The sequence below is a fragment of the Vigna umbellata genome, chromosome 7, assembly GCF_029865625.1.
Source record: "Vigna umbellata cultivar VRB3 chromosome 7, Vumbellata_1.0, whole genome shotgun sequence".
Classification (NCBI taxonomy): Eukaryota; Viridiplantae; Streptophyta; class Magnoliopsida; order Fabales; family Fabaceae; genus Vigna; species Vigna umbellata.
In genome coordinates this window covers 26,685,105-26,792,435 of record NC_142171.1, presented here as the reverse complement: position 1 = coordinate 26,792,435, position 107,331 = coordinate 26,685,105, and the positions used below count along the sequence as shown (strand labels likewise).

At 32.3% G+C, this 107,331-nt stretch overlaps 10 protein-coding genes and 1 long non-coding RNA gene across 14 annotated transcripts; 6 read left to right on the top strand and 5 right to left on the bottom strand.

Annotated features, from left to right (window-relative positions):
• Nucleotides 1-4,380: 4,380 nt before the first annotated feature.
• LOC124826191 (2-alkenal reductase (NADP(+)-dependent)-like) lies at nt 4,381-7,510 on the bottom strand. The gene is made up of 5 exons (XM_047298956.2): nt 7,095-7,510; nt 6,247-6,424; nt 5,848-6,014; nt 5,052-5,134; nt 4,381-4,957 (listed from the first exon to the last, which is right to left on the bottom strand). The coding sequence occupies exons 1-5, from the start codon at nt 7,314-7,316 to the stop codon at nt 4,579-4,581; spliced, it is 1,029 nt and encodes a 342-aa protein (XP_047154912.1). The 5' UTR covers nt 7,317-7,510; the 3' UTR covers nt 4,381-4,578.
• Nucleotides 7,511-7,902: 392 nt separating this feature from the next.
• On the bottom strand, nt 7,903-9,379 carry LOC148195601 (uncharacterized). Its single transcript, XR_015780771.1, has 2 exons — nt 8,672-9,379; nt 7,903-8,547 (listed from the first exon to the last, which is right to left on the bottom strand). It is a non-coding gene; the product is annotated as an uncharacterized LOC148195601 (long non-coding RNA).
• Nucleotides 9,380-13,291: 3,912 nt separating this feature from the next.
• On the bottom strand, nt 13,292-18,237 carry LOC124826189 (uncharacterized). Its single transcript, XM_047298954.2, has 4 exons — nt 16,748-18,237; nt 15,195-15,321; nt 15,017-15,089; nt 13,292-13,782 (listed from the first exon to the last, which is right to left on the bottom strand). The coding sequence occupies exons 1-4, from the start codon at nt 16,794-16,796 to the stop codon at nt 13,510-13,512; spliced, it is 522 nt and encodes a 173-aa protein (XP_047154910.1). The 5' UTR covers nt 16,797-18,237; the 3' UTR covers nt 13,292-13,509.
• A 144-nt stretch (nt 18,238-18,381) lies between these two features.
• On the bottom strand, nt 18,382-21,305 carry LOC124826193 (2-alkenal reductase (NADP(+)-dependent)-like). Its single transcript, XM_047298957.2, has 5 exons — nt 20,987-21,305; nt 20,140-20,317; nt 19,741-19,907; nt 18,971-19,053; nt 18,382-18,876 (listed from the first exon to the last, which is right to left on the bottom strand). Exons 1-5 carry the CDS (start codon nt 21,206-21,208, stop codon nt 18,498-18,500), a joined length of 1,029 nt encoding a protein of 342 aa, XP_047154913.2. The 5' UTR covers nt 21,209-21,305; the 3' UTR covers nt 18,382-18,497.
• A 3,498-nt stretch (nt 21,306-24,803) lies between these two features.
• LOC148195600 (2-alkenal reductase (NADP(+)-dependent)-like) lies at nt 24,804-27,031 on the top strand. The gene is made up of 5 exons (XM_088094585.1): nt 24,804-25,152; nt 25,530-25,707; nt 25,898-26,064; nt 26,357-26,439; nt 26,539-27,031. Exons 1-5 carry the CDS (start codon nt 24,931-24,933, stop codon nt 26,912-26,914), a joined length of 1,026 nt encoding a protein of 341 aa, XP_087950711.1. The 5' UTR covers nt 24,804-24,930; the 3' UTR covers nt 26,915-27,031.
• Nucleotides 27,032-31,909: 4,878 nt separating this feature from the next.
• On the top strand, nt 31,910-35,044 carry LOC148195599 (2-alkenal reductase (NADP(+)-dependent)-like). Its single transcript, XM_088094504.1, has 5 exons — nt 31,910-32,272; nt 33,434-33,611; nt 33,786-33,952; nt 34,380-34,462; nt 34,557-35,044. The coding sequence occupies exons 1-5, from the start codon at nt 32,048-32,050 to the stop codon at nt 34,933-34,935; spliced, it is 1,032 nt and encodes a 343-aa protein (XP_087950630.1). The 5' UTR covers nt 31,910-32,047; the 3' UTR covers nt 34,936-35,044.
• A 5,663-nt stretch (nt 35,045-40,707) lies between these two features.
• Nucleotides 40,708-44,468, top strand: LOC124824737 (2-alkenal reductase (NADP(+)-dependent)-like). The gene is made up of 5 exons (XM_047297238.2): nt 40,708-41,030; nt 42,437-42,614; nt 43,116-43,282; nt 43,709-43,791; nt 43,920-44,468. The coding sequence occupies exons 1-5, from the start codon at nt 40,806-40,808 to the stop codon at nt 44,296-44,298; spliced, it is 1,032 nt and encodes a 343-aa protein (XP_047153194.2). The 5' UTR covers nt 40,708-40,805; the 3' UTR covers nt 44,299-44,468.
• A 4,223-nt stretch (nt 44,469-48,691) lies between these two features.
• Nucleotides 48,692-51,755, top strand: LOC124847521 (Ribosomal L18p/L5e family protein). 2 transcript variants are annotated; one of them, XM_047325028.2, is made up of 4 exons: nt 48,692-49,087; nt 49,314-49,470; nt 50,604-51,013; nt 51,371-51,755. In XM_047325028.2, exon 3 carries the CDS (start codon nt 50,614-50,616, stop codon nt 50,998-51,000), a length of 387 nt encoding a protein of 128 aa, XP_047180984.1. In that variant the 5' UTR covers nt 48,692-49,087; nt 49,314-49,470; nt 50,604-50,613; the 3' UTR covers nt 51,001-51,013; nt 51,371-51,755. The 2 variants fall into 2 exon arrangements, with proteins under 2 accessions (XP_047180984.1, XP_047180983.1); XM_047325027.2 differs by having other exon boundaries at nt 48,693-49,087; nt 51,386-51,755.
• A 1,277-nt stretch (nt 51,756-53,032) lies between these two features.
• On the top strand, nt 53,033-57,895 carry LOC124847525 (protein NUCLEAR FUSION DEFECTIVE 4-like). Its single transcript, XM_047325033.2, has 3 exons — nt 53,033-53,641; nt 56,092-56,966; nt 57,321-57,895. The coding sequence occupies exons 1-3, from the start codon at nt 53,315-53,317 to the stop codon at nt 57,796-57,798; spliced, it is 1,680 nt and encodes a 559-aa protein (XP_047180989.2). The 5' UTR covers nt 53,033-53,314; the 3' UTR covers nt 57,799-57,895.
• A 6,824-nt stretch (nt 57,896-64,719) lies between these two features.
• LOC124847524 (uncharacterized) lies at nt 64,720-101,978 on the top strand. 3 transcript variants are annotated; one of them, XM_088094439.1, is made up of 27 exons: nt 64,720-65,064; nt 66,742-66,822; nt 67,747-67,884; nt 69,512-69,622; nt 69,704-69,754; nt 69,866-69,966; nt 70,804-70,897; nt 71,457-71,588; nt 73,046-73,306; nt 73,403-73,481; nt 79,887-79,978; nt 80,086-80,169; nt 82,215-82,289; nt 83,052-83,099; nt 83,282-83,377; nt 86,259-86,488; nt 86,957-90,453; nt 90,527-90,615; nt 90,753-90,833; nt 91,596-91,667; nt 91,739-91,835; nt 92,005-92,059; nt 92,481-92,609; nt 92,701-92,818; nt 97,931-98,013; nt 101,144-101,211; nt 101,287-101,978. In XM_088094439.1, exons 1-27 carry the CDS (start codon nt 64,900-64,902, stop codon nt 101,562-101,564), a joined length of 6,405 nt encoding a protein of 2,134 aa, XP_087950565.1. In that variant the 5' UTR covers nt 64,720-64,899; the 3' UTR covers nt 101,565-101,978. The 3 variants fall into 3 exon arrangements, with proteins under 3 accessions (XP_087950565.1, XP_047180986.2, XP_087950564.1); XM_047325030.2 differs by having other exon boundaries at nt 90,536-90,615; nt 101,144-101,978; XM_088094438.1 differs by having other exon boundaries at nt 101,144-101,978.
• Nucleotides 101,979-104,232: 2,254 nt separating this feature from the next.
• LOC148195598 (uncharacterized) lies at nt 104,233-105,229 on the bottom strand. The gene has a single exon (XM_088093922.1). It carries the CDS (start codon nt 105,109-105,111, stop codon nt 104,443-104,445), a length of 669 nt encoding a protein of 222 aa, XP_087950048.1. The 5' UTR covers nt 105,112-105,229; the 3' UTR covers nt 104,233-104,442.
• Between the last annotated feature and the right edge of the window lie 2,102 nt (nt 105,230-107,331).

Here is a 107,331-nt window from a genome sequence, read left to right as displayed (position 1 = left end):
TTAATAAATACACATTCAACTAAGTAGTTGATTATCATTAATTATTATACTTAATTAAGTGTAATTTAATTAAGTGTTTAGACTCTTTCTGACTTAAATATTAGAATCCTGGTATAATTCTAGCAGTTGAGATGAAGAAAAAATTTGTATTAATGAATTGACTAAAGATAATTACAAAGAATATGTGAAAAAAAATTGAATTATCATGGTAAATGTATTTAGATTTTCAAATAGTTAAAAACATTTGATATGGAATTTTTAGCTATTGTTTAAGTACACTTTTTAAAATTAAAATGAGATCAACATTAAAAAAATTGATATAATGCATCGAAATTTAAGACTTCTTTCTTGAAGTTACACATGATTGATGTGACAAAGGGAAAGTGATGTTGATGGATTCTCATATTCATCATTTACTTTGATTTAGTTCAATAATTTTAATGAATAGTTTATTTGTTATTATTAAATTAGAAAATAGTAAACTATATAGATGACAAATCACTTTATAATAAAAGTAAGTTAAGCGTTTTATAATAACGTTGATGTGCGAAAAACAAATTAAATTATTTATCGCAAATAATTTTTTATATAAAAAAATAGTAAAGTATTACATTTATAATACTAACTTTTTCATAATAATAAGTTTTTAAATATATTTATTAACGATAAAATTCATATTTTTACAAAATCTATAAAATCGATCACATGCCTTTTTACTATTTTTTTTTCTGTTATAAATAAAGGTTTATATTTATTTTATTAAATTCATTATTTCAACAAATTTTTATTGCTTGTAAAGGTTAAAAAGTTATGCGACAGAGTATTTTTAAACTCAGTTATTTTAATATTAAAAGTTGAAAAGTATCATTTATATAAATAAATTATTTTTTTAAAACTTTTTTTAAGAGTTTTTTATTCTTTATTTAAGTTTTTTAAATCTCGGTTTATTTATATTGAAATCAAAGATCTTTTGAATGATTCCTCAGATGAGATCTTCGAGTCTATTCAGTCAATTTTTGTAAAAGAGTAAGTTGATTTATGTTTTTTTTCTCAATTTGTGTGTTTTTTTCATACATATGAATTGTTTCTAGTTTCATGTGTCTCTGAGTCTTCTATAAGACTCAATACTAATAAGTGATCTTAATAATATCTCTTAATCATGTTTTATGGTCTGTAGGAGCATATAGGATTCTTGGTGTTATTTTAGGATCTTTAGAGTCGTTTAATCATTTGATAGTTAAGGGAAGCTAGTTACACTGATTTTAGCTTATATGCAAGTTTTGATTATTCTTGTATGCTTGTATGTCAGTTAGATTGTGGATTTGAATTGTTTGATGAGAAACGACCTATTGAGTTGAATTAGAAAGCTTGAATTGCCATTAGAAATGTTGATAGGGGGAGCTATATCTAGTTATACCCCATCTCACATGTGTTTTTGATGATGAACAAAAAAATGTTTTATAGTTTCTAGCACAACAAATGACAAAACAATTGCTTGATCAAATATGTGTTTGTGCTTGAATTGATTGGTATATGCATTCATTGTATGAAATGAATCATAAGTTAAAACATATTGCACATTGCATATCTTAAAGAATTAATCGATTAAACTGTTTATATAATCTGTTAAATTTCTTCAGATTTCAGTATATGTTTATCAGGGACAAAACAACTATGTTTTCAGCGATTACATTAGTTGTATAATTGATTAAAACACGTTGTTGTACCTACATGTGTTTGCCGAGTGCATTGATGTGTTTAGAAAGGAAAATGATTTTGAAAATTGCTTAAGTATGGAACTTAACCGATTACATAAGTTTCATAATCGGTTAAAATGTTTATCTTGTGAAAATCATTTTCATTAAAAGTCATAACTGCCTATAACTGTCATATTTGTTTGTTGTTTTACTTAATCGAATGCATGCAACCTTTAATTTGTTAAATCTGAAACAAATGTAAAATGGTTAAAGCAAAAGAAAAAGCTTAACATATTACATTATGTGCTTAATCGATTAAACTGTGTCAAAGTGAGAAAATTCTAAAATAGACATATTGCATGTTGCTTCAATATGAATTAATGATTTACACTTTCATAACTAATTTGTTTGTTGAGTATTGACGGTAGGAGCGTCATAGACTTCTTGGAGAATCAAAATTATTCATTTGGAAGGAAATTCATCAAGATTCTTGCAAGATAGTTGTTCTTACACATTGCTGATCATATTCTGCACTTAAGGTATACTCTTTAAGGATCAATGTCTTCACTACAATCAAGAGGATTGTGTTCCCTTTTGTTGTGAGGTAGGAAGAGAACTTGTGTGTTCTGCATTTAGAGTTAGAATTGTTCTAAAGATTACAGAAAATTGTGATTACTTTCGAGATTGTGAGATTGTGAGTGATTCACATCTTGTACTATAGGTGATATTGAGTCAGGGAAGAAAGTGCATTGAGACGTGACTTATCTGTATTTTTGTTTATATAATTTTATTAGTATAGTGGTTCCTTCAACTAAGGTTACTAAAGAAAATATGTAACTTCCGAAAAAAAGTTATTCTTGTTTACGGGAAAAAACCAAGCTTGCTCTAACTTTCAAGCTTTTATCTTAACAATGGAGAGTTGGAAATTGGGAGTTTAAGAGTGAGACTCCTTTGGGATACACACCATCCACTCCATCATAGGTTATTCTTTCATTGGTACACTTTTCTTACATTGACCTTTGGTACAAGTTTTGTGTAAAAAATGTTTGTGCTCTTTATTTACATTGATGTACACAACAGTTGTTTGTGTAGAATTTATCAATGTTTATTTGACAGTACAATTGATGTTTTTTTTTTTATTTTGTGAAAATAAAGAAAGGAAATTTTTTAAAATAAATTATTCACTATTTTTTTTTCTGAACCAGCTGTCTTCTATCTAAAGTAATTCTGGTTAGTCCGGACTGGAATACCTTTAGCATAATCCAACCTTTCTAATGGTTTTCTTTTCGTTATATAAAATTGGAATGTCTATTTATTAAGTTCAGACAAAAAAAAAATAGAGTAAATGGAAATAGAAAAGGTAAATGAAAACGTTAAAAATAAATTAAAACAAAAATATTTCATTAGAAATTAGAAAAAAATAAAAAAATAATGCAAATTATTTGAGTAGAGCCATTTTTACCTTTTTTAATTCTTTTTCTCCTGTTCCCTTTCAGTCAACTAAATATAATTAAATTCATCTTCTCCATTTTCACTTCCTCCTCCCATGTCATTACATGCATTGTTAAAAGTGCATTTCCTTTAACTAAAGTAAAATACAAATACATATACTGGTTCAAACCTTTTGCTTGAATGATAAAAGTGTGTGTGACTATAATATATATATATATATATATATATATATATATATATATATATATATATATATATATATATATATATATATATATATATATATATATATCATCTTTTTTTCTCCTTATATGCCTTTGTACAGATTTATGCATTTACTATGATTCCCAAAAGTAATTATCATACATGATTTTTGGAATTATCAGTATGCAATCTTTATTCATAATGAAATAGTGCAGAAAAACAGTGGAGCATCCAATTACTACAGTTTGCAGTAATAATAATTTTTCAACAGTAGTTGAAATAAGATGGTTTGATGGAATGAAGAAAAAAAGAAGTCCTAGATTATATTCAATATCTAACAAAGAAAAAAAAGAAAGAAAAAAGAAGCAGAAAACATATAAGAGAAGCAAAACAAGAAATCTTATTGTTGATGTGTAGAAAATGTATATAGAATTGCCACAACAGCCAAATATATAAAAGGAGAGAAAGAGAAACAAAAAACACGAATATGATACTATCAGATCGTCTGATGATCAAGTGATCTGAGAATTTCCGTGATCTAAAAATATTCTAAGGGTTGCTCAGAATAATCAACATGAATGATTATTAATCAGCATCATACTGAGATAACATGTTAGGGGTTGGAAAGTATGAGAGAAGAAAGAAAAGAGAGTAGAAGAATTTCTAACTGCTAAAGGAGGAAGTATAGGTATAAAAGGAATAACGCATTACATTGTGATTAGTTAGAGAATTATATACTTTGTATAGACCGATTTTCGAACCCGGTAAGAGGGGTTAGGCCCTCGACTTACACGTTGTTTTCATTGTTTGATTCTTTTGGTCTGGGGTGAGTGCGTATCAGTGAGGGAGGGAGACGGTTAAGATTTTATTCTCAGATTCCTAACATAACATTATGCAAATAATATCTTCATCATGGCAATTCTACCTTTTCAACTTAGTGTAACTTTTTATTGCTAAAATTAATTATAAACGAGTTTTATATTCTTAATATTAGATACTGTGAAGTCTCAACTAACTAGCTGGAGAATTATATCAATTGAGAAATTTACATTTCAACACACATTTACTAACTGCTATCATAGATACAACAATTCAAAATGACTGCAAAAGTCATACAAAGAGGCTTAATATTCAACAGAACTTAAGAAAAATTCAGATACAAAGAGGCTTAGTATTCATCAAAACTTAAGAAAAACTCAGCAATGTCCAAAAAAAACATCTGCATTCAGTCACGAGCAACAACAACCACTTGCTTACCAACATTCCGACCAGTGTAGAGACCAACCAAGGCTGCAGGGCCATTTTCAAGACCCTCAGCAATGTCTTCCACATACACAACCTTCCCTTCTCTAATATGAGGCAAAACAAACTCCAAGAATTTGGAATATGAATGGTAGAAATCATTTACAACAAACCCTTCCATTTTAATCCTCTTAAATATGAGATGTACCAAATTTGTTACACCTTCATGTTGAGAAAGATTGTACTGTGAGATCATTCCACAAACAGGTATGCGACCATGGAATTTCATGTTAAGGAGTACTGCATCAAGTGTCTTGCCTCCAACATTCTCAAAGTAAATATCAATGCCTTCTGGAAAGTATCTGATTTGTCCATTGATATGCAGCAATCATTAACATTTATTGAATGCACAGATTCACTCAAATTTTCACTTTCACAAATTTGTTGAATTCTAACCTTTTCAAAGTTGCATCGAGTTCTGACTCTTCTTTGTAGTTAAAAGCTCCATCAAATCCAAGTTTATTCTTCAAAAGATCCACCTGGTTGTAAAATACAGTTCAAATGAGAGGAGAACAATATAATTTAGTCGGTGAGCAAAAAAAATATATAAAATTCAAAGGATTTCATTTCAGGACCTCTTTATCAGACTACTATTGCTGGTGTATGCCATAATTCTCTTAAAAAAAATTGAAGTAAAGCAGATTGGATACATAACATGATACTTTTGTAAGCAAACTTCAGCAAAGAACCAACATTGATGCAGTTTTATTGAAGTATAGAAAACATTATTAAGTGCAACTTCTGATATTTGAAAAAGGGTTATTGTTTGATACCTTTCATGAAAACAAAAATCTTCAACATATTTTAATTCTACATCTTGGAAAATGCCAAAACTATGCAACATGAAGTTTTCACTGACAAGTAACTTACAGGTAACATACTAGTATCTAATCTCGGAAATAGGAAACAACTTATCTATTTAATCTATTCCAAAACTGAACTCTATAAAACCGACTTATAGGTCTGGATCCACTTATATATTATAATTTTATAATCTCTAATAGATATTGTAAATGGCTTTGATACCACATTAAAAATTAAACTTTAAACTTAACTTAATCTTATAAAACCAATTTGAAAAATGAGGTTTATACTTATTTATATACTATAAATTTTCTTTATCTCTAGTTAATGTGAAACTTTTAAAACAGACAGACATAGACATATTAAATAATAATAATTCAATGAATACCTTCTCTTTGCTTCCAGCACTTCCAACCACATAGCAACCAGTCAATTTAGCAAACTGACCAACAAGTTGACCAACAGCACCAGAAGCAGCTGAAATAAAAACATTCTCCCCTTTCTTGGGAGAGCCCACTTCAAAGAAACCTACATAAGCTGTCAGTCCTGGCATACCTGTGCTCAAAGAAGAAACCAGAATGTGAGAAGCCAATACAACATCCATCCATAAGCTGCCATGCTTGCTATGATTCATCGAGAAAAAACATAATATACTCTAAGAAACTCAAATAAAAAACAGAGAAACGAATACTAACAATATAAATTGAGGCTTGCACATCAAAGTGACATGAGTAGCATATATGGTTGAATGAGAATGAACAATTGTGTTTGTCGAATATATACATACCAAGAATACCAGTATAATATGAAAGAGGGACATCTGTGTGCTCAATTTTGAAATCTATTTGAGTTGCAGGCACCAAGCTGAATTCTTCCCATTTCGTCATTCCCCAAACTAAATCACCTTTCTTGTAATCTGGGTGTCCAGATTCTAGGACTTTTGACACTCCCAACCCTGCTATTGGCTGCATTTACATAACTGTTAGTGCCATCATAATATCCTGACTAAAAATTGTATTTTCAAAACTACCTAGGGATTTAGAAAAAATTAATAAAAGACAACAATATCTACAAAGGAAGTTCAATTTAGATTCTAAATATTTTCACTCGTTGAAATAATATTTCTTAGTGTCTGCCGCCACATTCAATGATGTATTGTCCACATTAGAGTTTGGAACTGCTTAAAAAACATCTCTGAAGGAAAAGAGTGTATTTACTTAGCTCAACTTCTAAGTAATTTGGATTTATTGGTTATACCAGAACCCTAACCAAAAATATTATTTCATTTCTCTATCGTTTTATTTTTTTTATAATATTTATCAAGAAGTTTATCTAATCAAGCTTTGCTTCTTTACACCAGAACCTATACATTCATACTTCTCACTGAACTATTCATTCAAAACCAAAATAATGCTTACTTACATTTTCACTCAATCAAATTAAATATAAGAAAATCTCTACAAGTTAGATTTGAGTTAGATGTATATTTTCATTCCAATTTCCCAATTAGGTCTCTCTATTATGATTTCATCAAATATTCAACACTGACAAGAAAAACCAGAATGATATTCCAATATCAAATAGCAATATGGATTAATTTTCACAAAATTAAGCCAAAAAAGTTGCAGGACTTACAGAGCCAGGTATGTAGCACCCAAATCCCTCATGGCCCATCTTGCTCATCAAGACTCTCATGTAAGGGTCACAAGAGAGGTAGAGATTTTTGAGAAGCACATCATTGGAACCTTCTGGAACCTTCAATGTTATTCTTCCTTCGACCGTGTTCATGTCGGATTCCTTGGGAAAACCAACCACATAGTCCCTTAGAACCACTTGCTTGTTCCTCACTTCTGCCATTGAAATTCGTAGAATAGAATGTGAATTGTTTCAGATTCTTCCCAAAAGCCAGGATATTTAGAGAGAAGCATAGAGTGTGAGGCGGGAAAATCGATGAACTGGGTAATGTGAGATCATTTCTAAGGTAAAGTTGTTATCCACGTCGAATGTCGCGACGAGCAGAAAGATTAGTTATTTATTTCACATCGTGTCCCATATCGGACATTCATAACTTAACAAAAATTTATTTAATCTTCGTTTCACATTTAGAAAACAAAATTAATCAAATTAGTTTCAGTTTTAGAAATTATGAATTCAAAATGATTTGGTTTGATCTGCGATTAAACAAGCAGTAAAATATATTTAAGAAACAAAAATAAGTAAATTTGATTATTTTAATGATTACAATATTTCTATTTGTCGGTTATCAGAATTAATTTCGGTCTGTATTAGTTTGTTGAAAATGACTCTACAGTAATTAATTTAATTTATAAATAACATAAAAAGTCTTGTACACCGTTAAAATTGTATATACCAACCTGATACCACTAGACTTTAACTCTAATTTAACTAAAATATCAGTGATTTAATCAAAATATTGTGATCATGAAAAAAAAATTTAAAATACTACGTATCTATATCATAATCAAATGGTAATTTAACTCTGCCAATAATTCTTATCAAGACACACAACCAATTTTGTGTGCTATATTGGACCAATGGCAAGTTCCTGTGCATCAGAATTTTAATATACATGAAGGTTCCCAGTTTGCTCCACTTGGCACCTCTTCAAGCTTGGCAGTTGTTATAACAAAACTAGATATACTATTGTTGTCACTGTATTAAATTAAACAGAGCTGATTGCTCTTTTGATGATGCCAAACTGTTTTTGCACAAACAAATCTCTAGGCTTTGAAAAGTTTCAAGAGCACATCTCTATTCTTCCACTGTCTCAACCACAACACCTCAAGCTACTAATTTTCTCAGCACAAACCTTTGGAGTGCGCTAACTGCTAGATAACCAATCACCGAACCAAAACATAGAGTCACTTGAGGCACGCAACAATCTTTTAGACAATTGCAAAAGTCCTGCAACAATAATTTAATCTCAATTTAAGTGTTTTCTGTGTGCACCACTCCAAACAACCACCTTCAGCTTCAATTCTCCACCAACTTTGCACACCAAAAGCTTGTTGAAGCCAAACACCGAGTTAGTCAAAGATGGGATAGTTGTTGCTGCAACCTACTAAACCTGGCACCAAATCGCTTCAAATCAATATTTGTTTCTCCATCTGTTTAACGAGATTAAAAGTGAATTTTAAGTTTAACTCAACTTTACAAAAGATGATGAAATTTACGTCTATAACACATCAGACCTCTTCATGTTGCAGCTGACTCTAGATGAACCAAATCACTTGTAGCATCCAACTTTGGACACTCAATCATGCAACCAATTTGACACCAGCTAGCAGTTGATTCAAAGTGGGGTATTTTACTTGCAGTGCCAACTCATAATAGCCTTTCAACACCTCAAAAGTTAGTCTAGCCAGCAGCCCCAAACATGTCAAACAAAACTGCATCAGACAAGCACCATAAAGGTAAGTAACGTTGCACACAGAAAACCAGGTTAGGAAAAACACAATTTATTGACAAAACAAGATTTAGGATTTTGACAAAACAAGACAAGCAAATAAAACTTGCAGAAACATAAAGCTGAATTCCATTGAATTGAAAAAAAAAGAAAAGACAAACGGTGTATGAAGCCGAAAAGCCTATATGAGCTACTTACTATGACCCGTAAACATTAAAAATTAAGCACCGAACACATGGAAACACATAAGTGAGGGTAAGCTGTCCTATGAATTAGGTTAAACTAAACATGTATTAACTCCTAATTATAACATTTAATCAAAGAAAATGCAAAATAACATGTGTGGGTCTCCTGGGCAACGATCACGCTCATAACATTGTTGACACTGAGCGCCACTCCTGGAAGAAGCACATGGGTGGCCCCTAACAGCATCCTCACGGGGCGACATCATCCTATCGCTGGGTGCGGCCTCCCCTGTAGCTATGGGGTTGGGCGTCCTTACTGACATTTGTAGAAGAGTCTCCTTGCTAATTTCAATGCCACTCCTCTTCATGCCCTCTTTCCTTACTAATTTGAATAAAGTTTTAATTTTTTTTTTTGCAAATTAGTGTTTAATTTTTTTGGCTTAATACCTCTTTTGGTCCTTTTTAAGGGGGCAATGTTTAAGTCCGTCTTACTTTTTTTAAAAAAGTTCAATGTGGTCCCAACTTGTGAAAAAAGTGTTCAATTAAATCCTTTTTGGTCACGCCGTTAAATATTTAACGATGAAACTGCTCCTCTGGACTAAACTTAATGAGGTGTTCATTTTTTCTCTTACGTGGCATGGTGACGTGTCAATTTTGAATTAAAAAAAAAAATTGCTTGACACATCATCTTCTTCTTCCACCTCCACCAATCCTGAATTTAGGGTTTCTTCTCTCACATCCTTGGAGAGGTACCTGAGGTCCTCTAGCAAACCATTTGCAGTGAGGATTTTCTTCTTGCTAATTCTGTCAGGACCCACAAACAGTACCTGATTTTCTTCTTGCCTCTGATTTGAGTTCAATATCTGATTTCTCAGTTTCTTTCAACATTTGTGCTACTTCTCGCTCGCAGTTCTGCATACATTGCGGGCAAAAAATTGATACAACATCAGGATCTACGTTCTCAGAGCCACGCCTCAATGGAGAGATCGTTGTAGTTGGCAAGGTCTTTAACGGGGATAAAGACCGGTGAAACAAAATCGAAAAAAGAACAGAAACAAAACAAAGTTAACATATCAGATAAGATTCATTTACCAACTACAATCCCAAGTTTAATCAATTCCATGAAAGAAAATGCTTTATCTCCATTCCATTAAACACGAAACACTAATCTTTATCATTTAATCTGATCTTGCTATGGAATAACCAGGGAAATAAGATTTTGGAGAGAGATCATCGGAGTTGGAGTGGAAATGGAGGTGGGAGCCGGCGGAATCGGAGTGGGAGGGATAGGCGTGCTTGGAAAACTGGTGGGTTTTGTGGGGAGGAGAGGGAGAGGGGGAGGAAGAAGGAGACGGCGGCACATGACTCTGAGTGTCGTGGTGGACAAAGGAGTGGAGGGAAGAAACCCTAAATTCACGGTTGGTGGAGGTGGAAGATGAACCTGATGTGGACTTTAATGAAAATCACAAGTTTACCCCTTATGCAGCCACGTTGCACAGATCACTCCACGCTGTCAGTTGGATCGTTAAATATTTAACGCCGTGACCAAAAAGGATTTAATTGCACACTTTTTTCAAAAGTTGGGACCACATTAAACTTTTTAAAAAAGGTAGGACGGACTTGAACATTGCCCCCCTAAAGAGGGACCAAAAGAGGTATTAAACCAATTTTTTTTGCAGGTGTTAGTAACACTTAAATTTCTAAAATAGTTTTTAATGGAAAATTTTGAAAAACATTTGAAAAAAGACACATGAGTTACTTTAACCACTTATGTTGTGTAACTAACCCATTGATTAGACGGTTATAACCACTTCATCCAATCTCTTCATATAAATATCTTCGAAAAGGATGTTACTTTTGAGTTTTTTTAGAGGTGTAGTCTTTAAGATAGAGTTAGAAGCTATGTTACTCTTAGTAGAACGACTATGCTGTGTGTAGGAAACGGAGAGGTAAAAAGCATGAAGGAAATCGTCATTGAAAACTGCATAGAAAAAGAGAGCACAATACAACAAACAAAAAAGTACTATAAAAGCGTTAAATGATTATGAGCACTCGAGTACTATCGTTTAACATAATATGTATGAGTAACATTATGTGAGACCTTTTTCAATTATATTGTTTAGCTTTAATCTAAGTTTTCCTTAGATGTTATTCATAATAAACGTTATGTTATAAATCCTTATAGTGTTTAAGGCCTGTCTTAGATGGTTGAACATTCATTAGAAGCTATTATAGTTAGACACTTTTATATTGTTTAGGGTACTTAAGATGTAGTGTTTAGCGTTTATTTTTTTATGTCCTAGATGATTAAAAACTATTTTATTTATACATTATATTAAACTTCAAAACAATGTTCGCTTAAACGATTTTGTCTTAACAACAAAAAATCACATTTTTCTTAATCATCAACAACATAGAACCATATCTCTAGTCTCAAAGAAAAAAAACATCAAAACTATGAATTCGATAACATACTGAAAAGTCAAAACTAGTCATCTTTTTGTCAAATTAAAATATATCCTTGATTTTGATGAATAATATATATGTTATAACTTATTTATATCAAGTTTTACACTTCAGACTATACTTCAACTAAGAAAGAATATTAAATATATAAAAATATTTTGTCTTTGCTTACTTATTAACTTTGAATTACTTGATTGTGTTTAATATTCGTAAGAAATTTGTATCATATGATATATATTCTCCAATTTAAGAAAATGTTAAAAATATGATTTCGTCATGTTAAAAATATAATTTGAATATAAAGAGATCCAATATGATATCTTATCAAAGATTTCTTAGTACTAGATACAACACACAATTATAAGTAATGTTTTTAATACTTCTTATTCCGCACCAAAAAAATGTCATAATCAAGCAATATGAACAAAAGGTCAATTACCTAAAATAAGTTTCCTTTTATTCATTTAGTTAATGAGTAAATTGAAAAAGTCCGAACTTTCTGTTTTTCCACATAAAGTGAGTTATGGTAAAATCTAAGTGGGTTTGATCCACTATAACATTAAATAAAATTTCAATAAAAATACATTAAAGAATAAAAAGTAAAGCACAACCAAAATTTTAAATTTTTATTTTAACTAATTAATTAATTTATGAATTTATTAGAATTTCTTTTTTTGGTTTTGAACTAAACTATAATTTTCTGTTTTATATCTAAGTTTATATCATTAGTTTTGCATGCGTTTCTTTTATAAAATATCGCGTACAATATTTACGTAAATTTTTTTTATTTAATTATAAACATAGTATACACAATAATTAAAAAAATATTAATATATAAATTTAATAATTCATGATTATAATTATTAAAGGGGTTAAATTTTAAGATAATTAATTTTAAGTAGATTGTGTTAACAATTTAAACCATAGAATAGTCAAAGTTAGGAGTAAACTAATATTTTTTACGTATATCAATATTTTTAATTAACTTTTTATTTTGAATTTTCATTTTTAAAAAATATTTTGTGGTCTAAAAAATTTGCCCATGAATTAACCCTTACTCATATGATTTTTGTGAGCATTTTGGTTTTATAAATTTGATCTTCTGTAATCTTTTTTATACATGAACTTTTGGACCCTGTGTCAAAGAGGCCCTATGGATTGACTAAATGAGAGGTGTAACAACAAACATTGAGGGATGTGTGAAGCAAGACAACAAAATGGAGAATATGATAATCTACTTCTCTTTTCTTACAAAGAAAATTCCAAATAATTAAGTGTAAAATGGGCATTGTATAAAGGAAAATTAGAATCATGTGCCAAACTTACCAATTACCCTTAATAGGAATTTTCATGAGCATCACATGCCAATGAATATTGTTTGGACACGTATGATGTTCCTCCATTGATAGATATGCTCAAAGAGCTTCTAATCCATGTTATTCCCACAATGCTAAAAGAATAGTATAATATATTAAGTTATGAAATAGTTGTTGGAAAATGAAAGCATAGTTTAAGTATCATGTAAAGATGAAAAAATTGAATACTTATAATTAAAAGACTTATAAATCCATTATTTTTAAGGTTTTGGGTTAAATGTAATATGAGTTTAACTTAGATCCTGTTATCAGTAAATTTTCTTGATAAATTTTCTTAAAAGACCCATCAACATATGATTAAATTATAATATATAAATAAGGTATAACTTTTACATTTATAATATTGAGTTATATTAAGATGCAATATGAAGATGTAAGTAAAGGAAAGAAAATAATTTTGAATTTTATTAAAGACACTTCACCTTTGACATAAAAATCAATATTTGGACTTTTGTCCAAAATGCCAAAAGGAATCATTGATTTTCTTTTTTTTCTGAACTGCCACTTCATAAACAATGAATGAGTGTGAATCCATTGTGTAGAACAATGAAGAGAGTTGTATCTTCCTGTGAAACACAAATGTGAGCAATGAATGACTAGAGTGCAGAATCCTTATTGGTCTCTTGGAACCACACAGCTGCCATTGTTATAAGGGCAGCATAAACTACTTTGGGCAACCTCTGCACCAGTTTCCCGACACCTGGTACTTGTTCAGTAGCTTTTTTTGTTGTTACTGCAACTGTTGGTGCAACAACCAATGTGGCTACAAGCTTTTTTCGAACAACATTGAATGTTTCAGGTGCCATTTGCTGGATGAAACCGAAAAATTCATCACGACTAATTTGCCCATCCTTGTTCTCATCACAGTTCTGCATATTATTTCATGAATCATTCTAAATTCCATACACCAAAATTTGATGTAGTTATGCAATTATTGACTAGTTATGTTGGTCTGAACAAAGTTGTACATTTAACTCATTTCAGAAAGCTGATGAAATCTACAACTATCAAATGACTCCACTGGTTAAGCATGAAGAGAAAGATGATTCTTTGAAAACTGAAAACTCTCATGATAAAAATGTTCCATGGCTATTCTGATTGAAAAGCATGATAAAGCCTTGTATATAAATTACAACAACTAGCTTGTTGAAAGTACAGTAAAGCTCTAATGGAAAGTACATTATGTTAGGAAATGAAACTCCGAACGTATAGGACACCAATACGACATATATATAGGTGAAATGTCCAATTCAAAAGACATCTTTTTGTGTCTAAAATAACTTTAACACCACTCCAACACAATTTTATAACAATTTTATAAGCACAAATACAATGATGTTTGAATATATAACCTTAAGATTAAATATGTTTTTTGTCCTTAAACTTGGATACGAAATTGAAATTCGTTTATATCCCAAACTTTGATATATTTTGAGCTCTAAAAAATTAAATAAATGTAGTCCTCCTAATCTAATTGTGTTAATGTGTCAAACACGTTTTAGGATAACGTTTGAGTTGTTTATATTATTTTGATACATTTTAGCTCAAATATTAGCTTGGAACACAGTTTAAGAAATTCAAAAGGATCAAAACCATTAGGTTAAAAGGACTATATTCATTCATTTTTAAAGTTTAGAAACCAAAATATATCAAAATTTGGAATAAAAACGAATTCTAATTTCACATTCAAAGTAGACTAAAAACATATTTAATCCTGAACTTTCAAGGTTTTTCAAACCAAAATAGTTAGGTACATTCTCCTCCTCTCAGAATGTGAATCATCACACTCTTCTAATTGTTGATTTCACCAAATACACAATTAAAACACATATGACACAATTATCTGTCAAATGAACCCACAACTCTACCATAGACAAGTTAATAGATGAAGCAGGGTTGCTTCTCAGATTCAAACCCTCCATTGTTATTAAGTTGAAACAAATGAATAGGTAACGGATTATTGAAAAGATAAAGAAATGTGTACAGTGTATTACAAGGTTAGAACAGAAAGCACCTTGTATAGATTTATTTCCAGTGTAAAAATTGCATATTTATAAGTAAATAGAATACTAAGTTTGATCCCATTATGAAAAAATAAAGTACCTTAATGGCTTGTCTGACTCTGTCTTTTGAAGGAGGATCACAATGGGAACCAGGAATATACTTGTTGATACCACTATAATGTAAAAGCATCTCATTTTAGAAGAACTATTCAAAATTTATTCAGCATTTCAGAAGCATATTATCAACGCCACCAAAATATCAAACACAGGCTTCTTACTTGTACACAAGTAAAATAGCAATATAGAGATCTACAAAACTCAAATTATCAGGTCGCACTTCATTCTGTATTTGATCAAAAACTTGGTCTGTTATCTTTCTAATTTGCCTTTTCCTCCACTCCTTGCCTGTGTACACACACGAGCACTACAACTTGATCACTCAACTGTATGCTATATTCTATGATGCATGGATACGAAATATGTATCGGATACAATACTGTATTTGAAAAAGCAATATGTTTATTTTGAAAATAGTAGAATATAATATACGATATATATACATATTTAAGAATGTTTTCAACCATAAAGGAAGTGAGTGGGTTTTACTGAAGTACCAATTATGCTTAACACTAAGATTGATAATTTAAGGGTTACTCTAAACAGATGCAAATTTGAAGTAATCAATTTCTAAGGGATTTGCTTCTCAACATATTTCAGAGGATAAACCAAGTAGTCTCAATCATAATTGACAAAATTAACCTTCCATAGCAAACCAAATGATACATATGCTGGAATTTCAACTGTAGATTTCTCAAAGACTGAGAAGCCAAATTCAACTCCAAGCTTAAATCACAGGGTTTGCTGTATACATGGAAGTGGAGAGATAAATGAAGAAACTGGCTACTATTTATCTCAAGAGAAAAACATCAAACAAATCCAAAACATGGTTCAATAAAGAAGCAAACCCTGTAAAGGGATTTACACAACTTCCCAATTTAAAAGCGAACTCAGAGCTCATTCTCCAGCAGAAATAAAAGATACAAAATTGAAGATCACTCTTATTATTACTTTGAGCACATTCAATTTTAATCCACACTCTACTTGAAACCATAATTCCATCACTAAACTCCAGTTTCCCCAAATTTCATACTTTTTAAGCTCAGACTGGTAATTCAATGTGTATAAAATGGGAATACTTCTTATTGTGAGACTTGAAAACTATAAATACGGACCATTGAATCATATTAAACAACCAAGATTAATAGAAAGATGCATCCAACTTTCATATGACCAATAAATGACTTTTAATATTGATAATTCACGCATGGTTGTATGACACAGATCTATGCATTCCTCCCTCCCTCCCTCTCTCTCTCTATACATATATGTGTGTGTATATATATATATACTTTTCATGACATTGATTATCAATAACATGGTCATCATGATACTTTCTAAACAGAATTAGATCCAGTAGAGCTTAAAATTGACCTGTAATTCATGCAGATATCAACTGTGCATAAAAAGAGCATATTTTAAAGGGTCTTTGAGTTAAAATTAAACTGTAGAGAACTGTACCTGAAGTAGGGAAGAAATGAAAAAAGTGGGGGGATGAAAAGGGTGCAGGAAGTGAAAATCAGAAAATGGAAGCAACAGAGTTGAAGGTGACAAGAAATGGATAATTGAAAAGGAAAGCATAAGCAATGGATCCAGGTTATATTCAGGTTTAAAACAAAACAAAATGCATGAAATCTTAACATGAATACTTGAAGATATGTATGTATTATTGACAAACATAGCACAGAGGATATCGGTAAGCAATAACACATACCTAGTAACTTCAAGAATATTTGTCCCAGCCGTGATGTGATACCAAACATTTCTTTGTTTTCTCAGAATGTGCTACCTTGGTTTGAGGTAACTTCCAACAAAAGTTATTCTTTTTTGCAGGAAAACACCAATACCAAACATCTCAACCAAGCTTGCTCTCTCTTTCAAGCTTTTATCTTAACAATGGAGAGTTGGAAATTAGGAGTTTAAGAGTGAGACTCCTTTGGGACAGAGAGACCATGCACTCCATCATAGGTTATTCTTTCATTGGTACACTTTTCTTATGTTGACCTTTCGTACAAGTTTTGTGTAAAATGTTTGTGCTCTTTATTTACATCGATGTACACAACAGTTGTTTGTGTAGAATTTATCAATGTTTCTTTAACAGTACATTTGATGTTTTTTTTTTTGAAAATAAAGAAAGGAAATTTTTAAAAATACATTATTAACTCTTTTTCTTTTCCAGAACCAGCTGTCTTCTATCTAAAGTAATTCTGGTTAGTCCGGAATACCTTTAGCATAATACAACTTTTCTAATGGTTTTCTTTTCTTTATATAAATATGGAATGTCTATTTATTAAATGCAGAAAAAAAATAGAGTAAATGGAAATAGAAAAAGGTAAATGAAAATGTTAAAAATAAATTAAAACAAAATATTTCATTAGAAATTAGAAAAAAATAAAAAATAATGCAAATTATGAGTAGAGCCATTTACCTTTTTTAATTCTTTTTCTCCTGTTCCCTTTCAGTCAACTAAATATAGTTAAATTCATCTTCTCCATTTTCACTTCCTCCTCCCATGCCATTACATGCATTGTTAAAAGTGCATTTCCTTTAACTAAAGTAAAATGCAAATACAGATACTGGTTCAAACCTTTTGCAAATAATGTTATGTTTTTTTCTACTTCTATGCCTTTGTAAATATTTATGCATTTACTAATATTCCCAAAAGTAATAAGCATACATGATTTTTGGAATTATCAGTATGCAATCTTTATTCATAATGAAATAGTGCAAAAAACAGTGGAGAAGCATCCAATTACTACAGTTTGCAGTCATAATAATTTTTCAACAGTAGTTGAAATAAGATGGTTTAATGGAATGAAGAAAAAAAGAAGTCCTAGATTATATTCAATATCTAACAAAGAAACAAGAAGAAAGAAAAAAGAAGCAGAAAACATATAAGCGAAAAACAAGAAATATTAGTATTGATGTGTAGGAAATGTATATAGAATTGACACAACAGCCAAATATATAAAAGGAGAGAAAGAGAAACAAAAAAACAAATATGATACTATCAGATCGTCAGATGATCCAGTGATCTGAGAATTTCCATGATCTAAAAATATTCTAAGGGTTGCTCAGAATAATCAACATGAATGATTATAAATCAGCATCATACTGAGATAACATTATGCAAATAATATCTCCATCATAGCAAATTCTACCTTTTCAACTTAGATAGTGTAACTTTTTATTGCTAAAATTAATTATAAACGAGTTTTATATTCTGAAAATTTGATATCGTGACGTCTCAACTAACTAGCTGGAGAATTATATCAATTGAGAAAATTAGTTCAACACACATTTACTAACTGCTATCGTAGATACTACAATTCAAAATGACTGCAAAAGTCATACAAAGAGGCTTAATATTCAACAGAACTTAAGAAAAAGTCAGATACAAAGAGGTTTAGTATTCATCAAAACTTAAGAAAAACTAAGCATTGTCCAAAAAAAAACATCTGCATTCAGTCACGAGCAACAACAACCACTTGTTTACCAACATTCCGACCAGTGTAGAGGCCAACCAAGGCTGCAGGGCCATTCTCAAGACCCTCAGCAATGTCTTCCACATACACAACCTTCCCTTCTCTAATATGAGGCAGCACAAACTCCAAGAATTTGGAATATAGGTGATAGAATTTGACAACAGTAAAACCTTCCATTCGAATTTGCTTAAATATTAGATTTGCCAAATTTGTTACACCTTCGGGTTGTGTGAGATTATACTGCGAGATCATTCCACAAACAGGTATGCGACCATGGAATCTCATGTTAAGGAGTACTGCATCAAGTGTCTTGCCTCCAACATTCTCAAAGTAAATATCAATGCCTTCTGGAAAGTATCTGATGTGTACATTGATATGCAGCAATCATTAACATTTATTGAATGCATAGATTCACTCAAAATTTCTCTTTCATAAATCTGTTGAATTCTAACCTTTTCAAAGTTGCATCGAGGTCTGACTCTTTTTTGTAGTTAAAAGCTCCATCAAATCCAAGTTTATTCTTCAAAAGATCCACCTGGTTGTAAAATACAGTTCAAATTAGAGGAGAGCTATATAATTTAGTCGGTGAGCAAAAAAATAAATAAAATTCAAAGGATTTCATTTCAGGTCCTCTTTATCAGACTACTATTGCTGGTGTATGCCATAATTCTCTTAAAAATGTTAAGGCTTATTTTTGGAGTAAAGCAGATTGGATACATAACATGATACTTCTGTAAGCAAACTTCAGCAAAGAACCAACATTGATGCAGTTTTATAGAAGTATACAAAACGTTATAATATAAGTGCAACTTCTGATATTTGAAAAAGGTTATTGTTTGATACCTTTCATGAAAACAAAAATCTTCAACATATTTTAATTCTACATCTTGGAAAATGCCAAAACTTTGCAACATGAAGTTTTCACTGACAGGTAACATACTAGTATCTATTTACTCTATCCCAAAACTGAACTCTAAAAAACAAGAGTTATAGGGTTTGGATCCACTTATATATTGTAATTTATTTTTATCTCTAATAGATATTGTAAATGACTTTGATACCACATTAAAAATTGGACTTTAAACCTAACTTAACCTTACAAAACCAACTTGAAAGATGAGGTTTGTTATCTTTTATATACTATTAGTTTTCTTTATATTGATGTGAGACTTTTAAAACAGACAAACATATACATATAAAATAACAATAATTCAATGAATACCTTCTCTTTGCTTCCAGCACTTCCAACCACATAGCAACCAGTCAATTTAGCAAACTGACCAACAAGTTGGCCAACGGCACCAGAAGCAGCTGAAATAAAAACATTCTCCCCTTTCTTGGGAGAGCCTACTTCAAAGAAACCTGCATAAGCAGTCATTCCTGGCATACCTGTGCTCAAAGAAGAAACTAGAATGTGAGAAGCCAATACAACATGCATCCATAAGCTGGGATGCTTGCTTTTATTCATCTTGAAAAAGCATAATATACTCTAAGAAACTCAAATAAAAAACAGTAAAACGAATACTAACAATATAAATTGAGGCTTGCACATCAAAGTGACATGAGTAGCATATATGGTTGAATGAGAATGAACAATTGTGTTTGTCGAATATATACATACCAAGAATACCAGTATAATATGAAAGAGGGACATCTGTGTGCTCAATTTTGAAATGTATTTGAGCTGCAGGCACCAAGCTGAATTCTTCCCATCTCGTCATTCCCCAAACTAAATCACCTTTCTTGTAATCTGGGTGTCCAGATTCTAGGACTTTTGACACTCCCAATCCTGTTAATGGCTGCATTTACACAACTGTTAGTGACATCATAATATCCTGTCTAAAAATTGTATTTTCAAAACTACCTAGGGATTTAGAAAAAAATAATAAAAGACAACAATATCTACAAAGGAAGTTCAATTTAGATTCTAAATATTTTCACTCGTTGAAATAATATTTCTTAGTGTCTGCCGCTACATTAAAAAATGTATTGTCCGCATCAGAGTTTGGAACTCCTTAAAAAAACATCTCCGAAGGAAAAGAGTGTATTTACATAGCTCAACTTCTAAGTAATTTGGATCTATTGGTTATACCAGAACACTAACCAAAAATATTATTTCATTTCTCCATCGTTTTATTTTTGTTAAAATATTTATCAAGAAGTTTATCTAATCAAGCTTTGCTTCTTTACTCCAGAACCTATACATTCATACTTCTCACTGAACTATTCATTCAAAACCGAAAGAGTGCTTACTTACATTTTCAATCAATCAAATCAAATATAAGAAATTTTTTACAAGCTAGATTTGAGTTAGATATATATTTTCTTTCCAATTTTCCAATTAGGTCTCTCTATTATGATTTCATCAAATATTCAACAGACATGAAAAACCAGAATGATATTCCAATATCAAATAGCAATATGGATTAATTTTCACAAAATTAAGCCAAGAAAATTGCATGACTTACAGAGCCAGGTGTGTAGCTCCCAATTCCCTCATGGCTTATCTTGCTCATCAAGACTCTCATGTAAGGGTCACAAGAGAGGTAGAGATTTTTGAGAAGCACATCATTGGAACCTTCTGGAACCTTCAATGATATTCTTCCTTCGACAGTGTTCATGTCGGATTCCTTGGGAAAACCAACCACATAGTCCCTTAGAACCACTTGCTTGTTCCTCACTTCTGCCATTGAAATTCGTAGAATAGAATGTGAATTGTTTCAGATTCTTCCCGTCAGGATATTTATAGAGAGAACTGTAAAGTGTGAGAGGAGAAAATCGATGAAATGGGTAATGTGATATCATTGCTAACGTAAAGTTGTTATCGACGTCGAATGTCGCGACGAGCAGAAAGATTGGTTACGTGTTTCACACTGTGTCGCACATCGGACATTCATAATGTTACAAAAATTTACTTTGTCTTCTTTTCAAAATTAATCAAATTAGTTTCAGTTTTATAAAATTATGAATTCAATTGATTTGGTTTCATCTGCGATTAAACAAACATTTAAAATATATTTAAGAAAAAAAATGTAAATTAGACTATTTTAATGATTATAATATCTTTATATGGTGCTTATCAGAATTATTTTCGGTCTGTATTAGTTTATTGAAAACGGCTTTACAGTAACTAATTTAATTTATAAATTACATAAAAAATCTTGTACACCGTTAAAATTGTATATACCAACTTGATATCACTAGACTTTAACTCTAATTTAACTAAAATATTAGTGATTTAATTCAAATATTGTGATCATGAAAAAAAATAATTAAAATACTATGTATGGCTATCATAATCAAATGGCAATTAACATTTTATATTATTACAAGGTTGACGATGATTAAGAAAATATTTTAAGTTTAGATATGAAGATAATCACATTTATATTAATATAATCAAAACATTATACTCCACGTGGAGGTGTACGTTCATACATTTTTAACGTGGAACCGTTATTAAATTAATTTAATTCAGAGAAAAATGTTATTTATGGTCATAACTTCAACATGTGGCGGGGCACACTTTGGATGTGAAAGCTCTAACTTGTGTCATCCAACACTTGTGGCCTACTTTTAATAAGAATCTTGTCCATTTTTCAAACGTGTGTTTCCATGGATGTTGGAATACTAGATCATTGAAGTGTTCATCTATCTAATTTATATTAAAAATTAAAAATATATTACTTGTATTTTGATATAATTTAACAAATTTAATATTTTTTATCATAATAAACTATTAATGTGTAAAATTATAAATAAAGATTAAGATAATTAAATTTCCTAGTTTAGATTTGAAAACATTATTATAGTTAGGTTTAATCCTGTTCGATATCTCTATTTTTGTAGGATCGTCTCAAACAGATCCTCATATTTTAAAGTCTCTCGGTTAGGTTCTTAATTGTTAAAATTTGAATCAAATTAAATCTTGCCGTTAAATTAGGTAGACAGCGTCAAAAAAATTTATTCGTGGCTTGGCTTAGTTACTTGACTGAGTGCTGTTGATGTGGCACATATTGGTTATTTGAGTTGGCTTTTTTTTTATTCATTTAAAAAAATTAACTTTAATCAAATCGCAACGTTTTGTCTACAAAAAATGTATTTTTTAATTGAGTGAAGAACGTTTTAATTATTTGGGAGAATTTGGAAAATTAAAAGGGATTTGAATAAAACCCTAAATTGGAAGACTGAAATCCCAGAAATGAAACGTCTGCCTGAGGAGAGCAAGAACGAAAGAAGCTTTCACATCTCCACCAGCGAGAACCAAAGGAAGTCGCTCCTCCATGGAAGCACCGGAGAAGAAAGAAAGCAACTAGAAAAAGGAATTTCATGGAGCACCACTTATGAATGCTGAAGAGCATGACGGTTTAAATTTGACTGACGTGTTTGATTTTGAAGAGATATTAGTCAGAAAAAAAAGGAATTTGAATTTGAAATGTATAGTTGAATTTGAATTTGAAACGTATAGTTGTCCACCATAATTAATTTGGCAAGCTGGTGAGGGGAAAGATGCATGTACAAATGGTTTTTGTAGCGTGAACGCGATACCAGATCTGCGAGTGAAAGGGTTTTGCCATTGCCTGCATCTGCACAAGCTGAACCTGGGAAAAGAATAAGCTTCTCGATGTGGTTCTCCCACACATAGAAGAAGGAAACCTAGAAAATTGAGAATTTTCTTACGGTTCAAAAAAAAGGTGCCATTTCTCAAATTTAGGGTTTCAAAAGGATTCTAATTATGTTAAAAACCAAGAATGCTGGCAGAAACCATATGCGATACAAAGATAACTAATTTAGGGTTCTCTGCAAATTTTAAATTAGGGTTCTAAATGGATTCTGATTTACGAAAGGTTTAATCATTTGTTAATTGTTTTTTATTTAAACGTTGTGTTTTGAATTATTTTATTTCAATAAAATTTAATTTGTAAATCAAACAAATCCAACTCGGTAAACCGTACACTGCCACGTCAGTAATGTCATCCTGCCACGCACGCTCAATTTTAACGCCGTCCACCCAAATTAACGGCAAGCCCTTACTTGATTCAATTTTTCACATTCAAGGATTTAATTGAGAGATTTTACTATACAAGGACCTAATTGAGAAAACCCTACAAAAATAGGAATGTTTTAAATGATTAAACTTTATATTTATATAACTAATATGTGTAACACCTTAATTTTGAGATGTCATGAGTTATAAAAAAATCGATAAAATTTAAAATTTATCGTAGAAACTTACTTTAAAGAAAGATTAAATTAATGTTTAAATGCAGTAATTTATTAGTTAGGGTTTTTATTTTTCTGATTTTCCTTTTTTTTTTTCTCAAGAACCCTATATATAAGGTTACATTTTCGTTCCCCAAATGTAACAAACACAAAATCAACAAACAATACAGTAACTATTAAACTCTAAATTTAAGCGAAAATATGAAATGATAAGAATATGCAAACTAAAATAAAAAGAATAACTAATATAAATAAATATTAAAATGTAAAAATATTATGAGTTTAATATGGTTTTTTATTTTATTTTTTTAATAAAAAATTTTATTTAATAACAGTGATGATCAACATGAATTTATTGGAAGAATATTAAGGATTTGTTGGGTTGTGCGAATGTCCTCTTTAAAAGTTTATAAGAGTAAATTTGTGCGATGAGATGAAATTGCAATCCTTAAATGGAAAAGGAGATTTGATGATGGAAGTTGTACATTTACTCTATTGTCCTTGTAAGCAATATCATTTTCACGGTGAAGAAAATAATAATAATAATAATAATTAATAACAATAATAATATATAATAATTATTATTAAACAAAATAATATTTAATATCTACATATTTGACATTTACTTTTATACCTAATACATTGCATTATTTATTTACTTTAATTATTTTTTTTCAAAAGTATTATGAATATATTGTTTAAAAATTAATTTTAACCAATCTAAAAGTTATTTTATATTAATTTTGATATACAAATTTAATTTTAACCATTGTAACAATCATCACTTAAATTATTAAGTAGAAAGAAGAAAGTAGAAATGGAAAATGCTCAAAATTACTACATTAAACAATCATCACTTAAATTATTAAAAAATATTTTTTTATACACTTTAATCTTTTATATTTATCTTTTTATTTTTTTTTTCTTTTTTTAAAAAATAAAAAGAATTGTACTTTTATAATTATTTTATCTTTATCTTATGTATTAAAATATAAAAATGTATCACATTACCGTTATCTAAATTATTCTAAAAGTAGAAATGGTCTGAAAGTTTGCAGCTTTATGCATCATTCATTCCTCACCACTATAAGACCATGACCCAGTTGCCCATCATTCTGCCATTTGTTCCCTAATCCTCCATTGCCTATTCAAAACTCTCAAAACGACACAAACATCATAAACCTTTGAGATGGCAGAAGTGAGGAACAAGCAAGTGGTTCTGAAGAACTATGCCGTTTGTTTTCCAAAAGAATCAGACATGAACATTGTCCAAGGAACCATAACATTGAAGGTTCCAGAAGGTTCCTCTGACGTGCTCCTCAAAAATCTCTACCTCTCATGTGATCCGTACCTGCGGCTCCTCATGGCCAAGAACAATTATGTCGGATTTGGAACCTTCACGCTTCACTCTGTAACTCACTCTTCTTCACCACACATCTTTACTCTTATCTTACTATTATCATGTTCAATTCATAACTCCAGTTTCTCAATTATATCTTCCTGTGCTTTTAATTCTTAAAACTAACCAAACTTTAAACAAATCTCTTCCATACTTTAGAATTTTATTTAAGTCTTTAGAATTATGTTTTTGAACAAAATGCTAGAAAAAAATTCTCTTTTTTATTTTTATTTTAAAAATGTAAATAAAACTAAAAACAAAATGAATAAAGAATAGTTTTTGCATAACCTAAAAGTAGCTTTTAAAGAATTTAATAGAGTTTCTAGAGATAAAGTTTAAGAGTAATTGTTCATATATAAAGGTGGGTGGTAACTGTTGAGTGATTGCAGCCATTGGCAGGAAATGGTGTGTCTCAAGTGGTGGAATCTGGACATCCAGATTATAAGAAAGGTGATTTAGTTTGGGGGCCTACTAAATGGGAAGAGTATAGTTTGATACCTTCATCTCAAATACGTTTCAAAATTGAGCACACTGATGTCCCACTCTCCTACTATACTGGAATTCTTGGTATGTATATTCAACAATTTCAATTTGTTTTCATTCCTAGTGAATGATGCAAGTGATGTAAGTGTGATCTCCATTCATAAAATTGAATGAATCTCAGCAATCTTGCATGCAAGCTATTTGATGTTCTTGCATGGTTTTCTATAATTTTGTTGTGCCTTTTGACCCATAGCTTTTTACTTTCTGATCACAGGTATGCCAGGATTGACTGCTTATGGTGGTTTCTTTGAATTTGGGTCTCCCAAAAGAGGAGAAAATGTTTTTGTTTCAGCTGCCTCTGGTGCTGTTGGTCAGCTTGTTGGCCAATTTGCCAAGTTGAGTGGTTGCTATGTGGTTGGAAGTGCTGGAAGCAAAGAGAAGGTATTTCTTCAATTGCTTTTGTTAGATGATCCCATATAAATCATTATGAGCTTCAAAACATTTAGGATATTCATTGTATTGTTGAACAGACAACTATTTTCAATTAGCGTATTTACAACAACAACCACCAAATTATAGATTCTCTGGCACTGCAATCCCTGAGGCATGTTGCATACTTTTCTGATTTTTCTAGATTGTAGCAGAAGTTAATTGCTTCAGAAAGCATTGTTGTAAAGCAGTATGATGAACAAGGCTAGAAATTGATTCACTAAAATGAATGTCTTGCAACCAGGTGGATCTGTTGAAGAATAAATTAGGATTTGATGAAGCTTTTAACTACAAAGAAGAGTCTGACCTCAATGCAACTTTGAAAAGGTTAGGATTTAACTTAACTGATTTGTGATAGAGAAATTTTGAGTAAATCTGTTCATGCAATAAATGGTGATGATTGCTGCATGTCAATGTACACATCAGATACTTTCCAGAAGGCATTGATATTTACTTTGAGAATGTTGGGGGGAAGACACTTGATGCAGTACTCCCAAATATGAGACTCCATGGTCGAATACCTGTTTGTGGAATGATCTCACAGTACAATCTTGCTCAACCAGAAGGTGTAACAAATTTGGCACATCTCATATTTAAGAGGATTAAAATGGAAGGGTTTATTGTATATGATTTCTACCATTTGTATCCCAAATTCTTAGAATTTGTGCTGCCTCATATTAGAGAAGGGAAGGTTGTGTATGTGGAAGACATTGCTGAGGGTCTTGAGAATGGCCCTGCAGCCTTCGTTGGCCTCTTCAGTGGTCGCAATGTCGGAAAACAAGTGATTAGTGTTGTTGAGTAAAATTGTGTAAATACATTCTTATTCTCTAAGCTTTACTTCTGAATTTTCAGTTTTCACTTGGATATTGAATCTTGTTTTAATGGTCTATGCAATAAACTTCCATTCTGCTTAGAGTAATTACTGTATGATGTTAATTTTGCTTTGAAACTATTAGCAAATGGACGCCTAATCTTTACAAGTTGACATTATTAAGTATTTATCATTTTTCAAGGACTTGCTTCAGTGTTAGCATAATTTATCTTTATCATTAGTTGATGAAAAAATGAGATTTATTATAATTATGAATTTGATTGGGTCTTTCGATACAAGGAATCCACAATCTAGGATTTTTCACTCACGAACTGTTCTGAGTTAACTACAAGATGAATCATTAGTTTTGATACCACCATATAGACTTTCCATATAGTTTAGATCTTTTTATCCGTAAGAAAGTGAACAAATTCTTTGAAGTCGAATACCCTTAAATGACTATGAAAAATATATTTTCCTTTTCTCACTTTCTCAAGGATATATATCATCATCAAGATGAATGAATAATGGAAAGGAAAATCAAGTCCATTACAATTCTCAATGTCTCATCCTAGAAAACTTTAGGCAATTTTTCATCAGACATATAATTCTCCCTGTGCTAGTCATTCTCTCTACAACCACATTGTGTTCATGTGTTTTTGAAATAGTCCTCTCAAGTTTGATGTCATGCTCCTTACAATGACCATGTATTTACCATCGTTATGTGCTCTAACACATTTCAATACACTGTTTCTTTCTCCTTTGACACTTGTATGTAAATGTTTGAACACGTCAAGTACTTAGCTTTTGAATTTCAAAACAAAAGCTCAAACATTTCTAGAATAGTCATCAATAAAAAAAGACAAAATAAGAACAACTACTAATTGATTTAGCATATGTTGTATAAACATGAATTAAATCCAAGATATGTTGTCTTCTAAGCAGAGGATAGATACAAAAAGGAACTCTATATTGCATAACAAGACTATCAAAACAAGTTCTAAGAGGTGTTCCTCTAACAAATTGCAACCCTTGACTTACAAGGGTTGGAAGGTCCTGTTCACTCAAGCGACCAAGCCATTCATTTCACTTCTCTTTTTTTCTACCACCAGTGTACTTTAATGTCCTTCTATTTATCATCATCAAAAGAATTATGATAAACATCTCGTCAAGTACCTATATAGAAATCAAGTTGAGGCATATATCGTCTAACATTCTTCAAATGCATCTTGCAATTAGTATTAGTCTTTGGCTAAATTTCAACATTGCCACCATTCTTGCTTAGATTTCACATCTTCACATGCCCAAAATCTCAAATAGTTTATTTATTGTATAGTATTGAGGTCATCTTAGCCATAACCATAGCAGTTATGTAAGACCAGTGATCATACTGGTTCAAAATTACCAATATCATGTCAACCTCGACAGCATGACAATGAACCTACCTACCGTTACGATAAGACATTTATTAGCATTTATTGGAAGATCTAAAGTATGACATGATTAATAAGGGTCATCCCAACCAGGTATATAAAAGTGATTTGTTTCCATGTAAAAGGTATCTTGAAATCAATTCACTTTAATTGAGTTACCTAGATCACATTGATTGACTTGAGCATCAAAATGTTTGCATGTACTCACCCCTTTTTGGTTCATCTAAGGATTTCAAAGGAACATCTCGGTTATCTCATATAGCAAAGGACATACTAGATCTTACAAGACAACTCGGATTTTATACAAGAGTAGTCTAAGATGTGAAGAAATCATGGCATGGTGTAACATAAATGATGCAACAAAGTCAATAACTTATATTCTTGGGATGTGAGTTAATATAATCATCTTCATTAACAATGATAACATTAGATACAACTACAATATTGACCAATAATATGAAACTCAATGATAGAAAAGGAAATAAAAATCGTAACTCGACTCATGAAAGTTACAAGTATATGAAAAATTATATTCATAAATAGATGTATCATTAAACATAATATAGATGATAAAAGTAACTCATACATAATAATAAGTCTTAAGTAGTAAGATTCAATACATAGCACAACTAAAATAGGTTCATAATTCATAAAATGATCATGCATAGTAAACACTTATATAAACAAACTATCCAAAAAAATCGTTCATATTAAATGTTACATAATCATCGTACTCCTCCACATGACCTTCATTTTCACTAATGATCTTTCCTCCATGACCTTCGTCATAATCAATAATGGGAGGAACCTCTAAATCATCCATAGGTGTAATAACATCACCTTTACCAACATTCATCTCTTATCCAACTTCAATTGAGATGTCTCTTCATCTGAAGCATCCAAACTTGAATTTGCTTCATTTTCCTTCATAGTCCCTTCATCATCTGAAGCAAGATAATCAATGTTATAGACTTTTGTTTTTCTAACGTACTTCTTCTTGTAGTTTTATTATCACAATACAAAAACTTTTTTTCTTGTGATATTCTTAATTCTTGTAGCATTTTTTGCATTCACAATAGCTCTTTATCAATTTCTATAACAATAATATATTTTCTTTGTAGAAGACAAAACAATATACTTTTGTAATTTGGATTGTCATAACATTGCTCTCCTGTCATCACAAAACTAGAAGTAGACTTCTTGAAATTTTTTATAGATTAAAAATTTTTTATCATACCCATGATCCATTATGAAAACCAAATTTTATATACTATTGTCTTTGAGCTTGTTTGAGTTCAAGTTATTCCATATAGATTTCTTTCTCCATGTCACTGAAGAAAATTTATTTTCAATTCACTAATTCAAAAGTACAGGTTCTCTAGATGGTTCACAACTATAACTTAAGATTTGGTTTACAATTCAATGAGCTGTGAGTCAACCATATAAATGACTACAATATCACCTCTTATCCGAAATCACAAAGAACTGTATACTAAGTTTAGGGTTTATCCAAATTTTATCTATATAAAATAGATAAATTAACAAGTATATTAGGATTATTTTTTGCTTAAAATAAAATGTAAATAACATAACAATTAGATACTCTTAACGCTTGATGGTAGAGGACATGCACCAAGCACCATTTTGTACATAGTAAGTTGCAGCTTTAAAATTGATGTTTTCTTCAGCTTAATGATGTTTTCTAATCTTGAGATACTTTTGCTCTAAATTAATCCAATTACTTTCTTCTTCTTCTTTCTTCTTTCATGTGTCTACAAAGACATTAAAAACTATTTTATAAGTTGTTATATGTCTATTTTATCAAGATCAATGCCAATTTATAAATATTTTCTTCTCTTAGTTACCAATTTATTGTAAAAGAAATAATCAGGATAAAATTATCATATCTTTTTTATATAGTTATATAGACTAATATATATTTTTATTATTATTAATTTTGGCCTATTGACCTTTCGTACAAGTAATTATAAGCATTAAGTAGATATACTGTAGTTCATCTTCTAGAGTACGGACACTATAATTAATATGATAAGTTTTTTTCTACAACAGCTTGCTACCTTGGTTTATTATATATAGATGTAAACTTTTCCAAAAGATAAAATTACATAATCATTTATCTCACATTTTTCATCAAGTGAACACATTTTTATTAAGAGGAAATACAAAATTAATTTATATTACCAATTTTTCAAGATTTGTAAATAACCTTTTGTTTGGTTTTTATACAACTTAATTAATTGATTTGATTATTAAAATATATTTCTTATTATTTTATTTTGAGAATAATTTTCATATGAAAAACGGTAAAACTTTGAAGGGGTTGATTTCTTCTTCTTCTACTCACGCAATAAATAAAGAGCAGAAATATATACCGATTTTAATTACATATAAAATTGCAAATAGTTTTATTTCAAACAATAAAAATAACAAAATGTAACGAAAACTTTTTAAGAAAAAAAAAATGTTTGAAACGATAAAAATTTGGATAATTCATAGATGATAGACCGAGTATATAATTTTGTTGTAAACAATGTAATTATTTGTTAAAAAATTGTTCGTTGTAGTAGTTGTCATAGACGTTCTAAATTGCTAACTAGCTTCAATGAATATTTTATTTGCTTTGATGGATATATTTATCACTCATAATAATTTTAAATCCATTCAAATATAATTATCATTAATAAGAGTATATAGTGATTTTAGTTTCTAAAGTAGTATCTTTTTGTTGTATTAGTATATGAAATTTGGAAGAAAAAAAATCATATAAGGTCTTCGATATTTTTAGTTTAATTTTATAAGTTCCTAATAAAATTAGCCTATTTTTAGTATTATACTCCTGGATCAATCGTAACTCATTAATGATATAACTAACATATTAAGAAAAAAATATTTTCTTATTTAATGTTGACCACTTAATTTTTCATTAATATATTATTTTCATATAAATGAAACTAATTTCACTGCTCTGGTTCAAACTTCAAATTTTGATTAAACAACAGCATAAGATAGTGTAGTTAAAATATTATGTTTCATGTTCTCTCCATAAAATAAACCTTCATAAAAAAATGTCACACTAAAAAGTTAAGAAAAGCAATTACAACTTTTTGTTTCATGCTTTTTAAGATAATCAAATTTAAGCACAAAAATTAAATAACAATTTGAATTTTTGATGGTGGAGTATACCTTCAATTCAAATATTTATCAAATAATTTTAAAAATAACATTCTTAATTATTTAACACTAAAACAATATTTTTTTAATTTAATATTCTTGAAAAAATTATAATTATGTAAATTTTGGAATAAAATATTTTAGTAATTTAAAACAAAAATAAAACAAAACAAAATATTTTCATATTTATTTTATTTCATACCAATTTGAATTTAGAAACAAACTAAATATTACCCATATCAACTACAACAAATAATGAATCTTTAAAAACATATTTTAAAATATTAAAATAAATCTAAAAAATTAAATATATACATATATATGTATATATATATATATATGAAAAAATCAACTTGAGAAAGCTTTATGTCATATTAGAAAGAATTAGCATTCCAATTCCCATCTTCTCCCGGATCATTTCCTCCACAAACGCTGGAAGTAAAAGTCAACATTCCATAAAGAGACCGACAAAAGCTTGCCATAGTTTCTAAGAATTTGAATGGCAGAAGTGAGGAACAAGAAAGTGGTTCTGAGCGACCATGTGGTTGGTTTTCTGAAGGAATCAGACATGAACACTGTTGAAGGAAGAATCAGATTGAAGGTTCCAGAAGGTTCCAATGATGTGCTTCTAAAAAATCTGTACCTCTCTTGTGATCCTTACATGAGAATCCTGATGAACAAGGTGGAAAGCTTAGATGTGCATCATCACTACACACCTTCTTCTGTGAGTTTTCAATTTCTTTCTGCCTTTTTCACACTGTCCAAGAAATGTTTAGTTTCCAACTTTTTTTATAAATAAGGTTTAATGTTTCGGTTGGTTCCTATTTTCATCTAAAATATCAAATAAATCTTAATTGAAATGCGGGAAAAGAAAGGAACTTATTTGAAACTCGGGAGAAAATAATAACATATTGAAACATTAAACTTATAAATAAAGAATAAGATATTATGATACACTTTTACATTCATTCAATATAGACTACAAAGATAAAATAGTTAAAAAAGTGTAAATTTTTATCTTATTTCAAGAAAGAAGGGAATAAAAAATAAATAAAGATAATATCAAAATATAAAATATTTAGATGTGTAAAAAAATCTTTACTCATAAACAAAACGTATTAAATTATTTATATTTAATTTTATAAATATAATAATAATAAAAATAATAATTTATTATTTTTATTATCAATAAAAAAAATAATCACACATACTCATATATAACTAATGGAAGATGGAGGATGAATGAATGATGCACATTTTGTTTAAATTTTACCTCTTTAATATAAGAATAGTAGCTAAGAATGGAGGATGTAGAAACAAAGTTTCAATAATGCTAAACATCTTCCAGTACTTTGGAGTTATTGAGTGAAAAATTACATTTATTGAGGGTGGAGGATAATATTTTTATAAAGAGGATACAACTGTGTAATAATTTCGATTGAACACACTTTGTTAAAATGGATTATCATTAAATTTTAGTCTTTTTAAATGTAGTTAAATTGAATTGACTCCTTTAATTCATGGGTCGAAAGTGTTTAAGCATTATTAAAGGTGATTTAATTTGTAATTCAGAAACAATAATATTTTGTTTTTTTTTTACAATTTTCTATTATTATTATATTAAAAACTAAATACATTTGACTATTTATCCTTTTTCATTTTAAAATTTATTTTTATAAAAATTTTAAAAATAAAAATTATATTTATAAAATAAAAGAAGTAAAAATATACTTATAATAAATACAAAAGTATTGAAATTATGTGAGTAGAAACTAAGAATAATTTTAATGTACAGAAGAAAAGAAAAGCTTAAACATCCATAGCAGAGGTAGTATGAACTTAAAATATATGTGGCTGATAACTTGTGTTATGAAAACTATTGCAGCCATTGTCAGGATATGGTGTGTCTAAAGTGGTAGAATCTGCACATTCAGATTATAAGAAAGGTGATTTAGTTTGGGGATTTACCAAATGGGAAGAGTATAGCTTTGTCTCCTCATCTCAGATATGTTTCAAAATTGCACACACTGATGTCCCACTTTCCTACTACACTGGAATTCTTGGTATGTATCTTCTCAACAGTTTCAATTTACTTTCATTCTTAGTGAATGATGCAGCTGATGACAGTATCATTCATAAAATTGAATGAATCTCAGCAAGCTTATTGATGTTCTAGCATGGTTTTATATAATTTTGCTGTGTCTTTTGACCCATAACATTTTATTTTCTGATAACAGGTATGCCAGGATTGACTGCTTATGGTGGTTTCTTTGATATAAGTTCTCCCAAAAAAGGTGACAATGTTTTTGTTTCAGCTGCCTCTGGTGCTGTTGGTCACCTTGTTGGCCAATTTGCCAAGTTGAGTGGTTGTTATGTTGTTGGAAGTGCTGGAAGCAAGGAGAAGGTATTTGTACAAATGTTTTTCTTAGATGTTCCTATACAAATGATTATTAGCTTCAAAACATTTAGGATATTCATTGTATTGTTCAATTAGCCTAATTACAACAACAACCACCAAAGCCTTCTCATTCAATTATAAATCCTCTGGCATTGCAATCCTTGAGGCATGTTGCAGACTTTTCTGGTTTTTCTAGATTGTTGCAGAAATTGAAGTACATGAAGTTTGTTCCATCTGTCAATGCAAGATATTATTATTTATGCTGAGTATTAGAATTTTCACTCAGAAAATATATTTTACACTTCAAAAGGGTGTTTTGTTTTCATCAGTAAAAGAAACTCATGAAGAGAATTGCTTCAGAAAGCATTGTTGTAAAGCAGTATGATGAACAAGGCTAGAAATTGATTCACTAAAATGAATGTCTTGCAACCAGGTGGATCTGTTGAAGAATAAATTAGGATTTGATGAAGCTTTTAACTACAAAGAAGAGTCTGACCTCAATGCAACTTTGAAAAGGTTAGGATTTAACAGATTTGTGATAGAGAAATTCTGAGTAAATCTGTTCATGCAATAAATGTTGATGATTACTGCATATCAATGTACACATCAGATACTTTCCAGAAGGCATTGATATATACTTTGAGAATGTTGGGGGGAAGACACTTGATGCAGTACTCCCAAATATGAGACTCCATGGTCGAATACCTGTTTGTGGAATGATCTCACAGTACAATCTTGCTCAACCAGAAGGTGTAACAAATTTGGCATATCTCATATTTCAGAGGGTTAAAATGGAAGGTTTTCTTATAACTGATTTCTTCCATTTATATCCCAAATTTTTGGAGTTTGTCCTTCCTCTTATTGAAGAAGGGAAGGTTGTGTATGTGGAAGACATTGTTGAGGGTCTTGAGAATGGCCCTGCTGCTTTGGTTGGCCTCTTTAGTGGTCGCAATGTTGGTAAACAAGTGGTTGTTGTTGCTCATGAGTAAAATTATATAAATAGAAACACTGTACCATTTAAGCTTTCCTTCTGAATTTTCAATTTTCTGTAATGTTATGTTGTATTTTTGTGATTAATAAAATCTCTAGTTTATGCAACTTTGTTACTTCTAATCTGTTGTATGTTTTCAGATATATTGAACCTCCTAGTGTTTCATATCTATTCTCATAATGTTAAAACAGTATTTGGTTAATCAAATTACATCTTGTAAGTACACATTTCTCGTTTGGTTTTCAGTTTTTAGATTCGTGAAAAAAGTTTAAAGAACTTAGTGGGACATTATAATACTTGAATCAAATTCACACTTACATAGAAACATGACACTATCGGGAGTTTTATTGGTCTTCTAAAGTAGTATCCTATTTTGTAAACACATCATTCTTTGTCATAACAATTTTGTAGATTCAAATGACACTTTAACCTTAAATTTTATTAATCATACTAGAGAGACTAAATTAACTCTAATAGATGTCACATGTAGCACATTGTTTAAAATCAGAATCTATTCAAATGTGAGTTTTAAAACAACTTTTCCTTTTCATAGAACAAAGGTTATCCTGAAATTACCGAGATAAACTTGTTTTTCTTCATCCCTCACACTAGATAAGAGAAAAATGCACTTTCACAAATGTGTTGGGTAGCCGTAGAATCTATCATTCATTTGTTCACATTGGTCATAAGGTTCACTTGTGAAATGACTAAAGCAATTATATCTTCCCCTTCAATTATATTTTTCTAAGGAGGATTGTCAAAATCTTGACCCTATGTCTACATTGAGATACATGTTGGCTCGGCTTCCCACAGACAAAGCAAGTTTCATCCTTCTTGAGGTAGGGCTATGATCTCTACTTTAATATCTTTAAGCAGTTTGTGGCATTTGTTTAGCGTAATCTTGATGTTTTTATCCTTGATCATCTCCCAACAATAGTTTTTGATAACAAACCTTCGTTTAATGACATATTTAATAGTGTATTTAAGAATAAGAGAATCTTAAATATCTTTTGTTTCTTTATAGAAGAAATACAAAACGAACATATGGTTAAATAATGCATTAAGCAAGGTGTGACGACATACCTTATTCATAAATCTTCAATTTGTTTTATAAAAGTATTAGAGTCATATTAGGAAGGGGTAAGAGCGAAAGCAACTCCATACATGTCTAACAAGGTAGGCATGTGTTCCTACCAACATTAGAGTTTTTTACTAGTGAAAACTTCAATTTTCAAAACATCTAGGAAAGGTATCACAAAAGTACACTATGTTGTAGAAACATCATTTGGTTTCTTCAGTGTAGATTTGTTGTCGATATTCATACTGTCAGACAAAAGTCCTTAAGATTGTTGTAAAATGTCGACAAGAATATGAACAAGATCAATTTCTTGGAGCATGGATGATCATTGCCTTTAAGAACTTATTTGCGGTGTGTTGTGTGTAAGCCCCCAAATATAATAGGAACTCGCAACAAGGACTAGTAAGCAAGCTCGTAAGAGCAAAGAACTCAAGATAAAAGGAGTGGCGAAAAGAAAAGATAGTGAGTGAAGGTGTCTTTTGAAGGAAATTAGAAACACCTATTTATAGGTGGGGAATAGGGTCAAAAACTCCATGAGGCTTGGAGGAATCATATGCCTAGCAGATGAAGCTCCTTTACTTGTGAAGGAAGCTCCTTGACTAAAGAAGGAAGTCAAGAAGGAATTGCTAGACCATTTTGGATTTCCCTCCTTTGCAAGATAGACTACATATGTTTGTGGAGCGAATCACCAACAAAATGAGAAATAACGATAACCTTTTATGTGAGTTTTGCATTCAAAAGAAGGATCACATTGAAAAGATATTTTTTTTAAGACACTCTGTTTTCACAACAAAAACAAGAAAGAAAACTTCTTAAAACATGATTCAATAAAATACATTAAATGCCTTTGTATAGGCATTTTTGTATATAAATATTTTGTATATACATTTTTACATACAAAAGTGGTTACCTTTGTATATGATTCATAAAATGAAGGTTTAATCATTCTCGTAGTCCCTATTTATGTTGCGTTTTCTCAAATAGGTTGCTTTCTTTTTTTTCTCAATTGGGTTCCTAAAAGTGAAAAGTTGAAGCAATTGGCTCCCTGTCGTTAAATTGGGTTAACGGGGTTAACTTTCAGATGACTTGTCAGTGTGAGCTGGAATAACTTAATGACGTGGCATATGCAGGTGGAAAATGTTTAATTAAAAGGTTAGAAAAAAGGGTTTCTGAAATTTGAAATCAAAACATGACCAAATTAGTGTTTATGAAAATCAAATTGAGAATGAGAGTGCATGTTCGAGCTTCGAGACGCAAGAAATTTAGAATTGATCATGGTTTCTCATAGCAAAACTGGAATCTACTACAAAGACTTATCGTCGTTGATGCTCCATCATCAACGCTCGATGGAGGAAGAACCCTCCCCGATGGAAGAAGAATGTTCAACGTAGTGTTCGTGGAATCTACTGCAAAGTTTCTTTTCCTATAAAGACGAAGTATCCTGTGTCAATAATGTTGAAACCAAAATAATTGTTTCGAGTTGGTGATGTCAAAAGCAATTAATAAGCTAGGTGCCGCCTATAAGGCATCGACTACCAGAGCTAGGTATCGCTTACCAAAGCTAGGTGTCTCCTACCAAGTGTCGACTACCAAAAGCAAGTGTCGACTACCAGAACCAAGTGTCGTCTACTGAGAGTTATGTGTCGCCTACCGAGAGCCATGTATCACTTACTTTGAGCTAGGGGCACCTATCGAGAGTTAGGTGTTGCCTATCAGGACTATATGTCACCTATTGAGAGTTATGTATTGTTTACTAGGACTATGTGTCGCCTATCAGAACCATGTGTCGCCTTTCAAGGCTAATAGTGAACTTTCTGACACTTCTATTCAGCCACAAGTCGACCTGTATGACCATCACTACCTGGACATAAGTCAGTCGTCCAACTACTTTTCGAACTAACAAAACTAATGGCGTATTACTCTATAAGTTAGCATAACTTAAATCAAACAACTGACTCATGAGGTAAATGGGCCATTGGATCCATATAAGTGAAGTCTCACAAATGTCATAATTATCCTATAAATAGTACAATCATTGAGGTAAATAGTATACATTCATTATTATAATATTAAGTATTATCTGACGTACTCAGCAAACTTAGACATGAGAGTGTCTTTTATAAACACACAACTTTTTCAATCTTGAAGAAACGAGGATCTTGAGCATGAAGTTGGAAGTACATTCCTTCTTTTCGAGAAGTTACCTCAAATTTTTGAAACGACTGTATGAAATCTTTTTAAAGAGTGTTCTCAATCTTATAAGAACAAATTCATATTTGTGTGATAGTAGACTTTTCAAGAATCTCCCTCACAAATACAGTTACATTATTATTGTGCACATATCTTCCACCAATTTAACAAATATTTTTTTAAAAAAAATAAATACAGAATCAATTTATATTAAAAATCAACTTGCAAATACCTTTCTTTTGCTTTTTTTTATACAACTTAATTAGTCGATTTAATTATTAACAGACATTTTTATTATTTTATTTTATTATAAGAATGGTGTTATATGAAAAACGATAAAAAATGAACAAACTTATAACCAAAGGGGTTGAATTTCTTCTTCTTCTTCAAATAAATGCTTAGGTAAGAAATAAATAACATATACCTTTATCAATTTTACATGTCAAATAGAAACTAATTTTTATTTCAAGCAATAAAAATACGAAAATGTAATGAAGTTTTTATAAGAAAAAAAATCAAACTATAAATGCTGGGATAGTTTCAAAGATGCTACACCAAGTATAAATATGTTTTTTAAAAAAATGTAACTATTTTGGGTGTGAGGTCGAGTCACTAACACCTTCACAATTTTTTTTGGGAGGTCGTTCCGTAACTGCTCTTCTAACCTTCTTCTTCGTTCCACCTTCTGAAGGTGTACCATTCGATACTTAAGTCGGTCTATTTCAATGTAAAAGTAATAAATGTGCAATAAATGCAAACACATACTTCTTACCTTTGACCTGTATTTATAGTTGAAATCTTAATCATGCCCAATTTCAGCCCAATGTCCCTAATTACTATTTACCTTAAACTTTGCGGAAAGACCTGATTATTGACTTTAGCTCGAACGTTTTACTCATGGTTGTTCGGTCTTGTGTGAGGACCTCTATCACGTTCAATCACTGCTTGACTTCGTCTCGCTCATCACGGTCGTCTGGTTGGTCTCGTTATAGAATAATAGTACGCATACAATACAATAACTATTTGCTAAAAAAAACAATTTATAGTAATAATTGTCAAGCATAGATGTACAAACTTTTTTCATTTTTATCCTAACATTTTTTTCTTCTTAAAATTTAATACACTTATTTAATTTTTCCTTATTTTCAGGGATTATACCACAATTTTAAAGGTTTGACTCGTTTAACATAAGTTGCACGTGTAAGTTAGAAGAAAGGGTTTCTTACTCCAGAAAGCTATTTGTCATGCAGAATTTTTTTAAAATTGAAAAAGCTTAACTTATTCCATTTAATTTCGTCAGAAATCACTATAAAGATATTTTAAAGTGAATGGAAAATGAGAATCACAAAGTTTTTTCAACAGTTTTTAGCACCACAAAGTTTGTTACATTTGTATGGCTACCAAAGTTTTGTTTGAATCTTCACAGTGAGGAATAATTGAAGACGAGTACCAACGTGCATCATGACCAGTTCTTACTTTTTTAATATTTTTTAAATTAAATTAAATTAAATTTAAATTGGCTTAATATATATTTTATTTTCAATATTTTTAGGTTTACTGTTTTTTTTTATTTCTTTATTCAACTTGATTTTAATATTTATTAAAAAATATAGTGTTTTTCTCATTAGATTATTGTTATGGTAGAGAATTATGATTTAATAGAATGATATGTTTTTGTTTTTAAAAGAAAAAGTGTGCGTAATATTATTATATTTTAATATTATTAGTAAAATTGCATGTGATGTATCTTTATACTTTTTTTTACAATAAAAAATAGTAAAATTATTATTATAGTGTAAAATTAAACTAATTTTTGTAATTTTGTTTTAAATATTTACTTATTTTGTTAGTAGTTTTATTATTAAAAAATAATTAAGTTTTAAAAAAAGTATTAGATAAATTTAAAATATTATTACTTAAAAAATAAAATTAATAAAATAATTATTTTAATTTACAAGATTTATTTAAAGAGTGAAATTAGAAAACAAATATAAATACTAAAAGGAGAAATCTTTATATATAAAAGTATGGGTTATCTTTATATATAAAAGTATGGGTTATTGTTGATATAATAAAAAAATCACAGTAACTCTTTTTAATAAATATTAAAATTATATTAAAAAAATTAAATTTAATATAGAATACTTTACGTTTTGAAACCAAAAGAGACTTTGACAGACATATAACTTTTTTATATTACTATTTTTTTATTTTTCTTTTTCTTTTTAAAAATATAAAAATTTATTTTTTTATAATCATTTTATCTTTAGTGTCAAATAAATACAAATGGATGTAACTCTAGTTTTAAATCTCATAAACAAATAATTATTATTTCCATTTTTTTATTTTTAAATCCCTTTCATAATACTGTTAATTAAATAAAAAATAAAAACTGTGATAGGAGAAAAATATATTTTCAATAAAAAAATAAAATAAAAAATTGTGATAAGGATCTAACAGAAGAGTAGCGTTTGATTTTCCCATCTTCTCCCTAATCATTTCCCTCTATAAATGCTTCTAATACTGGAAGCAGCGGGAAGAGCAAAGAGACTCCATAACCGACGCACTCACAAAGCTTATCACTGTACCGGCAAATTCCAATGGCGGAAGTGAGGAACAAGCGAGTGGTTCTAAGAGACTATGTGGTTGGTTTTCCGAAGGAATCAGACATGAAAATTGTGGAAGGAAGGATCAAATTGAAGCTTCCAGAAGGTTCCGATAAGGTGATTGTGAAGAACCTCTACCTCTCTTGCGACCCTGTCATGAGAGTCCTGATGATCAAGATGGAAGCCATTGATGTATATCATCACTACACACCTGATGCTGTGAGTCATCAAACTTTTTTCCAACACTGCACTTCTTTTCTACATTTTAACACTGTTCTACTTCTGAAAATGTTATGATTAAGAATTAAAAGTTTATGTAATACGTAAATGCATTCAAAATGTTACCTGCATTTCAATCTTTTAAAGTTTTTCATCTTTTAATGTTGCTTTATCTTTTACTTTCAACCTTTTCGTACAATAATTATAATAATGATTGAGCTAATGTTTTGAGATGGAATTAGATCTAAATTTCAATGTTTCTTCACATTTCAATCTTCTTACGAAGTTTTTCATCTTTTAGTGTTTGTGAGATAACTTCAAGCTTTCATACAGAACATAATTAGTTGAAGAATTAAAAAAATAAATATGATTTAACATTTTGTTGGTCAGATAGTTTTTGTTCATTGTAAAAGAATTTGTATTTGTAACCTGGTCTGAACCTTTTCTTTGGTATGACTGGATTCAAATATTTTGGTTTGATGGTTTTATTTATTACACGTTAATATTAAATATCTAAATATGTATGTGTATATAATTTAATTAGATTTTAGTATACTAATTTTAACAATTTATATTTATATTTTTTAAAAATTAAGTTAGCAAAGATTAGAGAAACGTTGATAATTAAAAAATTGCGCTAAGATTTTATTTTATTGATTTAAGGTTTTGGTTTAGGTTTATGAAATTAAAGTTATTTTTAGGGATTAATTTTTATCTAAATTTATGATTTATTTTATTTATTTTAAATAGATATCTGTATTAATATTTTAGAATATAATTTTATTTGAATGTATACTTTAAGATTAACATGTATTTGAAAAGGTAATTTTTTAGATAATTTTGTTTCAAATTAATTTTTTAACCACCACCGAAAGGTAAAAAAAATTATCATAACTTTTTAGAGGTAATCCAATGTATAATGAGAAGATAATCTTAGACATGAATATTTACTGTTTATATATCCTTTTAGACATGTAGTGAAATCATTTTTTCTAATTATTTTCCATTTTTTTTATTATTTCTAATTCGTGTAAAAACAAATAAATATATTTTTTTTTCCTTTCAAAATGTTTATGGAGAAGCTACTCCAAATACACTCTACTCATACTTTTGGTTTATATAAGTAAATTTGTTTTTTATTTATATATTTAAAAGATACTTGTAGTCTTTGAATACTATTTCTAATCTCTTTCCAATTTCATAAATTTATATCTTAGAGGATAAAAAATATATTTTAAATACTAAAAAAATATTTATGAAAAATAAACAAATATTGAAATCATGTATCTAGAAACTAAATGGATATTTTTTAAGTATAGAAAAGAGAAAACCTAAAACATCAACAGAGGTAGTCTTAAGTTAAAATTGATGTGGCTGATAACTTATGTAAATGAACAATATTGCAGCCATTAACAGGATATGGAGTGTCTAAAGTGTTGGAATCTGGACATCCAGATTATAAGAAAGGTGATTTGGTTTGGGGAATTACCAAATGGGAAGAGTATAGCTTTATCTCCCCATCTCAAATATGTTTCAAAATTGAGCACACTGATGTCCCACTTTCCTACTACACTGGAATTCTTGGTACGTATATATTCAACAATTTCAATTTATTTTCATCTTAGTGAGTGATGCACATTAAAAATTGGAGGAGGTTATCCAGCTACTTTTTCCTACAATGCTTTTGCTTGCATTTTCAATGTTCAATCAAAGTTATGTTGAAATTAATCCTTTATTCATTACATATGTATATTTGTTTGTTACATTACAGCCACATCTTTCCTCTCATATTTTTACCTAAGAAGTGGTACACTTCTAAATAATGGTCTTGACACGTAGCCATGTCAGATACTTATTCATGTCTGAATCTATTCTGTTTCACCTGAATGAATCTTATCAAGTTTGCATGCAAGCTTATGATATGGCAAGGTTTTATAATATAACTTAGTTGAGCCTTTTTACCCATCTTATTTTCTTCTCTGAATGAATCTCAGCAAGCTTGTATGCAAGCTTATGGATGTTCTTGCATGATTTTATCATTTTGTCGGGCCTTTTGACCCATAACCTTTTATTTTCTGGTCACAGGTATGCCTGGGATGACTGCTTATGTTGGTTTCTTCGAAATAGGTTCTCCAAAAAAAGGAGAAAATGTTTTTGTTTCAGCTGCCTCTGGTGCTGTTGGTCAACTTGTTGGCCAATTTGCCAAGTTGAGCGGTTGTTATGTTGTTGGAAGTGCTGGAAGCAAAGAGAAGGTATTTGTTCAATTATTATTATTATTAGTTTCATAACATTTAGGATATTCATTGTATTGTTTAACAGACAATTATTTTCAATTAGCCTAATTACAACAACAACGAAATCCTTTTCTTTCAATTATAAATCATTTAGGCATGTTGCATACTTCTGCGATTTTTCTAGATTGTTGGAGAAACTAAAGTACATGAAGTTTGTTTCAGTCAATGCAAGTTATTACTATTATTATTTATAATTTTCACTCTGAAAATATATTTTATACTTGAAAAAGGTGTTTTGTTTTCATCAGTAAAAGAGATTCATGAAGAGAATTGTTTCAGAAAGCATTGATGGTGAAACCTTTTTAATCGGAAACATTGTTGTAAAGCAGTATGATGAACAAGGTTAGAAATTCATGCACTAAAATGAATGTGGCTTGCAACCAGGTGGATCTGCTGAAGAATAAGTTAGGATTTGATGAAGCTTTTAACTACAAGGAGGAGCCAGACCTCGATGCAGCTTTGAAAAGGTTAGTATGCAACATTATCCTTACAGAGAAATTTGAGTTTATATTGTTTGTTTCCATAAAGAAAATGTTAGAAGTTAGTGTACCTGATATCAGAAGCAATAGTAGTGAGTGGTGAATTTGGAAATCAGGTACTTTGGAGAAGGCATTGACATATACTTTGAGAATGTTGGGGGGAAGACACTTGATGCAGTACTCCCAAATATGAGACTCCATAGTCGAATACCTGTTTGTGGAATGATCTCACAGTACAATCTTGCTCAACCAGAAGGTGTGACAAATTTAGCACATCTCATATTTAAGAGGATTAAAATGGAAGGGTTTATTGTAAATGATTTCTACCATTCATATTCCAAATTCTTGGAGTTTGTTTTGCCTCATATTAGAGAAGGGAAGGTTGTGTATGTGGAAGACATTGTTGAGGGTCTTGAGAATGGCCCTGCAGCCTTGGTTGGCCTCTTTAGTGGTCGCAATGTCGGCAAACAAGTGGTGGTTGTGGCTCGTGAGTAAAATTCTATAAGTAGAAACATTGTAGCATCTGATCTTTTCTGAACTGTTTGTTTTCTTTTGGCCAGTGAATCTAGTTTTTATGTTATATTGTATCAGCTTCCCTTTTTGTTCATAGTATTTGATTACTGTATGAGTGGCATTATGTGATTAGTAAATCTCTAGTTTATGCAGCTTTGCTATTTCTAATCTGTTTTATATTTACAAGTATATTTTGCTGATAAAAGACTATATATTTACAAATATGCTGATCCTCATGGTGTTCTAATAATGTTTAAAATGTTAAAATAATATTTGGTCAATTAAAATTTTATCTTGTAAGTACATATAATAATATTAATAATAATAATAATTATTATTATTATTATTATTAGAGTTGTCAAAACAGGTCACCCGACTCGGTCCATCACGGGTTGGTCACTTAGTGAGTCAACCCAGTCCGGTTCATTTATTAACGAGGCAAAAATATTCGAACTGGGCTCGACCTGGTTGGTGGGTAAATAGTTTGACTTATTGGCTCACTTAATTAAATTTTTTTTAAAATAAAAAAAATTACAAATTTTTTATAATTAATTTTGAAAATAAGGAACTTAAATAAATTTTTCAAACAAAAACAAAATAATAAAAAAATATATAAAATTAAAATTAAATTTTAATAAAATAAAATTAGGTAGGTGGATTGGTGGACCAATCCGGCCCACCACAGTTTCAACCCGTATGAACTGGGTTGAAATCTGACCCGCATAAAAGAAATACAATTTTTTCAAACCCAACCTGACTCAAAGGGTTTGATGGACCGGGTTGTCCTGCGGGTGATAACTCTAATTATTATTATTATTATTATTATTATTATTATTATTATTATTATTATTATTATTATTATTATTATTATTATATATAAGTATATAAACCCGATACTTCTGTGATAATTATTTTTTTAATGATTAACTAGTAGATTAAGACATTAGTACAAAATTATCTTAGGTTTCGATTTTGATGAAAACAAAATATAAAATGATAAACCTTTTTATAAATTTTTTAAAATATATAATATAGGTTTTGATTTTAAAAGAATGTCATATATATCTTTTTATTTCGGTTAATAAAAAATTAAAGTCTAAAAATTCGTCAAAATTTCAAAATATTTCAAAAAATTGTGCTTTTTTATTTTATTTATTTATTTATATGAAAAGGACATATAACTTTAGTTATATAATTAACCAAAGTCATATCTCGATTTTGCTTTAGTTGTTTCAGCAACCAAAATCTAAAGGTTGGTCAAATTTTTAAAATATTTAAAAAACTGATGCCTATATTTTATTTATTCAACTAAATAGGATTTATGACATCAATTTTATGCAATGTCATAAAATCTTTCAAAATTAACCGTTTTAAATTATTACTTGTTTCAAAAGGACTTATGGCTTCAAGTTTCTGGAGAATCGATGTCATAGAGCTTTTCAAAACTGATATTTTTAAACTATTACTTGTCTAAACACGGCCTATGACTTCAATTATGTGTACAATGAAGTACTTCGACCTTGTAAATGATTCTGAATCATAGTTGCTTTTAACGTGTTATTCAACACGTATACTACAATGTTTATAAGAACCTTCTTTGTTGAATAAGAATTGTTTAGTGTGAAAGTTTCTTATATATATAGAAATAAAAATGAAAGTGCATGTTTTATAAGAAAAGTGTTTAGATAAAAGGTCAACAACAATTGCATAAATATTTTTATACTAGTTCACTGCAAATGAGTTACGTTCAGTCTCATCCACAAAGAGTTTCACTATAATCTTTAACAAGATTACAACTGAGTATTCACACTACTTTTGGTTTTCTCAATCAGCGAATAACCTCCTATTACCTTAGACTGGATGAATATTCGTACCACTCCTAGTCTTTTTAGTCAGCGAATAACCTCACGTTATCCTAAACTAGATAAGTATTTGCATTACTCCTCGTACTAGACAACCTTGTCTAGATTTTCTTAACTCCACCGAGTTCAACAAGTGTTTTAATTATCTTCAGAATTGTAATCAATGATTGCTTACAAGTTGTTTAGACTATTACTCTCACATAAAGGATGTAAGTACAATACAATGTAGTCTAAACACTCGCAGGTATTTCTCTTTTTTTTCTCTCTCTCTTTTTTACAAGAGTAAACAAATATTACAATGAAGCTCAAGAGTATTGATTGTCTTCTTTTCTTTTCTTCTGCTCAGATGTTTTCTTTTCTTGAGCTTTTCTTTTGAACGTTTTTCTTAAGATGAATATTTTTTTTGTATGTTATCCTCTTTTTTTCTTCATCTAAATGATCTTCTATTTAAAGGCTCTTGGAGAAGTTTCCATTAGACTAAGCTTTTGGCCTTGATTCTTGTGTATTGTCTTTCTTTGTGTACAAGAGTCATTGGTTAAAGTCAACTTGTCAAAGCAGACTTGCTTACACGACACTGTTTATTTCTTAGACGTTATTTCTTAGACATAATTACAATATAAATGTTTATAAAATATTCCTTTCTTAGATGTTATTTCTTTAAACCAACTTTCATACACAACAATATTTCATTTAATACTTTTTGTTAAACTTCAAAACTTGAGTTGCTTAAACGGTCTATTCTCTAGACAATCTTGTCTTAACAAATGGTAGGCCTTTGTTTATAGTCAGCAATGTTATTCCTTCAAAACCTAAGTTGCTTAGATGATTTATTCTCTAGACGAATTGTCTTAACAAATGATAGAGCTTTGTTTATAGTCAGTAGTGGTCTCGTTGGAGATGACTGGGTGAGCTCCAATGGTCCAAAAATAAGGTTGAGTTTGGGAGAGAGGTGTCAATAACATAAAAGGCAAAGATCATAGTGAACACGATGACATCTTGCACTAACGACATGGGGAGGCAACATCATCTTGCATCGATGATGTGGGAGGCAATGACTTGTGGACGACGGGAAAGATTATACATGGGATTATGCATGAAGAGAAACAAAAGAGGATTGGGTGAAATGATACTAAATCAAGACAAAAATTAGATATTTAAACATTCTATGACAAGTGTTGAACCAATTGTTATGGTAAAGTCTTATTACAACGGTTTTTCCTAAACTTGTCATAATAAATTTTGAACATAATTTTAATTTTGTCATCGAGTCCTACTTACTATGACGAGTCAATTACATCTATCATAAAAAGTTTTTTTTCACTTATTTTGACAGGTCCTATTTACAATCATAATAAGTATTACTTTTATTATAAAAATGTCATTTGTCAATTTATTATAACAGGTCTTGTTTTACATGTCATAATAACAATTATTTCTATTAGAAAAATGTCATCGATCAAATTATCATGACAGGTGGATTACACCTGTTATAATAAGTCATCATAGATTTCTTTTTTTTCTACTAAGAAATTTTTGCAAAATTAAATTAGGTTTTAAAAGTAATTAATGAAAAAAGTGAAATTTTGTAATTACAGAGAGTGTAGTCTATCTATCATAATAAGTTTTACTAGAGAGTGTAGTCTATCTATCATTATAAGTTTTACTAGTGACATTTTCATAATAAAAATAGTAATTATAATGATAAGTAAAAATGATGGTTATAATAAGTGAAAAATGACAATTTTTTAGGACTATTTTAATAGACTCGTAAGTGAAATGCAATAACAAATTTAAAATTATATTAAAAACTTATTAGGATAAGTTTAGAAAAATCAAACTTTACATTAGTTCAACATTTAATATACTATATTTAAATTTCTAATTTCTCTCTTATTTTTATCGTGATTCCATATTGAATATTGGAAGAAAAACTTCAACTGTTATATAGAAAAGCAAAATTCAAAAAATTGTAGAAAAAAAAGTCAAAGTAAAAACATATTCACATTCAAATAATTAAATATAAAACACTAAATCCTATTTCTTTACATTTACATATTTAAATACAATAAAAATAATCAAATTCATTATAAATATTTGCTATATTTTTAAATTTCTACTTTATATTTTTTCCAAAATAATATTTCTTAAATAAATTTCAATAATTTTTCTATTTTCAAAATTTTATGAATTTCAGTTAAAAAATTATATATTTTGCAATATTTTTAAATATTTCATTAATTTTAATATTTTTTCTATTTTAAAAATTTTATAAATTTCAATTAAAAGATTTGATATTTTGTTATATTTTTAATTTTCTATTTTCGTATATTTTTTCTAAATAAAAAAATTTTCCAAACAAATTTTTTATAATTTTCAAATAAAAATTTATACTTTTTCAAAAAGAAAAAATAATTAAACTGCATTAGAAAAGGGAGATTGATGAAATAAAATACATGTAGTAATAGTAATAAATATGTGAAAGTCTACTTAAGAAAAAGTTCTCCTTAAAACTAGTTTTCTTGAAACCCTAAAATCAATTTTGCCACGGTACACTTTCCCCTTTTGTTCCCCTCCTTCTTCGTCTTTCTCCCCCATTTCTCGAGTAAACTGAGTGTAATTTGTGATTACTGTCTCAAACCTTAAGAAAACTCCCAAACCCGAGTTGCATTGGTGAAAGCCTTAACAGGTCTCAAATTCAGTCTTTCAAAAACCCTATCTTTGTCCATTTTTGCACACCAAACGACCATCATTGCTGTCATTTTGGCTGAAAAAAAAAATTTAAACTCGTCAACTCGATTGCAAGATCGCTAATTTGGGTGAGTTCATGGCGAGTCCACCGAGTATGCTCCAGAAACGAGTTTGCTTCTCGGAAGCTATGTGCACGAACGAAAACTCATATGGTTTTAAAGGTTAACTTGCGAGCTTGAAAACTATGTTTCGTAGTCTGTTTTCATACAGCACATAATCTGTTTGATGAAATGTTGCATTCGATTGAACTTAAATTGTACCTCTACTTCAGCTTTGTCTATAGCATGCACGGTGCTGGTCCTTTTAACATATTTGCCATCCTTTAGAATTTGAATAAATACTTAGAAACTACAATTTTTTTTACTGTTTGTGTTGTGTATGTTGTAGATCAATGCTGAAGTCCCTATCTTTCTCTACTGCATTTTAACTCCATGCTGGAGCTGATAATGAAGTTGAAGGAAGCTCGATACAACAACGTTTAATTTGAACTGCATTTGTCGGAAGCTTAGACATACCACAAATACCTACCAACAACCAACAAGAGGTATTGTACATGGTATTATAGATTTCTGTTAATCAAAATATTTGATTTTATAATTTAAGATGTACAGATCATTAATAAGCCATCGCATTGGAGAAAACCTGTTGGTAAAGCAGTGTCTTGCACTTGGTAGGAATTTGTTAGGGTATAGTGACTCACCTTTCCAAGATGCTCATGAATTTTCGTATCTTAATGACTATGGGTTTATGTGCGCTCTATATAATTTTCAATAAATGACTTGTTGTCCTGGAGAGGTTTTTCCTACATAAGATTATAAGATAGTTTGAAAGTAAAGCTAATTGAATTGGGTACCTAATGTAACAACCACTGAAACTTTTTACTTGTTCAGTCTTTTTCTTCTTCTTCTTCTTCATAGTTGTGGGAAATGGAATTGTAAACAGTGCCTAAGATACTAATTTCATATATTAGAAAACCAATGATTTTTGTATTTAACATGGAAAAAATAAAAGGTAAATTTTACACTCTTGAATAATTTACTTCCTCTTTGTTGTACGTGCATGTGAAATTTTACCTGCTTCCATAGGTGCAAGAAATGGGGTCTGTTAAGGTAGTTTTTCAAATCATTGAAGAAAGTAATGGACAATTGTTTTCATATAAAACATCACGTCTTTCGTTTTCTTTATTGAACTCAAACCACTGATAAAACCACCTCCACGTGTCATCCTATTATGCAAGACCCTTTAAATTTGTGGGGGTTTGTCTTCGAAATAATGATGTAGGAATGGTAGTGTCTGTTTGTTTTAAATTCCAAACCAAGCTTACATCATTTCCAAAATATGAAACCCCATTTATAGCATAATTTCCAGAGTAATTTGTTTTCAACATGGACTATTGGAGGTTTAAATATGAAGTTAATCATGCCTGTAGTCATCTACAACTTACGAATGAAGGCCTATTATCTACCAAGTTATGTTACACGTCAATGACTCTATGATATCATGTTATCTTGAAATTAATTGAGTAATTACTTACACCAGTATGTTGCAGCTCTTAGTAATCCTGAATTAAGATTTTATTCAGACATGAAGGCTGCATCTGTCTTTTAACCATAAGAATTCTTTCATATTAATAAATAATTGTATTCCTTTCATTCTTGGTTTTCCATCCTCTATCAGACAACTGAAAATGCCGGTTATGAAGCGATATGTTCTGAGATTGTTCATATCATTGAAGTATATCACTGCAAACGTGGTAGACAGAAGCAATGGTCGAATTGTAGCAACATCATCCACAGCAGAACATACCATTAAAGGGTCACTTGAGTGTGGCAGGTCCTGCAATGCTAAAGCAGCTACTGTTGTTGGAGAGGTATTGGCTAGGCGGCTCAAAGTTGAGGGCCTCAATGAAGGAGAAGGAAGAGGGATTCATGCAAACATAGGTAAAGAAGTAGGGAAGAAAGGATTTAAGAACCAAACCAAGGTTTGGGCTGTTATGAATGCTCTCAAGAACAATGGTGTCAAACTCATCCTCGATGATGAAAACGATGACAAAAATTCTTGGCCTGGTTCATAATTAAAATATCATGGTGAGTATTCTTCTAATAACTTCTATGAAACAAAAAAAGACATGGAAGTATTATTCAGTCTTATTTCTTAGAAGCATCTGTGTCAGAATCCAATTGGAAATCTTAATTTAGTCATTGAAAATGTTGGCAACATACTTTTAGCCACATTCTTTAAGGATACTCTTATTGTTGGCTAAAATTTATTGAAAATCACAAAATTGTGTTGCTCCTACTTTATTTATTGAGTTTTATCCAAGATTTTGTGATTTTTTTATAGATTTTAAACGATAGTAAGAATATGTTACAACAAGCACTTTTCTTTACTTCTTTTTAATTCATTTGTGATAGAAAATCAGATTAACTTGTCAGTTATACCAGATGCTATCGTTTCAGGTACAATCTGCTGAAATATGTAATTGGATTATCATTTCTTGCATTTGACATCTATTTGGTAACTATTTCTTCCTCCATAGTTTCTTCCTGCATCTCCATAAGGTACGAGAAATGTCAAAAGTACCTATTATCTTATTCAAATATACATTTCGGATTTAATAATTCAAAATACATTTATTATTTGTATTCCACAATGCATAATCTGAAATACAAAATTTGTATTATGAAATGCATAAACATGGAATATAAATTTGTATTATAGATTGTAGGATCTGGATTACAAATTTTTTATTCCAGCATAATGTATTTTGTTTTTTGTATTCTGAAATGTATAACCAAGAATATAAAATTTATATTTCTGATTGTACAATATGTTTATTTTATTTTTATGAATAACATTCTTCATCATAAACATCACATAAAATATGTTTAATATAATAAAAGTATTTTACACAATTTTTATGAAACACAGATATTAAATAAGTATGTAATTTAATTTAACAAAGAAACATAATTTTTGAAAATAATTGAATTGAATTTATTTTTTACTCTTTCATTTTATGATGAACTGTCCTACTTTTTTTCATTTACATTTTTCTGACAATAATAAATGTACCATCATCTCATTTATTACCAGATCAAATAATAGGATAAATAAAAATATAAAATATTTTCAGTATTAAATATAGAAAAGCTCTGTAAGACCAACCATCAAATTTAAAAATACTTAACACTTTATTAAATGGAAATTGCATATTTATTACAAATAGCATTTATGTAAATAAGGTTGTATTTGGATATTGAAAACACGTGAATTCTCATAACCAACCAAATAATGGCATATTTGCACTGTGGACCTTTCTTTCTGTCTACCATTCAAAACTCGGTGGACTCCTTTTATTGCTTTCTGCTCCTTCACAACATGTAGGACCTTCAAATAATTTACCTTTCTTATTGTTTTGATCCTTTTACATCTAGTACAAAAGTTACACACATACAAAAGTACAATAAAATAACAGACAAAATATAGTTAAATCACTATAATAGAAAACAAAAACACAACAAGAGCACATCTATTTTAAAAGAGTCATATGACCCATATATATATATATACATGGATGACAAAATAATTCACTCCACATGAAAAAAACCGAATAACAAGTATTTTAATATTATTTATAAATTGATTGAATAGATGTATGATAGTGTGAATACTTGTTATTCGAAAAAGTAAAAATAATAATTTAATTTACATTTAATTTATATTTTATTTAATTTAATTTAATTAAAATTAATTTTAATTTATATTTTATTTTATTTATATTAAATTTTATATATTTTTTAATTTTATTTAAGTTTTATTTAAAAATATATTAGATATATATTTTTTAATATTTATGAATATCGTGAGTTTTAAAATATATGTAGATTGATTAAAATGGGTGGTGAAATTTTCATTTTACGATTGCGAACAGATATTATCTATATCCGACTGGTTGTGATATATATATATATATATATATATATATATATATATATATATATATATATATATATATATATATATATATATATATATATATATATATATAAATAAATCATTAAAACATTTACCAGATTAAATTGTGAATAATATTAATATTATAAGAATAAGCACAACAACAAAAACAGTGAATAATGAATATAATATAACAACCCACTTTACAATAATTTGTAATGATAATAGAAAAAAGAAAGAAGACAGAGACCAGCACCAACCATTCTCCCTAAAAGCAGCAAAGCCACATCACCAAACTGAATCGGAAAAGAAGATGGAAAGAAAAGCTTATTCTCCTGTTTTTTTCATGGTGGTGGTTGAGAGAAGAGGATGAAGCAGAAGAAGAAATTGCAGAAAGTAATAAAAGATCAGTTTTTGAATTGCAGCGATTGATGAATGGTAAATATACGATGGTGGGGGAATCAAGAAAATGGGTGGTTCTTGGTGCATCAATATGGGTGCAGGCATTCACCGGAACAAACTTTGATTTCTCATCGTACTCTTCAGATTTGAAATCTGTGCTTGAGATAACTCAGCTTCAGCTGAACTATCTCTCTGTGGCCTCAGACATGGGAAAAGCCTTTGGGTGGTGCTCTGGTCTCTCACTTCTCCATTTTCCTTTCTGGGTTGTTCTCTTCATCGCTGCTTTCATGGGACTCTTTGGCTATGGCTTTCAATGGCTTCTCATTCATCGCTTCATCACTTTGCCTTATTCTCTTGTTAGTTTTCTTACACTTGTTTCCATTTCTTTGCATTTTAATTTCCTACATTCATAATTATTCCTATTGATTATTCAAGTGTCAATTTGAATTTTACATTAACTAAAAATAAATAAATAAATCATAAATTTATTATTTTAAGCTATATTTAGTTAAAGATGATTGTGTTTCTTATCCGTTTACTCTCAGTATAATAAAAAAAATTTAATTTGAATTTTCTAATGTGTTTTTGATGTTGTATTTTGTTTTCAAAAGTACATTGATTTATACTAATTTTTAAAAGTCGTGTGTTTTGAAAATATAGTGAAAAGATAATACACTTGTTTCCATTTGTTTGGGTTTTAATTTGGTAAATTCATAATTATTGATAATTTAAGTGTGAAATTAAATTATATATTGACTAAGAATAAGAAAGTTAAGTTTTTCATTCATAAATTTTAAAATTGTTTATATTTTTTCGTTTAATATATCTATTAATAATTTTAATAAAAAAAATTATTCTCTCGATTAAAAAAATTTCAATCTTTCATGAATTTGGAAAAGTGGGTGGATTAATAATTCTTGGTTGGTTAAAATAACTAAAATGTAATTTTAATTGTATATAATTCTTTTTCTTCTTCCCTTGTTTAACTAGTTGTTTTAGAACAAGGTTGGCATTTGTCTTCATTCTGAATCTTTTATCTAATATCTTTTATTTATTTTTGTGTAAGTATTATACTTTTATTTTAGTTTGGAGAAGTTTTTTCATTAATAAAAGAAAGATAAGAAAAAAGTAATTTTTTGTATTAGTTAAAATTAATTTGTATTATTTTGTAAAAAGTTATATTATTTTTTTTGTCCTTCAGAGATGTATACGGAGAACTTTCATCAAAACTTACACTAAACATTTATAACATATTGGTTTTTATTTAATACTTTTAATAAACTAATAAGAAAGTTTTCATAGATATTGGTTTTTGTTTAATATTTAAATTAGTGAAAGTGCCGCATGAAAGGAAATGCTTGAAACTCATTGATGTTTATGTTAATATTGGGATAATATTGTTTCCTAACATAAAAAAATGTGATTCTGTTAAAAATAAAAAAAGAGTTTACAAACTAAATTAATCCTAATTTTTTTTTCTAAAATTACATCTGAGTTTTTTAAGATATGTTCTTAATTTTTATAAATATTTCAATTCATTTTTACTTTTTAATATCTCTCATTAATAACGAGTCAGTTTGACAGTGCTTATTTTTTTATTTTTTAAAATAATATATTTTTACTTTTATTTTAAAAATAAACAATTTGATCCTTTTTTAATTAATAAATATTTTAAAAAATACATATTCTAAGTTTGAAATAATAAATTTTAAAGCAAACTTATTTTAAAAAATTTGTGTTTCTGCTTTTTTTTTACAATCATTTTTTCAATCATAAACAAGCAAAAAATAGATATTCATGGAAGGAGAAAAAACTAAAACATTAAAAAAGTTAAGTTAGAATCCAATTCTCACCCAACCTATTCTCATATTTCCCTTCACTTATTTTTCTTAATTTATAGCAATCAAATTAATGTAGTGGTTCACCTAATCCATTAACTTTTAGGATTAGGATTCTATGTTGTTTAAAAACTCTACCAAATCACAATAGTAAGAAATAAAAACATAAAAAAAAAAGTCTCATTTCCTTGTAAAATAGATTATACTAAAAAGTTAATAATCATATATGTTAATCTATGATTTGTCAAGTAAAGTCACAAGTTACAACCACTTTATCAACTTCACCTAAGTCTTAACACTTTATTTTCTAATGCTCTAAGATGCAACTAAAATAAAATTGTGCCTAAATATAGTTTTATAATAAAAAAATGTATTTTTTTTCAACTAACTAGATTGTTGGTGGAGTTGTTCTTATAGTTGCAAATTGGATAGGGTTATTAAGACTTTTATGTTTTTAATATATGTTTTTTTTTCTGTATTTACCAATTAAGAATATAATTTGTAATCATATATTTAAAGAACAAAACTATTTCTCAGTTATATCCAATATTTTTCTCCAATTCCTCTTTAGAGTAAGTGGGGCTATCTTATATAAATCTTGAAACATTCTTGTGAAGTTTTTTCCAACATTTGTTAGTTCACCTACCCTTCACCATCATGTTGAGGTAGGGTATGAACATTTGAGTGTAAGTTAAGTCAAAATCATAATAAATATGACTCAATGAAAAAAACATGCAAAATTGAATTTTTCTTCTCTTATATATGTATTATTTTATATGGTGTATTTCAATCTAATTTATGAATATTAGTTTTCAATAAAACGCATTCACATTCTACTGATTTTTCATGTTAGCCTATCAAACCTTTTATAAAAAAAAAAAGTAGTACAGATCAACTAATATTATATCTGTACAAACTATTCCAATTTGATTGCTTCTAACAGAAAAACATTTCTACAAATTTAACAGGTTTTCTTTCTCTGTCTGATTGCTGGCTGCAGCATCTCCTGGTTCAACACCATCTGCTACGTCCTATGCATCAGACATTTTCCTACAAACCGTTCACTTGCATTATCCTTGAGTGTTAGTTTCAATGGTGTGAGTGCAGCTTTGTACACTCTCATTGCCAATGCAATCAACTCAAACGATGACACTCTCTACCTATTACTCAATGCAATACTTCCAGTCCTGATATCTCTTCTAGTACTCCTCCCAATTCTCCATCAACCAAAGCCTCAACCACATTCTATTGACACCATTAAGCATGATTCATCAATCTTCCTCTGCCTCAACATCCTTGCCCTTGTAACAGGCCTCTACCTCATCTTCCTATATTCCTTCTCTTACACACTTGCCACTGCTCGTGTAATCCTTGTAGGTGCCATTTTTCTCCTTGTGCTGCTCATTTTTGTTCCTTCTCTTGTCTATTCTATGAAATCGTCTAGCTTTTCTCTCCCCACAAGTTTTTCCTTCTTCTACTCAGTACTCACTCGCGTTGACCCAGATGATAAAGAGCTTTACCAAGAGCTCATTACCATCGAAGACAGCGCGGAGAGTAAAAGTGCACAAAGCACAAGAGAGAAGAAAAGTCTCTTGGAGAGAGAGCAGCTTACTATGTTGGGGGAAGAGCATTCAATTAAGTTGCTAGTGCGTAGATGGGACTTCTGGTTGTACTACATAGCATATTTCTGTGGAGGAACAATTGGTTTGGCTTACAGCAACAACTTGGGGCAAATTTCCCAATCACTAGGACACTATTCTCACATTTCTTCTCTTGTCACACTCTACTCCACATGTTCCTTCTTTGGTCGCCTTCTTGCCGCCGCACCTGACTTCTTAAACAGGTATTGATAAAGTTAGCTGATGTTGGAAGTCTTATATCGACTAGAGATAATATGATTGTTTTACATTACTTCTTAAACAGGTATTAATAAAGTTAATTTGTGTTGGAAGTCTCATGTCGACTAGAAAAACTGCATGATATAATGTGGTCAAAACATGAGTTAATAAGCATGTCACTAAATAGGTGTTAGTTGGGAGAACTCTCCCCTTAAATGGATTCAACTCAACTTATACTAAGGATCTAACAAAGCATGGAACTTATTCTACCACAAGTTCTAGCAAAAAATTGTATTTAGGATCACTTTGATTCCTTTTACAAAGTTACTAATGAGCTAATATGTTGCATGAGAATGCAGGAGAATGCACTTTGCAAGAACAGGGTGGTTTGCAGCAGCCTTGGTGCCAACACCAATTGCATTCATTTTGTTGGCCATATCTGGTAGTGGAGCAGCATTGCACATAGGCACAGCCTTGATAGGGTTGAGTTCAGGCTTTGTGTTTTCTGCAGCAGTGTCTATTACCTCAGAGCTATTTGGTCCAAACAACGTTGGAGTGAACCACAACATCCTCATCACCAACATTCCTTTAGGTTCATGTCTCTATGGCCTTCTTGCAGCTTTGGTTTATGATTCCAATGCAATTAACTCAACCCATGAAATTTGGCTGCAAGAAATGTCCATGTGCATCGGGAGAAACTGCTACCTGCAAACATTCATTTGGTGGAGTTGCATTTCAATGGTGGGCTTGGTTTCAAGTTTCTTCTTCTTCTTAAGGACTAAACAAGCTTATGACAATTTTGAAAAGTATGATAACAGCAACAACATAGCTACATGATAAGAAAAACTCTTATGTGTAAAGGAGATTGTATCATTATCTTTCAAGTGTTCATCAATTATAAATACAAAGCAATGTCAGAGAGATCTCACTTTCACTAAGAGACAAATTATAACATAGTAATGGTATTATGACACACTTTTATATTCATTTTACACAGAATATAAGAGTGAAATAGTTATAAAAATATAAATTTTTATATTTTTTATTTAGGAAAAAAATTTTTAGAAAAAGTAGTATCTAATAAATGTAAATGTTTGTCAAAAGAATATTTTTCATTTATAATATATAACTCACTCCTTAAAACGTTGCTTTAGATAAAGATTGTTGATTTTGAAATGAATGGATAACTTTTATTGCATGTACTTTTAGTCCAGAAGTTTGGGATAATTTTTATTTTGGTTCTAAAATTGTAAAAATATTTGCAGTCCATTAAAAAATAAAGAAAAGTTATTTTAAATGTATGTCAATTTTAGTTTTGCACTAAAATTGTAAGTTTTCTAAAATCATGGAACTCAAATCAAAGAAAAGATAAAGAAAAAAAAATCTCATATTACAATTGATTAAAATTAATTTAACTCGAAATTTAATGGTTAATGCTATTCGAAAGAAAATATTATTTCAAGACTAAATGCATAAGTAAAAAGCATTTTTTTTATCAGTTTTAGATATATGATTTGTAACATTTTTTTTCGTTTCATTTTACGTAGTAACTATTAAAAGAACGTCAATAAATCATTTGCTTTTTAGTGTTGAAGCTTTTGATTTTATTCTTATTCGAGTTTTCAAATGGCACTTGAAATATTCAACTTTTATCCAATTACTCTTTTTTTTTTTCACATACTACATTTATCTAATGACCGCTATAATGATCAAAATAAATGTATTAAAATAATAAAGAAAAAATGAATGTATGTTGTTTTAATGTAACATTACAGTAATTTATCTTATATAAAGTGGTAAAATGGCCCCAAGTCAAATAAGGGTCAATGCTTTTCACCTCTAGTTTCTTTCAATACTTCCATGAGGTGTATAAAATATTTAAAAAATACATATTTTTTTTACATTCATTTGATATTATTTTTTTATTTTTTATTTTCTTTTTTCTTAAAAAATTATAAAAAAATTTTCTTTTATAACATTTTATCTTTGACTAATATTTAACATAACCTAATTATACCATAAACATAACCTAATTTTATTTTATCTGATCCTCCGGACATTTTCTACACCCTTTTTGTTTATCTCCTTTGTGTCACAGTCACCACTATTTCTATTATATGTCATTCATATAACAATGAAAGAAAAATAGGAATGACAATATAACAGAAGAATGATTTTTCTTATTTCATATTCATCATTAAAGAAAAATTTTATCTTCACTTTCATATTCAAACACAATAAATATGAAATTTTTGTTTCATTTCCATCTTCACCAGATAACGGATATACTCCTATATTCGTACCTACACCATATTTACTTTCTTACCATTTTATCATCAATTAATTAATTTTTATAAAATTATAAAAAAAAATCCTTAGAAAGAAAACATAATATTATCAAATATTTAATATCATAAGAATTTATTATCATTTCTTCAATATCAAATATTTAAAAAAAAATTATAACTATATACATTTTAAATTAGAATAGCAAATAAAATTTCAAGAAAACCAAAACAATTATTAAATTTGCAAACGTTAATAAAACAAAATTGATAAAATTTAAAACCATTTGTAAAATATTACAAAAAGAAAACATATATTTAAATTTAAAAATATTTTAAACGTCTCTTTATTATCATTCTTTAAATTATAATGAAATCTTTTTTTTTACACACTAATACACCACACATAAAACAAAAATTAAACTAATATTAATTGAAATTTAATATAAATATTTCATCTTTTAAACTTCAATATACGTTGGATGATGATAAAGAAGACTACGTTAAATTATTATAGTGTAAAATAAACAAATCTTTTTCTATACAAGTGATATAATTACTAATGAAAACACAATACAATTTGTTTCCTGGATTCAAGGATGCCATTATGTTTGAAATAAAGTATAAAATTTAGCCAAATTAACAACCACATGTTAGAAAACACAATACAATTTGTTTCGGTTGAATTGGTCCGAGGATCGATTGTCCTTCCTTGTTCTGCTCTCTTTTGATCTTCAATCTTCTCCGAGAACGCGATCCATTCCAATGGGTTGTTGACCTGCAGAAGACACTCTGACGCTCAAGTCAGATATGTTTCATAAAGAAGTCTATATTTCATTAGGATAGAAAAGGATGATTGTACGTGACATCAATTGTATTATTTATAGAATTTGTGGCAGTCAAGTCCATTGATTAGTTATCAATATATTTTTAGAGAATCAAACCCAATAATCAATAATTAATACTGTATATTTGTAAAGCGTAAGGTAATCTGACCTATTAATACCTGATAATTGCCCATGAATGACCATTAACTCTGATCGATGTATTTCATATAGTACATAAGCACCCCAAGCCCAATCAAGCTCTTTTATTCAAAAGAGGTGCATAAGGATTATTATGAGCTTTAAAAGAGGTCGCTCACGTTGTATTTAGGGAGTCTATATTCGATGCTTCAAGTCTTCATTGCTCTCTGTACCGAGCGGCGAACTCTAGGAGTTCTCTTTGGATTTGTTCCCTAGACTGAACAGAAAATGCTAAGAGTTCTCTTTGACACTTTTTCATGTGCAAGAGATTTTCACTCCAAAAAATATGCTTTTAAATAAAATAAAGTAAACGTTTCAATATTTTATAATTTATTTTTATAATGAAAAGGCATTGGAACCTGACCTGTTGAGTAGTTGACTAATAAGAGTTCTTTTTCGAAGTTCCTGGGTTGAGCGGGGATTTCTGAAGTCATTTTTCTGACTTCCCCCGAGCGGCTTGAGGCAAGAGTCAGTTTTCTGACTTCCTGCGTTGAGCGGAGATTTCTGAAGTCATTTTTCTGACTTCCCCCAAGCAACTTGAGGTAGGAGTCATTTTTCTGACTTTCTGCGTTGAGCGGGGATTTCTGAGGTCATTTTTTTGACTTTCCCCAGAGCGGCTTGAGGCAGGAATCATTTTTCTGACTTCTTGCATTGAGCGGGGATTTCTGAAGTCATTTTTCTGACTTCCCCCGAGCGGCCATTATAACCTAACACAGTTGAAGGTATGTTTGAACCTTTCTGCACATGATATTTTATAATTTATAATTTAAAATTAAGAGTTGGTAGAACCTGACCAAGTTGAGGTCTGAACCTTCCTGCACATAATATTTTATAATTTATAATTTAAAACTAAGAGTCGGTAGAACCTGACAAGGTTGAACGCAGCTGTGAAACATCCTGTACATGATATTTTATAATTTAAAATTAAGAGTTGGTAGAACCTGACCAAGTTGAGGTCTGAACCTTCCTGCACATAATATTTTATAATTTATAATTTAAAACTACGAGTCGGTAGAACCTGACAAGGTTGAACGCAAATGTGAAACATCCTGGACATGATATTTTATAATTTAAAATTAAGAGTTGGTAGAACCTGACCAAGTTGAGGTCTCAACCTTCCTGCACATCATATTTTATAATTTATAATTTAAAACTAAGATTCGGTAGAACCTGACAAGGTTGAACGCATTTTTGAACCTTCCTGCACGTAATATTTTATAATTTATAATTTAAAACTAAGAGTCGGTAGAACCTGACAAGGTTGAACGCACCTCTGATGTGCAGAATATTTTTACTCACAAAAATATGATGAGTTGAACAAATATATTATAATTTTTAAATTATAATGAAAAGTGGAACTTGTCAAGGTTGAACGTAGGACTGAAACTTCCTGAAAGTTCTCAAAACAAAAGACATGCCTTTAGGAATTATTACGAATTTTTTTACTCTTGTTGTAAAACCTGATGTTGATCCAAAGTAGCGATGTCGAGACCAAGCGTGCGTCTAGTTCTTCGTGGCTTCATGGGGATGTTGCTCGGCCCCACGGTGGGCACCAAAATGTTTCGGTTGAATTGGTCCGAGGATCGATTGTCCTTCCTTGCTCTGCTCTCTTTTGATCTTCAATCCTCTCCGAGAACGCGATCCACTCCAATGGGTTGTTGACCTACATAAGACACTCCGACACTCAAGTCAGATATGTTTCATAAAGAGGTCTATATTTTATTAGAATAGAAAAGGATGATTTTACCTGACATTAGTTGTATTATTTATAGAGTTTGTGGCAGTCAAGTCCATTGATTAATTATCAGTATACTTTTAGGGAATCAAACTCAATAATCAATAATTAATACCGTATATTTGTAAAGCGTAAGGTAATCTGACCTATTAATACCTGATAATTTATCATGAATGACCATTAACTCTGATCGGTATATTTCATATAGTACACAATTGAAACCTTACTGAACACCATATTACATATATCGTTACAGTCAATGAGACCGATGAGACTTCGGGAAGGGAGGCAGAGAGGTAGCTGGTCAATTAATCTAAACTCTTATAACTTCCCAAGCGTCATCATTGACTTTGTCCACGATGTTAGTTAACTTGGGTTCTCCATTTAGTAAAAGGGAAATTTCGGCTGACCATTATCAGTGTAAAACTTCGACTGACAAGTCTTCTTTATTACCACCTTAAGGTAGTTCGTCTTGAATCCCTTAAAAGAGGCATTAAACAGAGTGAACAATCACTTCCCTTTCTCGAAGATCAGAGACACCCAACCTCTTCTCACATGCGGGCGGGTTCGAAAGAAATATAGAAAGCAGGAAAGAGTGAGAGTAAAATTGAGGGCCTTGCAAATCACCTAAAATGCCCACATAAACGTCCACCCATTCAAGTATAGTTGGGTGGGAGCCAAGTTTAGCTCACTCAAGATGCTCATCTAGAAGTTTCTAAAAGGTAGCCGAATGAGCAAATCCTTAAAGAGGTAAGAGTAGGCATAGAAAAAAAATCATACTTCCCGTGGAAGATTCACTCGTTCTTCTTGCACTCAACAAGCTTGAAGTATTCGGCCTCCTCCACTTCTTTAACCAAGGTCACCTTACTAGCAAACTTCCCTAGAGAGTACCTTGTGTTGAAACATGATACATACTCTCCATCTTCATGAGGAGCCCAACCATACCCTAGAACGGGCGAGACAAACGATCGCGACCCATCTCACTCCCCTGTGGCATCCACATCAATCACAGCTACTTCCCTCACATGATCTCGAACAATGACATTATTCATATTTACATCAGTCGCCACATCTCCCGACTCTATGTGCCGCTTAGTTGATCCGAAGATGGATGACCTAACCGATGACACAGATGACGACGACACATCATCGACATACCCTTGACCTCCTCTCCCTTCAGACTCCTCAAACGAAGACAAGAGAACAATATACATTATTACCTTAGAGAGAAAGATATAAACGTTCGGTACTTCAAAGATAGTTGAGAGCACTGGTGAAAATGACGTTGAGCCCCACTCATATTTACTGTTGAAATGGGTGTCCTAATAGATAAACCCCAACCATCAAATCAAGGAAGATTTAACGACCCATATCTTGTAACCCTTCGTTTCTTGGGGTGCACGAGTACCAACGTGCCATGTGTCCTACTTTCAGTGGTTGTAACTTCTCCTCAACTATCACATCTCCTCAACTATCACATCCCCTTAAATTGTGGTTGACGGTTATAACTTCCCAGTCGATCAGTCATAGAGAGAAATCAACCTCCCCCAAAGTGTCCAATATCGTTTTTGCAGCAAATCCCTTCACATATCATGGTATGCTCGGACCTAGGGGACCTGCGTACTGTATGGTCGTCAAATTAACCTAGGACCAAACGGTCCACACAGTTAGAAATGTCAACGAGACCACCCAGAGACTGAGCAGTTGTACCATACAGACCTAAGGTCACCCTTAAACAAAAATTAGACTTGATGAAGATTAGTTTACAACAAAACATGATTAACACCAATCGGGCCACGATTAGGTCGTCAGTAATCAAAACTCATTCCGAAATTTATAAATACAAGTTTGAGGTAAAGATGTACGGATTGCAATTATTATGTATTAACTTCTGAGCTTGCCAAATCTTTACCAACTTTGACATCGAAGTACTTTTCGAAGGACAAACGATAAAATAGATAACCTTAACTCCATGGAAATAATTATAGTATAATTATTAAAAATTAAACATGTTTAATTATTTGAATTTTTAATTAAATTTAAATAAAATTATTACATTAAGTTTTTGTATTAAAATAATACTAAAAACCTTAAAAAAAAATTGATAACGTATAAAACAAAACTTATTATTTAATACTCTTGTGTTAAAGTAAACAAAAGTTGAAAAAACAGAAAACTGATTGACAAACTTATAAAAAGAGAAACCACATAAAAATAATTATAGACTCTTAATCGCAAAATTAAAATTTGTCTTAGACGTAAATTTTAATACAATCTCTGAATTTTAAATATTTTTTATATTAACGATATTTTAGTGATATTTAAACTAAAACGTATCAAATAAATAGATCAACATAAAATATCATTTACCACGTAATTTTTTTTAAATAAATTGAATTAAAAGAAATATATTTTTGTATTTAAAGTTTCAAAGTGGATAAAAACAAATTCGTTAAAATTTAATGGTTACAAATATATTTAGAAAAAAAACTAATTATTTAATACTTATGTGTTGAAGAAAAAAAGTTGAAAAAGCATACCAACAAAACCGATTGTTTTATGATTTTATATTGAATATTTATCCTTCTATAATTAATAATTAATTTAATAAATGGATGCAACTCATAAATGTTTTTCTATATTCCAATTAGATTAAATTTAATATCAATTTAATTCGAATAAATGCCGCCTGTGCAGTGGAGGGTCCAAAACATATTGAAGGCTTGGTTTGGGTTTTCTTTTCTTCTTTCCAGTGTTGTTATCTGTGTCTCCCTGAGTGACACAATCACAGTGCAACGGAACCAATGCATAACATTAAAACCATAAAACCCTAACGATTCACGGAGTGAGCGTTTTTGTGTTGTGAATTGTGATTATTGATTGAATCGGTGGAATGGAAGTGGAGTTGGAGCCTCGCGTGAAGGCGCTTCCGTTCAAGGTGAAAGCCACTTCGCGAGAATCGCCGTCGCAGAAAGCTCTCCATGTCCTCGACACCGACCTCCGTACTCATTGGTCCACCGCCACCAACACCAAGGAGTGGATTCTTCTAGAACTCGATGTCAGTCCCTCTCTCTCTTTCTTCAATGCGGCTCAACATTTTCTTCAATTTTCATTCTCATGCTTCTCATAATAACTGTAATAATAGTAATTTTCCTCTGACTTATTCGGTTTTGTAGTGCTATAATAACTTCATATACGGTGAATGATTGTTTCCTTCGTTTACTTTTTGAACTCTAGGTTTGCTTCCTGATCATGAGCTTTATGAATGAATACAGCTTGAACTTAGGTTTTGTACTTTCGATTATAAACGGTGGATGATTGTTTCTTTCGGTTGGTTTTTGAGCTATATGGCTATTTTAAGATGGAGAACCTTGTTTGTTTGTTTAATTTGGTGCATAAAAGACGGAAACTGGTACTTAGGTTTTGCACTTTGGATTATAAACGGTGGATGATTGTTTCATTTGGTTGGCTTTGAACTCTACGGCTGCTTCGAGACACAGAACTTAATTTGTCTGCTTAATTTGGTGCATAAGTGAGTGAAACTACAACTTTGGTTTTGCACTTTCAATTTTTTTTTAATGATACCTCACTCTCTTTATATACAGTTAATGATGTTTCCATTAGTTGGATTTTGAACTCTAAGTCTGGTTCAAGATGAAGGACTTCATTTAATTTGATTCCAAAAGGAGTGAAGCTAGATCTTAGGTTTTGCACTTTTAATGTATTTCAGTACTTGATTGCTTGAGCAGGCAGTAATTAGTTAATATTAACAGAGTATTCGGAATCATATTTCTGGGGTTTATTTATTTTCTATGTCTCAACACTTGAGTAAGGTTTTAAATTGCATTTTCAGTTTTATTGGGTTCTGTGACACTGGGAAATTGTAAATGTGGCAGAATGCTGCCACAATTGTCGTTGTGTAGACCTAAAAAACCTTGATGTTGTGGCTGAAATCACAGTGATGGACTGTTTTTTAAAACCTTGTTTCTTTGCAATAGTTATTGAAGGGATTTTGGTTGGAGTCACAGATTAGTGATATTGAAATGGCTTAAGTAAGTTTCAGGTGTCCAATATATGATCAATTTTTAGCTAATAATTTTTTTTTCAAATTAGGTACCTAATAAAGTATAAATTTTTTGTTTTAGACCTTGAAAGAAATGTTTATTTGTATTTCTTCCGTATTATTATGTTTATTCTTTTAATTGATCCCCGAAATATTTATAATCTTTTGATCCCTCAGCTAACTATCAAAATGTTTTTTATTAAATGATGATGTATCCTTTCGGTACACATAACAAAAGGTACTTGATGTTATCATTCCTCAATGTTCTAGTTTGTGTGACATGTTTTTCAGCTTAACAGATACTTGAACAGTTAAATTGAAGCAGGTAACGGAAGAAACTTGAACCAACACGTTTAATTTTTAGGTACCCACTTTGAGAAAACAATAATGAGTACCAAAATAAAAGAAAAAGTTGTCATATATATTGGAGACCTAAAATTTATTTAAGTCCACCCAAATTTGAAAACGAAAAGGAAGGGTTTGTTGTTGCATAGACCGTGGATAGGATTGATGCAGCAAATGGTTTGTTTGTTGTGAGTTTTTGGGGCCTGTAACAGCTTTTTCTGTGTTGCACATGATTCAGTTTGGAAGCAGTTGGACATTTGTTATTGTATCTGTGATGTTTTATGTCTCCTTGTGTAACTAAATGGTAGTTATGTTTGTTTGTTGCAGGAGCCTTGCCTGTTGTCGCATATACGGATTTATAACAAGTCTGTACTTGAGTGGGAGATTGCGGTTGGCTTACGTTATAAGGTTACTGGCTGGAAGTTGTCAATCAATGATCATTGACAATTCTTATTCTTTTCCTCTCGTAATTTTTATTTCTTTATAAAGCCCGTGTAGTCAAATCTTTTTGGGGTCATTTTTGGTTAGTCAATAGTTTTTAAAGGGAAAGCATATGGTGTACCTCATGGTGGGATGCATATTTTTAGATCTAATTAGTGCTGAATAAATGATGATATAACCTGAGGACAACACGAATTAGCAAGCAGGTATTACAAAAAATTGGCACCTTAGACAGCAACAAATATAAATTATGTTAAGCTTTTATTGGAACAACTGGTTTGGACTGTTTGATATTACATCTTTCAAAAGCATAATTGTGGTCTGGACTGGAAATTGTGGATAAAATAATTTACTTTAGTGTTTATTTTTGGGTTGAATCTTTGGTATTACAATACAATGAGAATTTATTAGTCTCATTGTCTTTTATTCAAGGTTTTCTGGAGACATGTTCTTGTTTTTTACTGACATAGTATTATCAACATGGTGCATGCTTCTTGAAATCTTTCTAGACAAGATCATTCTTGAATATGATGTAATTAAGCTGTGCTGATTAAATGAAATTATTAAATAATTGATTGGGAACAGTAATGTTGGCTAGCATTCATCCCACAACTTGTCTGTATGGAGGGTGGAGGTAAAATCGTTGAGTCACACTTCACGTGGATCCCACTTTATTTTCAACTGAATGTTGGTTGTTTCTGTTCAGCCTTTTAATAAAAGAAATGCACTTACAATGTTAAACTGTGCTCCTTCAATTCCTTATTTTGACAATGATGATGTGTTATTCCTCTGTAATTAGACATGGTTTATTTTGCTTTTAATTATGCATATTGCAAGATCAATGACACTGTGGTCCATGCTTTGTTGATTACTTTCATATTGGCTTCCCAGCCAGAGACATTCCAGAAAGTTCGCCCACGTTGTGAAGCACCTAGACGTGACATGACCTACCCTACAAGTTACACTCCATGCCGATATGTGAGGATATCTTGTTTGCGTGGAAATCCCATTGCCATTTTCTTTGTTCAGGTATTTTATCATAGCTTTACCATTTATGTTTCCATCATTTTTTATTATTCTAGAATCTAGAGTTAAATCCTATGCATGAGTGAGATCTTTTTCTTTATTTACTTTAAGCCATTTGGTTAGTTAGGTAGTTAGTTGCTTATTTATAACAGTATATAAAAGGAATAACCTCTGTTGGTGTACACTTCTTTTAGATATCTTTATCCTTCAAATATAGTATAACCGCCAAATCTTTTTAAAAAGAAAATGTTAGAGATATGAATCAATTACATTCTAATATTTTCCATTATTAGATATTGATTTTGTTCCTTATTATTGTATCTCTTCTTCATTATCAATAAGAATAATCGTGTGTACCTAACATGAAATTCATTATATTCCTACTCAGTTTCTCTTCTCATCATGGTACATGGTACCAGAACAGTACCATCTCCATGACCTGTTTTGTCACTACTCTTTTTGACAGAAAAAGTAGAACAATTAAAAAGTAACCCTCTATACAATCCGTTCACTTAATCTATTTCATCTTGGTTTGTGTAGAAAAGACTCTCACATTTTGGTGTTCTCTATGCATTCAATGTATTCTCTTTCCTCTGTATCCCTCTCTCCTTCTTTCTTCTCATGTGGATAAAACTTTTTCATTCTCTCTTTTTACTTCCTTCTTTATCAATGGAATGCCGTTAATTTTTTAAATTACCATGCCTGTGTTGCTGCTATTTATAACTTAAACCTGAAAGCTAGATGCTCAACTCTTTTTATTTGTACTTTTAAATTTCTGACTCTGTATTTTGTTGGGTAGAGGGAGGAAAGTATGCAAGACAGAAAACCAACACCTGACAAATATAAACTGCAAAGAAAAGTATTTTAAAGCTAATGTATGCAAAGCTGCACTTAAAACCCTCCCAAAGATTTTTTGTTGTCACCTGCCTGATATTTCGTAAGCATTTTCTTGAAAATCTCTTCTAATCTGTCCTGTCTCAAAATAGCAACATTGTAAACCAAAAGGCTTTTCATAAAACACTTTGTTAAGTAGTAAACTTTAAACTTAACTCAATCTTACAAAACTAGCTAGTAAGGTGATGTTTACATCCACTTATATACTTTAAATTGGCCTTATCACTAGTCGATGTGAGACTTTTAACACAATCTTCTCATGCCGAAGTATATACATCTTGTGCATGGGACTAGACATTAATGAATGGTCTGATAGCGAGTGGAACAATATGTCCAACAAATAACAAATTTCGCTAGGATAAATTCTAAACCATGACTTTGATATAATGTTAAGTAGTGAATTTTATGGCTAACTTAACCCTTCAAAACCGACTTGTAAGGTGAGATTTACACCCACTTGTATATTCTAAACTAGCCTTATCACTAGTCAATATGAGACTTCGAACACACTTCTTGACAAAGTTTTTTACTTTTTGCTATGTCACTGTCACAATTGTCTACATTGATTGGCTTTTTTGGAACTTACGTTTCTTTGTTGTTTTTTTTATCTACTTCTCTATCCTCCATGATTGTGTACTCTTCTCTCTTTCTGCTTCTAATACAATTTACTTTTTTTAATGAAGAAAAGGTTCATTTTGTTACCAACTAAGCTTGTTTTGTCATCTGTGTCTTGCAGCTAATAGGAGTTTCTGTGCCTGGTCTTGAGGCTGAATTTCAACCAGTTGTTAATTATTTGCTACCTCATATTTTATCTCACAAACAGGATCCTCATGATATTCATCTCCAGGTGGATTACCTTACTGCTAATATTATGTAGTTTAGTTATTCTATTATCATTCTTTCTTTTCTGATATTTCATAGTTTACAGTTGTTGCAAGATGTGACAAGTCGGTTGCTTGTATTTCTTCCACAATTAGAGGTAGACCCAAGCATTTTTACTTTCATGACTTTATTCATCATTCCTCCTTTTCTCTCTTTTGTTTGTCCATATTTTTGTTTAGGTCATTCAGCATTGTATGTAAAACTGCAGGCAGACCTTTCCAGCTTTCCAGATAATCCTGAATCTAACCTACGATTTCTTGCCATGGTTGCTGGTCCTCTTTATCCTATTCTTCATGTGGTAAATGAAAGGTTTGTTTGCTTTCTATATCTTTCCCACTGGACAATTATTTTTCTTTAATTGGAAATTATGATCTATAATACCTGTTTGATAAGAGAAAACATAATTTTAAACTAATTTTTTCTGTAAAACAAACTGACAAATTGTTATTTGTTAGATATTTCAAATGATATGCTCTCATATTGAAGTGATACTTAAATTGCATATTTTGCTTAGTCGGACATTGTAAATTTTACGAGTTTTCATCTTGAATACTGAGCCATTTGATGGGGGGAAAACTGCTAAAAGTTCTAAAAATTATGTAGCAGACATGCAAAAATTAAGGTGGATAAGAAATATAATAGAAAATATCATTTTTGGAATGAATGTGTTTGAGATGAAGTCGGAGTAGCATCAGTTGAGGGGAATGCAAAGACTTGCTTTGAAGTGGTTTGGTACAAGAAGACATCGCATAAAGGCCATTAAGGGGATAAAAAAAAGATAGTTTAATACTTCAAGTCAAATGGACAGAGCAGGGACACCTTAAGTTTCGGAGGAAGCCTTTGAAAGAGGCTATGGTTAGAATGCTTTTATTGATAATGTGGTTTTTTATAGAATTCAATGTTGTTAATCGATCCTTGTAGCCTACTATACATATGGGATTTGCATTGTTGTTGTGCTTGTTTTTGAAACTAATTCATGTGGTTCTTGGTTGAAAAATGGTACAGATACCATTGCTAAACATAAACCCAATACGCATAAGTTACCTGAATTTCTCTAAGTACATATCTTTTTTCAATGTGTGCTTGTTCATGAATGGTCTATTTGTTGTTCATAATTTATCTAGCAAAGATTTTGTTTAATTACAGGACAAATTCAAAACCTCCAGGCAATATCACTGATCTTGATGTCTCTAAAAGCAGTCAACTTTCACCAACACTAACAGTTTCCTCTAACTTTGAGGTACATTCCCCTACGTCTATTGTTTGCTACACCATGGTTTTCCTTTCTTTGATTTTTACACAATAGGTTTGACTGTTTCCATAGTAAAAATTGAGAGAACGAGCTCCACTTAACCCTGGAAGTAACTTCCTTTTAGGTCTCCGAAGGTCCAGATAACCTTCAAAGTCGTTTTCCATTAGGTCTTGAAAGGTGCTAAAGTGACTTCATGACTCCCTGTTTATTTTGTATCTGATACTGGAATCTTGTATAATTAACCATCAGCACACATAGGACTGACATATCCTAAACTGTCCTGTTACCTGCTTAATCTCCTTAAGTTTGACATTTGGTGAATTCTTACTGTATATTTCTGCAGGGGGAAGTGATTTTAAATGATATTTTCTTTGTTGATACAGATTTTTTTTTAAAACTTTTTCCGTTTTAATTTCTGAAATCCAATCAATATTTCGTGTCTTGTACATGCTTCATATTACTTACCCTCCCTGTATTTTTATTATGTGATGGTCATTCCACATGTATGACCCCTCTATCCATTAACCTTATTTCTTTTTTCTTGCAGCCAAGGAGATCACGTAGTGCATCCCCTTTAATTCTGTCTCCATACCGTGCCATAGTTTTTAGGCCAGATGCAATTTTTGTGCTTCTGAGAAAGGCATATAAATATTCTGAACTGGGCTCTGTTTGTAGAATGGTATTTATCTCTCACCCATTTAGTTGTTTATCTATATATATGCTGTCAATAAAGTCTGCTCAACATCATCTAGAGTACTCTCGCTTGAGACATTATTTTTTTTTCCTGAAAGAATAAGAATAATATCATGTGGACATTTCCTTTCATCTTTCTTATATATATATATGTGTGTGTGTAATAACCATAATATGATTGTAATGTTATAAAAACAAATATTTGTTATAGATTATCTACATCCAAATAATATTATTAAAATTGTATAAAAAACATTTTATTATATCCAAATAATAATTTATTACAGTAATATTGTCATTATTTATCTTAAGTAATACTGTGATTATTTATTCACAGTCAATATATAATTTTTATTTTTATGTTATTAAACTTTAAAGTACATATTAGGAATCATTCTATTTATAAGAGTTTATTTCTTTATTCTTTATAACTTATGTATTGACTTTTTTTTGTAATTATCGTAATAAAAAAATTATGTGAAATAAGTCTTTAAATAACTTTTAAGAAACAGAAATATTTATTTTTTCGTTTTAAAAGACTTTTTTATGCTTTAAATCTTTAAAAGAAAAATATTGATGTTATATTAATATACAGGTAACTAAATAAATAATTTAATATTTGAAAATGAATTATTGAATTTTTCTTATTGAAATATATAATCTATATTCTATATTGTAATAAAATGTGTGCAATCTCTACTACAGTTTTCTCGCATTTTATCCTCTTCCTTTTTTGTTTTAATTTTTACTGTTACAACACTCTGTTTTATGTTTTATCATCAAATATTATATTATCATACTACAACAAAATGTTATTTTTATATTAAAATATAGATATCACCAAAAGAACAGGAATAATACTAAAATAAAATTATATTATCCTATACTGTTGTAAAATTTTTTATATTATTTTTTTCTTATAGTAAACATGACATTTTTTTATACCATGAACTAAATTAAGAATTGTTTCATCCAAATATTGACTTAAATATTAATTTCATATATTAAATAAATCTCTGAATTATTTCGTTTCTTAATTTTTAAAACTTATGTGACATGTTTCAACTATTCGAATAATAACAAAATGTTAAATAAATGTCTTAGAATCTATGTTTGTATTTTAATTCTTTTTGATAAGTTATAATATTTAATTTTTAATAAATTAATAATATGAATAATATCAATCTAACTAGTATCATAATTAATAAATTTTGCATAATTCATATTATAAAAATAAATTACATTAACCTAATTAATAATAAGTGAAATTTAAATAGTTAATGTAAAAATAAAAAATGTACTGCACAATGCATGGATACATGATCTAGTTCAAATGCTCTTGTTCTTTTGAGCAGAAAGGGGAATATCTATATTTTTCTTTTATCTGTGTTCAATCCATTGTTGCTAATGTGTTCTTCTGGCATATACTGACCTTTATTTCAGGCATCTAAAATTATGCTCAAGCTCATAAATCCTGATACTGATCATGATATATCAAACCCTCTAGACGAAGTAACTTCTCTTTTGGAAGATAAATTAAATTTGGAACTGTCTAGTCCTTTAACTTTAGTTGATTACTCAAACCTGTTTGGAGACGAATTCCGGATGCAAGATGAGCAGTGGGATTGCAGCTATCTTAATGTATTAGATATGGCGGTGGTAGAGGAAGGGATCCTACATGTCCTTTATTCTTGTGCATCACAGGTTTCTTTCAATAAATGATATATTATTCCTTGGTGTTGATTATGTTGTCATAATTTGCACTAGTTTGTGTACATTGTTTAACACTGCAGTTTACAGCCTGTTCTTTGCAGCAAGTTGGCAGAGAGATCCTCGGACTTTTGGGCTGCACTACCACTTATACAAGCTCTGCTGCCAGGTTAAGTGTTTCGAATGAATTGTGCTTGGTTTTGGTAGCAGATTCCGGGCACAATGAATCCATAACAATACTGAATTTTGGAATGGAAATCTTGCCATGACCTTTTTCCCTATTTGAGGAAAGGAAATTTGAGTTTGACTTAGTTGCACTTTTTCCTTTCCAACAAACGATATTAGGCCTTGCAGCTTTCCCTGACACACTGCCCCAATTTGTTCTAGTCATAGCATGCCCATGTGCTGTCACTTCCACTGGTGTCAATGTCTAGCTGTGTCAAATCTCCGATCATGCTCTGGCCATGTCAATCACCAGCTGTTATTAGAGAGTTCATTGGTCCTTGTCTGATTTGATCCATAGTTATCAATCATGCAGAATAGTATCACAAATGTGGTGGATGAGGTGCTTTTCAGACGAGTTGCTGCCTCGACGTGTGATAGGTTTCTGATAAAGAAACCTTATCTCTCACCCAACTAACACACGCAACAGAGCACAAGTTCTGTATAACCTCTGACTTTATTGATCTCCAAGAAAGAATACAAGAATGAAGTAATCTGAGAGCCTAATCTCCCCCAACAAGACTAACCGTCTGTTTATACACTTCAATTGCCAAAAGTCCCTCTCCTCTCCCCATCTCAACAATTTATACAAAAGTATATTCCCGCTCTTCCTAACTGTTAACACAGTTAGGCAACTAACTCCCTCTAACTGTTAACTAACAGTTAACTAACCTCTCCTCCTCCTTGCATACACTCTCAACTTCCTATCATTACCCTCCCCTCCATTTTCAACCTTGTCCTCAAGGTTGAACTCTGGAAATTGGTCCTTTATTGTTGCTAAATCTTCCCATGTCGCCCCTTCTACACCCCCGGTCTGCCACTCTACCAGCACCTGTTGACACACCTCATCTCCCTGCTGTATTTGTCTGCGCTCCAGGACCTTTGTTGGCCAAAAAGCAGGTCCTGCTGCCTGCAACTCCTCGGGTAAACCTTTTTCCACTATTTGATCTCCCACCGCTTTTTTTAATTGAGAAGCATGGAACACCGAGTGAATTCGCGCTGCCTCGGGAAGCTCCAGCCTGAAAGCCACATTGCCCACCTGTTGTAATACTTTGAAAGGTCCAAAATATCTAGCTGACAACTTGGGATGTAGTCGCACCGGCATGGAAGACTGTCTATGGGGCCTTATTTTCAGATATACCCAATCCCCCACCTTTATATCCACTTCTCTTCTCTTTTTATTAGCTTGGTGTGTCATCAAATCCTGTGCACGGCTTAAATGATATTTCAACTGCTTCAGGGCCTCATCTCGCGTCATGAGATCTTGTGCTACAGCTTCAACCTGTGTTTCTCCTGGAATAAACCGACTGAAAGAGGGAGGGGGCCTTCCATATACGGTCTCAAATGGCGTGCATCTTGCTGCCCCTTGGTAGCTTGTGTTGTACCAAAATTCTGCCCAGGGTAACATTGGATACCAACTCTTGGGCTGTTCAGAACAAAAACACCGCAGGTACCCTTCAACTATGCGGTTCACAACCTCCGTTTGCCCATCCGTTTCCGGATGGTAAGATGTGCTCATTTTGAGCTTAGTCCCTTGCATTTTAAACAGCTCCCTCCAAAAAATGCTCAAGAATAAGGGATCTCTGTCACTCACCACCGACACTGGGATCCCATGCAACCTTATTACCTCCTTAGCATATACATCAGCTACTGTCTTTGCAGAATACGGATGCTTTAATGCCAAAAAATGAGCATATTTACTCAGCCGGTCAACCACCACCATAATAGCATCATATCCTTGTGACTTAGGTAGTCTCACGATGAAGTCTAAGCTAATTTCCTCCCACACTGCCTGAGGAATTGGTAAAGGCTGTAACAAGCCTTGGGGTGATGCTGTTACGTATTTGTGCTGCTGACACACTGCACAACTCGCCACAAATTCTGTAATCTCCTTCTTCATACCCACCCAATACAAGGATTGGGCTATCCTTCTATAAGTTCTGTAGACTCCCGAATGCCCCCCAGTCTTTGTCACATGGAATTCCTCAAGTAACTTAGGGATCCAAGTTGAGTTTGCAGATATTACCAGTCGGCCTTTATAATGCAATCTTCCGTTCTCTAAAGTGTACGCCCCATGCGAGTTGGGATCACGTGTCAGACCAACAATCACCTTCTGTAGCTCAGAATCCTCCTCTACCTCCTTCAAGATCTCTTGGAAGTCTGGCCAAAATGGCTTAGAGATAGCTTGCAATTCCCTTTCTTCCCGTTCTCCTTCATACTTCCTCGAAAGAGCGTCGGCAGCTTGGTTCATACTACCCTTCTTATACAGAATCTCAAATTCATAACCCATCAACTTCGCTAACCAGTTTTGTTGATTCTGGGTAGTTATTCTCTGCTCCAACAAATATTTCAAGCTACGCTGGTCTGTGTGCACCGTGAATTTTCTTCCCACCAAGTACGGTCTCCAGTGTTGGATGGCTAACACCAAAGCCATTAACTCCTTCTCGTAGACCGATTTACTTAAGGTGTTCTCCGACAAAGCCTTACTGTAGAAGGCGATGGGCCTCTGGTTTTGGGTCAGCACTGCTCCTATTCCTCCTCCTGAGGCATCACATTCAATATGGAACTCCTGGTTGAAATCAGGTAATTCCAACACAGGCCCCGACGTGATAGCTGCCTTTAAAGCATCCATAGCTTGCTTCGCCTGCTCATTCCACGTGAATCTTCCCTTTTTGAGTAACTCTGTCAATGGTTTTGCTATTTTACCATAGCCCGCTACGAACCTCCGATAGTAACCGGTGAGCCCCAGGAACCCTCTCAACGCTTTTAAGTTTCTAGGTTCTTCCCATTCAACCACCGCTCTAATTTTATCACCGTCCATTTCCACCCCTTGTTCGGAAATTTGATGGCCCAAGTAACATATCTTCCTTCTTCCAAAATCACACTTTTTCCGGTTGGCCACCCACCCATTTCGTTCCAGCAGCTGCAGCACCATACCCAGCTGCTTTAAATGATCCATCCAGTTTGGACTATAGACGAGAATATCGTCGAAAAACACCAGCACCCATTTCCTAAGATACGGTTGTAACACCTGGTTCATTGTACTCTGAAAAGTGGCCGGCGCATTCGTAAGTCCGAACGGCATTACGATAAACTCGAAATGTCCCAGGTGGGTGCGGAAAGCGGTCTTGGCTACATCCTCTTCCTCCATCCTGATCTGGTGGTACCCAGATTTCAAATCGATCTTTGAGAAGTACTTGGCCCCTCTTAATTCGTCCAACAGTTCCTCTATTACCGGAATAGGAAATCTGTCCGATACAGTGGCCTTGTTCAGAGCTCTGTAATCTACACAGAAGCGCCAACTCCCATCCTTCTTCTTCACGAGGATGACTGGGCTGGAAAACGGACTCGTACTGTGGCGTATGATCCCGGCCTTCAACATATCATCCACCTGTTTTTCGATTTCCCCTTTCAGAATGTGAGGATAGCGGTATGGCCTCACATTTATAGGGTCTACACCATTTTTCAATTTGATTCGGTGCTGTATGTGACGTATTGGAGGCAGCCCCTGCACATCTTGGAATAAGCGATAGTGGGTTTGCAGCAGCTTTTCCAGTTCAGCCTGCTGCGGGCCTGTCACATCTGTTCCCCACTCACAGCTTTCAGCTGTCTCTATTGCACTTAGACCCCACACCAATGCTCCTGACTCAACGTTATCTCCCAGCTTCCACAAAGATCTGGCTTTCACCAGCTGGCGCGATAGGGCTGGATCACCCTTGATCGTGATCGGTTTATTCCCCACCATATATTCCATTGTCATGCTACCCCAATTCGTCCGAACTTCTCCCAATTTAGCCAACCATGCAACCCCCAGAATAACGTCAACACCCCCCAACTCAAAAACATGAAATTCTTCCTCCACATCCACCCCCTCTAGTCGGATAATCACCCCTTCACAGCGTCCTTGGGTGATCCGTCGACATCCGTCACCCAAACTCACTGGATATGGTACCGTATCAATTACCGGCAAGCCCAGCTCCTCCGTGGTTCTCTTACTGATATAATTGTGGCTCGCTCCGCTGTCTATGAGCACCACCACCCTCCGTTCACCAATTTTCCCCGTCAACTTCAAGGTTCCCGGGTTGGTCCACCCCTCTGCCGAGCACGCGGACAGCTCCATCACTTTTTCCTCCTGGTCGCCGTTTACCTCTTCCTCTTCCCCTTCGCCTTCGTCCTCTGCCAGCAATAACACCCGTAGGCTCCTCTCGGCGCATCGATGGCCTGGTGCAAACGGCCCGCCACATCGGAAGCAACGCCCCTCCTCCTTTCTCTTAAGAAACTCGGGGTAGGGTAAGTTTCGAACCATTCGGCCTCGACCTTCGCCCCCAATCGCCGTGCTTCCCCTCGCTGCGGTGTTAACCGCCGCTCCCTCTCTCCTCGCCGGTCCTCCACCCTCGGTTCTTCCAAACGGGCTCGTCGCTGTTTTCGCCGATTCCGATCGCGTCACTATACCCATTGATCGAACACCTAATGGGTTCATCTTGGATCCACTAGCTTGGCTTCCCTGCGCTTTCATCATCGCATCTTCTACGTCGCGCGCAATCCTCATCGCCTCCATCAACGCCGATGGGTTCTGGATCCGCACCTGACCCTTCACGTCCTCCCGCAACCCGGCTAAGAAGTAACCCATCACCTGTTCCTCTGGAATCCCCGTTGTCTGCCCCATCAAGACTTCAAATTGACGCACGAATTCCTCGACTGTTCCTTCCTGACGCAGAGTAGCCAGTCGCTCGAATACGGTCCCCCTGAATCCACCACCGAAGCGATTAATCATGGCTTCTTTCAACCCATTCCACGTTCGGTTTCTCGCCTTCGCTTTCCAGAAAGTGAACCAGTACGCCGCGCTGCCCTCCATGCTTACGTAGGCGACCTCCACCTTTTCTTCATCGTCCGTCACTCTTTGTATATCGAAAAACCTTTCTGCCCGATTGAGCCAACTGAGTGGTTCGTCCCCGTCAAAGGTAGGTAACTCAACCCTTTTCCTCCAAGGCTTTGGCGTTCCACTTCTTTCGCCGTTGCCACCGCCTCGAGTTTCCTCATTCCCTCTGTGTCGGTTATCATTCACGGAGCTATCCTCCGAATTACTCTCCGCGTGATTTCCCTGTCTTTCCAGCATTTTCATAATTTGTTGTAGATCGCGACGTACCGCCGTCGACTCCGCCTTCATTCCCTCCACCGTTATCTCAATCGCTTCTAATCTTGCCTCGTTATCATTCACCATTCTCACGTCGCGTAACTTCTCACCCAATTCGGATCCGGCAGGTCGGACCAAATTGATAGGTTTCTGATAAAGAAACCTTATCTCTCACCCAACTAACACACGCAACAGAGCACAAGTTCTGTATAACCTCTGACTTTATTGATCTCCAAGAAAGAATACAAGAATGAAGTAATCAGAGAGCCTAATCTCCCCCAACAAGACTAACCGTCTGTTTATACACTTCAATTGCCAAAAGTCCCTCTCCTCTCCCCATCTCAACAATTTATACAAAAGTATATTCCCGCTCTTCCTAACTGTTAACACAGTTAGGCAACTAACTCCCTCTAACTGTTAACTAACAGTTAACTAACCTCTCCTCCTCCTTGCATACACTCTCAACTTCCTATCAACGTGTCTTGTCATTTTCTAATTTTCCGGGTTGTAGAGCACCTTGCAACATCTTCCTTTTTCTTCAGTCTGGTCAACCTCTCTCTCTGCTTGTGTTTTGCAACTTTTGGCTAGGAAAAATGGTCGAGTGAGAAGGCCGTAACTGATTTTTCTATGGAGGCTTCCTAACAGATTTGCAAATTGCATAGGAAAGGGATAGCTTTGTTCCATTGATAATTTCCCTTTTTTGTGTTGCTTTATTTATACTTTTTTGAAAATGGAGTTTCTTATATCCCTCAAATTCTATATACATTATTCGCTTAATGAATTTATTCCTTTATTAAAACAATTTGTAAAAAAGAATAGTTAGCATAGAGTAATATCATGGTAATTTAGGAAACTAGTAAAATGTGGACAGGGAGTGGGGAGCCCTAGAATATTGTTTGTCTATCGAAAAACTGCTAAACTGTAAATTATATTCCCTGTTTTATAATTCAATATATGTCAACAACAATTTCTGTTGTTTCATATTTTTATTTCAAAGGTATCATTTAAGAGATAGATTATCATCCTTAATTAAATTAGTTCTTAGCATAGATGAAAATTACGTTTTCCTAAATTATTGTTCAGGAACATAAACTTCCAGTTGTTTTAAATTCTGACATAAAAATCACATTGTTTTAGATTGTATAATATGTTTTTTTTTTGTCATAGTTGTTACGATTCTGCTATGTTCAATATTTGGCTTCTGCTTCGTTTTTGTAGCTCTGCGCCCATGGGTGAGCAATTCTTTTGATGTTGTTGATGATACATTTTCTCAGTGGAAACAACCTATTGTTCAACAGGCTTTATCTCAGGTTATATTCCTAAGGCATTTATAGACCCAACTGGCAAGATGTTTAAATTGTGTACTCTGTAGCATCTTATACTTTTCTTCTCTTGATTATGTGTATTATATTTGCAGATTGTTGCTACAGCAACATCAGCCACCTATCGTACGCTTGTTCATGTTTGTGCTGGTTATCTGTCATCCTACTCACCGTCTCATGTTAGTCAACAAATTATTTCTCAATATTAAACTAAAATCTTGTTTTTTTTCATGCATAGTATGTGTCCGTCTGCTTCATTTTGAGCTGTATAAATTGCATATATCCTTTTTCAACTATTTGCTTTTCTATTCTCTTTATTTTGAGGTAGAAACAGTTTACTCTAGGTTGGATTAAGTTTTCTATTGATAAAAGAAAAAAAAATCTGCAAGATGAATTATAAAACAGGGAACAGAACCTACAAAGAAAAAGTAAATATGGTAAAACCAAAAGATGCACAATCCCTTAATGTAATTAGCTTCTGTTTCAATGAAATGCTTTTAAAACCATCAAACCTGCATTTGCCAAAATGTCCAAGATATATATTTCACTGCAAGACAGCAGCAGGACACCTTTAGGACAAAGTATGGAAGAAATTGAAATACTCAATACAGCCATCCATGTATGTAAACAATACTCATCCTTGCTAGATCTTGGGCTTAGATGTTTGACAGATTTTATTGTGTCGAATGGGAGAAGACTCTTGTGAGAAGAAAAGAGAAGTTCTGGTTGGAGAAAAAAATAAAATTTAAAAGACCTTAAAAAAGAAGGGATATTGATGGTATGAAAAATAAACATACCAAATAATCTTAGGAAATAAACTTTAAGTCTAGCTCAAATTCACAAAACAGGTTTATAAGATGAGATTTGTACCTATATACTACAATGGTCTTATCTTTAGTCGTTGTGTGATCTTTAAAGATGTGTTTGGATTAGGAAGAGAATTTAAGGAGACCGAGTGAATGAATTTGAATGAATGAAAAGCGGATTGTGTTGTTGTTTGGATTAAGAGAAAGATGGTATGATTTAAGTGGATTTGAGATGAAAGTTTGTGGAAGTTTGTGTATGATATGATGAGTATAACAGATTAAAAAAATATTTTAATAGATAAAATTAGATGATTACCATTTTACTTCTGAAAATAAATATGATATAAATTTAAATATAAATATTATTATTCTTGTTTTTTTTATTATTATTTTATTGTTATTTATTATTATTATTTATTATTATTATTATTATTATTATTCACCACCAACTTGCTTCTTCATCTTCCTTGTAATGGTTCTTCTCCAGCAACACAAAAAGCAAGCATATCTACCCGCCATACAAAAATATTATTATTCTTATTTATTGTTTGAATCAATTCTTCAATTTGGGAATCGATTCTTTTATTTGAGAATCAATTCTTTGCAACAAATGAATCTCCCGCAGCTGTTGTACACAGCTGTAAAATGCAAAATGCAAAAGAGTTGAGAAAATATGGTAATTCCTGTATTTATCTGCACAAATCTTCTCATTTTTTAAAGATGGAAATCCAGCACTCTCCCTCGACACATTCATTTTCTTGCAAATCTGCTGAAACAACACGGAAGGATCACCCACTCTCACTTGCTCATCAACCGTAAATCTGTTGAAACAAACAGAAGCTAACAAACCTGATGAATTTTACATTCACTTATGTATAGTAATTTGGTGATATCTTTAGTTGATATAATATCTCTAACACACCCCATTTTGACGATCACCATCTTAAAAGGTGTGAATTTTAGGCCTAAATTAGTTTCACAAAACTGATTTTTAAGATGAGGTCTACACCCTTGTATGTACTATAACTTGATCATAACTCTAGTCGATATGAAATTTCCAACAGTCATGATAGATAGACGATTGGAAGGTCACACCCATGGCAAAGAGAAACTACAAAGCACAAGTTTGGCAAACTTGAAGAATGCCCACTGGATATGAAGAAAAAGGACCAGATTAATTAAAAAGGACAAGTTATTGAATAGTTGACTTGAAATTTAAGATTAGAAAATTTGTGCTGTTGCAACTCTGTTTTGTATAAATTTTTGCTAGTATAAATTATCAAATGGATGAAAGTTCTTGCACATCCATGGTGATATCAACAAGTTTATAATGTAGATAAACCAACGTCTCAGAAGGTTCTACTGAAATAATTTTCTGTTCTGGGCCATCCACTGATTGGATCTTTTCTTTCATGAAGGCCAGGGCTGCTTGTGTACTGATTGATCTGTGTTCTGGTGTGCTAGCGCCATGGATGACTCAGGTGATTGCAAAGGTACAATTGAACCTTCTAATTTGATTCCTGTGGTATTTTCAGCTATATTTTTGTCAGTCCTTTTTTTGGATCCAATTTTATCTTCATCTTTACTGTTGTAAATAGCATATTATTATGATAAAAATTGTTGAAATGTAATGTTTATTATTATTATGTCTGAGAACCCAACTATTAGGTTAGGGTTTAAGAAAGTGCCTTGACTTTTTGTATTCTGCTTCTTTGTACTCTGTAAGTATAGTAGTAAAATTGTAACAGTGTAATATGTTTTACTTCGTTCAAGTTCTTCAAGTAAAATATTCTGAAATCTCTATAGTAATTAGAAAAATATCTTCATAATCTTCGCATTCATTTCAACATATTTTTATTTCCTTATTTTAAAGGTTTTTTTATTATTACAAATAGACATGATGAGAATTTAATTTGTGTGATTGTTATCAATAAAAGTAATTCTTTATTTTTTTCACGTAGTTCAAGTATTACCACTATTATAATACAAAAAACTGGTGTTTAAGTTTGGTCTGTCCTTGTCATTTTTAAACTTCAGGTTCTGGTTCTTGCTCACAATCAGCATGTCTGTTCTTACATTAATTGCTAATTTTTCTTTATGAAATACATTGTTAGGCCATTTTGGTTAATGTGAGTGTTATTGATTATTGAGCTAATTTTTTCTGACCAGCTTAAATAGTGCTGCAAGAAGTTATAATGTTAATTCTTTTATAGCTATGTTTTATGTTCACTGTCTATGGACATCTTTTTGCACAGGTTGATCTCGCATTGGAGCTTTTGGAGGATCTTTTGGGTATAATCCAGGTATGACTGTAGTTCTTGCTTTCTTAACGTATTTCACAGCACTAAACTCTGTCTCCATGCACACGACCTTTTCAATTGTGTTAAATGATTTTAGGTTGCAATGCTAGAAAGTGTGTTCAATACTCCATCATTCTCTGGCTTTTTGTTATGGTTCCAAATTAAGAAATTGTCATGTCTGTCAGGATGCTCACAATTCACTTGTTCGTGCTCGTGCTGCCTTGAAATATATAGTGCTAGCTTTGTCGGGGCACATGGATGACATACTAGGAAAATATAAGGTACTTGCTGGATGAGAATAAGAATTATTATCTTTTCCCCTCCTTATCATCTTATTGATATTGTGCTTTAGCTAATAGATCGGTAGTTTCAATGCCCAACTAATGTGCTATATATATATATATATATATATATATATATGAAGAGGCACAATCTATATATGAAAGATAAAATTGTCTAATTAAAAATAGCACAAAAAATAGCTGCAAAAGGTGAATCCCTGTTATATAATGGTATAGGTTATTTGTTAAAGGATAAAATTGTCCAATTAAAACATGACACTAAGCATGGTTACAAAAGGGTGTATCCCCTTTATATTATGATGATGCTATAGATTTGTTAAAGGATAAATTTGTCTAATTAAAAGATAACACAAAAAGTAGTTACATAAAGGTATATCCTCTTCATATAATAGTGTACATAAGGAAAAATGGTTGTGTTGTCTTAACCAAGCTATTGAATATAGTGAAAAACCTAGATGGGAATAATATCCCCTGTGTAGAAAGTACACATAAGGTAATGTATTTATAATAAAGAAAATATGGACTAAGTGCAAAATACAAATAAAAGTTAATAACAAAGTAACTGAAGGTAAAAGATAAAGATAAAATATCTAAGATATTTAATAATCTAATATATTTAACACTTTCCCTCAAACTGATGCATACAAATCGTATGTACCAAACTTGCTACAACTATAATCAATTCTCAGTTTCAGTAAACAAGATTAGTACTTTTATGAAAACAAGATTAGTACTAATCTAAATAGCAGCTTGATTGTCTATGTCATTTGATTGACATCTCCAAATTGTAACTCTCTAATCAATTGCTTAAGCCAAACAAGCTCACAAGTGGCTGATGCCATAACTTGATATTCTACTTTCACACTAGACCACAACATTGTTCCTTGCTTTCCCAAGAGATTAAGTTATCACCAATGAAGACACAATATCTAAATGTAGATCTTCTATCAAAAGGAGATTTTGCCTTATCAACATCTGAATAACAAATTGTATGGTTATTTGAGCAATATAACAACCCCTTTCAAGGAGACCTTTTAATGTACTTTAATACACGAATGACTGCATTCCATTGATTTTCACATGGGGAATTAGGAAATTGGCTTATCATACTAATTGCAAAGGAAATGTCAAGACAAATAACTGTAAGATAATTCAATTTTTCAACTAGTTTTCTATATTGGTTAGGATTGAACATAAGCTCTCCCTGATTTGGTAAAAGTTTGGCATTAGGATCCATGGGTATGTTAATAGATTTTGAATTCATCAATCTAATTTCCTCCAAAATATCCAATGCATATTTTTTGAGATATAACAATACCATCATTGGATTATTGTGTACCTAAGAAATATCTGAGTTTGTCGAGATCTTTGGTTTGAAAATGGTTGCTAAGATGTTGTTTCATCTAGGAGATGCCATGGATGCCATAGTTGAAGAACAACCATGACTATAAAGAAATGAACAAAAGTCATCTTGCCATTGGAGAAAAAGTATTACCATAATTCAACCCAAAAATTTAACCTTTAGCCACAAGACGAGCTTTGAGGCAGTTGGTAGTATCGTCAAGACAAACTTTGATAGCAAAAACCCACCTGCAACCAACAATAGACTTCCCAAATAGGAATGTGACAAGCTCCTAAGTTCCACTATTCTGAAGAGCACTTGGTTCATCTTGCAAGGTTGAAACCAACTAGGATGGGCTAATAATCTATGATAACTCAAAACAATATATTGCGAAGAGGGATTACGGGTATAATGTATACCTTTTCGGAGGACAATTGGAAGGTCAGACTCAGTTGTTGGAGCTAGAGGAGACAAGTAGTTGGTACTTGATTTGAGTCACAGTGGGTGTTGAGAACACTATTTGCAATTAGAAACTTGAAGTGGTGGTGAAGATTCTGACAGTGGACAAGGCACAACTGGAGGACCACAAATAACGGGAATATTGACTGTATTAGGAATATTCACTTTAGATGAAGACATATAAGAAGAAGAATGATATTTGAAGTAAAAAAAAAGACTTATTGAAGGTGGCATCTATATAAACAAATTAGCATATAAGAGAAGGAGAAAAATACTTGTATCCTTTTTGTGATCCAGTAATAACTTTCAATACCAGGACTAAAATTATGAACAAAACATGTAGACCCAAAAACTTTTAGACATAAGAGATGAAGTTCATGAGAAAATAAAATAGAATGAGGTGTTTTATTATCTAAAACCGAAGACAACATGCGATTAATGAGATCAGATGTAGTAAGAATAACATCATGCCAAAAAATATTGAGGAACCTCACCATGAATTTAAAGAGTATGAGTTGAAGATAAAAAATAAAGGTAAGATATCTATCTAAGATATTTAATAATCTAATATATCTAATATATCTAACAACCACCATTGAGTGTGAATTTCGTATTGATTTAGTTTGGTCCAGCCAGCTGATATGGTGACACTGGCAGCTACTGTTTCTGTTCCTTGTAGTGCAAACAGTTAGTTCAGTGAGCTAACATGTTTGTGGTTGCTGGCTGTAACTGTTTCTGTTCCTTGTAGATCAAGCTACCTGTAGCTATATAATATTTGTTGTAACAGAATTCTAAATGGAATGAGAAATCAAATTTTCTTTCTTCAGTTCTGTCTCTCTTCTCTGTAAACTTCAACAGAGAGTTGTAAGTAGTATAAACATCTCATTGGCCAATAACTTGTCTTTTAGAATTTCATTATCTTTACATTTTGTCCTTATTGATTTGCTGGATATGAATGATGAATAATTTAGTGCTTTATCTTTGAAGTTGTTGCTTTTCATTTTTCCTAACAAACAAAAAAGACCCAACTAATTTTAAAACTATTTAATGTCTCTCCAGGAAGTTAAACACAAAATCCTCTTTCTTGTTGAGATGCTGGATCCTTTTCTTGATCCTGCAATAGCTGTGTCAAAAAGCAAAATAGCATTTGGAGATTTAGCTTCCTCATTTCCAGAAAAGCAAGAACAGAATTGTACAATTGCTCTAAATATCATCCGTTCTGCTGTACGAAAGCCAGCTGTCCTGCCTTCGTTGGAATCAGAATGGAGGAATGGATCTGTGGCTCCTAGGTATGGCGTCACTTACTGTGCTGTACTGTACTGTAGAAAATATAGTTGATATTTTGGATAGAAAATTTATCTTGTGGCTTATCTTTTATGTCTATTTACATGGAAGATAAACCAAAAGTAAATATTTTATTATTTGTAGCTTATTCCCATTAATAAACAATAGCTTTACATGTATATAAATGGGTAAACATGTTGCAACCAAGAATTAGGATTAAACTTCTTTTAAGACTTCTATATGTATGTGTGCATCAGGTAGATAGAGAAATAATAATAATTTATATAAAAATCTTCAATGCCCAGATAAAATGCATGTGGATCTCTTTGTGACTATGATAGTTCTTTTTAATAACTAAAAACTAACAAGACAAGTTAATTGTCCATTCCATTGATGTACCAAGTTTAATAATAATAAATTCTTAGAAACTAAGCAGATTTCTTTAGTTTTACACATTTACTTTATATCTGCAGTGTGCTTCTATCAATATTGGAACCGCACATGTGTTTGCCACCTGATGTTGACCTTTGCAAGTCAGTTTTACGACCAACTGACCATGAAACTGCATCTATTTCACCTCTTTCCTCTGGCATTAATGGTGGAGGTACTTTTTCTAAGTCAATTGGTCAAGATGATTCTGATGGAAAAACAGATGTTTCAGAAGCAGCAGGAAAATCTGATTCTGCTGAAGATCGTAGTCTACTTTTTTCCCCACCCGAGCTGCAGAGTATGACCTTGACAAATTTCTCTAATGTTCCTAAGCAAAATAGCTCTATTTCTAGCATTGGGGATATGAACTTGGAATCGAAAAACATGGCTGAGAAACATTCCACCGATCATTTTCTTACTAATATCTTGGATGCTGGCCTTGGTTTTGAATACTTCAACGTGCAGGCAGATTATTTCCAACTTCTGAACTATAATGATTCTGAACTTCGTGCTTCTGAGTTTAGACGCCTGGCTTTAGATTTGCATTCTCAGAGTGATGTTACTATTGAAAGCCATGATGCTGCAATTGATGCTCTGTTGTTAGCTGCCGAATGTCATGTAAATCCTTATTTTATTTCTTCTATTGGAGCCTCTTCAAAACTTACTGACTTGTTGAACATTAATGAAAGTAAAACAGCGCATCCTCGTGATAAAGCTAAAGTGAAAAGAACTTCTGGAAAGAATAAACCTAATCTAGACACTATTGCACATATAGAGAGAAAAAGAGATAAACTTGTTTTTCAGATACTGCTTGAGGCTGCTGAATTGGACAGGAAATATAACGTAAGAGTATCTGGTGGAGAAATTGGTCCTTATTCTGCTGAAGGTTTTGATGAACAGATTATAAAACTGTCTCCCCTAGATGTACAATATGCTGATGCTCTAACCTTGGTTCGACAAAACCAAGCCCTACTATGTAATTTTTTGATCCAACGGTTGCAGGGAGACCAAATCTCAATGCATGAAATTCTCCTGCAGAGTCTTGTGTACTTTTTGCACACTGGCACTAAATTATATTGTCCTCCAGAACATGTGATTGATATCATTATAAAATATGCTGAAGACTTGAACAGGCTGCTGGCATCTTTTCATCACCAGCTGAAGGAAAGTAGTTTGTATTCAACACAGGAAAGAATGAAAGGGGTAGAGCGACGTTGGTTACTGCTACAGAGATTGGTAATCGCAGCAAGTGGTGGAGGTGAAGAGCATCATTTTGGAAATAATATACAAAATAATTACTTGTGTGGAAATTTAATTCCTTCTTCAGCATGGATGAAGAGAATTTCTCATTTTTCTGGTTCTTTATACCCTTTGGTTAGATTTCTTGGTTGGATGGCAATATCTCGTAATGCAAAACAGTATTTGAAAGACCACATTTTCCTTGCATTTGATCTGTCTCAGCTGACATATTTACTATCCATTTTTGCTGATGACCTAGCTGTTGTTGATGATGTTGTGAGTAAAAAGTATGAAGAGCTAAAAGTTGATGATTCACAGGTTGAAAACGGTTCTTCTAAAACAGAGTTTGAACGAGGTAATCAATGTGATGAGGAACGATCCTTTTGTGCAATATATCCGGAACTCTGGAAGTTCTTTCCTAATATGAAAAGGAAATTCAAATCTTTTGGAGAAGCCATTCTAGAAGCTGTTGGTTTGCAGCTGAGATCTGTTCCTTCCACTCTGGTGCCTGATGTTTTGTGTTGGTTTTCAGAGTTGTGTTTGTGGCCATTTTCTTTTGCTTCTTCAATTGGAAGTGATCATTTAAAAGGTTATAATGCTAAGAATGCCAGAGCGATAATCCTTTATATACTTGAAGCTATTATAGTTGAACACATGGAAGCTATGGTTCCTGAGGCTCCCAAGCTAGTTCAAGTGCTCGTGTCACTCTCAAGTTCTACATACTGTGATGTGTCATTTCTTGATTCTGTTTTGCGTTTGTTGAAACCTATCCTTTCTTATTCTTTGTCCAAGATTTCTCATGATGAAAATTTATTGGATGGTGATTCTTGTCTGAATTTTGAGGAATTGTGCTTTAACACTCTTCTCATGAAAATAAAACAAAAGAGTGAGGTCGAGCACAATTCTGAAGATAAAGGATACAATACAGCACTGGCTATTTTTATTTTGGCATCAATCTTTCCTGATTTATCTATTCGATATAGGAGGGAGTTTTTGCAGTCTTTATTAAATCTGGCAAACTTTTCGGCTTTTTCCCCAACAACTTTTTTCTTTGATTATCTCAGTGCATTTCAATGTGTTATGGATAATTGCAAATTACTATTACTGAATAACTTAAAAGAATTGGGTGTGGTTCCTCTTCAGCTATCCCCCTATCCTCATGCAAATGGTGATGGACTTTTTGAAGATAACTTAAAACCAAATTCATGGTTTCTTAGTGATGTCTGTCTCATTGTTTATGAGAGTGATGTTCATAATGTAGATAGTAACAACTCTATTGCTGATGTTGGTCATTGTGACTTACCTTCTGATTATTTAGAAGGATTTTGTAAGGACATAGAGGGTCTCATTTCAAACCTTAATCCAGCTATTGAGCGCTGTTGGAATCTTCATCCTCAAATAAGTAGAAAAGTATCAATAGCATCAGCCGAATGCTATGTCTTTTCAAAATGTTTGACATCAGTTTCTCAAAAGTTTCATAAAGCTGAAGATGATCAAAATTCTTCAATCGAGTCATCTGACATGCTCACACTTCATTGGAGAATTGGTCTTCAAGGCCTTTGTGAATTGGCTGTTATGCTTCAAGAAAGCAGTTGCTGGGAAGTTTCTTGCTTGATGCTTGATTGTTTACTTGGAGTACCATATAGCTTTTCCCTGGATGGTGTGGTAGGCATCATCTGTTCCACAATAAAAAATGTTTCTTGCTGTGCGCCAAAAATCTCTTGGCGTGTGCAGAGTGATAAGTGGTTAACTTCTTTAATTGCTAGAGGCATCTATAACAGTCAAGAAAGTGAAGTTCCTCTTATTGACCTATTTTGTACACTGCTGGTCCATGCCGAACCTGAGCAACGTTTTATAGCAGTTAAGCATTTGGGAATACTTCTTGGCCAGTGTACGAATGGAGAAAGAGCCGTGATGAACTCTAAAATTTGCTCTGACTTCATTCCAAATAAGTTAGTTTTATCCATTCCTGATTATGTTTTATCTCGTCTGGTTTCTAGTACTTGGGATGAAGTTGTTGTACTGGCCTCATCTGATTTGTCAGTACATTTAAGGGTTCATGCGATGGCACTTCTTTCAAATTACATTCCATTTGCTGAGCGCCATCACTTGCAATCTTTTCTTGTGGCAGCTGATGGCATATGTTGTTTGTGTAATGCAAAAGCATCTCAAGATGGTCCTTTCCTGCAACTTTCATTAACTCTTATTGCTTATGCCTGCTTGTACTCACCAGCTGAAGATATTTCTTTGATTCCTCAAAATTTATGGGAAAATATTGAAACTTTGGGGTCTACAAAACATGGTATTGATCTTTATCCTTGCTGTCTGTATGAAATGGCGTACTAGAAATTTGGATTATATTATACACCTTCTAGCTTTTCCAGATGGCAAGCTCGGAGACCTTGAAAAGAGGACATGTCAAGTCCTGTGTAGATTGAGGGATGAAGGAGATGAAGCCAAAGAGGTATCTTCTGTAATGAAACTAGTCATTCATGCCAGTTTCAACAAAAAAACCATTAAATCCTTTTCCCGTCCATAGCATAATTTTGTATTTTGTTTTATCTTATCTCAATGAATTCTAAAATTACGATTCTATGCAAGGCCTTGAAAGAAGTGCTTTCTTCGTATTCTTCAAAGCAGTATGACCCAGACTTTGCTAATACACGTGAATCTATTAATCAGGTAATAATGTAATATACTTAAAATAATCATATAGTGTATAGCTGCTTATAGTGTTAGCAACGTATGTCCAAATAAGCAGTATGTCCAAATTTTGTTTGCAACGTATAGTGTATAGCTGCTTATAAATTTATTGTCACGTAATATCTAATCCTTCCCTAGTTTGTGGACTCTGAGTGAATAAACCAAAATTACTATTCTTTGTTTGGATTTTAATGTGTCAGATAGCGCATTTAACACATGTTTAATATGTGAATAGCTATTAACTAGAAATTATGGATGCAGTTACCACAATTAAGGGATTTGATTTATTTGTATGCATTTATGATTGATTCTATTGTACCCTGATATATCATAAAACGACTGTAGACAATGAATATATTGGTTGAGATTCCAATTTGAGATATGGTCAAATATTATTATATAAGTGGATGCAAACTTTACTTACAAACCAATTGTATGAGGTTGAATATACAACACAACTTTCAGACATTTTCCTTTTGTAAACTTGGAAGTACAATTAAATTTGCACTGCTGTTGGTATATAACTTATGATTCATGCAAGGGTCTCTGAACATGTAGTGAAAATATTATATTTTTTCAATTGGGTAACGAAGTATTTCAATCTATTTATACTAAAATTTATGTGAATTGGTCATCCGTTTATACTATTTTCAGCTGGTATGCATCCTGGTTGGTCATAGTAGCCAAATTTTCGGCAACTGTTTTATGTCATATTTTCTTAATATATTAAGTTTGCAACAGGTACTTGGCAATTTAACAGCAGTGCACTCATATTTTGATTTATTCTCATGGAAGATCGAGCAAGATGATATGGTACGTGTGATCATTGGCTAAATGCATTTGTTATTTATATGATTAGTTACATATCTTTGAATACTTTCTAGGAGCTCGAGGAGGCTGAGTTGGAGCTAGACATTATACGAAAGGAACATTCATTACCAGGAAGAATGGAGGATTCCAAAGAATTGAGTCAGATTCCAGGTTTACCCCTTTAGTACATTTTGGTCTAGTACATATTGATTCTTATAACCAAGTGACACAAAAGTCTTCATACATTTTTTTATTGTTGGCTTGTAACTTCTTCATTGTTATAGTTGCTGAAAATCTTCCACCCTCCTTCAAATTTGATTTATAAATTTGAACTTTACAGCCAATAAAAAGGATGTCTCAAGGCTTCAGCAAATCAAAGAGTGCATCCATTCCCTGTAAGTGGTTGTAGTTTTCTCTTTCAACCAGTAGTAAACATCCTCTTGGAAAATAATGCTAATTGTAGAAACCCTGTAGATTTACTCACTTTCGGTTTTATATTTGAAATATTTTCTCTTGCATGGCTTGATTTAGAGGGTTTGCATGCTTTTAAGTATGAGCTATTCTGTAAATCTCCCTGTAGAAGTATTTTCTTCTTGATGGTTTGATTTGTAGGGTTTTGCTCGTCTTTAAGCTTGAATCATTTTATGATTGGTTGAAATCATTGGCAACTATGGGGTTACTGTCAATTTTTGTTGTCTGTGTGTGTTTTAAACGTTATCTTTCTTTTCGGTCTCTCACCTTTTTTGAAATCTTAACCATTTATGCTGTTGAGGAATGTGGCAAAGTATTTGAAACTTTTTTATATTATGTTATCAGAGAAAAGTCCAAACTTAAAGAAGATATTGCAGCCCGTAGGCAAAAGAAACTACTTATGAGACAAGCCCGTCAAAAACATTTGGAAGAAGCGGCTGTACGGGAAGCAGAACTTCTACAAGAACTTGATAGGTTTTAGCTCTTGTTGAGTATTTTGGTGCTTGATATTGTATTGTTTTGATATTTTTACTGGAAGTTGAGGATTTTAGTAACTATTCAACAGGGAAAGAACAGTTGAAATGGAAAAGGAGTTGGAAAGACAAAGATTGCTAGAAATAGAGCGTGCTAAAACAAAGGAATTGCGTTACAATCTGGACATGGAGAAGGAGAGGCAAACACAGGTAATCCCACTACGGGAGTTGTTATTGTTAAACGTGATGTAAACATGTAATACTGATATACTGATTCATACAATTATTTAAACTCCTAAGTTATTTAACCCAGCACATTAAGACTTACTAAACTTAATATTCTAGAGAGACTATTGAAGTTGGCATGTAGTTTCAAACATAGCTGAGGCAAGGACCATTTAGTAAACAATCTGTCATTAGATTTTAAATGTGAGTCGCAATTTGTATAGGCTCAACCACTGAATCACCAGTTCAGTTGGAGAAAATTTCAATATGCTCGGTCCTTGTAATAATTTCAAGATATATGTAGGTTGCTTGGTTATTCCTAATCCCTATTTACACTGAGACCAGCATTACATTAACCCAATTATCAAGTGCAAATTAATGCCTCTTTGTGTTCTCTGGTTCTCCATTAATGTCAAATTGCAGCCTCAATACCACACTTTTACTACTTGTTATGATGTATGGAACAAAGCCAAGAAAGTTGATAGGTTCAAAGGGAAGGTTTACAGTTGAAGGAAAACTGTATGATTTATTTTATTGTAAGGTCGTTACTTATCTGTAGTTAGTTGCATCTGACTTCTATAAAGTTAGAATGGATAGTTTTAGCAATTACTATCTTTATTTTGTAACTTGTGAAGGTTAGGGAGGGAGAGTTTGGTTCTCTCTAATAACCAGAAAGTTGTATGTTGTTTGGGTCCTCTCTCCAGAGGAAACCCAGTTAATGTTATAATACATTTTACAGTAAAGATAATGGAGTTAAGATCTTGTGTTGGATGTAAGAGAGAGTAAGGAACCTGATTATTAAGGACGATGGAAGGCATGTAGTTGATTAAATAACACGTTAGAACAACATCTCCCCACAAGCGAAGAGGAATATTTTGGTGAACAAGAAGGGTACAGACAGTTTCAACCAAGTGTCGGTTCTTTCTTTCAGCGACACTGATTTGTAGGGTGTGTGAGAGCGAGATGTTTGATAGAGGATACTGTGTTAACTCAGAAAATACTGAAATTGGGAAGAATCACGAGCATTGTCAGTGCGTAAAATTTTAATAGAGGTGCCAAATTGATTTTGAATTTCAGTTGAGAAACATAGGGATATAGAAAAAACATCAAAACGATCTTTCATTAAAAAATAACCAAGTACATTAGGAGAAATCATCCATGAAAGTAGCTAAGTAATAAAAACACAAAGTAGAACAAACACAACTAGGACCCCAAATATCAGGTGAACTGAGGCAAAAGGTGACAAAGCACTTTATTAACTCGAGTACCATATATATGACGAGTGTGTTTTCCTAACTGACGAGACTTGCATTGAAAAGATGAACTGTGAGACGTATTAGGAAGCATGAGACACATTTTGGTAGACTAGGATGACTTAAGCATTAATGTTCAAGTGCTTGAGATGTAGTGGAGATACAAGCAACCGATTGTGACCGATAGTATAATCGTTGAGACTAATGTTCTGCTCCAATCGTCTTTCCAGTATGTTGATCCTGAACAAGAACAAAATTATTAGTAAAAAGGATAGAGTAATTTTTGGTGTGAGTGAGCTTGCTTATGGAGATTAAATTTAAAAGACACTCAGGAATAAACAGCTCAAAATCTAGGGTAAGATTAGATTGTTTGACCAATGCCATTAACTTCCATTTGAGAGCCATTTGCCATAGTAACAAAGGGTAAAGAATCCAAATAAGTCAGTTGAGAGAAAAGGGATTTGTTACCAAACATATGGTCAAATGCACCAGAGTTAAGAATCCAAGGTCCAAGGGAGGAGGGACTAAGAAATATAGGGTACAAGATTACCAGACTGAGCAACAACGGCGATAGGTTGTGTAGGTTGTGTGGCTGCCTTGTATTGGAGGAACTCATTATAGGAATCAACGTGTTAAGAAGTGGACTTTAAGCCTAACTCAACTCCACAACACCGACTTCGAAGGTGAGGTTTGCACCCACTTATAACACCCCCCCTCATGCTAAGGTATATACATCTCGAACGTGAGACTAGACATTAGTGAGTGGTCCAATAGCGGTCGGATAGCAGGTGAAACAATATGTCCATCAAACAACAAATATTGCTAGGATACGCTCTAATCAGACTCTTATACCATGTTAAGAAGTGGACTTTAAGTCTAACTCAACTCCACAAAACCGGCTTGGAATGTGAGGTTTGCACTTATATATTTTAAATTAGTCTTATGGCTAGTCAATGTGGGACTTCCGACGCAACGGAACTTGAAATCTCATCAGATGGTTTTGGAGAATTGACCTGAGCAATATTAGTTGTCTTATGTTGTTGTGGTATTTTTGTACGACATTCTTCCTCAGTATGACCATACCGTTGACAAAAATTGGAATGAGGGCGTTCACCACATTTTCCACTTCGTCCCCCTGTAGGAAGATTGGGGCTAAAAAGCAGAGGAGTTAGTTTGAGGTACATGAGATTGACCAAACATGTGAGGAACAAAGAGCCAAATTAATTGTTCACTAACGGTGTTGTTAGATGGAAGAACTGTGCCAAATAAGATTTGATTGTGGATAGAGTCAAACTCTGGAGGAAACCATAAAAAACTTGCCACGTTGTTCAACATGTTTGTCTGATTATTAGTGAAAGGCATCAGTGACTCAAAATCATCAATTAAGTGATCGAGCTTACCAAGATATGTTTGTATATGATGATTTTCCAGCTTCACTGTGATAAGAATGGAAACAATATTGTAAAGGTGATGACCATCATTAGAGTATACTCTCTTGGCTTTGTTCCACACATCATAACAAGTAAAGGAGTGGTATTGAGGCTGCAATTTGACATCAATAGAGATTTAGAGAACGCTACACAAAGAGGCATCAATTCGCATCCATTGGGCTTGATCATTATTGGGAATGTCTTTGGCCTGTTTGGTAAGTGGTCAGCATGGCCTTGACCTTGAAACCATAGCAGGACAGCAGTAGTGCAGGAGCTATAGTTGCTCGTCTTGATCATTTTTTCACATGGAATCATCGAAACAGTGGTAAAAGTACCTGAAATGGGCTAACAAGGGGTGCGTGGGTGTGAGGGGGAGGCAGAAGGTGCACCAGTGAAGCTCGGCCAACAGAGAAGATGCTTGATCTGTTGGGTAGATGCACGACCAACATAAGAGAAGGTCGTCAGTCGGGGTGAACCTAATAATTGATCCATAAAGTATGTACTTATAATCTAATACAAAATCAATTATAATAAAAACTCCTAATATTTAGGAATCAATAATCCTAATTTCCTAGATTATGTAACGGTTAATTTCCTACAAATCTGCAACAACTGATTACATTTTAACAATGTTGATGACATTGTCCTTACTGGTGATGATGAGATTAGAATTCCACAACTCAGAGCACCTTTCACAACAATTTCATACTAAAGATTTGGGCTCTCTAAAATATTTCATAGGCATCTGTAATTATCATTAATCAACACAAGTATACTCTTAAAACTGGTATGATTGACTGTTGTCCTTGTGATACTCCTATGGATCCCAATATCAAGCTTCTTTTGGTCAGGTGGAGCCATTGAAAGACCGGAAATATATCACCTTCATTAGATCTGACATCACTTTCTTGGTTAGTGTGGTAAGCCAATTTCTAAATGTCCCTTGTTATAGCCATTGGGATGTTGTGACATTTATTCTTCGATACATAAAAAAGGCTTTAGGACGAGGATTATTCTATGAAGACAAGGAATACTAAGATCACTTGTTACTTTGATGTGGATTGGGCAAGATCACCATCAAATAGAAGATCCACTTTTGGGTATTGTGTTCCTATCTAAGGAAATCTATCTCATGGAGAGAAGCAAGAAGCAAAATATAGTTGCTAGATCTAGTGCATTAGCAGAAATCGTGCTATGGCAACAATCACTTGTGAGCTTATGTGGCTTAGGCAACTACTACTACAACTAAAAATAGGGGACATCCATGAAACAAAGCTTATTTGTGACAATCATGCTACACTTCACATTGCATCAAACCTGGTCATTCCATGAAGGAACCAAATACATTGAGATTGATTGTCACTTTGTTAGAGAAAAGGTGCTCTCTAGCGAAATCATTACTTATTTTATCAACTTTAGCAATCAGTTAGCTGACATGTTCACCAAGCCTCTTAGAGGCCCTCAGGTTGAGTACATTTGTAACAAACTTGGTGCATATGACATATATGCTCTAACTTCTAACTTGAGGGGGAGTATTAGAATGTAATCAATTACATATTTGTGGATAATTAACTATTACTTATTCTAGGAAATTAGGATGATTGATTCCTAATTATTAGGTGGAAATTTAAGTGATTCTGTAAATTAGTATAAATACATACCGTGTGGTCTCCATTAGACACACAATACACTAAGCAAATATACTTTTCTATAATTAAAGTATCCTAATGTATTGGATACAGATATGTGATACAAATTGAAGTATGAATACATTATTGGTTGGGCCTAACTCACTACTAAAGTCAAACTCAAGGGTGGAGGATTTCCAGGTCTTATGGGAAGCATCCTATGTGTTGCCAGACAATGTGGAACATCTTTTCACTACATTTGACTGGCAATGCTGAGGATGGAAAACAAAGCCTAGGGTCATCAACTTTAAGCTATACAGAGATTTATTGAGTGTGCTGGCAAATGCAGATCCTTCCTAGGCAATAAATCTAGGTAGTTGCTTGACATAAACTCCCCTTTTTCAATTTGCCTCGGGAGGAATTCTAGATACCAAATTATTGAAGAGAACAATGTTAGATAGCATCCAAATAACGATATGTGCTGTTGTATGATATATTTGTTTAATCACTTGTAGATGAACAGTATTCCTTATAAGTGCCATGTGGAACAATTCCAGCAATCCTTAAGCATACTGCTAGTGGGTTGTTGAATTCCATTCTGCTTGTCTTTTTCAGTTCTAGGCTGTTGTTTTATGATTATATATGGATATGAATATTTTTCCTTTCCTTAATCAAAGAAAGTAGCAGAAGTAAAAATTCTGCATCATGAGTTGAGTAGGCTTAGTAGTTGCATATTTTCCTGCTTAGGGCTTTTGAAATAACTTTTACCTCTTAAATTATATGCAGAGAGAACTACAGCGTGAGATAGAGCAAGCAGAATCAGGACTTCGACCTTCTCGGCGTGATTTTTCATCCTCCACTCACAATAAGTAAGCTGTTAATCAGTTACACAAATACGGTGTTCTGGATTTAAATTAGTTTCTTTGTCTACTCTGTTGGAAAGAATGGATGAATTTTGTGCTTTTCCATGGTTATGTATTTGCTTCATGGAGTTTTGTGGGTTTCTCATTCTATAGTAACCCTAGGAATAGATTTCGTGAAAGAGAAAATTAAAGATCTGGTAGTAAAGGGCGTAAGAGCTGCTAGTGGAAGCATATAACCAGAAATACCTTCCTCTAGTTTGGTTCACCAAGTATAGTTTTTTTTGGATGGGATACAGTACAGTTTTAGGCACCGGCTACACTTCGTTCTAGATGCAGTACAGTTTCAAGCAAGCTCTCTACGATCTTATAGTCGTATTTTCAACTAGATGATAGTGGCCGTATGAATGCAGAAAATGTGGGTGGAAGCAAGGTTTCCATGGGTATCAACAGTTTTGTAGTGATGATCAGACTAGCAGATTTGGACCCCAAAGAATGGTTGAAGGGAACCAGGTGGTATCAAGGATCAAACTGTTCAGCACTTGGCCATAAAGCATAAGCCAAGAACTAGTCTATATATCTTGTTGGAGATCCCACTGGAGATATGGTTCAATTATAGTTAGTGTTGTTAAAATCACGAGTAAACTCGCAAACTCGTACAATCTAGCAAGTTTGCACTTCCAAGTGAGCTAACATGGAGATTGGATCGGAAGTTGGGTGGATCAAAGTGATTATGCGAGGATGCTTGATGGATCGGAAGATTGTGCATTGTGTAGATATTTTGCATATTGAAACCAAAGGAGAAGACCCACATGAGGCACGAGTTTCACAACAACCATTGTTGAAACCACCAATGCACTCATTGGCGGTCCCACCTTCGCACTTGTCGCCACCCTTGCAAATGGCAATCCCCTGCGATTGTCACCCTCGGGATTACTTGTGATTGTCGGCTTCGCAATTTGATAGGCTTCTTTAGTCAAGAAGTCGATCAACACTCTCCTCCTCTCAAGAACACAAACAAAAGCAAAATAGTATGTGTATTATTGCTGTATGTATGAATCAATGTACAATGTCTCACTCCTAGGAAGCCCTCTCTCCCTCCACGGAAATAGATATCCAGTCTATACCCAAGTATACAAAAGAATTAACTAATCCCCTGTACAACACACACACCCTGTTTATAAGGTTCCCTCCTTTACTCACTCAATAACTTTCTAACAACCGTTCCGGCTTCCTTACTATCCTCTCATTTTCTCTTCCTCCTCTCATGTACCTTTAATACTCTCACAATCCCATGTGATTGTCGCTCTCGCTCGGCAACTCTCTTCGTCCTAGTTGTCCATGCTCACCACCCTTACTATCTTTGGTGCTCTCCACCCTTGCTCATCACCTTCGCTGCTGCCTTATGTTCTTCTATTCCTTTTTCTATTTGCACCTATGTTGCTTTTACTCTTTTGTGTATTGTCTAGGGTTTATTTTGAATTTGAAGAAAAAAGATGGGATGACCAGTTTTTATGAATTTGTAAATTTATTCATTGTTTTATATGGGTGTTTTATGAATTATGAACTTTTTTAATGATATTATTAATTATGAACCTATTCTATAAATTATGTATAAGTTATTTTTATTATTTATATTATTTTTAATGATACTTCTTTTTATAAATATAAGTTTTCATCAACTTTTTACGATGGTGCTAGAGCCTGTCGTAACATAGTATGTTAGGTCCATCATGACACTCTTATGTTATTAGACTACATACAAATATCTAATCTCACACTTGCGATTCAATTTTTAGTAGAGAATGTGTTGGATATCTACTAAAGATATGGTGAAGTTATAGTATATAAGTGGGTGTCACCTTATAAACCAGTCTTGTGATGTTTGAGTGAGGCTTAAAAGTCCGGTTTCTGAGAAAATTCATTTAAGTTCTACTTGTGAGAGTGATAAGATTCTAAATTTAAATGGGAAAGAGAATATATAAGGTGATGCGAGTGAGAAAAATGGATGCAAGAGATGCTGAAACGGATGAGATCATCTAAAATATTCTAAAGATGACATGATAAATATTTCTCATATTTCTGTCTAGTTGAAGCTCACTTAGCTATAAACTTGTTAGAATAAATAATCTATTTCCCAACAAATAAATAAAAACCATACAAATTCAGTTTTACCAAAAGCAATCTTTTAAGAGAACTCGACTATGTTTGATAAGTAGGAGAAATTGTTAGAAAGGTAGTTGGAATGATCATTAGCATGCTAAGCGTGTAACAGTGTCTTCTGGGATAGAGGCAACGCTGGTGCACATAGGGTGAAGATGTGACCAGATTAGTGCATTTGGGACTCAGATAGGAGCAATGCATCTTGGGCAAAGATGAGGCAGTACATTTGAGAGAAGTGTTATTCTAGCAAATTGTAGTCAATTTTTTTGAACGTTGGTGAGAATTTGTTCGTATAGAGAAGTTGACAGCACCTGCAAGTGATTTCACCCAAAAAAAAATGTTTAGGAAATTAGAGTGGCAAACCAGATTAGGTAATAGAAAAATGGTGAAAATCATGCTAGAAAGAAGAAATGAAAGAGGGGATTAATTGGAGTTCTATTTTTTTGGGGAAACTCATTAGTGGAATACTGACAAAATAGGTCACGAGCATATTGAGAGCGAGAGAAACGGATGCAAGAGATCATATTGGTCTCTTGTTTGCTATCATGGCATTGGTGGAGGGTGACTTCTAGCTGTATTTTTGGCCTTTTGGCGCAGTAATGGCAGTTTCCTTCCTGTCTCTTTTTTGGTTGTGTTGTTTTAAGTTTTGTTTTTGTCTTTCGAAGAATATCATTGTCAGCTCTGGTTATGTTTCCTTCCTAATGAATAATATTTATTTTTCAAGGGGGGAGAGGGATAATTATCTGTAGAAGTGGCTTGTAATTTTGATGTGGCCTAACATGTGACCTGACCTGAAAATCCCATGCCATGGTCCAAGAATCATTTTAAAAGTTTGAGTCCTTTTCTATTGGTCTCTTTGCTACTATTACATCCTCTTCTGTTGTGTTTTTCTTAAAATACTTGACTCATTGTTAGTTTCGAGGCTGGCATTATAAATTGCTTCATGTGGTTTTCTGGGTTTCTCAACTTGTTTCAGCCGACCCAGGGATAGATTCCGCGAAAGAGAAAATGGAAGATCTGGTAATGAAGGGAGCACTAGAGCTGGTAGTGGAAGCTTACAGTCTGAAATTCCTTCCACCAGCTCATCAATTGTACCCTCACCGACTATAGTTCTTTCAGGATCTCGGACATTCACGGGACAACTTCCTACTATTTTACAGTCGCGTGACCGACAGGATGACACCGGCAGCATGTACGAAGAAAATGTTGACGGAAGCAAGGATTCAGGGGACACCAGCAGCATTGGAGATCCGGAATTAGTCTCAGCATTTGAAGGCCCGTCTAGTGGATACGGTTCTCAAAGGCACAGTTCAAGAGGAAGCAAGTCAAGGCAACTTGGAGAACGTAGGGACAGAGACAGCAGACGTGAAGGGAAATGGGAAAGGAAACATTCTTAGCTACTGGGCATGGAGTTGTGCATTAGATTAGGTCTCTGTGTGTATATAATATAACAATATATACATGCGCAAAACCAAACCGTGGGAATGGACATTTTTACAACTTTAATTTGGGGAATTCTGTGCAGAACCTTGGGCAGCATGTCTCTTTGGTCTTGCTACATGGTTAAACAGTGTTGTAGATTAGTATGTATAGCTGAATTAGATGTTGGTCCATGTTTCTGTTCAATAGTTTGGAGGACTGACAGATTATTCACATGCATGTATGCAAGATTAGATCTTTTCCCCTCCAACCACTGTAAATGATTGAAATTTCATTGTGACTGTAAGTTTACCCTGTGACCAAATTTGTTTTTCATCTGTTGTAATAGATTCCTGGAAATGAAACATTTTACCGTTGTAACCGTTTTGATTGATTGTGTTCAATAAAGTAGATGTTGGATACCAATGTTAAAGTTAGCTAATTCGGCTTACATGAACTAAAAATGAGTTATTAAACTTAATTCCCTTTTGACTAGCAAGAAATTCTATATGATTTGATCTATCGCTTAAAAATGTCACTTAAAAATGTTTTATTTTTTAAATTATTTTATATATTTATTGAAGTATGAGGTGAATTGATTCAATTTATTTTTTTATATAAATATAAATTGTTTGCATATTTTATTAAATATTATTATAAAATTAATAGTTGAAAATATTTAAAAATATTTTATTGTTTTGAATATTATGTATATTTAGTGAAGAACAATTAATGTGGGTTAATTCAATTTTTTTATAACAATACAAAGTGTTTACTTATAAATATAGTAGTGAAAAATTAAAATGAAAATTTATATAATTTGACAAATAAATAAATTAAATATTTAAATTATTCAAATATTATAAAATAATATTTTTGTATTTAAAATTTTTCAATTTGTCAATCTAATGAAATAATTATAATAAAAAATTTATAAAAAATGATAAAAGTTAATAACAGTTGTTGGTGGATTACCAAATTGACTTAGTTTGGTTGAAATCTATTTAACTTACATTTAACATTTTTTTAGTTTAATCTGATTCGAACTTGTTTAGCTTGATAATTTACGTCTTGAAATTTATTGACATTTCTATTGTTGGATTTCCATCTAAGATAACAATGGAGGAATCTAAGTTATGCAATTGCTTTCCGCTACCATAAATGTTTCCAGGCATGGGATCCCACTGTCATTGCCTCCACCTGCTCCGACACCATCCTGGCCAACTTCTCCCTCCACCCTCTCCTCCCACAAAGTCACTGGCTGAACCAAAAATATAATATATTTTTACTTACAATTTGTGGAGTAAATTCAATGGTTGTTATATTATCTAAACTACAGTACAAGAATGATGATCAAAAACGAAAAAAGAATCCTATTGTTCAGAAATTAAAATTGACGAGTTTGAGACTTCTAAATCAAGTTGTAGAAAAGAAAAGAAATGAAGATGCAAAATTTTGACATTTCATCTTTGTTGAGTTTCTCGAGTTAAAAACTCAATACATCAAATTATAGAACTGATTCTAAGAAGAATTTTCGAAAGCCGTTCTTAATAAAGTTAATTGACAAAAAGAGAAAGGGTAAAGATTTAGAAAATTACAGTGGTTTAAAAATACTGAAATTTTATTATTTTAATATTAAATAGTTTTAATATAAAGAATTTATTACAAATGAATTGTATTCTTTTAAAACATTATTTTTTTTATAAATCATTTTTTTTAGAATTATTTGACTTCTCTTTAAGAGTTATCATTGTTTGTTTATCTAATTGATGGTTTAATGGTTAAATAATATGATGGAGTGAATTGATTTTGTGTGGTTTGAAATTGTCTTATGGGTGTTAAGTTGAAAGATTGAAAATCTGGCAATTTGAGTAAATTGGTATTCATTCAGACACCTAAACCTATTCTTGTATCATTCAGTGCATCAGAGTTACCAATTTGGTCATTTGAACAGGTTTCTGGTTCACCAATTCAAAGTGTTGAAATTTTTGTTTTCTGGTATGGCGTTTAGCAGCCCTAATATGGCGTTGAGTGATCGATTTGTAGTGAAGGTCTAGGAGCATTTCAGCTCCAGACCGCTGAGCACTAGGTTTGTGTCACTGAGCGACCAAAAATATCGAATGGTTTAGCGTTGAGTAATGACAAGGTACGGTTGAGTGTCAATTACCACTGAAGATGAAGATGCGAGAGCTTTAGTGTTGAGTGCTCCATGTTGCGAGGGGTTTTGCACTAAGCGTTAGTCTGAGTGTTAATGTTTTTTGTGATTTTCTAATTATTCTTTGTTTTGAAGTGATTTATATATGGATTCAATGCATGCTTATTTTGAATCGTTGATGCTTCATGGATTGTGGACATGTATCGAGTTTATTTAAGGCTTAAATGCTTACTTGGTCTCTATGTTCAGTGGTAATTTTCAGTTTAGTACCTGGTTTTAAAAGTGCATACATTGCATCCCTAAGTTTTTGAAATTGTATAATTGAAGTCCTATCCGTTTAATGGTGTTAAAATTGATAACATTGAGGTTACTGTAGATGTGAGCTATGCAAGAAATGATCTCGTGGCAAGCAGATTTTGGGTTACGTATATATTGAAAGTTTAGGGTTTTTAATTGGGAAATAAATCCCCAAATCTGGTTCTCTTCCTCTCGTGGGTTTGCAAACCCCAATCCCCAATTTCCTTTTCTCTTCGTTCTACAATGGTGGAGCTAGTTTTTAATTGGGGAAATAAATCCCCAATTTTGGTTCTCTTTCTCTCGCGGGTTTGCAAACCCCAATCCCCAATTTCCTTTTCTCTTTTTTCTAGAATGGTGGAGCTGCAGGTTACTCCTTTCTCTTCCATGGAAATCTTAGCATTGCTTCATTCTTCCTTAAGAAGTTGTTTTGTAAGGTGTGAGGTTGATGACGGTCTCTGAGAACGAGTGGCGTGTTTCAACGGTTCAACCACCGAGTCTCTGAATCGATACGACAACGCTTGATTCCTCCCTCGCTTGGATCGGACCATTGGTTCTTTCTCCTCCAAAACGCCACCGTATATATCAATAACCACCGACCTTTCTTTCCATTTCTCTTGATTTTCTTTTTGAGTCGTTGACTCAATACCAAGTCCCCTCTCTTCCTCCGAGTTGGACTCGTCTTTTCTAGAGACGACGCTCGTTGCTTTTATAAGCAAATTGAGAAAATTACTATCGCATCCCTGAAATGACGTTTGAACGTCGTTAACTTCATTGTTAAGATTTTGGTTGTCGTTAAGTTTCTCTGAAAGTTGAAAGCTCTTACCTGGAAACCCTTCTTCTTGCTCTTCTTCGATGTTGTTCAGAAGCGTGGCGGAGGCCCTGTCGGTTCTAGAAGATTTTGATTCTGTAAGGGAAGAGAATCTGAGATTCAAATCGATGCCAACCCCTTTGCTGGGAAAGGATTCTTGTTGTTCTTCTCGTTGTTTTGTAGAGGGTGGAGTGGACGAAATTATGTGGAGAATCTTGAAGAAGCACATTTGGGTCTTCGAATAACCGCGACACAAGGAAGCCATGGGAGCAAAGAAAAAATTTTATTTTTTCTACAAGCGCAACGGTTTTATCGATAGAGTTTGGGTGAAATCTACGCTTTGATGATGGGAGTCTTTGTAGGGAAAGAGAATTGGAAAAAGATTCTAGGCAATAAAACCTTTATTTGTTAAGATTTTTCAAAATGATTAAAATTATTACCTTTTGTGGGAGAGAGAAGGTGATGGTATTTAAATTTTTCCACATTGGATATGTATTTTGCCACATCAATTAACATTTATCGTCGTTTCTACCAACTTAACGGATAGGACTTCAGTTATACAATTTTGAAAACTTAGGGACCTAATGTATGCACTTTTAAAATTGGGTACTAAACTAAAAATTATCACTGGACATAGGGACCAAGTAAGCATTTAAGCCTTTATTTAAATATGAAATTGTGATGATAATAAGTTTGTTTTTGTTTATGGATATGATATGTGTTTGGTATAATTTCATGGATCTCGTGGGGAGATTCTATGGTGGCTTTTCTGTAGAGTATGTATTGATGTAGGGATTCCGTATTGGGGGTTATCTTGACACTTTAACAGTCATCAAATCAAGTAGAGAAGGGTGAGGTATGTCGTGAAGAGTAGCAGGAGGTCCTAATTTAGGAGTTTTTTCTTAGTTATAAATGATTGACAGACTAACCTTGTGTGTGGTAGCTTGGATGATCAAGTTTAGAATGAATTATTGTATGTCTTATATTGATTTATTTACCTGTATTATGTGCTTACTTCTATAATATGAGGATGATCTTAAAACTTCTTTTAGGTTTTTATTTCAGCTTTTGTAACTGTGTGAGATGGGATTTTCTGTATTCCAATAGTAAAAGTCAATTTGGATAACTTTAACTAACTTTTAACGAGTTTAATATGGATCTCACATTTTTATAGTTTTACTTAAATTGGTTAAACTTTAAATTATTGTTGAAGGTTTGTGCCTCAAACTTTTGTTACTTTTTGCTATTCCCTTTACATGCTTTTTTTTTCTTCCATTATATATTTGCCTAGACAAAATTAGTCCTACAACTGATTATTCATCTTGAAAGTAATTTGCTCGGTCTAATGCTTTGAGTTATCTATTGTAGCTCAGTTTTGATACTTTGCCTTTGAGGTCCTCCTAGATGAACTTTGTTTGTGGGATTTTATTCTTGTTACAATTTAGTAACTTGGATCTTTTAGTGTCACATTTGTGATCTTGTGTTAAAAGAAATAAATGAGTCGGAAAAAAGGATAAAGACGTGCACATCTTTAAACTATAAAATAAATTAGTACATATAATCGTTCAATCGTGATAATTGTGTGGTATTCTGAGCTTTCTTCAGAGTTTTTCTAGTTTGTAAGCTCCATTCTATACCTTATAGTATTGGTCAAGCTGGCAGCACACATGAAGGATAGTCCTAATTGGAGGTAAGCTTCCTTCTTACTCCTCGAGAATCCCCTGACAACTTTAACTTGGTGTCATTAGCTGAGTTGATCACGTTGTTCTCCCAAGTTTAACTTCATCTTCAGGCCACTCCATTACTGTTAGGTGGGATATGGTGTTGATGAGGGACGAGTTGGTCGACATGACTACTTTTGAACTCGTCACATAGCAAATTCTTTCTTCTTTTGGGTTTGCTGGTAATAATGGTCTTGTGTAAATCAACACAAGATTTCAGCACTTCCCATCACTTCTCAATATGGCACGTTACTTGCAACGTTAGCATTTATTCAATATGTAGATAAGTTCATTTATTTTATGCTTGTAATATAGTTTGCAACATTTGTAGCAATTTATTTTTATCTTGTGTCATGGTAGGACTTGGATTTGATAATCTACTCATATTCCTCGTTAGCCAAGCTCCTCCCATATAAGCCGAGAGGTCGAGGTCATCCTTTGTAGTTCAAGCTTTGAGGTCAAGGTCACCCTATGCAAGCCAAGCTTCAAGACTAAGGTCATCCTATATGGGCTGAGCATTAAGGTCGAGGTCATCCTTTGTAGGATAAGCTTCGCAGTTGCGATATTTGTGTATATGGGGCTCGTGTTCAGATTTGAAGGAGCGTTCGTGATTTTCTTTCTACATCGAGTTGTCCTACTTTTTCCTCTCGGAGCTCGACACTGAAAAGGTTGATCTCGGCCTCTACTGGATTCTCGCTAGGCTGTAAGGCTATGCAAAACTCGACTAGCCTTGCTTCGTGGCTAAGGTCGAGGAGACGATCTTT

Bases quoted from the DNA above. Each gene is read 5' to 3' on its own strand.
- LOC124826193 (XM_047298957.2), bottom strand. From the start codon at position 21,208: ATGGCAGAAGTGAGGAACAAGCAAGTGGTTCTAAGGGACTATGTGGTT. The intron at 20,318-20,986 runs GTAAGTCATGCA...GTGTAAATGCAG, and splicing joins GGAGCTACACACCTGGCTCT to CCATTAACAGGATTGGGAGT. The intron at 19,908-20,139 runs GTATGTATATAT...CTTTGAGCACAG, and splicing joins ATATTATACTGGTATTCTTG to GTATGCCAGGAATGACTGCT.
- LOC124826189 (XM_047298954.2), bottom strand. From the start codon at position 16,796: ATGTTTGGTATCACATCACGGCTGGGACAAATATTCTTGAAGTTACTA. The intron at 15,322-16,747 runs GTATGTGTTATT...GTGTGTACACAG, and splicing joins AATATTCTTGAAGTTACTAG to GCAAGGAGTGGAGGAAAAGG. The intron at 15,090-15,194 runs GTAAGAAGCCTG...TTTACATTATAG, and splicing joins GCTATTTTACTTGTGTACAA to TGGTATCAACAAGTATATTC.
- LOC124826191 (XM_047298956.2), bottom strand. From the start codon at position 7,316: ATGGCAGAAGTGAGGAACAAGCAAGTGGTTCTAAGGGACTATGTGGTT. The intron at 6,425-7,094 runs GTAAGTCCTGCA...ATGTAAATGCAG, and splicing joins GGTGCTACATACCTGGCTCT to CCAATAGCAGGGTTGGGAGT. The intron at 6,015-6,246 runs GTATGTATATAT...CTTTGAGCACAG, and splicing joins ATATTATACTGGTATTCTTG to GTATGCCAGGACTGACAGCT.
- LOC124847525 (XM_047325033.2), top strand. From the start codon at position 53,315: ATGAATGGTAAATATACGATGGTGGGGGAATCAAGAAAATGGGTGGTT. The intron at 53,642-56,091 runs GTTAGTTTTCTT...CAAATTTAACAG, and splicing joins TCACTTTGCCTTATTCTCTT to GTTTTCTTTCTCTGTCTGAT. The intron at 56,967-57,320 runs GTATTGATAAAG...ATGAGAATGCAG, and splicing joins GCACCTGACTTCTTAAACAG to GAGAATGCACTTTGCAAGAA.
- LOC124824737 (XM_047297238.2), top strand. From the start codon at position 40,806: ATGGCGGAAGTGAGGAACAAGCGAGTGGTTCTAAGAGACTATGTGGTT. The intron at 42,615-43,115 runs GTACGTATATAT...TTCTGGTCACAG, and splicing joins CTACTACACTGGAATTCTTG to GTATGCCTGGGATGACTGCT. The intron at 43,792-43,919 runs GTTAGTATGCAA...TTTGGAAATCAG, and splicing joins CTCGATGCAGCTTTGAAAAG to GTACTTTGGAGAAGGCATTG.
- LOC148195599 (XM_088094504.1), top strand. From the start codon at position 32,048: ATGGCAGAAGTGAGGAACAAGAAAGTGGTTCTGAGCGACCATGTGGTT. The intron at 33,612-33,785 runs GTATGTATCTTC...TTCTGATAACAG, and splicing joins CTACTACACTGGAATTCTTG to GTATGCCAGGATTGACTGCT. The intron at 33,953-34,379 runs GTATTTGTACAA...TCTTGCAACCAG, and splicing joins GTGCTGGAAGCAAGGAGAAG to GTGGATCTGTTGAAGAATAA.
- LOC124847521 (XM_047325028.2), top strand. From the start codon at position 50,614: ATGCCGGTTATGAAGCGATATGTTCTGAGATTGTTCATATCATTGAAG.
- LOC124847524 (XM_088094438.1), top strand. From the start codon at position 64,900: ATGGAAGTGGAGTTGGAGCCTCGCGTGAAGGCGCTTCCGTTCAAGGTG. The intron at 79,979-80,085 runs GTTATATTCCTA...TTATATTTGCAG, and splicing joins TTCAACAGGCTTTATCTCAG to ATTGTTGCTACAGCAACATC. The intron at 80,170-82,214 runs GTTAGTCAACAA...TCTTTCATGAAG, and splicing joins CATCCTACTCACCGTCTCAT to GCCAGGGCTGCTTGTGTACT.
- LOC148195598 (XM_088093922.1), bottom strand. From the start codon at position 105,111: ATGGCTTCCTTGTGTCGCGGTTATTCGAAGACCCAAATGTGCTTCTTC.
- LOC148195600 (XM_088094585.1), top strand. From the start codon at position 24,931: ATGGCAGAAGTGAGGAACAAGCAAGTGGTTCTGAAGAACTATGCCGTT. The intron at 25,708-25,897 runs GTATGTATATTC...TTCTGATCACAG, and splicing joins CTACTATACTGGAATTCTTG to GTATGCCAGGATTGACTGCT. The intron at 26,440-26,538 runs GTTAGGATTTAA...TGTACACATCAG, and splicing joins CTCAATGCAACTTTGAAAAG to ATACTTTCCAGAAGGCATTG.